This window comes from Lissotriton vulgaris, chromosome 9 (assembly GCF_964263255.1).
Source record: "Lissotriton vulgaris chromosome 9, aLisVul1.2, whole genome shotgun sequence".
NCBI lineage: Eukaryota > Metazoa > Chordata > Amphibia > Caudata > Salamandridae > Lissotriton > Lissotriton vulgaris.
Window position 1 is genome coordinate 808,300,661 of NC_141697.1, and position 144,179 is coordinate 808,444,839.

Sequence of the window (144,179 nt, forward strand, 5' to 3'; positions counted from 1 at the left end):
AGGAAATGGCCAGTATCTTTGATGAAGGATGGTAAATTTTCCACAAATTCGTGCAGGAATTGGTCCACATATCTTGAAATAGATTCTAGTAGACTTCCTTGGGCGGAGATGATAGGACGCCCAGGGACTGGAAATGATTGTTTGTGAATTTTAGGAATTAAATAAAAGAAAGGTGTGATTGGAAAATCATTCTTCAAAAAGGCATGTTCCTGTTTACTTAATAACCCAAGATGCTTCCATTGATTTAATTCCTTGTGGGTCTTTTCTTTCAGGCTCCTTATATCATTAAAGCTACCCTTTTTGTAGCAGGTGGTGTCGCTTAAATGTTTTTCTGCTTCAGCCATGTACAAGTCTCGAGGCCAGATGACTGTGTTGCCTCCCTTATCAGACTTGTTAATTATAAGGTTAGAATCACTCCTTAATTTTTTCATCAATTTATGGTATTGTCTTTCCATATATTTAACTCGTTTCTTTCTGCGCGTGGTACTCATTTGTAGTCCTTTCAAATCTTCCACAACTATATCACAAAAAGCATCAATGTTGTCTTTTGGCATAATTGGATAGAAAGTGGAAGGAGGCTTGAAGGTTGTCACACAAGGATGATTCATGGAAATCCCTACCCTGGATAGATTTTCCTGAGTAGTGCCAGGTTCAAATTCTTCATCCCGCGCCAGTTCATTCGCCACTTTAAGAGCCTTCATATCTGCAATTTGAAACACTTTCGATGGTTGGGTTTGATTAGAAATGTTCGTTGCCCGAACCTGAGCGTTGTTCAATTTAAAATGTTTCCTTAATTTGAGTTTGCGAATGAATTTGAACACATCAATGCGTGTCTGCACATAATTGAAAGAGTTCTTTGGGCAGTAAGACAACCCTAATGAGAGGAGTTGCATTTCCGCTTTGGATAAGGTGGTATCAGATAGATTGATGACAGTATTGTCCTGTGCAACTTGTGCTTCTGTTATGTTAGGGGTCGCCGTTGATCCCAAGTTCTGGGCGCCCACTAGATTTACTGGGGTTAGGTTAGCTGCTGCCATTACCATTTCTTCCCTTTCCCTCTGCCTCTCTTTGCATAGCCTCTGCCTTTTGAGTTTTCTCCTTGCGCTGCGCTTTTTATTTGCTTTTCTTCGTTTAGTTTCCGCTGTTGGCGTGTAAGCGGTCGCAGCGTTTTGTGTCTGTCCTCCACGAGAAAACCCAATTCCTCAGATGGCGTGTATTTAGTGGGTACTGTTCCTCGACTGGCACCTCCTGCTGCCCCTTCATCCGAATCATAACTACTCGTTGTTGAGCTCATTTCTGGTTCTGATGCTTCCGATCTATGTTCATTTCCACCTGTTACATCCACATTTTTGGCTGCCAGGGCTTGTCTTTTTGCGTTGTCGAATTTGCGCGCAAACGTATAAATCCTACCAGTTTCGTAGTCATTTTTATCTCGCGCAAACTTGTATTGTTTGCGCAAACTAATTGTTTCCTGGTGTTTTACCAGTCTGGCATCAATCTCCTCTCTTTGCTTTTTGATGAAATCTTTATCTTCTTCTGTTTCTAACTCTTTATTTAATTCCTCTTTTTCCTTGAGAATCTCTATGCGGTCAATTTCAGCATATTTTATAAGCAGACAAACCATGTTCATTGAGGCGTCTAAGTTCATGGTGGCCCATTCTTTCAACAGTAGGGGATTGGGGTTTTCAAAAGATGGCGCTATGAGTACCCGCAATCCCCTCGGCACTCGCCCCACATCCTTGTATTTCTGCAGTGATCGGTGCTCCCACCATTTGGTGGTCTCTGTTCTTAAAAGTTTCTCCAAGCGTTTCATTTTACTTTTTAGATCCGTTACTTTTTCATTTGCCTTAGTGGTGTCATTTTTAGTTCTCAGCGCCAGTAAATTTACAAACATCTCCTCTGCCAATGCCTCCCGGTTCCTTAAGGTCTCAGCTGGCGTGGACATTATGCCTGAACAATAAACCCAATGCTCTTTACCGGGAAACGGAAATACGATTCCCAGCAGTCTTTAAACAATGATAGCGCTTTAATCCTTTCTCCCGCAAAATGGTATGCCTGTAAATCGGCACTCACGGACTGGTCGGCTTACCCGTCAGGGATCAGCACGGTGCTTCGTCGATGTCCTCCGACTCCTCCAAAGCTCCAATGTAGAAACCTCCAGGCTATCCGACACTCCGCTCCGTATCACACCAACGCGGGGGGCTGTATGCTTTCTTACTCCTTCCGGGTTAATTGGTGCTTCGCTTCCACGTTCGGCCGCATAACACAGCAGCTCAGAAAATGAAAGGAGGGTCTGTAAAGGCGGCAACGGCCGTCAACCGCCAAATAGTTATCCGTTCCAACTCCTACTAATCGGCAATGGACACCGACTCCACAGACGTAGGTACAGACCACAAAACTGCGCTTATTTTTTCAAATTAAAGGTGGTTTATTGATCTTCTGTCCCCAGCATGACGCGTTTCGGCTGCAACACGGCAGCCTTGATCACATGACCCAAAGAACCAATAAGTGCAATTTATATACTGTGTGTGTGCCCAATGAAACTTAAGCAAAACATAGACATAGAGAAAATACTGCATGATCGGAGATATTGTCAAAACCCAATTAACAATTTTCATAGGTCTATATACAAAGGGAAAGGTAAATTGATATAAATATATATATATATATACAAAGGGAAAGGTAAATTGATATATTTACACAATATCTACAAAATATATCATACAATACAGTTACCCATTGACTGAAGTATATTTCCAATCAAAACCCCTATCTCCTTTTTTTTCTCCCTTGTTGAATAATACACAAGTTGACCCTCTCCATATTTTGAATATACAGTCTAAATTTGATACTAAAGTCTCACTTTACAGGGAACGTGCAAAATATGCTATTTAATAGAGTGCAAAATTGTGCTAATGTGCAAAATTGTGCATGTTAAAACCAAGTATCCAACTCATATATATACAGGGAGTGCATTGGTGATGGCACGTTAATTAATTCTCTCATTATGAAGAGTTACATGCCACCCACTAACAGAAGTGATTGTATTGACAATATTATCAATGCCGAAAACCAAATTAGACACAGCTTGTAATACGACAAAGAGTAAATATATATATATATATATATATATATATATATATATATATTCACTGAAAAAACCATAGGTTTCACACCAGTTATAGTTAGGAATTAGCATTTAAAAAACCTATTAAATTCACTGAAAAAAACCATAGGTTTCACACCAGTTATAGTTAGCTGGAAATTTTACTGATATAAAACCATTGAAATTCCCACGTTATAGTTAGTCGGACTCACTATAACTTGCGCGTGCAATGCACTGCTGATGACATCACATATTACATCACTCATGACATGGTCAGTGACATCACTCATGACACCATCCTTGTGACATATTGACAGACCTCCTTTCACTATAATGTAACCCTTGAGACACATATTCAAAAATAGAAACTGAAATTTAAATAAAAAAAGGAGATACCTATATCAGTTACAACAAGCAATTCAGTAATTCCACTATCTATATACACATCCACTCATTCACCAACAGTTCTATATAGTCACTCATACATATACTCACTCATCATATGAAGTGATACACCTATACATCCTGTTACACACCGACATTCATCCAAAAGTTACTCACACACATATTCACACGTGCAAATAAACTATTGAACAACGATTTATTTGAATATAGAGTTATACACACACTTCCACCTTACTTCTATTGAAAATTACACATATTTATTCTCTTAAACAATCACTTATAGAAACACATACTTATTTAAACAGGAAATCTTACAATCTCTTACTCTCACTTATACTCACTTATATACATCAATATTCATATATACTAGATTAAAACATATGTAGTTACTGATAAAGACACTAGTGAGACAGTCATTCACTCACTAACAAACACATATAGACACTCATCCACCCATACAGTCCTGTACATATGCTGTCTTCAAAACACATACAAACAAAGAGTCAGTCACTCATGCATCTATGTGCTAAGTAATACCTCCACCAAACTATATAGACACTCATACTGATACTAATAAAAATATCAAATAACCCATATACATACGCATGTAGCTACTTACCAACACATGTAGCCACTTATACACAAAGTGAAACACTAATAAATGTATTTAAATATTTAAACATAACTCACTAATATTTATTTTTCAGAAAGACACATATTCACTGGATGGTGTCATCAGTGATGTCATGAGTGATGTCACTGACCATGTCATGAGTGATGTAATATGTGATGTCATCAGCAGTGCATTGCACGCGCAAGTTATAGTGAGTCCGACTAACTATAACGTGGGAATTTCAATGGTTTTATATCAGTAAAATTTCCAGCTAACTATAACTGGTGTGAAACCTATGGTTTTTTTCAGTGAATTTAATAGGTTTTTTAAATGCTAATTCCTAACTATAACTGGTGTGAAACCTATGGTTTTTTCAGTGAATTTCATAGGTTTTTTAAATGCTAATTCCTAACTATAACTGGTGTGAAACCTATGGTTTTTTCAGTGAATTTCATAGGTTTTTTAAATGCTAATTCCTAACTTTTTATTCATACTCATACCTATGTGTTTTTTAGTGAATTGCTAAAGTATGTTTTTGTAAAAATGAACACTATAATGTATATTGAGATAATATTTTTAATTTACAATATTTTTTTTATATTTCGCTTTCGGTGCGCGCACGGGTGCGCGTACCGTCAGCGCACTAACAAAAAAAAAGAAAAAAAAAATGAAGGAGGGACTGTGTAATAGATAGTAAGACAGATAAAAAGTGTAAAAGGAAGTAACTGAGAAAAGAAAAATGAATAAGGGAGCAGAAGAAAGAAGAAATAGGAAGAAGACTAAAGCAGAGGTTAAGGGAGATTGTAAATGGATGTTGAAAGTAAAAAGAAGGACAGTTAAGTATGGGAATGACAGGTAGTGACGGAATCAGAGGAAAAGAATAGTAGTGATTGAGGGAAAGTAAATATCAGTGTATATAAGTAAAGAGGGGTGAAAGAGGGTACATGTAAGTGAATAAGGGTAAGACATGGGGAGTAATAGAGACAAATAAGAGAGAGAGTAAAAGTAGGACTGTCACAAAGGGACTAAGTGAACCAGTAAAAAAGGTAAGTGAAGGAGTGTGCATAGGCAGAAGTACTGAAAGAAATTGAATGTGGTCGGAAGTGAACATGGAACAAAAGAATAAGTGAGGGAAGCAAAGTAAGGAAATAGGGGTGCGGTAGGGTGACAGAAAAATAGTGAAAATAAAACAAAAGGTGATAACAAAAAAGATTTTGTAAACACACTTACCATATAATCAATGCAAACTTGTATCTATGAAAGATAAAAGAAAAAACACGTTATAATTTCTTAAAAATATATAATAAAATAGAAGCAACAGTTCATGAGGTTTAAAAATCTACAAAAGTTTACTAAGAAATGATGCAATAGTGAAGGATACAAAAACAGAAAGAAAGTAATGTAGAAAGAGAAAAAAAAAGGAAAAAGAAATAGAAAGAGAACAAATTCCTAAAGGTAAATAAGATACTAAAAGAATGTAAGATATCAAATCAAAATCAGTAAAGATAAGAAAATAAAAGAAAAATGAGTGAAAAGGAGAGAAGTCTGATTGAGAAACTATAAATAAAAAAGAGGAATAGAAGATGATTGAGAGTGAGTGAAGTAAAGTAACAGAGTGAAGGGATGAAAGGAATGAAGTTAGTATAGAACGATGGATAAAACAGGAGTGAGAGAGTAAGTACACAGAAAGACAAAAGGAAGAACTAAGTGAACTACAGTACAATGGATGCGAAAGAAAAAAAAAGGAGAAAAAGAAAGAGAGGGTTAGGAAACTAAAGCAGTGGTACTGTGAGAATATGAAAAAGATAAAAAGTGGTGGAAGGAACAGAGGAAATGCAGACAGTTCCTATTAGATTAAGAAGTTGTGAATGAAGTGCATTAAAGAAACAGCGATGAAAAAAGAGTGTAAATTAGTAAAGAGAGGTAAATAAGGTTGAAAAAGAAAATGAGTATAAGACAATGTGAACACAATATAAATTACACAATGCAAACTACACAATAACTTCTACAATATGTTACATTATTTATTTTTGCTGTTCTCAGAATATATTGAATTTCACTTAAATTAGTGAGATCAAAGTCTTCATCAGATAACAGCGGGGAAAAAAAAACACAATCTAAAAGATTGTGTTTAAAAAAACCCATTCAAACATACATCTCATATAAGTACACTAATCTTTGATTCACTTACTTTTCCGTGAGACCAAATTGCAGATAGTGAAGGTCCTTTTGGTGGAAAAAAGTCTGCTGTGCTCTATAACTTCCATTTCATCGACTTCCTATGAAAAAAGATCTAACAACATCATATGTTACACTTTCCTCACGGCCAATTTGTGTCAGATATATCAGTATTTTTTACTTTGAGATCCACTTAAAGTATCTACATGAGATTGCAGATAGTGAAGGTCCTTTTGGTGAAAAAAGTCTGCTGTGCTCTATAACTTCGATTTCATCAACTTCCTATGAAAAAAGATCTAACAACATCATATCTTACATTTTCCTCACGGCCAATTTCTGTCAGATATATCAGTATTTTTTACTTTGAGATCCACTTAAAGTATCTACATGAGATAAATAATTTCAAATATTAGATTAACTAACTAACTAACTAACTTTTATTAACTATTCCCGTCTTCAAAGGCCAATTCCCTTTACTAAAACTTTGGTTTTAAAAACACTAGATAAGAATTTGTAGAGTCATAAGGCAAACGTTGTTTATAAGTTAAATGAGAATCATTGCAGTAACTCCATCCATTTTCAGATTTTAAGTAGCATGTATAATGTCCTGAGGTGGTCGAAGGTCCATCATGATAAATAATAGCTTCAGTTGTAAAGGTCCTTCCAGAAATTGATAACTGAGAAGCCACAAAATTTTTGATAGAAGTTGTCAATTTAGTTCCATCAGGTCTACATCGTTGGAAAACTAAAATGATATACTGCCCATACCTTTGTATAAATAATGTGGACAGCATTGTACAGTTACATTGGGTACACACCATATTATGATCTGCTGCTTTAACTAGATTTTTAAAAGACACTGATTTACAGTCTGGTAAAGTCAAATATATAAATCTTTCAGTGTCTATTGTAGTAGTACTTGATAAACTACAATTGTGGCAGTCATGCTGCCATTGATAAGAAAGACTGAAAAGATTATCTACATCTACACCTTCATCTTCCAAAACACCAAACATATACATTAAAAATTCCTGACAATCCTGCTGAATGTTCTGTGAAAATTTATCTTGACCGGAACACAAATCTAAAATATTTCGAATTTCTGTTACACTTTCTATTTGTGCTGTAACACTGCTACATTTCTGAAACACAGAATTCAATAAACCACACAATCTTTGATCCCGATTTTCAACAATCTGTTCTTGTAAACTTTTAAGAAAAAAAACAACATTAACCACTACATTAGCATAGCAGTTGACACCAGAACTGTTTTCAAACTGAAATCCAACAACATTTTCTCCACAATTCTTTTTCTTCCTGTTTTCAATTACAGTTTTCTCTACTTTTTGTCTTTTTGCAACTACCTCACTACAATTATCCTCATTTCTTCTTTTTCGGCCTACCACACGTTTTTCAAACAGAGGATATTGAGGCAAATGTGGAGCATACTCTCTTCTTAACCTATTGTATTCTTTAACACAATCTAGATCTGCAGAAATCTTTGTCTCATCACACGCAATCAAATACAATCCTGATAAAGTTCTGACTCGAGATAATGCCACATATGCCATACCCTCTTTAAACACAGATCTTCCAATGTTCACCAATGCACTATCTACACTTAAACCTTGAGATTTATGAATTGTCACTGCATACGCCAAACAAACAGGAAACTGTTTTCGGCGAACATATAAGTCTTTTACAAGTAAAAATCTAGCAGAACAACGACTTATTTGTTGTACTTGTTCAATGCCATCAAATTTTATTTTTAAAAATTCAATTTCATCTCTATTTCTGTAATTCACAAAATCAACAACATAACCCATTGCTCCATTTACCAGACCGCTTTCAACATTTAAATTCCTTCTCAAAATGATACGACAATTTAAACACACATTCAGAGTCTTTTCAAAACCAGCTGTTTTTGAAATACTTTTCTCCAATGAATGCAATTTAATTTTCAAATTTTCTGACAAAACAATTGTTGCACCCATATGCTCTATTTTATCTATTGCTTCTAGTTTCACAATCTCTTCATTTTCTAAGTCTAACATTTTTTGGTTGAAGATGGAACATTCTTGCAGAGTTGGCATCAAACATATCCCAGATTTCTTCTCAGTCATTTTTTTAAAAATATTCTCTGGAAGAATGTTTTCATTTGGATACAAATTTGAAATTAATCGACTATGCAAAGCTTTTTTCCCTTTCTCAGTCATTTTTCCAATTCTTACATCTTGTAGAATATTTTTATAATCTTCATCCTTGGCCTGTCGCATATTTTGAAGCAGTTCAGCATATTTAAAATTTAGCCATATATTAACATTTCCAATGCTTCCAAGGGACTTCCTGGTATCTTCATGCGTGAGCATTTTAAACACTGGTTGTCCTTTTACTGGAGTCAACTGCAATAGATCTCCAAAAACAATAATGTGTTTTCCTCCAAATAACACATCATAGTCTGTTTTAAGAATTTCTTGCATTCTCAAATGCACAAAAGCAAGCATTAGATTTGAGACCATGCTTACTTCATCTATGATAAGAAGTTTCATTTTCTTCAAGACTCTTGAAACTTCAGAACACGCATCTCCAGATAGCTTGTTGTAATGCAATTTATTATCATGTTCAACTGGCAGCATCAATAAACGATGTAGAGTAATCCCTTTAATGTTATGTGCTGCCAGACCAGTTGGAGCAGTTACAACACAAGACAGTGGTGAATCAGTCCTTTTCTGCAGATAACTTGCAACGGCTTTAATTAGAAAACTTTTTCCTGTCCCCGCTTCTCCACTTACATACAGTCGGACAGGGTCAAATAATATACATGAGCACTCTTTTTTGTCATGTCTGAATCCATGTTCAATCTGCTCTGTGACTTCATCATATATCTTTTTCTGCTCAATGTTTAGTTGCCTTACCAAATCTTCTAAGTTAACTCCATCCTCTTGAGCTTGTTCCATAGCTCTTTCCACCTCATCCATGGCAGTGGCAGCTTCATTTTGGATAATTGGTCCTCCTAGTGGATCCTGGCTCAATGAAGTAGAACTCTGACTATCTTGAGAACTGTTTCTAGCTATCTCTTCAGCAATTGTGGTTTCTTGCTCCATTTCTTCATTCAACATTTGCAGATAATTTAGAAAAATAGGACATTCTATGGTATCCTTAGTTGCATTAAAAGAGTCTTCATAACAGAGAAAATCTCCAAGTAGTTCCTCTTCTGTACGCCATGGCTTAAAGAGTTGCAAAAGAGCTAAGTAGTAAAATTCTCTTTTGTCTGGAACTTCACAACTCAATTTTCGATGATTAATCAAATGGCCTTTTTTCTGCTTCACTAGACATCCTTCATAGCCAATGAGTGCATATTTTCCATTATTGATATCTTCTGTGATGTTCCTCTTATAACTGTAGTTTTGAAGAACTTCATACAAACATGTGTTCTCAAGGTGAGTACTTCTATTTGGATAGTATGTATCCAACATATTTGTCTTCAAAATATCTGTACTGTTTGGTTCTTTTTCCGCCAAATATTCAATTTCTTGTACAGATTTCAAAACTCGGTTTCGTGTAGCAGCAAGACCAAGACTCACCCAAATGATTGTTCTTGATTTGGCATAGAGACTTGCTGATGATAACCGATCAGAACATTCATATGCTCCAATTTCTCGATGCGACAACATCTTCAGACTGAAACTGTATAATTTCTTGCTTAGACTCTTTTCATGTGAAATGTCCTCCCACATTTCCTTCAGTTCTGTCTTTTCTTTTTTGGTGATGTAAGATGTCACATATCGAGCCACAGCAATAGAGTTGTCAGCAACGAACTGAATATCCATGTTAGCATTCCACATGGACAAAATCACTGGGTTGTAATCGTTGATGTACTTAGATTCTTCATTTCTTTTCAAATTATATGTGTTTTTGGGAGATTTTCTCGTCACAGTATGTCGTAGAGATGACATCAAATTATTTACTCTTCCCTTAGAAATCACTGGTCGAGGAAATGCAAAACGACATTTCGTGTAGTACTTTTCCTTGTTTTTAAATTTTCGACGACAGTACTTTCCACAACGATGAGATTGAAAACGTAAAACTTGTTGCCTTAAATTGTTTTCTTCAGTAGATTTTGGAACAGCACATGTTGAATACTCTTCAATGAAACTCATCACTGTTTCATCTGAATCTGTTCCAAATTTGGGTGCATCTTTAATCCACAACAACATATGTATATGAGGAGCACCTCTCGCTTGATATTCCTTCCTCCAAAAGAAATCCAAAACCTCTCCAAGGGGAGGATTTTTTTTGTTGGTAATAAAAGACATCATAGCTTCAAATCTATGATTAAAATATCTGCAAACATTCACTGGATCTAAAGAACACAGTTCTCCTGGTGTTTTCAATTCTATATTTGGTATGTTTTCATTTGCCTCTCGTAGAAATTGAAGTAAATCGTCCCATGCATACTCAGCACAGCTAAGAGTGAGGAACCATGTAGGAGTTCCTAAGTTTCTTAGCATACATTTCAATTCTCCATGACGACGAAACCAATACTCATTGGTTCCACGTTGACATGCCATGAGATTGATTAGCTGAGATTCCAAAATACTGTCTTGCAGATTAACTTTCTCCATAAAGTCCCTTGCACATACATTTTGCAAATGAGGTCCACTTTTTAATATATGATTAACTGCATAAGAAAGCCCAGACAAATCACTTTCAAACAGTAGATGAAATAAATATGGAATGCATTGACGAAACCTTGGATCTTCTGCATATAATCTTAGAGTCCGGTATTCAGCTGCAGGAATTTGAACTGGTCGATCATCATATCGTCCACCACAACCTGTTGGAAATAATTGTGGAAAACAACGAGCTTCCAAACTTTCTTCCCATACACTAATGGGACTTCCTTTTGCTGCCTTCATTTGAAACAAGTCAATTGCATTTCCCATTACTTCTTTGGAATGCAAAGGATGAACAGTATAATGTTCATATATTTCTTCAGTTCTAGACACATCAACTTTTTCAATTTGACCAACTGAAGAATCACTATCTTCTTCTGTAGCTGTTTCCTCAACTCCAACACTTACATGTTTGTAGTACTCATTGTTTTTAACTAAATACAACGTTGCCTTCTTGACTTTTTTAACATCCACTAAATCTTGCCAAATTTTCTTACTCTTTGTTGGAACCCCATTAACTAGAATAACTAAAGGATCTTCTTCTACTCTTTCTACACCAATTGTATTAATATTTTTCTTTACATCTAGAGGCAAATAAACAACTCTTCCCTTTAATCCTCTCACTAAATCTGATGGAGGCAATTTCCCTGTCTTAGGCTCCATGCGTACAATAGCCTGAAAAGGATGGACACATTGAATCAAAATAGATTCATAAGTATTTAGATCCATCAATTCAGAAGGAATATCTATCAACTGAAGATTATTATAAATTGCTCTTGCAGGCATTCTATTTTCATTTAATTTTTTCAAACAATAAGTGCAAATACGCTGATCCAAACTCAAATCAAAAGAATTCTCCACCAACAAATAACTTACAAAATCCTCCCATTCACTATTATTTTCCAATTCACTTTTTGCATATAAATCAACTAACCTAGTCTGAATTTTATAATGAGTCCGTCGACAACACACACAAGTTACATTAGGCCTCTCACTTGATTTCACCTTAAACTTGATAATTTCCTCATCAAACTTTTCAATACTTGAAATTTGTCCATTATCTTCTGCATTACCATCCATTACTATATCTATTTCTACACTGTCCTCTTTGTTCCCAAAATAACAAAACTCAATTTCTTCACAAATAGTCTTCACATCCACTTCAGATCCATGCAAAAGAGCACTATTTAACTGTTTAAGCTTAAGTGCAGGACTTTTTGCATAATACAACTTCCTCACTAATTTCCTTACGTTATTATGATGCACTGCTAACATCCTAAAATGATGAAAAACACTCCGACAAACTTTTCTAGAAAGACATGCTAGTGAATGCCCTTGCAAACCTGTGCTTTCTCTCACTCTGCAAGGATCTAACTCTTGCAGGATCTTCATTTTTTGTTTGAGACTTTTTTTACTATATGTACGTAAGAAATTTCGAAGCAAATCAATTGATTCCTGTCGCACACTACAAATACTACTGCATTTCCATGTGTACACTGGACCCTTAGTACGTCTCCCTAAAACTTCATCAGCTAACACCTCTTCTGCATCTCTAGGTACAAGTTTCTCTTTTTCCATCACACAACTATCTTTCACCTCATAGGCACGACCACTGGTGTCAACCGCATGCACCAAATCATTTTCCTGAAAGTAACTCTCCTCATTAAAAAAAGGCTCAGAACTTGAACTATGCATCCATTCACCAGAAAATACTTCACAAAAATTACTCCGATTAATAATTCTTTTCCATCTACTGTTCGATTTGAAAACATCCATTGCCTTATTAAGTATCCTAATTCTATTGATTATTAAAATAAATAATTTTTTCTTAACTTCAAAAGCCTGATCAACAATCTTTTCTACACTTTTCTTTTTCTTGTAAAAAGCAGCTTTTAGTTTACTTTTCTTTTCATTTTTTAGCAAATTTAAAACTACCCTATTGCGAAACATTCGCCTACGAATGTCCCTAAAAACATTTACCCTTCTATTGCTAACCATTCTCTTCTCTCCTGGTCCAATGGAAACATTTTTTGTGGGCTTCTCTTTCCTTTTTAGATTTGTTGACTTTTTCTGTATATTCACATTAGCAATTTCATTTTTTTTCCTACGACATATGTTACGAAGAAAAGACTTAATTGGCTTACCAGAAGCTTTTCTGGTGTTTTTTGAAGTAGTTGTTGAAGAGGATTCCATAAACTCTGTTGTTGATGTTCTCCTTTTCCGTATGGTATTTTTAATATTTCTTTGCCTTGAAGGCATTTTTGCTTGCTTTTCAGAAGTTGATTTGAATCTGTTGTTCTGTTAAAAAAACACATGAAAGACCACTATTAGCAAACAACAAAGTAATGTTAAAAAGCAAACAATATAAACAATAAATTGCAACATATTTAAGTTTATACAATAGCAAATCATGGCTTTATTTTTAAAGGCCTTGCGCCACCAGTGCGTCACTTATTACCCATGTTTAAAGTCAAGCATCAGCTGCACATGGCATTCATAAATAAGGGCCAAATACATATACCAATCAATTGCACCCAAAAATCGATTTTTCAATAACATGTAAGAAACACTGCGCAGAACCTATGTACAACCAATCAATATCATCAAACAAAGTCAGGGCCTTATTTATGAAAGCCTTGCGCCACCAGTGCGTCACTTATTACCCATGTTTAAAGTCATGCATCAGCTGCACATGGCAATCATAAATAAGGGCCAAATACATATACCAATCAATTGCACCCAAAAATCGATTTTTGAATAACATGTAAGAAACACTGTGCAGAACCTATGTACAACCAATCAATATCATCAAACAAAGTCAGAGCCTTATTTATGAAAGCCTTGCACCACCAGTGTGTCACTTATTACCCATGTTTAAAGTCATGCATCAGCTGCACATGGCAATCATAAATAAGTGCCAAATACATATACCAATCAATTACACCCAAAAATTGATTTTTGAATAACATGTAAGGAACACTGCACAGAACCTAAGTACAACCACTCAATATCATCAAACAAAGTCAGGCCTTATTTATGAAAGCCTTGCGCCACCAGTGCGTCACTTATTACCCATGTTTAAAGTCATGCATCAGTTGCACATGGCAATCATAAATTAGGGCAAAATACATATACTAATCAATTGCACCCAAAAATCAATTTCACAATAACATGTAAGAAACACGGCGCAGAACCTAAGTACAACCAATCAATATCATCAAACAAAGTCAGGGCCTTATTTATGAAAGCCTTGCGCCACCAGTGCGTCACGTATTACCCATGTTGAAAGTCATGCATCGGCTGCACATGGCAATCATAAATAAGGGCCAAATACACATACCAATCAATTGCACCCAAAAATCGATTTTTGAATAACATGTAAGGAACACTGCACAGAACCTAAGTACAACCAATCAATATCATCAAACAAAGTCAGGGCCTTATTTATGAAAGCCTTGCGCCACCAGTGCGTCACTTATTACCCATGTTTAAAGTCATGCATCAGCTGCACATGGCATTCATAAATAAGGGCCAAATACATATACCAATCAATTGCACCCAAAAATCGATTTTTATTTAACATGTAAGGAACACTGCACAGAACCTATGTACAACCAATAAATATCATCAAACAAAGTCAGAGCCTTATTTATGAAAGCCTTGCGCCACCAGTGCGTCACTTATTACCCATGTTTAAAGTCATGCATCAGTTGCACATGGCAATCATAAATTAGGGCAAAATACATATACTAATCAATTGCACCCAAAAATCGATTTTTCAATAACATGTAAGAAACACGGCGCAGAACCTAAGTACAACCAATCAATATCATCAAACAAAGTCAGGGCCTTATTTATGAAAGCCTTGCGCCACCAGTGCGTCACTTATTACCCATGTTTAAAGTCATGCATCAGCTGCACATGGCATTCATAAATAAGGGCCAAATACATATACCAATCAATTGCACCCAAAAATCGATTTTTGTTTAACATGTAAGAAGCACTGTGCAGAACCTATGTACAACCAATCAATATCATCAAACAAAGTCAGAGCCTTATTTATGAAAGCCTTGCACCACCAGTACGTCACTTATTACCCATGTTTAAAATCATGCATCAGCTGCACATGGCAATCATAAATAAGGGCCAAATACATATACCAATCAATTGCACCCAAAAATCGATTTTTGAATAACATGTAAGGAACACTGCACAGAACCTAAGTACAACCACTCAATATCATCAAACAAAGTCAGGCCTTATTTATGAAAGCCTTGCGCCACCAGTGCGTCACTTATTACCCATGTTTAAAGTCATGCATCAGTTGCACATGGCAATCATAAATTAGGGCAAAATACATATACTAATCAATTGCACCCAAAAATCAATTTCACAATAACATGTAAGAAACACGGCGCAGAACCTAAGTACAACCAATCAATATCATCAAACAAAGTCAGGGCCTTATTTATGAAAGCCTTGCGCCACCAGTGCGTCACGTATTACCCATGTTGAAAGTCATGCATCGGCTGCACATGGCAATCATAAATAAGGGCCAAATACATATACCAATCAATTGCACCCAAAAATCGATTTTTGAATAACATGTAAGGAACACTGCACAGAACCTAAGTACAACCACTCAATATCATCAAACAAAGTCAGGGCCTTATTTATGAAAGCCTTGCGCCACCAGTGCGTCACTTATTACCCATGTTTAAAGTCATGCATCAGCTGCACATGGCATTCATAAATAAGGGCCAAATACATATACCAATCAATTGCACCCAAAAATCGATTTTTATTTAACATGTAAGGAACACTGCACAGAACCTATGTACAACCAATCAATATCATCAAACAAAGTCAGAGCCTTATTTATGAAAGCCTTGCGCCACCAGTGCGTCACTTATTACCCATGTTTAAAGTCATGCATCGGCTGCACATGGCAATCATAAATTAGGGCCAAATACATATACTAATCAATTGCACCCAAAAATCGATTTTTGAATAACATGTAAGGAACACTGCACAGAACCTAAGTACAACCACTCAATATCATCAAACAAAGTCAGGGCCTTATTTATGAAAGCCTTGCGCCACCAGTGCGTCACTTATTACCCATGTTTAAAGTCATGCATCAGCTGCACATGGCATTCATAAATAAGGGCCAAATACATATACCAATCAATTGCACCCAAAAATCGATTTTTATTTAACATGTAAGGAACACTGCACAGAACCTATGTACAACCAATCAATATCATCAAACAAAGTCAGAGCCTTATTTATGAAAGCCTTGCGCCACCAGTGCGTCACTTATTACCCATGTTTAAAGTCATGCATCGGCTGCACATGGCAATCATAAATTAGGGCCAAATACATATACTAATCAATTGCACCCAAAAATCGATTTTTGAATAACATGTAAGGAACACTGCACAGAACCTAAGTACAACCACTCAATATCATCAAACAAAGTCAGGGCCTTATTTATGAAAGCCTTGCGCCACCAGTGCATCACTTATTACCCATGTTTAAAGTCATGCATCAGCTGCACATGGCATTCATAAATAAGGGCCAAATACATATACCAATCAATTGCACCCAAAAATCGATTTTTATTTAACATGTAAGGAACACTGCACAGAACCTATGTACAACCAATCAATATCATCAAACAAAGTCAGAGCCTTATTTATGAAAGCCTTGCGCCACCAGTGCGTCACTTATTACCCATGTTTAAAGTCATGCATCAGTTGCACATGGCAATCATAAATTAGGGCAAAATACATATACTAATCAATTGCACCCAAAAATCGATTTTTCAATAACATGTAAGAAACACGGCGCAGAACCTAAGTACAACCAATCAATATCATCAAACAAAGTCAGGGCCTTATTTATGAAAGCCTTGCGCCACCAGTGCGTCACTTATTACCCATGTTTAAAGTCATGCATCAGCTGCACATGGCATTCATAAATAAGGGCCAAATACATATACCAATCAATTGCACCCAAAAATCGATTTTTGTTTAACATGTAAGAAGCACTGTGCAGAACCTATGTACAACCAATCAATATCATCAAACAAAGTCAGAGCCTTATTTATGAAAGCCTTGCACCACCAGTGCGTCACTTATTACCCATGTTTAAAGTCATGCATCAGCTGCACATGGCATTCATAAATAAGGGCCAAATACATATACCAATCAATTGCACCCAAAAATCGATTTTTCAATAACATGTAAGAAACACTGCACAGAACCTAACTACAACCACTCAATATCATCAAACAAAGTCAGGGCCTCATTTATAAAAGCCTGGCGCCACCAGTGCATCACTTATTACCCATGTTTAAAGTCATGCATCAACTGCACATGGCAATCATAAAAAAGGCCAAATAAAAATACCATTCATTTGCACCCAAAATCGATTTTTAAATAACATGTAAAAAACACTGCGCAGGACTTATATACTAACATACAATTTCACTTCTAAAACATAACTATCTGCTTCCAAATATTCTCCATAGAGAAAATAAATCTCTATCTAAATTAAATGAATCATTACTTACCTTTAGAAATGCTTTTGGAGATTGAAAACAGTGTCAGACACACACACCAATTTTTCTTTAGCAGAGGAAAAGGTGTGCTCTCAATACACTGAAAATACATAGAAAATCTCTATCTTTGTACACATATGCCTTAATTCAACCAATGAAAACTCTTCCCTCACTATTTTCAAACCAACACCCATCCCCCTCTCAAACCTTTCTATCTGTTACCATAGCAACTCCCTCCTAACTGAACTCTAAGGTTCAAAAGTTTATCTTACAATGTTGCAAATTAACTCAGCAAGGATGTTTGACCTGTCAATACAGCAGCCTATACAGGGTATTTTTGCTTTTGGTGACTTTTTTTAAACCATTCAAATTGCTTCTTTCACACAACATAACCATACACCCTAACTTTCAGTTTTCAACTATCTGAATCCACCAATCATTGCTAGTGATTCAAGAGCACAGAAACTCCACAATTATTTTTTTGTGAACTCCTACTGTTCCAACTGCCATTTCATTCCCACACTTCATCTGACTGGACCAGAACCTTCTCACATCATGTACTCTGTTTGGGTTATTGGACATAGCTACATCCACTGGGCTCAAAGGTATGCAGCTAGCAGAAATTTTCATAACCTTGATTTATCAAATGTGGAAATCAAGTGGATTGGCCACAGAGGATTAAAATGTCACCAATTGATACCATTGGTGAAAACCTTTTTGCATCTGCCAGAACCTGACCTTATAATTGTGCACTGTGGTGGAAACGATCTAGGCACATTAACTGGGGTAGGTCTGGAAATGCTATTAAAGGACACCTTTCATCAATTGATGATACTTTTTCCCCACACTGCCTTGGTATATTCCAATATATGCCAAAGACAGAAATGGAACTGGTCCAACCAATTTGGTCCACAATTTGAGAAAGCACGGAAACATGTAAATAAATCTGTTTCTGCTTACATGAGAGACTATGGAATGGGTTCATTATACAATAATAACTTGCGTTACAACATGCAAGACATCTACAGAGGAGATGGAGTGCACTTCTCAGATGAGGGGAATAGAATATTCCTCCTGAATTTAAGAATGTGTATTGGAACCTACTTGTAGGTACCTAAATCAACCACAGAACCCAAAAGCTCTTTTCAGAGCTACCCTAACTCTGATCATTCAAAGCGTTTATTTTTTTCTAACTTTTTTCACTATTTTTCACCAAAGTACGCGTACGAGTACGCTTAAAAGTGCGCGCACCAGGCGCTACCCCCGCGAAAAATAAATTTTTTTTTTTTTTTTTTTTACGTTTATGAGCCTCCTAAGCCCCCCTCAGAAAACCTAGAGGGTCAAGAACTCTCTACAGTTCCCCCTTCTATCCATTCCGAACATTGTTTACCCTCCATCTTGTGTCTCGATTGTTCCGAAACACAAAATGGATGACTCCCGTTACGCTGCCCGTGCGCGTACTAGAGCGCGCACTAGTAAGCGCAAAATAAAAAAAGGTGGGAAAATAATTTACGGAAAACCCAATGGAGACACTTTCATCAAATATAGAATACGCCCTACTACATAGCAGTCCCTACCATTTGCCCAAATTTGGTGAAATTCCATTGAGACATTTAGGCTACAGGCCTGTCTAAATATCCTGAGGTAAATTACATGACAAAAACACACTTGTAATGTTAGAATTTACAACCAATTAAAAAGTATCTCTCATTTTCTACGATTTTTTCCTGTCGTTTGATTGGTTAAGTACAACAATATATATAAAAGAAGAGAGGGAAACACAGCCATTTTGACTACTGCTTCCTGAAGTACACTTGAAAACAAATTTCACTGTCAACTTCAACTAATTTCTCTAAGGTAACTTCTAATTATGGAAGTATATTGTACACGTTAAGTTTATTTCTTAAAAAATATTCTGTTAGTGATATGCTATCCCTCTTTAATAGTTAGAGATAGACATAGACTTCTCTGTAATAGTTATGGATTGAGTTAGGCTTCTCTGGTATACTAGCTCTACTAATATAGTTAATTTATATGCAATTTTCAGAAAGAAAATGGAAGGAGAAAATCAGGCAAATGATACTTCTATCAAAGTAAAGGTGGAAAAACCAGAAGATGAAAAAAAAGAAGTTGATTTCATGGATGACTCTTTGGATGAACAGTTTATAGAATGTTTGGAAGAAATTGAATCATGTACATATAATTATGAGGAAATTCCGGACAATATTATGTTAGAAATTTTATTAAATTATGAAAAAGAATCAGAGGAATAAATTTATCTTTAATAATTTCAATTGTTTCAGACAATATTCTTTTTTATATGTAATTCATGAAGTATTACCAAAAATGTTTAAAATATAAAGTGAGACTTATAGTATACTGTTCAACTATTTTTCTGTTACATAGTAAGTTTACTCATAGTTACTACCTTTCTCCCACTATATTATCTCATATGAATATTTTACACCTCATTTTCATAAGTGAACAGGACAGACTACTCATGATCCCCTAGAAATTCTCAGGGAGTGCTTAAAAGATCTGTTTCTCCTTTCCAGACAGACTATATTATGAATTCCTTATACCACAAAAAATACAATAACAACATGCAAGATGTCTACAAAGAAGATGGTGAACATTAAATTTAAGTCTCTTCATTAGTACCTACATGTAGGTACTTACATAAAATAAACAAATAAAAAAAAAAAACAATTCATAAACATACAATTTTTAAAGTGATTATTTTTCCATAGTACCCTCCCCGATACGCTCCCCCGTGCGCGCACCAGGCGCTTCCCCCGCGAAAATCGAAAAAAAAAAAAAAATTTTTGAGGCCCCGCGGGGCCCTTTAATGGCCCCCATATCAAACCTAGGGGGTCAGGGGGGGTCTACCCTGCCCCCTTATGGTCAATTCCACCCTTTGTTTTTGCCACCTCTTATGACTAGATTTTACCGATAGACAAGATGGCGGCCGCTCCGGACTGTTTAGAATGTTTACAGACAACTGAGAGCCAATCAGCTTTCTGCGCGCAAGTCGCGTGTCGCGCCGGGAGCGCTCACGGGTGCGCGCACGGGAGAGCGCCTATAGATATATATATTTTTTTGAACCTAAATTACTCAAAATCCACTGGAGCACATATCTTGAGACATAGCAAAGGCACATCGGGCTACCAGTCCCTACAATTTTGCCAAGTTTGGTGGAAATCCATTCAGCCGTTCGGGCTAAAAGTGAAATCGACCGCCCTATGGAAATTAACATGGGGAAAACGCGTTTTGGGACCCCCCTTTTATCTCGGCCCCCGCTTGACGAATCCCCCCCAAACTTTCTGGGAAGGACCGGACCGCCATGAGACCATTTTCCTGAAAATTTCAGGCAGATTCGACAACCGGCGCCAAAGTTATTCAAAATAGAATGTTGAGATTTAACATTGAAAATTATCCTAACTATAACTACCTACTGGCGACCGCCAGTAGGTAATATATATATATATATATATATATATATATATATTAACTCAAACACTTCTCCAATCTGGCAGAAGAAACGAAGGACACACACAGGGTTTTCACTGGGGTTCAGAACTGCTTTATTTCATGGTATTTGGCAGACCAGTTTCAGCTTCTTGCTTTCATCAGTGCCAGCAGTCAGCAGTCTTTACCAGCGCTTCCTCATTCCCGATCTTATGCAGTGCAGCCCTGCCTCCCTTTTGGAATGAGGCTCACCTGCTCCTGACATCACCCCAGGCCGCTTCAATACCGGGGACTACCAGTCACACTATGCTGCGTGAATATGTCCCGTACTTGTGGATAGCTCTGGCAAAATATTATTCATTCGCCATGTGTCCCCTTCTCTCGCCCACTGGATTCCTGCAAACATCAGTCGGAGACGCCACTTGTCAATAGCGTCTCATTGGTAAGTTCCAACCCGCCGTTTTCACAGCAGCCTCGGTGTATATATATATATATATATCCAAAAGGTTCCAATCTCCTGACGTCGTTGTCTCTCAGGCATAGTAACGGATACGGACCACCAAATCTGTGCAAAATTATTTATTTTGTACAAAGAGTTGCCATGACGCGTTTCACGCTACAAGGAGCGCTTGACCAGATGACATAGTGAAGTGCCTTTCATTGGTTTAAATACAGTTTGAATACCCTCAATAGCAACTGGCTCTGATGGCATACATATTCAACTGACATCAAAGAAATACTGCGTATGAAAACTATAATTTTGTCCTCTATACTGTTTTCTCTCATTATATACATTTAACTTAATTTCAATTAGAGTATCGAATTTTCATCCACATTGAAAACCAATGTTAATTGTTTGTGCAAAAAGTGCTAAAGTGCAAAAAGATTTTTGTGCAAATATAAAAACATTTAAGATATGTTTCACAGCACCCAAGTTCATTAACCATTCAATAACATTAATAACTGTTTAAATAAATTCAGGTTTTTGTAGACGGGCTCGAGGTAATACAAAGTAATTTATATATTTATATAAAACAACATTGGGGTCCCAATGTTGTTTTATCCCAGTGTGGCTGATACATTAAAACGTAATGAGAAATTGGTATTGCTCAAACTCATTTCAAGGAAAGTGGAATATTCAGGTGGCCGATTTTTGATGTTGTTAAGGCTTGCTGGTTGATATTGCGGTTTTAATTCCCAGAAATTAGTAGAAGGGGATCTATACTATTTAATATTTACCCGGATTGAAGCATAGTTGGCTAATTTGAGGGAATTTTTTCCAAATATTTGCCAATGGTGTATCGTAAAAGGCTACAATACCCTAACGACCACACAAAGTAACTGTTACACAATAGAAAAAGGCTAAAAAATATAAATTCTGTATTGAATATATTAGCTAAAAACTATTGCTATATATAAAATGTTATGAATATAAAATTCATATATAAAGACACGTTACTAGAATAAATAATCTATAAATACTATGTAAACAGAATAAAAAATCCCTAATAAAATTCATAGTGTTAAAACCTGCTGAACCTATAAAATAAGTCACTCCGTTGGGCTAAAATATAGTATAGTATAATCAGAGACATGTAAATAAATATTCCGTAACTTTGAGACCTGATGGTTGTTTAGTATTAAGTTCCAGAATATATCTGGTCTCCAAACGACTGAGTTATTCCTCTCTGTTGCCATCTTGTCTGCTAGCTGGGACACAATCAATGACTTAGGGACAGATGTATCAAACCTTTTGAGACTAGCAAAGGCTGAAATTTGCAGAATTTCGGCCTTTGCGAATCGCAATAGGTCTTTTTGCATGTTTTGGCATGCATTAAAAATTTGCAAAATAAGAAATAGCAAAAATTGTGATTCCTTATTTTGCCAAAGCATTTAAGGAATCGCAATTTTGCGATTCCTTAAATGCTCTGTATGTAGCATTTTTGAATTGCAATTTATGTTTAAGAATTCGCAAATTACCACCAAGTTGTAGTTGATGGTAATTTGCGAAATCTTTAAAAAATGAACAATTTAACAATTTTTTTTTTTTTATTATTTTATTTTTGTTGTTGCTGTCACATGGTACACAGTAACGGACAATAGGCCTTCAGTGCAGCGTCAACATTCAGCTGCCATAATCAGTAGAGCAACTTTTTTATATTTTACCCCCCCAACTTCAACTTGCTACTTTTAGGGTTAAGATCCACTATACATAACAATGGTTTACATCATCATCGGTGTATCCAAATGCAACTATCAGGTCTTGGTTCAGATATATATTTCAGTATGTTCCTCTACCTGCAGGTTCCCAGGGCCCTGTATCATTCACTGTCTCCACGTTCCACTCCCCCCTCCCTCCCATCAATCCAGATCTTCGTCATCCCCTGAGCTGTCCCCATCCTCCCCCTCGGGCAGAGGCTCACAGATGTCTCCCCTATAAGTGTTCCAGGGTGACCAAGTCCCGTTCCATTTTCGAGGATTATGTCTCAGCTGATATACTGCCCGCTCAGTCAACATGATCACATCCATATTTCTGCACCATTGCGCCAGTGTCGGTGGTTCCTGTGCCCCCCAGTTTTTCGCGATATCACGCTTTGCCAGCATTACACCTATGATCACCCACCTCTTCGCATGCAGTGATAGATCTGTTGGGCCCCACACATTCAGGAGACAAACCCTAGGGTCCGGTGCAAATGGGTTCTGGAGGGTCTGACCGATCGTGCGTGTGACACGCCGCCAGTAGTCCTGTATATGTGGACATGTCCATATAGTGTGGTACAGCGTACCCTCCTCCCCGCAATTCCTCAGGCAATGTGGGTGTTCTGCTCTATGTATTTTATACAGTGTCGTGCGGGTGTAGTAGACCCTGTGTAGCACTTTGAACTGGATCAGTCTGAATCGAGTGGAAATACCTGCCTCCCTGGGCGATGCTAGGGCTGCGTTCCAGTCTGTTTCATCTAGGTCCCCTATCTCGTCCTCCCAGTACTCCTTTAGCTTCCCCAGGGGGTCCGGCAGGTTATTCATGAGTTTACGGTAAGTGAGGGAGGTTGCCCCGGCCTCCATGTAGTCTGTAAGCAATCGGTCCTCTAACGGCGCCGATTCCGGAAGCGTCACACCAATCTCCAACACAGACAGGAGTGCGTGCCTGATTTGTATGTATCTGTATCTTTCGGTCTCTGCAAGGCTGTATTGTTCCCTTAGGGTCGTAAAGGAGAGCACACCCTCTCTGGTCCATAGGTCGCCCACCGTGGAGATCCCAATGTTGTCCCATTGGTCGAACCCCCTGGAGCTGCGCAGGTTACCGAGGGCCTTGGCGTCCCATAGTTGCGTGAGTCTGGTGATCACTCCCTCCCATCCCAGCCGTCTCTGCGCTTTGTGCCATAAGGCTACAGTGTGTTTGGTAGGCCCCTCTAACTTCCTCACCATCCCTTTGTTATAGAGTGGGGCTAGTAGGGTGGACATGCCCAGTTGTTGTCTATCTGCCCTGAACGCCGGGTCGTCTTGCGCTGCGTGGATCCATTGGTTAATCACCTTAAGGTGAGCTGCCCAGTAATATAGTTCAAGGTTGGGGAGGGCTATTCCCCCACTATACCAGTCTCTGGTTAGTTTCAACTGGGCGACCCGGGCCGGTTTGTCTCCCCACAGAAGACTGGACAATTGCGCCGAGACGTGTCGGAAGAACGACACGGGAACCATTGCCGGCGTGTTTTCCAGAACATAAAGGAAGCGAGGGAGCGCCAGCATCTTAAAGAGCGCCGCTCTACCTAGCAGTGTTAAGGGGAGATTTTTCCAAAGGCGCACGTCAGTCTTCAATTTGTCCAGCTGGGGCTTAAGATTCAGGTCAAGGAAGGTCGAGTGTTCCCTCGTAATCCGTATCCCTAGGTATTTAAAGGTGACGTGTTCTACGAGTAATTGGCAATCCTCAGGCAAGGCTGGAAGGTCGCCCTTTATCATATAGATAACGGATTTGGACCAATTGAGCTTATAGCCCGAGGCCGTACCGTGGCTTTCACATAGTGCCAGTAAGACCGGGATACTGTTCGTGAGGTCCATGAGGTAGACGAGCATGTCGTCGGCATATAGGGATACCCTATCTTCGCCTCCACCTTCCCATTGTATACCTTTCAGCAGCTGGGTGGTTCTGAGGATCGTGGCCAAGGGTTCTAGCACTAAGGCGAACAGTAGTGGCGAGAGTGGGCACCCCTGTCTCGTGCCCCTTGCCAACGGAAACTCCCTCGATATGTGTCCGTTTGCGGTTACTCTTGCCATGGGCTCGGTGTATAGCAGTCTGACCCATGATATGAACGTTGGGCAGATACCGATGTGTTTCAGGACCGCAAAGAGATAGCGCCACTCCACCATATCAAATGCCATTTTGGCATCTAGCGACAGTACCGCTGCCGGTTCCTCCAACTGCGGGGCTCGGGCTAATACCCCGTGTAGCCGTCGCAAGTTCAGCGCCGTACTCCGGTGTGGCATAAAGCCCGATTGGTCCGGGTGTATAAGGTGCGCCAGATGGGGCAGTAGCCTGGTGGCCAACAGTTTCGCCAGGATTTTACTCTCGGCGTTAAGGAGGGAGATCGGGCGGTAAGATTCGCACTCCTTTGGGGGGTTTGCCGGGCTTAGGTATTGCGACTATTGTGGCCGTGCGCTGATCAGGAGGCAGTCGCCCCTGTTCCCGACACTCCTGAAACATATCGAGCAATGGTGCGGACAGTGTCTCGGACATGAGTTTGTACCATTCTATTGGCACACCATTGGGGCCCAGTGCTTTCCCGGGGTGTAGTGCTGTTATGGCTGTCTGTAGTTCTTCCTCCGTCAGATCGGAGTCAAGCTCGTCCCGTTGGTCTGGGGAGAGAGTGCGGGTCGGCACTCCCACAAGGGAGCTTTCTGCCATTTCCCGTGTGACCTCATAGTCAGGGGAGTATACGGAGTGGAAATGGTCTGCTAGGAGTTCCACTATGTGAGCCGGACTGGTCTGCATCTCACCCTTAGAGTCCCTCAGTTGCAATATCGCCCGCTGGCCTCCCCGCGCCCTTTCCAACCACGCCAGGAGCTTCCCTGCCTTATCGCCAATGTCGTACACCCTGCTCGCCGTTGCGGACATATTGTCTCGCACTTTGCGGCGCAGAAAGTCGGTGTGACTCTGCTGGGCCAGTCTGAGTGTGTGCTGGGTGTCTCCAGTCGGGTTCCCCTCGTGTTCCTGTGTTGCCTTATCAAGTTGTTCCTCTAGGTCTGTTAGCTCCTGACGTTGTGTGCGCCTGTGCTGTGCGATCACCGAAATCGCCTGTCCGCGGAGGACTGTCTTGTAAGCCTCCCACAGAACAGTGGGCGACTCCACCGACCCCACGTTCTCTGCAAGGTAGGACCGTGTGCTTTTCTTCAAGGCCTTGGCTACGCCCGTTTCTCTAAGGTAACCCGGGTAAATAGGGTAAATTCGTCTGCGGGTTCTCCCCTGACTGGACAGAGTCAGTGTAAGCGGGGAGTGGTCAGAAATCCCTCTCGGCCTAATTTGGGAATCAGTGAAAGTGAGGAGACCCCCCCCCCCCCCCAACGTCAGGAAATAGTCTATCCGCGACAGGCTGTCGTGGACTGCCGAGTGGTATGTATACTGCCGGACATCTGGGTGTAGCCGCCTCCACACATCCACTAAGCCCTGCGCTTCCATGAAGTCATGCAATTTGGAGGGTCCTGGTGTTCGTGTGCGCGTCGGGTGGCGGTCTAGGGAGTCTTGTGCCACTACATTGAAATCTCCCCCCACGACAAGATCACCTTCAGGAAGATCTAACAAGAATTTCCCTAGTTCCGGGAAAGCTATGGTGTGTAGCGCTGGCGGGATGTAGACCGAGACCACATTCAGCGGTTTCCCTTCCCACTGGCCATGTACCGCTGCAAAGCGCCCCTGTGTGTCTGTTGCAGTTGATTGGGCTATGAACCTGGATGAGCGATGAATTAATATCCCGGAGCCCCGGGACCCCTTTGTAAATCCCGAGTGAACCACCATGCTATACCCTTTTCTGTCCAGGGCCTTCGTAGCTGTGCCGGTGAGGTGTGTCTCTTGTAGTAGGACCAGGGCGGGGTGTAGCCTCTTTATAGTTTGCAGAACCAGCCCACGTTTAATCTTGTCGCCTAGGCCCCTTACATTCCAGGACATGAGGTGTAGCGGGGACGTCTGCCCTCCATTAGTGTCCTCCCCCATCCTGTGTGGGTGTGCGGTCTGTGAATTTGCGCTCGTGGATGACCAGGAGGTCTGTGCAGTGACCCTGTGTGTTGCATTGTGGCATTACCATCCTATACTCGTGTGCCCCATTGTAGCTACCCTGTCCCTGTGTAGAAACTAAAAACCAAAACCCCCTTCTACCCCCAACTCCCCCCCTCCCTGCCCCCCTGCTCAGCGGACTCAGAACTGCCCGCCCCCCCAACTCAGCAGAGTGCCTGATCCCGCCCCATAACATAGTACTTGCTCGCTGGGGTGAAGGTTTCTCCGTGGTCAGCGGCCCCCATCTTCAGCTGCGGAGGCCTTTCCGCCCAGTGTCCAAGGCGGCGTTGCCTGCTTATATCATCTTCCGTTCAGCCGGACCATGGCTGTGACTTATTGCTCCCCGTCTGCATTGTCCTCCTGACGGTCGGATAAGGGGGAATGTAGCTCTGCATCTTCGTCGTTGGCTTGTGAGCCCTGTCGGGAGCCAGCTGTACGGTGTTTGTTCTGTCTATTGGAGCGACGAGGGCCCGCCGCTCTCCATCCTTCCAGCCAATCCTGCGCTACCTCTGGGGAGTCAAAAAACCAAGTCTTGTTGTCCGCTACGACCCGAAGCTTGGCCGGGAAAAGCATTGAGTATGGGATTTCTCTGGCTCTGAGTTCTTTTTTGACCTCAAAAAAGGTTCGTCTCCTCCGCGCCACCTCGGCCGTGTAATCAGGAAAGAATGCCAGCGTCGCATTCTGGATCTTAATAGGGGGCGAGTTCCTTGCCGCTTGTAGGATGGCGTCCCGGTCCCTGAAATTGAAGAGCCTCGCTATGATCGGTCTGGGGTTAGCTCCTGTCTTGTGGCGTCCCCCCGGTACCCGGTGCGCCCTTTCCACTGTGAAAAAGGCGGAGAGTCCTTTGGGCTTCAGGGTGTCTTTGATTAGGCTCTCCACATATAGGTCCATCCCCCTCGTGTCTTCCGATTCTGGCACACCAATAATGCGGATGTTGTTCCGCCTCGAGCGTCCTTCCTGGTCATCGAGCTTGTCGCGTAGTTCTCTGTTCTCCTTCGAGATGCGTTCCATACTAATCTGGAGTTCCGAGACGTCCTCGACCAGGGATTTGGTCACGACCTCCATATTGTTCACCTTCTCTGTCATTTTATGGAAGTCTGCCCTTATAAGTGTAATCTCGGCCGAGATCGACCCCACCGTGGCCTGTACTTGCGTGAGGGCCCGCATGACGTCATCAATGGTCGCTTTCTTGCCTCCGGTCATTTCGGTTGTCTTGCTCGCCTGTGCTTTGGCGTCCTGTGAGGGAGAGGGAGAGCCGGGTTTGTCATATGCAAAGCGGTCCAGGCGTGATTGTGTCGCCCCGTTTTTAGACCCCTTGCCAGCCATCTTGGTGTCGCCTGGCCAGGCTACCTCCTTCAGACGGTTACCGGGGGTCGTCCCCGGGCCCACGCTGTGCTTAGTGGGGTGAGAGTGGCCCCTGCGAGGTGCACCGGGACATTTGCAGATCTGAACGGGCCTCCGGTGTGTGGTGGCCGGCCGGGTCTCGGATTAGTTAGAGGGGCGCGCAACCGATTGTCGCCGCCCTGGAGGACTCCTTCTGTCCCCCTCCGGCACCTGAGTCGCTGGCGCTACGTGCTTGGGTCCCCTGATGGCGATGGGGGGCCCGGGTCGGTCCCAGACAGGTCCTTCCGCCGTGAGGACGGGTGCCCTGCGCAGATGCTCCGCTGTGTCCTGGGCGGGGGTGCCCTCGGGTCCGTTTCGCCTTGTCAGGCACTCCGATCGGCGAGGGGAAGCCGCCGTGCAGACAATGAGGCAGCGCGGTTCCTTCGCTGCCAGACTCTGCGCTCTGGCTGCCGCTGCTTAAGATGGCGGCGTCAGGTCCCCACGTCGTCGCTCTGGGCGCCGGACACCGTCCTCGCCGGGCGTCCCCCTCACCTCATATGGGCCTCTCGTCAGGCAGATCGGCTCCCCGCAGTCCGGTGACGGAGACTGGAAGGCTCGGTCTCTGTTCACCCCGTTGCTCTCCGTGGCCGGGTGTTTCCGGTGGATCGCTGCCCGAGACGGGCCACTTCCTGTCAGTGCGCCGCTCACTGTGCCTCCCGGTCCGGATGTCGCATACAGGCCCGCTCGGGGCGCTGACAATAACTGGGGTTCCCGACCTCGGATTGAGGTCTAGCTAATCCGAACTGCCGCCGCCTGGTCCTGGGCTTCGCTGCCTTCCCGCTTGGGAAGATTTGTCAACGGATAAATGTGCGGATTGAACTGGGAGCCGCTTCAGTCACGGAGCTCTCCTTCTAGGCTGCCGCCATCATCGGCTGCTAGCCACGCCCCCCAACAATTTAGCATTTTTGATGGTGGTATGTGACACACACACATGCCCATAGGGCATGTATGTGCACCATATGCACCCACATGTACATTTCAGGGGTGCAGCAGGGTGTCTTTGAGACATCCCTGCACCCTTGAAATAATTCTCAAATTGCGATTAGAAAATTGCGAATTCGCAATTTGAGAATTACTTCACAATCATTCCTATGGGCCTCCTGGCCCATAGGAATGCATGGGAAATTATTCCTTATTTGCGAATTCGCAAAATGCGAATTCGCAAATAAGGAAGATTAAGGAATCGCAAAAAAATAGCGATTTTTTCCATAAATTCCAGTTTGCGAATTCTAAATAGCGATTCCTTAAAAAATCGCTATTTAGGAATCGTAAAATGGAATCTTGATACATCTGCCCCATAATATCTTAATTCATGGCTTTTGGATTTGTGTTTCAATTTAAAGTGTCTCGCCACAGGGTAAGTGTTGTCTTGATTGTTAATTTCTCTAAGATGCTGTAGTATTCTTTTATGAACTTGGAGCTTAGTGCTCCCTACATAGAGTAAATTGCAGGGGCAATACAACACATAAACCGCATACTTGGTTTTGCAAGTCATTAATTTGCAAATTTGGTGTTCCCTTTGATCGAATGGGGAAAAATACGTAGTTTTGTTCACACCCTGTTGGCAAGCTTTACATGTTTTACAGTTTAAAAAGCCAGTGTGTGTTTGTAGCCAGTTGAAAGACCCAATAAGTTCTGGACTAGTTTCCACTAATTATTCTTTCATTGATTGTCCTCTGCTGTATGTTATAGACGGTCTTTTGGGCAGCCTAGAACCTATAACAGGATCACTTAAAACTAAAGACCAATTTTTCATAATGATGGATTCAATCTTTTTATGTTGTTTACTGAACTGGACAATTATCCTGAATTCCTGTTCTGTTTCATTATTATGAGTATCCATTGCCACTTTGTTATCACATGCTCCTATGCCCAATAAATCATCTCTCTTTTTCAGCATGGATTTGGAAATAGTAGCATTGATAATTTTGTCAGGGTAGCCTTTTTCCAAAAACCTCATCTTGCTTTCTTTCTAAGCTAAAAAAGAAAAAGCTATAAAAAGATCACAATCTTTACTGTGGATGCGTCTTAGCCTCAACATTTCCCCATAGGGGATGCTATTTACCAGATGTTTTACATGTGCACTTTAGGCATGGAGTGTTGAGTTAACTGCAGTTAACCTACGATGTGGTTTAGTTTCAATTTTGTTATTTTCAATGGTTACTTCTGTCAAGGAAGGTCACTGATGTATGGCTTATATCATCAGTGAAGTGTAGATTCAGTTTGTTATTATTGATAGCCTGAACAAATTGTTCTGCTGTATCCACACTTCCGTTCCATATTACAAATAAATCGTCTATGAATCGTAGCCATGTTCCAACTTGTGTAGTCATTTCCTCTCTGGGTTCAACCATGAGGACCAGTTCCTCCCACCAGCCCATCTGAAGACATGCATAGCTGGGGGAGAAGCTGCCCCCCATGGCAACACCTTGTAGTTGTCTATACAGTAAATTATTGAACATAAACATGTTATTATTTAAGCAAAATTTCACCATTTCCAACAACATATCCTTGTGTTTTGGCATTTTACCCAAAGATTTCTCCAAATAAAAATCCAGCGCTCTCAAACCATCCGAATGTACAATACAAGTATATAGTGAGCTAACATCTTGGGCTATCAACAGAAAATTAGATTCCCAATTGATGTCCTTTATCTTACACAAAAAGTCACTGGTGTCACTCACATATGATGGGAGGGCTTTCACATGATTTTGCAAAAAGAAATCCACATATTGATTGTTCCAAGCAACAATTTCTCGCCGAGATAATGGGCCGGCCCGGGGGATACCTCAAATCTTTGGTAAAAAATTAATGGTTGGTACCACAGGAAAAGTGTTTTTAAGGAATTTCAGTTCCTGTCCAGTGATAAGACCTTCAGATTTCCATTTGGATAGTTTCGTATTAAAATCTGAGTACATATTTTTGGGGGGGTTTCGTCAAGGGGGGGCCGAGAAAAAAGGGGGGTCCCAAAACGCGTTTTTCCCATGTTAATTTCCATAGGGCGTTTGGCCTCACTTTTAGCTCGAACGGCTGAATGGATTTCCACGAAACTTGGCAAAATTGTAGGGACTGTTAGCCCGATGTGCCTTTGCTGGGTCTCAATATATGTGCTCCAGTGGATTTTGAGAAATTAACGTTTTAAAAAACAGATATATCTGTGACAGCGTCCTGGATAGCGCTCCAGATCGCGTACTTTTCGCGTAACGGAGCTTTGCGAAGCGAAGCTGATTGGCTCTCCGGTGTCTGTCAACATTCTAAACAGTCCGGAGCGGCCGCCATCTTGTCTCTCGGTAGGATCGAGAGACAAGAGGAGGAGAAAAACGAAGGGGGAATTTAATGAAAGGGGGCAAGGTAGACCCCTCTAGACCCCCTAGGAATGATGTTGGGGTTATTAAAGGGTCCCTTGGGGAAAATAAAAAAAAAATTGATTTTTCACGGTAGAAGCGCTTCCCGGTTCGCGAACCGGGCCGCAAACTGGTAGCGAAACGGGAATTCGCCATTTTGTGTTTCGGTTTAATTAAATTACAGGGTTTAAGGGGGTACAGGAGACGTATCCTGACCCCTTATGTTTTCTGAGGGTGGCTGAGGAGGCTCATATATGTTGATACATGTCTTCCAGCGGCTGTGCGTGAGCGTTTTTTTTTTTTGCTGCGTGACGTCTGTTAACGTTCGATTCGATGGAAATCAGGAACTGTTGACCGCCATTTTGTCACTGCGAGTAAATATTTTGTTAAAAATAATTGTTATCAATTAATCCTTATTGATAAACATTGTCTGCGCCATCTTGCCTTTTTTGCAATGCCACACTTTTGTTGAGCACGGCAGCCATTTTAGATGCCTTGACCAGACCCACTCTCTGCACGCCGCCGATCCTCAGCACGGCTCCCCACCCTCGCAAGCATCTCCCCCACGCACTGGTCACCCCGCTCTCTCTCTCATGCATGGGCCAGAAACCTCCTCCCATCTGCGCTGTTCTTCTCTGAGAATCACACCCTGTGCCCGCCCGACACCTCCCTTTCACCCTATTCACTACTGCACCCTCTGAGACTTCTCTTCCTCTGTGTCCGATTGTCCAGGCCGGTCCCAGGCTATCACCTAGCCCTGCAGATGTAGTTTATGGCCCCAGCTGTAAATAATCACCCCTCTTCAAAGGAGTTACAGTAGATCAAGGCCCCCACCCGATGAGATCCGTCACACCATACGCGTTCCTACTATCTGATAACCATCCTGTATTGTGCTTGGGGAGGGGATTCTCACTGTGAGGGTGTGTTGTTCCGAGCCTGAAGCGGAGGATTCCAGGGATGCCTCTTTGTACATCAAAGTTTTTACAATTATGTGTCACATAAAAAATATATAGCACTCCAACAAAGTAGTAGGATTATAAAACTTTAATAACTTATAAATATATACAACGCAACAAAAACAGTAAATACATTTAAACATTTTTTTGAAAAAAGAAGCAACAATGGTCAGTAGCTGTGTTTTGTGCGAATAGTTCCAAGGCAGCACAACGTGCTGAGTTCTGGACGGCACCCAGGTGATGTTACCTGGGAGCCGCACTGGTTTTTGGTATCCTACAATGCAGCTCCCAAAAAGCGGCGTGGGGCGTCCCGGCGGGTGCGGGGGGAGGCCTCGTCAGTAGCGGTCTGTTGTGCGAATAGTCCCAAGGCAGCAGAACGCGCTGAGATGTGGATGGCACCCAGGTGATGTCCAGTAAGTTGCCGCACTGGTTTTGGTATCCTACAATGCTGCTCCGAAAAACGGCGTGGGGCGCCCCGGGGGGGGGGGGAGGCGGCGTGAACGGGCCGCCCCAGGTGGAGGCTCGTCTGCTGTAGTGGGGCGCCCCTTTACCGTTTCAGTTGCCATTCCGCCCGCTTTTGGTACACTGTGCCAAAATCCGCCATTCAGCTGAGTTGCGCCCACTCTTGCGGTTCAGCGATAGGCGGCTGCTACAGGACTCTCACAATGGCGGCAGGCTCTTTCCTTTTTGGGCCTGGTCCACTAAAATGGCCCTGGGACACCTTGGAACTCGGACGCTTGTCTGCTAGGTCTTGGACCCCATTCTCGAAAGCGTCCCCTGAGCCTTGAAGATTCTACAAAAGTCTTGGGGGCCCCCGACTCCTGCAGGCTTCCGGTGGGGAGCGGCTGCCATGATTGCTCGCGGAATGACCACGACGGAGCCACGAGATGGTGGTGCTTTAATGCTGACGCCAGCTTCAGTCTGAAACATCCAGAAACAAGGTGGGGCTTTCATCGTTTGGGAAAAAAAATGTTTTAATCCAATGAAAAGTGTTATTTTTAGGTCATATGATCAAGCCTTCCATCATTAGGAAACCAAAAGTAAAATGAACCAATGAAAAGTTTTATAAACAAGTCACATGACCTGTTATGCGGCATAGGGCAATAAAAAGCGTAGAAAATCCGTTGGCACGTGAGGCGGCGTCAGTAGCGGACCGATGTGCGAATAGGCCGAAGGCAGCACAACGCGCCAAGATCCGGATGGCACCGAGGTGGTGTCCAGCAAGTTGCCGCACTGGTGTGGCCATCCTACAATGCTGCGCCGAAAGTCGGCGTGGGGCGCCCCGTTGGCCTGTGAGGTCGCGTCAGTCAGTGGGGGCTGTTTGAGGATCTGACTGCATTGGAAAGCAATGTGATGCTGTGCGTCACCCCCAATATGGAGGCTCCTCGGCTGCAGTGGGGCACCCCTTGGTGTTTCACTCGCTATCCAGCTGAGTTGCGTCCGCACTTGCGGCTACAGTAGGCCGAAGGCAGCACAACGCGCCGAGATCTGGATGGCACCGAGGTGGTGTCCAGCAAGTTGCCGCACTGGTGTGGCCATCCTACAATGCTACGCCAAAAGTCGGCGTAGGGTGCCCCGTTGGCCTGTGAGGTGGTGTCAGTAGCGGACCGATGTGTGAATAGGCCGGAACCAGCACAAGGCGCCAAGATCCGGATGGCACCGAGGTGGTGTCATAGTTGAGAGTTCTGAGCAGCGCTTGTAACACTGTCTGAAGCTTATTTGCACCTGCTGCAGCTTCACTATTGCCCTGGTGTGGCCAAAGATCGCCCATGACATAGGCGGCCGGCTCCCGGGGTCTGGCGGAACTTTTTTCCTTTTCCTTTTCTGCATCTTGTCCCACAATCCGTTTGACCTGAAGACACGACCAGGTCCCTGAATGTGTGCAGGGGGACGCTATTGATTGAATCAAAATGGCGGCTTCACACAAAGCTGACTCAAGCGTTGCTGCTGATGCTATACAGACAAAAACTGGTTTTCAGTTTGTACATTCTTCAGGATTTTTCCATCCAAGGCTGGTTGAGAGTTTGTAGAACAATGGCTTCAGATTTTCAACATACTACTCTTCAACATTCTTCCTAAATGTAACAATGTGAGACTCACTAGGAGAACGGCTGTTTATCTTTCCTTTCAAAATGCTGCCAACAATATTTCCTGAATGGAAGACACCACAAGGCGCTGAGATCCGGTTGGCACCGAGGTGGTGTCCAGCAAGTTGCCGCACTGGTGTGGCCATCCTACAATGCTGCGCCGAAAGTCGGCGTGGGGTGCCCGAAGGGGGGGGAGGCGGCGCAAACAAGCCTAAATATAGTTATGGTAATTATACCATGCATCATCATATGGAGAGGTGGCACCGATTAATTATAGTGCTGCACAAATGAGAGATTTGGTGGACAACCCCCGACCTGCCAGTACATCCACCAATGAAGTGGCACTGACAGCATCAGAGGCAAGGGAAACGGTCCCAAATATTCAGAAGAACTTTGGAAAGATTAAAATTACATGTTTAGATTGAAGCAAATTAATTTCATGTGGACAGATGAGTGTCACTCTAATAAATAGAGCTTATGAACATCATCATAGTCGATGGTTGGTGGAGACATTTTGACTATATCCTGGACCTGCCCGGCCCCGCCCAAAATGGCGCCGGTATAAATGGGACTCGTAACTCCTTGTTCTGTACTGGTTGCACAACCTTGATATCACAAGATACGTATGCAGTTTTGAAGCACATGGCGGGCGGGGACGAGAATTGATTGAATATTTCGACATCCCTATTGATATTAAGTTCTGATGTGTTATTGATTACTGTACTATTGAAAGTTCGAATTAACGTCACCCATGGTACTTGCCCGCAAATGTATATCTAGATAATTTTATTGTAAGTGGCCCTGTCGTATTTTAATTACAAAATGTACGTCCACCGATTCCGCAACTGTTAGACACCTTAGTTCTTGCAACCTAATGGCCCGCTCGTTACGTTCCTCTACAGTGTAAATGTCTCCTCATCATATACGATTCCAGTTTGCTCCGTGGCCGGCCCACGTGGTTATAGGCCCGTATTTGTATACTGACATTTTCACAATAAAGGTTTTTAAAACAAAACATGGTAGTAGTATTTACATTGGTAAAGTTTTTAATTTTAGTCACTGTTTTTGAATCAGTAAAAGGCAAGTGAAATAAAGCAGTCCAATTACATGACGGATAAAAGGTATAATACGCAGGAACGCAGTAAAGATAAATGGTCAAGGGCTGTTGTGTTTTCTATTCCTGCAACATAAAGTGATCGATAAGAATCTGATATTCAGGCGTATCGGCGACTAAGACAGCAGGCCGAGCCTCTTTTGCTCAACGGCTCCGTCATGGGACGAAGAAACGCCCTTTTTCTCAAAAAAGGAATATATTTTACTTGCAGGACAGTTGTAAATTTTCTGGGAAAGTGCATTAGCCTGGAACATTATAACATATATGTTTAAGAAAAAATAATGTTCGAAAGCAATAAAAAGCGTAGTTTTTAGGTCATATGACCAAGCCTTTCATCATTAGAATAACAAAAGTAAAATGAACCAATGAAAAGTTTTATTAACAAGTCACATGACCTGTTATGCTTACGTTACGACCTGCGCGCCGCGCCCCGGATCGCTTCCGGGAAGCTGCGCTTCGCGCACCGGAGCACTTCCGGGTGCGCTAACGGGGCGTGTCATATAACGCATTACGCGACAACGTAGGTCCAGAATATAGTCAAAATGTCTCCACCAACCAGCGGTCGGAACACAACCCCTTTCAGCAGTCTAAAAAGTTCTGTTAAATGACAACAGAAGGGACAGGCAACAAGAACCATCAGTCAAAGAGGGAGGGCAAGTTCTTCTTTACCGGGTCACGTTGGGGCGCTACCGGAACTGATCGAATTGGTAGTCTACAGTGTTTCTGGATGTTTCAGACTGAAGCTGGCGTCAGCATGAGAGCACCACCATCTCGTAGCTCAGTCGTGGCCATTCCACGAGCAATCATGGCAGCCGCTCCCCACCAGAAGCCTGCGGGAGTCGGGGGCCCCCAAGACTTTTGTAGAATCTTCAAGGCTGAGGGGACGCTTTCGAGAATGGGGCCCAAGCCGTAGCAGACAAGCGTCCGAGTTCCAAGGTGTCCCAGGGCCATTTTAGTGGACCACGCCCAAATCTGAAGAGCCGGCCGCCATTTTGAGAGTCCTGTGGCAGCCGACTATCGCTGCATCGCAAGAGCGGGAGCAACTCAACTACATGGTGAGTGAGACGCTGTAGTCGCAAGAGCGGGCGGTAAACAGCTGAATGGCGGAAGAGGCACAGGGTAGCAAAAGCGGGCGGAATGGCAACTGAAACGGTAAAGGGGCGCCCCACTACAGCGTGTCTTCAGGTCAAACGGATTGTGGGACAAGGTCCAGAATGGAAGAGTCATCAAAAGGCAAAAAGTTCCGCCGGACCCCGGGAGCCGGCCGCCTATGTCGGGGGCGATCTTAGGCCACACCAGGGCAACACGTCTTGGGGAGGGGGCAAGAGCCAAGCGCCCCCTCCCAGTCCGCGCCACCACACCGTATGTTGAAGATCTGAAGCCATCGTTCTACAAACTCTCAACCAGCCTTGGATGGAACAATCTTGAAGAATGTACAAACTGAAAACCAGTTTTTGTCTGCATAGCATCAGCAGCAACGCTTGCTATCAGAGTGCATGAGTTTCATGCTCGATCGATTGAGCTAGCCGGATCAGGCAACAAAAAGCATAAAATAGTTATGTAAATAGTTATTTAATAAAATGTTTTACCCTGTTACTTTGCTGGTGTGTTGTATATATTTATAATATTTGCATAGAGTTTATTGTTATTTTGGGCAGGGTGGGTGGCGGAGCCGAGCTGTCTTGCAGCCATCATGGTGTGGAGCTCAGTTCATCTCACTAGTTTCGTATTTCTCATGAAGGCTTGTTCCTAATGTTTCTATTTTAGCGAGGTCAAAAAGAGATCCCATTAGTGGCCTACTGATGTTGCTCGATTACTTTTGTTTTTTTACACAATTTTTCACTATCTGCAAAGACTAAACAGAGTATTGCGACTCTGTGCTTGTTTGTAAATAGAGAATGAACCAAAGAGAATCAATTCTAAAACAGTAAATGCTTGGATAACAATCAATCAAATGGAGAGACAAGCAGGCACGACGGATTACAACGGGGGCAAAGGCCTGCGTTGACTACCCTTCACTATCTGCAAAGGGAGAGTACTACTAAGAGAAAAGAGGGGGGGGGCAGCATTCAAAGCACATCAGCGTGCATAAACACGAAAATGTTTTTACCTATCACGTACTTGACATTTGACAGCTTTTGATATTTGCTATTAAAAAACCATTTAAATTCACTGAAAAAACCATAGGTTATAGACCATATATAGTTAGGAATTAGCATTTACAAAACCTTGAAAATTCAATGAAAAAACCATAGGTTATAGACCATATATAGTTAGGAATTAGCATTTACAAAACCTTATTTTACTCGCACAAAACCATAGAAATTTGCATATATAGTTAGTTGCAATAACTATATATCGCGCACCCGCAATCCACTGCTGATGATGTCACATATTACATCATTCATGACATGGTCAGTGACATCACTGATGACATCACTGATGACATCACTGATGACATCTCAAATGACATCACTGATGACATCACTGATGATATCTCAAATGACATTACTGATGACATCACTGATGACATCTCAAATGACATCACTGATGACATCACTGATGATATCTCAAATGACATTACTGATGACATCACTGATGACATCTCAATTGACATCACTGATCACATCACTGATGACATCTCATTTGACATCAATAATCACGTCACTGATGATATAATTGATGTGATAATACAATGCACCTCCTCACACTCTAAAATAACCTCTGTTACACCCAGTGTTAAATACAGAGTTTCATTTTAAGAACCATTGACACACCAATACCAGTTACTACATACGCACTCACTGATTCCTACGTCTACACACACATTCACTCATTCACCCATACACTCACTCATACATACAGTCACTCATCATTACAACACTATCATATGCACTCATACACCTATGCAGACACTCAAACACTGCCACTCATCCATAGAGTTACTCACACACCTAGTCAGTCCTGTAAATAATCAATCACACTTCGATTTCCTCATCTAGACAGTTAAACACAGAACACCTTATTTATTCAAACATATACTAACACATACTTACTCTCTTATACAATTACTGATACAAGTACACATTGATGTGCACAGAGTCACACACCTCCCAGCCAGCCACACACACACTCAGTCTTCCATACAAATACTTGGGCAACCAATCAATAACCCATATAGCCACTCATATAGCTACTGATCAAACCATGCAGCAGTTTGCACAACAACAGACATATTGATGCACACTTTCAGACAGTTTAGTCACTAATCCATGCATTCAGTAAGACACATTTATTCACTCACTCAGTCAGTCACGCACCTACTAAATCCTTCATCCAGACACTTATACATCCACTCATTCTTCAATATGTAAGACATATTTTAATTTTACAGAAACATACAGTCACTGGATGTTGTCATCAGTGATGTCATCAGTGATTTCATTTGAGATGTCATCAGTGATGTCATCAGTGATGTCACTGACCATGTCATGAATGATGTAATATGTGACATCATCAGCAGTGGATTGCGGGTGCGCGATATATAGTTATTGCAACTAACTATATATGCGAATTTCTATGGTTTTGTGCGAGTAAAATAAGGTTTTGTAAATGCAAATTCCTAACTATATATGGTCTATAACCTATGGTTTTTTCATTGAATTTTCAAGGTTTTGTAAATGCAAATTCCTAACTATATATGGTCTATAACCTATGGTTTTTTCAGTGAATATATATATATATATATATATATACACACACACATATCCACAGGTCAGGCAAGAAAAAAGATTGAATGCGTCTGCCAGCAAGACTGCAACTGTCTATACCTTCTGCATCGCTTCATTTTGAAGTGCACTTACAAGTTTGTCACAACACACCTGGAAAACCCCTAAACCCCTCCCTACTTCATACATGACACAAAACGTATCGCACATATGGTACACTTTTACGGTAAGCTCTACCAACCATACCTTATCACCTACAGACTCCTTTGGGGAATTGACAGCGTGATGAAACTGAAAAAATACAACACAACAGAATACAACACATGTATTTCTGAGGTAAAGCAGTTCAAGAAATTCAAACAGCACTTATTTGCAATGGGGTACAGTAACATGATGGGTCCTCTCTTCAGAACGTGGAGTGGTGCTAGGCCCGTATCTCACAGACATTCATTAGCATTGAGATGAATAGGCACCCCCCCCCCCCCAAAGAGGTGGAGTGGGGTGCACAAAAGAGGCTGCAGGGGCTTGTGTTACCCCCTCCTTATTTGGTATGGTCCATACCAGCTCCTGCATCGGCTTGCTACTAGCCTCAAACATCTGCTTACATATTCTTACGCACACATTGTTATAGAGACCACATTACACACCCACACTCTACCAATCATGCACAACAAACAATCTAGCTTCTAATGTAATCACCCAGAAAGCACTTTAGAGCCAAGGCAGATATATGAAACTCATATATGATACAATAAAGATAAAGGTATGGTACTAATAAACAGCAGATATATAATAACCGCTCCTACGTTTGAGCGAGGCATACAAGTGTATTAAGTGCTGGAAAAATACATCATCTGTATCTAATCTGCACCATCAGCAGCATCAACAACTCTTGTCACAGATGCAGGCTTCGAAAAAAACAATTCTTTTTCTGCCAGTGGCAACACTGCTGCAATGCCTGCCTTGCTCAGAGATGAATATTTGAAGGGTAGAACAACGTTAATTTTCATGTCGTACAAAAGCTACCGCAATGGCATGCAATGTTCAAAGATGAACACGTGGGGACTATAAAGACAGGTAGGTTATACCCTGCAATTCCAGGAGATATTACTTCACAAAAGCAGCACACATTTCATATCAAAGATCAATGTAAAACTAAATGATACAGAATAACGAATTTGTGGCAGAACGTAGAAACTGTCATAGATGTGTTCACCAAACGTCCCCGCATACTACAGGTGGCCATATCATAATCCCTTCTTCGGGTTTTCGCACTGTAGTCTTGCATTGTGGAACCTCTAGGAACTCAGCCTCATTCCTGCCACCAGCATAATACACACAGGGTAACCAAGGTGTACCCACCTTTGGTTGAGGACTGCCCCCTCTTCACCAAGCTACAAGGATGCAGCCAATTGTAAGCATCGTTTTTTTCGTTTTTGGCAAAACCCTTCCCACCATTGCACTAAACGGAGAGGAGTCAACTCGCCATGTCTTCTGCAGGTCTGAGAACGAAACCCTGGCCAGGAGCATAGGAGACACACAAATTCTGGGGGGGGGGGACAGGGACAACCTTGTGGACTTTCCAGTGACCCTATACAAATCACTGCCCGTTAAACAAATACAATTGCATACTTTCGAAGTGAAATATTGAGAAAAGCAGGCATGTTGTCACAGTTTTCATGTATGCTTTAATGTTATTTACATTCATATAGTAATCAGACCACATGTTAAAGAACCATGTATATGAATCTTGCTGCACCAAGCAAACATAGGTCGCTGAGGTTTGCAAGTGCATTATGATTTGAAAAGTACCTGCTGTTGCATTCCTGGTCTCCAGCATTTTTCAGGCAACAATAAAACTGTGAAGATAACTTTGGCGATTAAGGTTCTTTATTGAGAGAGATCGGAGGTTTGTCTAGTGGAAGTTTTGACTCTTGGTAAGGTAGACACAGTGTGGTAATATGCCTGCTGCAAAGAATGTGTAGCACGCAGATCACAAAATGCATATCATGTAAATTGGTCAGTGAGTTACTGCTTTTGTCTGAGAGATTATTTTGGTATTTGCAGTTTATAAGGTAAAATCCTAACATTGAACAGTGAGCTATTAACCGTCATCAAAGAGCTGCATGAAAACTTCAAGGTATAGATTAGAACATTATGATTTTTCCCCAGTCTTTCCTTATCCTAAAGTTGGAAAATGGGTTCATTAGGATAGAAATCAATTCTGATTATTAAAGAGAACCCCCCAACCATGGTGTTATGTTTTAAATTCTGAGTTTGTGCTTCTTTAGTGTTGCAAAGCCATCCTGTGCCCTCCCCAACGTTTTGCTGGCTGGTACTGGTGGTACCTTACTCTGACTGACCCTGGCCTCTGCCTGAACAGGCACAGGGCCAGTGCTATTCTAAAAGAGACACTTAAAGATACTGTGAAACACCTACATACACTAGGGTGCTCTATGGATTAGGGTACCCCTATGATTGGCATGACCTCTCCTATAAGGCCCTAGTTCATAATAGGGCAGGGAGGTTAGAGGCCAGAAGCCCTTTCTGCATTTGCATGTGTGCACTGCTGAAGCCTGAGATCAGTTTAAAAGTAGCCCTGTGTTGTAGGACTGATTTTAAAATGCAAATTGTGCCCAAACTCGACTTTTGGGTTTGGGGAACTTATAAATTGATCAACTACAATGCTGGGGCAAAATTAAGTTAAGTGGAAAAATGTTTTCAACTTAACTATGGCTGTATCATATTTGCCACATAATACATCATCTGCTGCATAATCTAAAAATTTGACCAAAAACAATTTTGTAGCTCAAACGGATCAAAAATTACTAAAAGAAATGTGACTTATGTTCTGTGAAGTGCAGGGCCCTTTGCAAAGGTTGACTGGTCACCTTTCCCTCTGCTGCATTTGTATGTTACATAAGTACTTATGAGGCAAAAGCATTGCAAAGGCTGTTAGTATGTATAAATATGTTAAATTAAAAAAGTATCATAAAATGCACCGCATCACACTGCAGCCTTTTTATTGTTGCATCATTTAGTCAACACTGCAACATAATTTTGGCCTCCATTGCTGCATAACTCCAATGGCCCGAAAGAAGGCTGTACATGTTAAAAGTGTTTGTGCATGAAGCAGAGACCATGAAGTTTGCATACTTAGGGGCTGTTTAGGAAGGCAGGAGGACTTCAGTCTGTCCGCCATCGAATCAGGGAATGGGACCGCTGGCCTTCAAGGTGGCGGCCCCACAATAGGCATTACAATGCGACCGCCACTATGGCGTTCGCCGTGCCTATCTTTTAAGTTGCAGCAGGTGCTGCTGGCTGCATCATCTGCTGCAATGTAAAAACTGACATGTTACATATATCACTGCACTACGTGGCAGGCACAATGCGGTGCCTGCCACATGGTGCAGTGATATGTAGGGGGGCTTCTTAGATGCCCCCCAGGTCCCATGTATGGGGGCTGGGGGACAGGGGCCCACTATGGGCCTCCAATGTCCGTTTCCACCAAAATTTCATGCTGGGTGGACTGCCATGGATAGGCTGGTGGGTAAGGGGTATCGTAATCCTTACTGTGGTGCCTGGTAGGTACCAACAGCATTGTAGGAACCACGAGCCCCTCTGCCACACTGGCGGGCTCCAGGAGCCAGTCAGGTGCTTGGCGGTTGGTCTTTCCGACCACCAGGGAACCACCCGCCATTTTAATATGGTTGGCGTAGATGCAGTCACCGATGGCGGTGGGACCTCCACTGACAGGGTGATGTGGGGGTTCCACCTCCATTATAATCAACCCCTAAGTTTGGTGTGCATGCAAATCCTACATTGCCAACCTCTGGTAAGTTGCACCACTACTGCTGAAAAAGGCCAATGGAGGTACCAATGGATGCGGGGGACTGGCTTCAAGGATCTTGTGACCTCAGTGACAGTCACTGTCAATCTAGGGTGTGCTTCTTCGTATGCCTGCTCGCAAGACTGGAGGTGAACTGCAGTATGGATTGTGGTGGACAGGCCTTCAAGGTTAACTCACACTTGCCACTGTTGGGTTCCACCTGCGGGTGCTAAGACACCAGGGCTTCTAAGGTCTCTCGTTCCTTTTAAGGTGTAGCACTGGAATGAGATCGGTCAGGAGTGCGGTCTGGTGGACTGGTCATGAAGGCTGAAAATGGTGCGCCAGTTCCAAATTCAGCAGCTCTGGCCAGAGTGCCACATCCTCTCCCACACTGAACCCCATAGTGCCCCACTGAGAGAATCTTGCACTGCCTTCAGCTGCAACTCAATTGTGCTGCAACTAAAATTCAAAATATGCACTAGAAAACAGTAAAATGCTGACTGAAAAAAAATTAAGAACACCCTGAAAAAAGCAAACATTCATAAGGAATTCAAGAATAAGCAAATCATGTGAATGTATTCAGGAACAACATAGTTACCTTAACAAGTTTAAACTCATTATTCAGAAATGTAAGTGATTTTTCCTGAAAAATTCAAGACATGGCTACAGGACCAGGAAGGGACCTGTTTCAATGTCCATTGCTTATATCCTTTCAAAATATAAGCAGTTTGGTTTAAAAAAAAATCATACCCCCGAACACAGAGCAGCAGTACACATTTTATAAGCTAAAATATTTAAAACAGTTGAAAACGATTTTATTAAACATTTCCACTTCACCCATCAACCAGGTATTGCAGTCCCTTTAGGAATGGTTCACTTCCCCACCATGGGAAAACAATGTTGTTCAAAGAAGGAAGAAAAAAAGAAAGCACTTTCACTGGCAAACTCTGTAAAGTGGTTCTAATATTTGTGGAGGTAAATAACAATCTGGCCTGTCTGCTGACCACTCAGTTTTGCTTAATTTAGGTATTTCATTTTTTTTTCTCTCTGTCCCGAGGTTTTTCTTTGGAATTATAAAACGGTCAGGAAATGAGGAAATATCCAGCCAAAGTGTCCGTCTATTTTGGATCCATTTCACAGAGAAACAAATAAAGAAAAGGAGATGCAAGAGAGAGTACATAAGAGTTCTTGAAATCAGAATTTAAGCAGGAGCGAGACAGAGACAGAAATGGATATGAAGGAAAAGAGACATTTTTTTTCCCCTTCTCTGCCCTTCCCAGGACGCCTAGCCTTCCTGCAGCATAACAAAGGGCAGAGGGCGGGTGGCCTCTTTGACTCCAGGCAGGTCAAGTGCCGGGCCATTAGGTAGCGCATTCACGTGCTAATGGCCCTGCCACAGACAGGAGCGAGAGGGGAAATTCTTTTGTCCCTCGTCCCCCACCCTTGTCCCCTGTGTCCCCCCCACTCCAAAATCTGGGGGGAATATATCCCCCGCGCCCTTCACACTTTCTACACCCATGGCCCTGGCAATGAACTCTGGCGGGGTGCTGGTGGGCTGGGGGGGGGGAGGGGGGATTGGTGTTGGTGGACGGAATGCTGGTGGGAATCAATGCTGCTGCTTTTGTCACAGATGGCAAAATCACAGCCCCCGCCCCCTCCCCCCCCCCCAAACACACACACCCTTCGGGTCCACCGGGAAAATGCCCAGTGCCCGCTATGGCCAGTCCGGCCATGATTGTCTGATTAAATCTGTCCAGTAACCTATAAGTGGGGTTCTGCACTCCCGCTAGCAATTTAATGTGCTCGTGGCCTGCAGGGTCCAGGAGTCGAGCGCGCTGTGGGAATGGTATGTTTTTGGGGACACAGAGAATGTCCCATGTGAATGTGAGGGACATTTTAAGAATAACAGGGCAGGCAGGGGTTATTACTGGTGTTCATGTAAAGTGCTCCAATATCTTCGGGTTGAGTTTGCTCTATATAAAACAGCAAAAAAAATGCAAAGAGGGCACAATCAACTTCTCAATGGACTATTCACGGGCATATTCTTTGCAAGCTCCTTCCTTGTGCAGTCCGTCACAGAAGGAAAACTCACTCTCACAGATCGTGGAGACCCAGCGACATGCAGAAAGAGAGAATGGCAGTCAAATTCTTAGAATGAAAACACACTGAATTTGTGAGCATGTGCATGCTGCAATACCAGCCCTGAAACTGAACTATGAATAACATTGCAGTCTGCCAAACTTCTCTGTTTAATTTCTAGTATCCCAAATATCTTTTTCCATAATATTTTCCAGATCCCATCTGATGTGTTAACATCTCACATAGAACATGCAATGTACAGTACTCACACCGAAACTGAACCCTGCAAACAACTTGCCAAGCTAACAATTGAGCACCCTGCGATCTGCCCATAAATCAATTTGCTGTTACTCAGGCGAAGAATATTTGGTAAAGAGTTTAGTGTTTTAAATGTTAGTACATGTGTTGAAAGTATGTATTCTTTTTATAATGTATGTTTGTATTTTTTTTAAATAATGAGTTTTATGTTAAATTGTTTTTGAGTATTTTAGTTGTGTAGCGGGTTGTGGGTTTATAGGGGAATAGGGTTAGAAGTAATTTAATTACAATATATTAATTAATAATTTTTTTGAATTCATTTTGGGTGTCAAGATGGCCGCTGACGGTCCGTAGGGGAGCAGTCGCATGCCTCTCCTCTCCTTCCTGTGGAATGATTGCAGAAGCTGATGCCGAAGTATGCTGAGTATGCCGAGTATATTATCAATCTGGTTATTACGACTACTAAATAGACCGCTCCACCCACAGAACCAAACAGAAGAATCTCCACGTCGGGTTCACTTTTCCGTGGAGCAACTTTTGAGGGCTTACCTCCATCAGAACCTATGCTGTCTGACATCCAGGATGGCGCCGAGAGGGTCTAAACTCAAAGAGCAGAAGGAAACCACAGCGTCAACCCCTGTGACAGTGTTGGCTCCCAGCGTACGCGGTGCAGCCCTGGTGAAAAAACTGGCAGCAGCTAAGAACATGGGGGTGGTCGAAGATCAAGCCAGGAACAGCACCGGAGAGAAGGAGACACTCATCGACGCTCCTAAGAAAGGCACCAAGGGTCGCCAGGTTGAAGGCGTAAAGAGCAAAGACGCTACACTTCGGCAACCTACCCTGTACGAGGCATTCCCGGCGATGGCTGCTTCGGGCGGACTGGAGGCGAATGAACAGATGTGAGGCATACTCCTTGGGGCTCTGCTCCCTCGGAAAGGCAGCGAGAGCAGAGTGTGGTGAAGGTGGATGGCGGAGCAGACGCTGTCCCATTGCAGGCGCCAGAGGCAGAGATCGGGAGAGCTATCCAGGGGATCCCCAATACCGATGTTGATGCCGGAATGAGGGACGGCATGAAAGAAATCCCTGAGGAAGTAACTGAGGCAGCATCTGTGGGGGACCATGGGGGTAGCCGGCAGAAGGAGGCACATCACCCTTAACCGGACTTAGAGGACGATGCGGAAGCCGACATGGAGCAGAAGCTCCCTGCTCCACCATGCGCAGCACCGCTGGGAGTACAGGTACGGTTGCAAGTGGGGGAGCAAAATGTAGTTGTAGATGACTTTGCACTGAGCACTGATGGCGGTAGCTGCGTTTTACAGCATGCTCAATCGGGACTGGGAGTAACTACTCCAGGGCTGGACATTGGGAAAGGAGGGGGAAAAGGTATACATTGCATCAGAGGACAACGGAACAAGGCTTGATATGATGGTGTGGTTTGAATTAGCAGCTTAAGAGGCAACGACTTTCAGCAGTATTAAGAACCTCATGGGCGGACTTTATTGCTTACAGGAGACACACATTGAAGGAAACAAGGGGTCCTTGCTGGAGCAACTAGGATATTATATACTTGCTCATTCAAAGCAGGGGACTAAATCTAGAGGAGTGGCAATACTGTCCAAATATAAGGATGTCCCAGTTAGGAAGAAGCTTGAGGATCAATGAGGTAGGTGGGTTTTAATAGAATGTATGATTAATGGGGGTTGGGTTACTCTGGGATCAGTTAACGGCTCTACTGAGGTTGACCCGGATATATTTTCCTTTCTAGATTTAGAGCTAGCAGCATGGGCCCCTCATGTGATTCTCTGTGGTGACTTTAATATCAATGGTGTAGGAGGACTCAGTTTGGAGCAGAGAAATACCAGGAGTGGAAGAAGAAGGTATGTCGGGCAATTCTAAGTCTGGCAAGAAATAATGCACTAGTAATTTATGAACTAAACTAAAGCCCCGTGATGTTGGGACTACCTATTATTCGGCTGCCCACAAAGTTTGCATTAGGTTAGGTTATTTTATGGCTTCTAACAGTTTGACAGTAAACTCCCAGATTGAAAACTGCCCCGGATCGTTTCAGATCACAATCCTTTAGTTTTCTCCTTAGACAATGCAATAAGAACTAGATCTGTGCGCACGTGGACTTTTGAGCGTGGAATACTAAAGGACCGTAGCTATGTGCAGCACATGAAAAACTGGATTAAAGGTTACTGGGATAATAAAAGGGGTAGTACCACCTCAGGATTCACCTGGGATGCCTTCAAGGCAGATGTCCAAGGTGAAACTTTAAGTTTTAGTTTATTTAGACAAAGACAGGAGCAGGCAAAGGCAATAGAACTGACTAAGAGTTTGAATGGAGGCTGAGGAGGAGCCAGTGGCGCTCTCAACCATAGGTGCACCTTTAGAACAGGTACTTAATGTTATTACTCTCAAAAAGTGCTTTTTCCTTGTAATGTTCCTTTGCTGGGAAGAGGAGGTTTCGGAGGTGTGGGTATCAGGCAAATAACACTTCTCGGGCTCCCTCTGTGTGAGCCTTCAGGGAGAATCCCTCTTCATTACTACCTCCACCTGACCCCGGACTCTGCAACACACTGCCTTACATGCTTGAATATCCACTACTCCTCTCCAGTGCACCTTATGTCACAGCTGACCTTGGGCCCCAGCCCCATATCAGGCACCATTGGGCTCCACTTTCATTTTGCCCGGTAAAAACATTAGAAAAATCACCTTCAAACTTAAAACACTGAATATAGCAGTAAATGTAATTAGCATGCACTTTAAACTATGTTCCACAGTAGCCCTTATGACCCGACTGCTAATTAAATAAACAAAAACAAACAAACAAAAACAGAAAGGCCATGTCAGCTTTATCGCTAATGCAAAAGTCTTTTTTGGTGCCACACCAATAACCTCTTTCTCCGTAAATACCTTTACTACCACCTTCCAACAGTGCCCCTCATCCCTCCATGACCCCCCCTATTGACCTCCTAATCAGATTTCCTCACTGCCTCACGCCACAAGTGCCCCTCATATCCCCATAGCCCCTCCCCCTCATGACCTCCTCCTTGGAGACCAGTACCTCTTATCTCTTGGTAGACCCTGCCACTCAAGACCTCCTCGTCTAACTCCCTCACTACCACCCTCCACCAGTGCCCCTCATCCCTCAAAGGACCCCCCCTATTGACCTCTTCCTCAGACTCCCTCACTACCACCCTCCACCAGTGCCCCTCATCTCTCTCTAGCTCCCCCCTCCTCACCATGACCTCTTCCTCGGATTCCCTCACTGCCACCCTCCACCAGTGCCCCTCATCGCTCCTTAGCCCCTCCCACTACCTCCTCCTCAGATTCCCTCACTGCCACCCTCCACCAGCACCCCTCACCTTTACGTAGCCCCTCTCTCATATTCATATCATTTGTTGTATAGTGCTACTCATATCAGTGTATGTTGTGTCAGTACTTTACATCACACACACATTATACAGAGACAATGAATCATACAAGCATGTAAATCAGTCTGTAGGGATTGTCACATTAGCCAATGAGGATTACAAGGTGTAGAAATCACATGTCATCCATACTGGTGGGCAGTATATTTTAAGAGGGTTTGGTCTGGGGAAACACAACCTTATGATTTAAAGAGCATTCCATGGGGGGTCAGCTTTACTGATAAAAATATATATATATGTCCAAACATACTCATTTTAGCAACATTAGAATAATGAAAGACTGGGGAAGTTCTAACTATATCACAAAACAAAAAAAGGGAAGTTCTAACTATACCATTCATGTTTGTAGACAGCTCTTAGATGACAGTTCATAGGTCACTGTCCTATGATACGATTGTAACTTCTAAACTCCAAGTAACACAAGGATCTCTGTGACAAAGGCAGTAACCCACTGAGCTATCCAGATACAATACAGTTCATCTGCATTTAAAAACTACTAACAAATAAATGATTGCTCTCCAGAAGGATCATTAATCACCAGCGTTATCTGGGCATTTTGTATTGTCTTATTGCTGTCCTGCATCGGCCATGATAAAGATAAAAACTGTTTAAATGAAGCTCACTCGAATTATGTGTCCTGCTGGGCCTGTGCAGATTTTAAAAAGAAATAAATTTAGTAACACATTCTCTTACCTGCTCCATTAGTCAAACTTTGTGTCACAGTCTGATGTGATAAGCCTCTGCAGGGGTTAGGAAAGGTGACTAAGAATAAACAAACTTCTTTTCGCCTGAGCTGTATAGAAAAAGAAACATCAACGCAGCAGGACAATAGGCAAAGGTTACCAAAGGTTACCAGTGTCAAAGAAAGGATTTGTCACCTTTCGCCGAGATAAAGGGGTGAAAAAAGTAAACAAAGCCTCGTTAACATGTTAATGGTCTTTAGACACCTGTGAAGTACTCGGGTGATGGGCTGCGATAATCTCTAAATCTGTCTGTGTGTGTGCGCCCGGGAAAGCTTTCTCGGCCGGGCTTACACACACGACCTGCGCGTTGCGCGCCTGCCTTCCAGCCCTCACTGCTGAGGGCCAAGGCTCCTGTTTGGGTGGGCTAGGCTCATATTTGGGTGGGCCTGGCCCACCCAGCCCACCAGCTGGAACCGGGCCTGGGCCAAGGGCCCCCGCTTCAGGCTAGAGCGCGGCCTCGGTGGCTGCGGGGGCCTGTGTTACGCCCCAGGTCGTGTGCAGTGCCAGTGTGCAGTGTACCAATTAATTTTAAGAGGCAAGGCCGGGCGTGTTTTAAATCTTCTTCTTTATGAAGTGAGGGGGCCCGAGGGGCCCCCTGGAGCATGAGGCCCCCCCGCAACGCGGGGGCTGCGGGGGCCTGTGTTACGCCCCTGGCTGTCTCGCTTGTAGTGCTTCTGGAAGAGCAGTGAGCAGAGTCAGCACTCGCTACGCGGCAGCTGCTGTCGCGGTTCTCACGCTGGAGGACGAGGTCGTGGCAGTAGGGGACCAGGCTGCTGCAGGAGTAACCGGGCGAAGTGTAGTTGTTACCGAAGAGGAGCAGCAAGCCTCAGAAGTATTGGGGTCCCGGGAGTCCCTAAGCCGGGTAAGTCAGTTCCACCATATTGCTTAAGGAACACAAACCAGAGGGGGGACTCTGGAACAGTCAAGCACAGTGTGCTTTCGGCACCAACTCAGTCCTCTTTACCCACCCTGCCCAGCAGAGACTTACAGAAGTCCAAGGGCAGAGAAGAAGGGGACACCACTAGGACTCCTAAAGCGCAAAAAAAAATGGTCAAGAGGGCAGTAAGTGTGGGATGTTGCGAGATACCGGGTCTGAAGACCTTAAAACTCAGGAGAGTACTGAGGGGATTAAAGGTACAAAACAAGTATCTTTGGTTAAAAAGGACATCTCAGCTAAAGGCTTAGAGGGAGGCAGTGGCAAAAGCTCCCTGCCTTACAGGGAATACAAAGGAAAGGGCACCAAAAACCCCGGGAAGAAGGTCACACCAGCAGATTCTAAAATCAGAATAACTCCTTCATTGAGATCCTATTTTAGAGTCCTTCCCCAAGTGTTAGACGTAATAAAACAGGGAGAGGCCCTCAGGGGGGTCCCTGAGTTGGCTGGGTTAGTAAAAATGCCTTCTCCTTCTGGTATGGTCTCAGGCCTTTCTTTGCACCCATCTTCTGTTCCGGAGCTGGTCATCGGGTCTGGTCCCTCGCCCAACTCTTGTTCCTCTTCAGACCCTTCTTCCAACTCCTCTTTAAATCTCTTTGAGCTGGCAGTGCGGAAACACCGAGTTACAAGCCAAACGGGCATTCCACTACAGGAGTTTCAAAACCCGGTTTTAATAGAGGACGACATGTTAATATCATTATCCATGGGGGAGTCAGCAAAAGATAGTGGTGAGCCAGATACAGTGGTGGAGAGAACACTGGATGTTTGTAGTGGTATTCCAGGAACTTCGGGAACTTCAGACTCTTTGGAAACACTCTTTTTTACAATGGTTTCAGACATAAAAAAGGGGTTCACGGTATTGGAATCAAACCAGGGAGAGATTTGACTTTTTTGTGAATCGCTAGAGAAATAATTTAAACTCGAGGACAGTGGCCTTGGAGAATTTGGTGGAAGTTCTTAAAGATGACCTGGGAGTAGTTAAAGCGGATATGTCCACGCTTAAAAAAGAGGAAGGCGCCCTTCGAGATAGAGTTGAACTGCTGGAGAACAACTCTAGTCATAACAGCCTGCAGCTTTTAAATATTCTAGAAGGGAAAGAGGGTGAGGATCTTAAATCTTTTATAGTGACCCTCATTAAAGACACAATACAGATTGAAGACTCAGAAGATGATCTAAGGAGGGATGTCCAAAGAATTCATAGAGATCCTTTCAGAAGACACCCCAATTGGGCAAAACCCAGGAAAATCTTGATTAACATTTTGACCTTTTCCTTGAAAGAGAAAATATTAACAGCCGCTCTTAAACTAAAGTCTTTGAAATCAAGAGACTCTTCCTTTTTGTTTGAAATCAGGTCGGACCTTTCACAAACCACTTTAGACAGACAGTGGGAGCTGGGGAAAAGAATGGAATATTTTAGGAAACTGGGGGCAACTGTCTAATTAAAATTCCCAGCGCAACTAAAAACCATGTTCAATAACAAAATGTATTTTGTAAAATCAGTGCAGGAAGCGGACGAGCTCCTGGGAATCCTAAAATAACTATCCCAGCCCCTTTCATATATGTAGGCTTTCTTACTAAAGCTAACCAGGTCCTTCTTTGTACTCAATGAATGTTATAATGAATTTATAGATACAGCCCCGGAAATAGGTTAAAATAAATTGTAGCAGATCAGAGCATGCCGGCAGGCAGAATCTGGACTTCTCCAGATAAATGGGGGTAAGGTTCTCCAGGGGGATGTGGAGAGGGGGGAGGGCACGGGTGTGCGGCAGAGGGTAAAAAAAGAAAAAAATCATTAGCTGATGTTCATTTGTTATTGTTTTTGGTTTGGTGTCGGCCCGGTGTAAGTTGGGGTAAATTTAAAACCCAGTGTTTTAATCCGCCATGAGGACATTGCAATGTCTGTCTTGGAATGTTAATGGCCTGCCAGTCAAAAGTAGGAGGGAGACAATTCTCCAGTACTTGAGAGACTCACCTACACACATAATTATTTTACAAGAAACCCACCTGTTGAAAAAAGAAGTTAGTGAGATTTGCGGGAAGCTCAGGTGGGTGGAGCATTGTGCTTGCTCCTGTCAGACGGCCAATGTTAGGGGCGTAGCAATCTTAGTAAAAAAACAAGCAAACGCCAGCCTCCAGGAACTGAGAACAGACTCAAGTGGCAGGTGGGTCATAGTCAAGATTTCTGTGGAGAATACGCCTATTACTATTGTAGGCTATTATGGCCCTAATCAGGACGACCCGTCAACATTAAAAACTATCTTTTGGAGTTTCCTGATCCACTCATCTTTTCAGGAGACTTCAATATTGTATTCAATCCAAAATTAGATAAATCCCCAAAAAGTAGAGCCATCTTCTCTTCTAAATCCAGGGCATATTTAAAAATGATGATGAAGCGAAATGCTATATGTGATATTTGGAGAGAAAGATTTGGCACACAGTTGGGAGTATCATTTTACAATAAAAAATACAGACACAAATCAAGAATTGATTATATTTTAAACAGCAATAATCCAAGAGGTACTACAAAAAATATCGTCTATCTCACTCCCCATTTATCGGACCATGCAGCGGTCTGGATAGACGAAGATTTAGTATGGTTGGAACAACAGTAGGTATGGTCTTTCGATCGTACACAGCTCTTAGAAGATGCTGTAACTGGATATTTTATCCAGGAGACAAATTCCTTTTTGGACATCAATACAGGATCAGTAGATATTATGGTTGTATGGGATGCCCTGAAATCTTTTTTGAGAGACCTGATCATAAACAAAACAGTTTTTAAGAACAGACAGTATAGGGAGGAAATTGCTTCTATTGAGCGTCAAAGAAAGGGGCTGGAGGAAAGGATTACTAATTTAACTGATCAGGAGCAAGAACTCTGTCAGACATTAGGGGTAGAACTAGAAACTTCAAAAGCCCTACTAGATAACACACTTCAAACTAGAATCTCCAATAGGTGGGAGGTTAGCAAGCTCGCCCATTTTGAATATGGAAAGGGGGCAGGAAGATTATTGGCCTGGAAGGCAAAAACAGACAGAGTTTGAACTCATTGACAAGCAAGGAAGAGGAGATAGGAGAGGCCTTTCCTGCTTATTGTAAGGAACTGTATGATGAGAATAGGGTTTTAGATAGAACATCTAATCAGGATTGGTTAAATCCAATTCAGCTACCTACATTAGGAATAACTCCACCATAGAAATTAGAGGCAGAAATAACACACCAAGAAGTCAGGAAGGCACTTTTGGAATGTGAAAAATGTAAAGGTGCAGGGCCAGATGGCCTTCCTGCTGAATTATATAACAAATTGGGTGAAACAATAATTCCTTTAATGACTGAGGCAATTAATACAATTCTAGTCGACGGAGTTCAACCACCTACCACGTGGGGGGAAGCAAACATCATTTTAATTCTAAAGCTGGGTAAACCCCCTACAAAATGTGGGTCATATAGACCTATCTCCTTGTTGAATTCTGACTACAAGGTTTTCTCTAAGATCCTAGCAGATAGATTAGGGGCGATTGCAGGGGATTGACTACATACTGACCAAAGGGGCTTTGTAAAAGGCAGGAATCTTTTTGACCTTATAGATGATTTTATTGGTGCGATAGATTTTGCTTCTACCTTTTCTCTTCCCCTGGCAGCAATGACTCTGGATGCAACTAAAGCATTTAACAGAGTTGACTGGATGTACCTCATGGTAATGCTTGAGAAGTCGAACGTCGGACCAAAATTTTGTTGAACCATCCACCTCATATATAGTGAGCCTTCAGCCAGGCTGGTGGTAAATGGTAGAGTGACCAGAACATTCAAAATTTAAAGGGGAACTAGACAGGGCTTCCCCTCTCCCCCCTCCTTTTCGACCTATATATAGAGCCTTTTGCTCAGCGTCTCTGGGAAGAGACGGCTATTTTACCATTTAAGAGTGGCTCATGGGAGAGGAAGGTAGCCCTGTGCGCGGATGATATCCTTGTTCTCTCGTCAGATCTGGAATCCTCCTTTCCTCGTGTTATTGATTTACCAAGAGATTCTGTCCGAGTTTCTGGTTATGAAGTTAATGCAGACAAAACGGAACTTATGATATGGAACCTGCCGGGTTGTCGATACCAAACCAAAAATGAGATGCGCTACTTCGGTGTTAAAATTGTTCCAGAGATAGACAAGATAGCAAAAGTAAACCTCATGAACATCTTAAAGGAGAGTCAAAAACTTATGAAATCTTGGGTTCATCTTCCATTGTCTATCTTGGGAAGAGTAAATCTGATACAAATTACAATTTTACCCAAAGTAACGTTCTTATTTAACACCATTCCATTAAATTTTGAGAAATTATTAATAGATAAGTTTCAGCAATCCATGAATTTGTTTGTGTGGGCCTATAAAGCTGCCAGAATATTGTGGAAAAAGCTAGGATGGAAAAGGAGGTCTGGCACTCCCCGATACTCAATACTATGCTTGGGCCTTTCAGCTAACACACTTCAGAATGCTGTTAAAATCCCCAGATTCCTCAGGGAGAGGTAAAATGTTTTTAGCTATGTTACAACAATCGGGGCTTCCACTTGAAAGTTGTTTGTTTAAATATGGGTACAAAAACTTCTTTAAGAAAGTAAGACTGAAAGTTCTAGGTGGTGTAGCTCAAATTTGGGCCAGGATTAAAAAATTAATGGGTCTCGAGTATTACTCAAGACTAGCTCATCTGTGGGATAGCCCAGGGACCACTAGTTGTCTTAAAGATCGGTTGGCTATCCCTTTAAAAACAGCGGGGTTATCAGTATGGGGAGATCCAGCGGCGGATGGATCACTGTTATCTTGGGCTGCATTAAACGATAAGCTGGAGGAGGGCATGTCAAGATTTAAATACTTGCAGCTAAAAAGTTGCTCCCAGTACCTGAAAAGTTTGTTAGGGTGGGGGAATTCTCTGGAAAAAAGAAACTAAGGAAGCTATAACCATCGTATCCAAGTTCTCTACCATGAGTAAGACTTTCAAGAAAACCATTAAAAAACATTGGCAAATTCTCAGAGCAGAACCAGACTTTAATCATATTTTTGATCCAGAACCGATCTTTGCATACACCAGAGCGAAAAACATTGGAGAACTCATAAAACACTCTGAACATGATCAAACTAATATTAGATTTAAAGGAACCTCGCCCTGCTGGAATTGCAACCACTGCAACAGCGTAATAAAAGGTACAACCATCAATCACCGTATGAAGGGTCATAAGATCAGAATCCGAGCAACAGCAACCTGCGACACATCCAATCTGGTATATATGCTGAAATGCCCTTGTGGAAAAATTTACGTAGGACAGACTGAAAGAAAGATCAAAATTAGACTTAATGAACATAAATCTAATATTAGAACGAAACAAATCAAATCCACTGTGGCTCAACACTTCATTGAAGCCGGACATAACGTTAGCCAGATCAGATTCTGTGTTCTTGAAAATGTTGCGAAGATGGAAGGAAAAGACAATCATAACTCTCTATTACAGAGAGAGAACTATTGGATTTCATTATTGTCTAGCATGAAACCACACGGTCTCAATGACCGTATGGAATACAGTTGCTACTTATGAACATTTTTTCCTTTGCCCGAAATGTGGCACAATTTAGGTATCTCAACATTTTACTTTACGTGTTAATGATATGAACAATATTTCACTTTATGTTTTTTACCATATTCACGTGGTTATATGTACCGATTTATTGAATTCCTACTCTTATTCGTTGATAGACTATACCTAGAAAGTCATTTACTTTTCTCTGTGCTTCGCACCCATACTTTGATCAACAGGTCACCAACACATTTCTTATATACGCTGCACGTACATAGTCCGTTGTTTATTTCTATGCCCACACACTGAACCGCACGTTCGAGCTTCCGTAAATATGGCCGGTTAACACTTCCGGGGTAAATTCACTCAACTTCCGGGTTACTCGCGAGTAGATGCTACACCTAACTATGCGGTAAGCTAACCTCCGCTTTGTTAACTGGTATATCTTCTTTTTTAAGGTTTCATGCATGCATGTATCCTGATTTAATCTCACAACACGGGATTTCGTTGCACATTGTCTATGACTCAGAACTCGTTTACACGCACGGTCCCTTCGTGCAACCACCACTAGACACCTTACTTGTCGGCTATGTAGCACCACTTCTACTTGGTTTGTTTCACTTCTTTCGTTTAGATAATAGCACCTTCACGCTTCTTGCACAGGTCTCGCCTATCTTTATTTTCATTTCTCGGGGAACACTATCACCATCGCTTGTCTTTACATTCGTGCACCTTTGCAACTTTTAGTTTTCACGACTTCCTCATAAGAGAGTGCTAAATCGAATACTTCGTTTTTCTTTAGAAATATCCCCGGATGAAGGCATTCCATGCCGAAATGCATTGGGAATTACAAAGTGGATATGTGATTTAAGAATGAACCAACCATATGCATTATAAAGAAATCTTGTGAAATACAACGAGATCATTGAATAAACAAAATACAGCGAACAAAAACAAATGTTTCCAACCGTTATTTTAAAAGGATAAACCTTCATATTGAAGGCAACAACGGAGCCTGGGGGACATATTCCACGTGGATGGATATGCTACCTACCTCGGAATTCTCTGGGAGAACATCTGGTTAGTAAGCCTGCAGGGAAGAAAGAGATTTCTTTCTTTTATTGGGCAATTGAAGAAGCCATCAAGGGTGATTTTAGATTAGCCGAGGAGTTATGGGGGGAATCCATCCCAGAGACAGACTGGGGGGAATTGTGGCAGACCTCTTATAAAATTCTATTCTCAGTCGTTAAGCCAGCTTAGCTGAGGAGGAATTAATTTTAAAATAGTAATTTATTTAATTTAATAAATGTAATTCTATTTATTTAATTTAATTAATTTAAAAATTGTAATTAATTTAATTTTATTAATTTAATTAAATTAATTTGATTAATTTAATTAAATTAAATAGAAAAATGGAATTGATATAATTCAATTAATTTAATTTAATTTAATTAATTTAATTTGATTAATTTTAAAATTGTAATTAATTTAATTTAATTAATTTAATTTACTTAATGTAATTTAATTAATTTATAAATTGTAAATAATATAATTTAATAAAATAAAATTAAATTAAATGTATTTAATTAATTTAATTTAATTTATTTAAAGTCGTTTTTTTAAAAAACTGAACACTAAAAATACCCCTGTACCCCAAAACCCAAACCCAGCCCTAAAACCTAAAAATACCCCTGTACCCCAAAACCCAAACCCAGCCCTGAAACCTAAAAATACCCCTTTACCCCAAAACCCAAACCCAGCCCTAAAACCTAAAAATACCCCTGTACCCCAAAACCCAAACCCAGCCCTGAAACCTAAAAATACCCCTGTACCCCTTTTCCGAAACCCAGCCCTAAAACCTAAAAATACCCCCTTACCCCAAAACCCAAACCCAGCCCTGAAACCTAAAAATACCCCTGTACCCCTTTTCCCAAACCCGGCCCTAAAACCTAAAAATACCCCTGTACCCCAAAACACAAACCCAGCCCTAAAACCTAAAAATACCCCTTTACCCCAAAACACTAACCCAGCCCTGAAACCTAAAAATACCCCTGTACCCCAAAACCCAAACCCAACCCTGAAACCTAAAAATACCCTAGCACCCCAAAACATATACCTCAGTACCCCAAAACATATACTCCTATACTCATACTTATTTTTAAAATTACTTAAATTAATATATTTAATTTATAATATAAAAAACACAAATAAATATATTAATTTATAATTAATATTAATTAAATTAATTAAATAATATTCAATAAAAAAATTAAAAAATTATATACTTACCTATACTTACGTTGTAATGGCATGCGTAGTAATAGCATCTGCTATGTAATGTCATGCGTTGTAAAGGCATGCGATGTAATGGATCCAGCGTTGTAAAAGTTGCGTTGTAATAGAATTCCGTTGTAAAAGTTGCGATGTAACGGTGCAATACCGTTTTGGGCATGCCCATCTCTTTCGGAATTTTGGGTTGAAGTTGGAGACTCTTTAACATATATCTTGGGCCACCCAATACAAATCTCCCTTAAGCTCATCATTTTTGGCATATCAAGTGACATCACTGGCTTTAATAGAAGTTTTCTATTCTTTGGTATATTATTAGCCAGACGTGAAATATGCAAGAAATGGGTTGAGACTACACCCCCCACACATTCGGATTGGGTTTCCGCGTTATATAACACTTCAAATATAGATCTGGCTAGATTGAAGAACTCTAACAAGAGTGCCATCTGGAACTGTTTTTTAAATTGAACCTCAGTCTAATTTTTTTTCTGGCTTCTGATTTTTGAAAATATTATATGAACATCATGCTTTTGTCCTATGATTAAGCCTCAGTGGAGCTCCCAGACTGTGCTGGAGTGTGCTATTACCTTTTGGATTCCAGGCTGTTTAGATCATGGTAAGCCACCAGCACTAGTCTTCGGTTCTAAGAAACCTGAAGAGAGCAGTACCATCCTCTCATTAACAACGGGAGGTTAGCAACTAGAAGGAAGTTGGTATTCTACTGGTAAGCAGGGGACGAAGGGCGGAAAAGATTACCCTACTGATTACTTCTCTTAACTGAGCAACAGTGGCGACCTACTGAGTTCCAAGTTAGCTGGGGTTGGAGGAGAATGAGGAAAAAAAATTAAAAATTAAAAAAAAGAAAATACATGGTTTTACTGTATGTTGTGTGCATGCGGGAGAGTGAGTTTGGGTGAGAGAGCTGTATTTTTGTGAGCATTTATTTTTGTATATGGGATTACGGATGTGTGTCGGTCAAAATGAGTGAGTAAGTATAAGTGAGTCAGAGTAAGAGTGAGTGAGAGAGTGTGAATGATTGATTTAGGGTGAGAGTGAGCACACATGAGTAGGTGAAATTGAATGAGTGCAGGTCAGTGCTAATGATAGAATGTGTGTGAATAAGCGAATGAAAGTGAGCATGTGTTGTTATGCTTGCAGATCTGCTGTTGGACCTGGCATGCTTCTTGGCTTATAGAAGAACCTTTGACAAAATCTTGGCACTGCAATACTGGAGGCAATACATGCATATGATATCTCCTCAGTAAAATACTGCTGGCAGTCTGTAAGTAAATTTTGGCATGAAGCACCTGTGAAAAAAGTCAGTGCTGGCCTCCTGGAGGAAATTCTTGGAATAGTTGGGACCTGTGACAAATTGCTTGTGATGGCACATTGGAGAACATTCTTGGCATATGGGAAGACAACTGTGGCAAGATCATTGGGGTCATCCATGACACGATGTGGTCCCTGGCATATTTCACAATCTCTGACATGAGAGACCTCCATAGTGCAAGAGAACCGGTATTAGAAAAATTCTGGTACTGGCATATTGTATGTAATGTTTGGGCAAAAGAGGCCACCATGGCAAAATGCTTGTCATAGCAATGGAGGTAATTTTTGACATAAGGGAGCACACACAGGGCATTTTAAAAACATATGGAAAAATGTGGACTGTCAGATTTTAGTAGCTTGGCACACAATGAAAGGACTTGAATATTTAGGGGTCCAATTGTGATGTAGGTTGGAGGACATCATTGCGGAATTAGGGCCAACCAACCGCCTAATTACGATGCAACCGTATATAGTGCGGCCTCATACTCACATTCCCTATGGGTGCTTGTGCTATGGCCAGAAACTGGCCGTAGTACAAGCTCCTATAGAGAAATGGAAGGTTGTGTTCATCCCTGCACCGCGTGGCAGGCACCTTATAAAGAAACCTGGTTTGGATCCGTTGAAGCCGGAGAGCTATCGACCTATCTCCCTCCTTCCCTGGGTGGCAAAGATCACAGAGGCCCATGTGAATAACATTCTAACTAAACATCTGGCGTCTGCACACCTACTGGACCCTACACAGAATGGTTTTAGACCTGGACATAGTACAGAGACGGCACTCCTATATATGGTTGAACATCTCCGCTCTGTACTAGACGCAGGTCAAACGGCAGCACTGGTCCTTTTGGACCTCAGTGCCGCCTTTGACACTGTATCCCATACCATTCTTCTCCGAAGGCTTGGTGAGGCAGGTTTTTCAGGCAAGGCGTTGGACTGGTTCCAATCGTTCCTTTCGGAACGATCCTTTCAGGTCGTAGTGCCACCGTTTAGATCTAAGCCTCATGCCATGACCCAAGGAGTCCCGCAAGGTTCGGCGTTGAGCCCCACTCTCTTCAACCTCTACGTTCAACCTTTGGCGGAGGTTGCGAAGAGGTGGGGTCTCACTATGGTATCATACGCCGATGATACCCAGTTGGCGGTGGCTCTCAACTGGGACTCTGACCAACTGGCATCAAACTTTGCAGATGGTCTGAGGTCTGTTGCTAGCTGGCTTACGGCCAACTGTCTACAACTCAACGCCCTCAAAACTGAGGTGATGGTATTGGGGAATCATCCCGATTTGTGGGGTGCCAACTGGTGGCCTAGGGAGCTGGGTCCTCCCCCAAAACCTGTTCCTGAACTTAAAAATCTGGGCCTCTGGTTAGACTCCAAACTAACCTTCTCATTCCACACTAAGAAGGTGGCATCCATATGCTTCGGCATTTTGCGTAGTTTGAGGCCTGTCCTCAAATTTTTTGATGCCCCCACCCGCCACATGGTGATACAAGCCAGCATATTATCGAGGCTCGACTACGCGAGCTCATTGTTGTTGGGCGCCAACCGGGTGGAAATCCTGCGACTCCAACGGGTGCAGAATGCGGCAGCCAGGGCCCTGGTGGGCTTGCTGCGTTTCTGCTCAGCCCGCAGCACAATCTTCAAATTGCACTGGCTGCCTGTAATTAGACGCATAGAGTTTAAGACCCTCTGTTTTGCGTTTAAAATTTTTAAAACCGACACTCCCACCATCCTTCAGCACCTTCTGACTTTGTACATCCCTTCGTGCAGCCTTCGTTCTGCCGGCCAAAATCTGGCTGTTGTTCCTCGCTTCCATAAATGCAGACTGGGCGGCCGATCGTTTACGGTGCTGGCCTCCAAATTGTGGAATGCACTTCCTGTCCACGTTCGCTCTTTAGAGGATCTCTTTGCCTTCAGGAAAGCTGTTAAAACTCATTTTTTTCCTCTGCCTTATTAATCATCCCCTACTTTGTCTATGATGTTAGTTATGTTACTTTTTCCTGCTATAGCGCCGGGACGCCCCTTTGCTGGGGCAGCTGTGCGCTCAAAAATTCAATTAACATATCATAACATAACATAACAGGTGGGCACCATAGATGCACCCACAGACCTCAAACCGGAGGCTGCTAATAGCTAGGGGCCCCCAAACTCGCTTTCTAACAGACTTTCTATGTCATAAAGCCCAGCATGGAAAGCCTGTGGGAAACCGAGCATCGTAATCACAGTTGCGCAAAAACAGTCCATACCTACCTGCTCCTTGAGCCTGTCTGAATCCAGCTGGAAGACCAGCGGTTTCAATTCTGACCACCTAGATTGTAATTAGGCGATCATAATTTAAACCGATGATCTCGTTCAGAAAGAGAGCAGGGGCTTTCCGACAGAGATCGTAATAGGGCCCTTATTGAGTTTTTTGTTTGAGCCTATGACTTTTTAGCAAATGTATATGAAAATTGTGCATTTTTCAAAATGTTCAGAGGGAAGTAAAAACCCTACCCTTTGTTCTCCCCTAGAAGAATATATAATGTCAAGTATGCAATTATGTAACTTCAGCAATGTTAATTATTGTGATGCCATCAGGATTAAGGTTATGTGACATCACTTCTTGGGACAATGTAGGGTCAAAGGTCATATGATGTCACTTCCTGTGACATCATTAAAGTCAAAAGGTATATAATGTCACTTCCTCTACCCCTGGTATGTTTGGTAATCGACATCCATGGCAATAAAGAGAGTCAACTCCCGAAAAGGGGTGAGCATGGGGAAGCATGTTATATGTAAAAGAAATTTTAAAAAAACGGTTGTGCATGTGAGGAAAGAAAGTTTTAAGTGGCTGTTATATAGTATTTGACAAATGACTTCATCACAGTTTCAAATACATTTCTTTGAGCAAAGCACACACTCTTTCATAGTGAGAACATATTGAAGACTAACACCTATAACAGAAAAACAAAGGCAAACACAATGATACTATTAGCAAAGAGTTTCTCGTGGCCTGGTGTACCTGGGATGGCCCAACACTACTCGATCACTGCATTAGAAGAGATAAAGCACACACACATCCATCAGGGTAGAAGAGAGAAAACAGCATCCCATCCTTTGCTTTACATGGGCCCGCCCCAAGCTGTCATCTCACACTGGGACAGTTCAGGTTACACAAGGGGATTTCGAAAGTGACACCAGGTCTGCATAAAGATAGATACTTGACCTTGTATTCTCTCTATAATCCACCCATAAATGCTTTCTCTGTGCACTCTGTGCCCTTCCTGTGTGCTGCCCCTTAATCCTACCGAACAATACAATCTTCAGCTGTCACAGGGCAATGCACTTGTCTGAAATGATTCACAGTGCTTTCTACTGCAGGCTGGGACTTTGCAGCACTATAAATACATGTCACAATTCTCCACTGTGCCAACAAGGATTCATTACACAAGCAGACATCTGCAGTGTTTGCATTAACCAATTTAGCTTTCATGACATAAGAGTGCATTTCCCATCGATGAGTTTAACTTACAATTATTTTCATGTAGTGTTTTATTTTATATGCAGTTACAAGAAGGTGAAAAAGGCCAAAGAAATAGTTACAAAATATTTTTTATTTTTTATCTATATCTCTGGTCCTTTCCCCAGTGACCACGCCCATATTGCACTCATGACTCCAGGTGTTCCGAGCAGCGATGTTGAGGTAGTGAAGGGACTTTTTATTTTCTCTTTCAGAGGAGTGATTTAAAGGGCCACCATCCCTTTTTACATTCGAGTGTAGCTTCGATGCACTGGACGAAAACAAATCCACATAGCATATTAGCAGTTCACAATTACTTAGGAAAAACTTGGATTTGGAGGCATGTTTTTGACTTTGTTCAACCCTGAATGCAAGAGATGTTGGTGCACTGTCAGAATGTCAGTTGTGTCTGTTTGAAGGAGAAATTACACAAAGAACAATTTACATAGCACATACACATTTTTTTAATTATTTGACAGAGCTAATCATTCTAATGCAGGGTGTCACAGCACTTTACAACACATGCACACAAGTGTGCAACTCAATGTCTGTAACTCAATTTACAGAAAATGTTACATAAGACAATGTTAATGTTAATGTTAGTGGTGTTTTATATAGCGCTCGGCTACTCCGGAGAGTGTCCTGGCACTTTAAGACCTATAACAGAAATAAAGGGGCAGGCGAGAAAGAGGTATGGCCTACTGAACAACTAACCAAGATTTCAGGTCTTTTCTAAAGGCCAACAAATTGGTCTTCCCTCAAAGAGCAATTGGCAGAGTATTCCAGAGCTGAGGCGCCAGGTACTTAAAGGATCGGCCCCCAATCCGAGCTCTTCTTATGACTGGGACCGCAGCCAAAGCCTGCGACTCAGACCTCAAAGATCTGACAGGATGATTGAGAGCCAGCCATTTTTTAATGTATTTGGCCGCGGAGGCATGCAAGGCCTTGTGAGCCAGAGTAAGAAAACTATCCGTTTCCGGATAGGCAACCAATGAAGAGACTGAAAGAAGTCCGATGTCCTGGCTCGACTGTGTAGGCCAAAAATGGCCCGCGCGGCCGAGTTCTGAGCCACCTGCAGACGTTGGAGAAGATACTCCGGCAGGCCCAAATACAGGACATTGGCGTAATTTGGGCCTGCACCGTAATCTTCCTATGCGCCAACGGGAGCAGAGGAAGAAACTTACGGAGCATCTTGAGGAGGCCAAAACATATTCCAGTGATGCCGAGAATCTGGGGCTTCAGAGCCAAGCCAAGCCACAATCAGGGTTACAAGGTATAGCAGTTGCATATAATTCTTTCTGGTGGGCATTATATGTGAAGAGTGCATGGCTGCAAGAAACCTAAACATAGGATTTAAAATGTAACACAGTGCTTTGGATTGTCTGTACTTATAATAACATATCACCACTCAAACAAAACATTTTTAGAAACCTTAGCATAAGGACAGATAGAAAAAAAAACAATAAGGCTCTAAACCCATGCCTTGCAGTTTGGATGCACCTCCTTAATGCCAGTTCATAGCTCACTGTGCTATATTCCAATTTCAAATCATAAACTGCAAGTAGCACTAGCATCTCTCTGTGAAAAGTAGAAACTTACATGCCTCTAGGAGTATAATACAAATCTGTTGTCTGCGTGTCAAACAATGTGCTTTGCAGCAGGCACATTAACCCTTTATGCTACTTCATGAGTTAAAGCATGACTAGACAAAAGACGGATCTCTTCAGCAAGTGTATTAACCACCAAAGTTATCCCACCACTATTATTATCCCCTGAAAACTGCTGTCGCATAACGATCTCTGCAGCAGGTGCCTAAGCCCCAATAGGAAATGTTAAAATGCTACCTCTTCGTAATCATTTAAGTAGCCAGAACAGATTTACTGTCAGGTTTGTCCTTGTTGACAGTTTTTTAGGTTTTGACTGGCGATGCGTACTTCAGTACGCATGCGCCAAAAAACCTTTTGATGTGTGTGTGTGGGGTCGGGAATACGCCCTCTCCTCTCATTGGCTAGCTCCATAAATGGAGGCTAGCCATTGGGAGAGGGCTCCGTCCGTCAATCTCGGACCACATTCGGGGGCGTTCCCGAGATTTTTTGGCTTTTGGCTACGTCACGCTACGTCAGCCAAAAGCCCTCGGGAACGCCCCCGAATCTGGTCCGGCATTGAGCCGCCCTCACTAACCTTTCTCTTGTACCCGCTCGGTGCACTCTTGTGAGGACCCCTCACAACACCGATTCTGCCGAGACCGGCCCTAATCATGCGATCTGCCTCCGCCCGCCAATCACACTTCAGATGCCAACCCCATCTCAGCCCTACCCAGAGATCCCTCGAGACAACACCCTGCACGGGACCTTCGCCCACCTAACCCTCAACTTCTCCCTCCACCAGTTCTGCCACCTTCTCTCCCACTGTGCCCCTCCCAGCCCGCCGAAGGTTCATGGTGGTCGCCGCTGAGCCAAAGAAACCACGAAGGAAGAGGCCTGCAACGGGTAAGAAATGTCAGAGCACCGCACAGTGCTGGGAATGTAAGCGCACAAGGAATGGGCGCACTGCTGGAGACACAGACCACCCCCACCACCACCTCCCGACAGGCCCGGCTCCACCCACAGCAGGGCTCTCTCCAACGCAAGACTTTCGTGAAGCGTGAAACGGGCCTCCGGGCATCAAAGCGCTCAGCGTCCTCAGTATAAAACGCACGGATGCATGGCTGCGTCTGAGCGCGCTGTGCAAGTGTGTGTGTGTCATGAAGGGTAGTCCAAAGGGAGAGGCCGCCCCAGCGGAAGCATCGCGGAACATGCAGGAAGTCGAGTGCGCTCCTCTTTAACAAGAAAGTTGTGAAGCCCGAAGCGTTCCTGTGGGGTGTCTTCCGAATCGACGGGGTTCAAGATGCCGCCGCCGCCGCCTCCGCCGCCGCCTCCTCTCTTCCCGATGGGGGCGTTCTCACCCGACCGGTACCTAAAGGGGGAGATGTCACGGCTGCTCTCTAGAGGACGCCCCACGCCATCAGCTGACCTCTGCATGGATGTACATTGACCCGAGAAGAGGGCGCCGAGGATGACCTAGTCTCCTGTGGGTGCACAGTGTAGCCTGTCGGAAGACTTTATGCCCACCCTGCAGCATGGCACCTGTTCTGGGGCACCCGACAGTGCCCGAGCCCGAAGAGGCCACATGGTAATCATGCCAAAGCATGTGTTCAACCGAGGAAAGGCAGAGCAAGCGTGGGCAGAGGTCAAAACTGACAGATTTCTCAACGTGGACATGTGATTTACAGGTGATACAGAAGCCACAACACTCATTTACAACCATACACAGAGTGCCTCATGCCACATCACCCCCTCTGTGCCAGCCTGTCTCCGAAGACACCCCCTGCTTGTTAATGAATGCGGCCGTGTGTTTTACAGGTAGCACTGAAGCCAAGCCCCCCACACACACACGGCCACATAAACAACCCTCTGCTTGAAGGGCTGTCTGTCTGTGCCAGCCTCTCGCAGGACGGCTGCTCGTGAAAATGTCCCACTATGTTGCTGAACGTGTCCCTGCGATCTGAACACACATGGAAGCGTGCACTCCTGCCTGCATGTGTGTCTTCTCGGGTCAATGGCCCTGCGATTCAAAAACGCACCAGGTAGTTAAATGGGGAGGGTGTAAACAACAAAAGAATAAAACAAAGGTAGGACTAGTGAACAAGATAATGTATAAAACCGGTGTAGTGGTTTAGGTTAAAATAGCGTTGGCAAAGGCAATAGCTCTCAGCTTCCTGAACTATCGGCTATGCCAATGGTTTTTAGCCAAGTAAAACAAATACAATTAAAATAAACCTTTGGCGGAGAAGATTGCAGCATATATAGGTGTGCACCACGCATACAACATGACATGGGCACTTTTCTCACCCTAGCAAAAGCCTCCCAGTTTCATCCCAACACAACCTGCCCAGATAAGGGCCCTTTAACTGCAATCGGACACAATTGTGTACTGCATCCAATCGCCCTGTCACATTTAATTACTTCGCCCCACTCGCTGCCCCCATCAGACCCAAAAGCACTTCTGTTCCCAGTGGAGCCCTGTTCCTTGTGAGCCCGGTGACGCCCACCACTTGGGAGTTGGAGGCAGTGGATTCCGTCACGGCCCGAATGGTTCACCCTCACAGATAGAACGATAGTTCCAGTGTGGACCCAAATTGACTCCTTTTAGTCACTAATTTGCGTCTTTTTACGTATTGATATGAGGCTTGTTTACCACCGCCCATTGTTAAGTGCAAATTCATGATCGACGTAGGATGACCAGGCAGTTTGCAAAGTTCCTTGTTTGTTACGGAAGGGCCTATTTGGAGATGTGGGCGTCTGCCCTGTTGTTGTTTTGCTGAAGTAGGAGTCGTTATTTATTGGAGTTTGATGTTTTGGAGGTAATCTTACAGTTCAATAAAAATTTGTGGGGAAAGCTTGCACTGTCACCAGTTTCATGAGCGGGGGCGGGTGTGTTCTGGTTTCGCCTCCTTTGTTGTAAGGCTCGCAGATGCAGCTTTTCTTTCCGTTTGGTGGTGCGGCCGTTCATTGTCTGTCCCGGGGGTGTAAGGGGGCGAGGGGAGTTGGCCTGTCCATTATTTCAAAACTGTGTTCTCTCTCTAATAGTCTTCTTTTTTAAATTATTATTATATGTATCAACCTGCTGTGATTAGAGGGAATCCCACGCACTATCGATTATTTTATGCTATACGCAACGTTTTTTAAAATTATATCAGAACTGCCCTGGTCATACGCAAACAGATGTGAAGCATTTAAAAGAGCGATTTTCATTCAATGCTGACGTATGGTAACCTCCATTTTAACGCCCTTGGTGAAATCTAATTATAGCATCCCATGTGCGCTTACAGGCATTTGCATGAAAAATCCCTCGGTATGAATAAATACAAGCTAGGAAAAGGACCGTGCATTGACTTTCACCCGCCTTTGTCCCATTTCAATTTACAAATGTGGGAGAAACGTCATTGTTTGAAGGGTGCTGAGAAAGGAGCGACGTAATTTACATTGCAAATGTAAATGACACCCATAGCGGATTCCGAAACCCTGTGCGACCTGTGATGACCGTGACGATGACGCCGACGGTCCGGTAAGCTGATTGCATGGAGTACGGGAGGTGGTTGTGTTCACTAGTTTGTAGGTAGCAACTTATTATTCCCCTTTGAATAGACACGTAAGAAGGAGCTTAAGCGTCAAGAGATTGAGAATGATATTAGACCAAGAGTCCACTGTCCCAAGAACGCAATATTGCCCCAATCTGAGTTTAGATGAAGAGCGAGTTTTCATTTGTAATAGCACACGTGCAGTTACAGACCAGTATGGGAATGTTTTTAACGTTTATACAGAGCAGGATGTTGCTGGAAGCAATACACGTCCAGATAGAAATCGGGACGTACTTAATAGAGAATTAATAGTTATCAAGATCGATGACTCATCAAAATAAAGAGCTTATAGTAAATTTGGTCATTTGGTACCAAGACCAGTTACAACTTAACCCAGAGTGCATTATACCATACATAAATGCACACAAATCAAAAATTAAAGAGACATAGTGTAAAATTCTGTTGTAAATAATGTGCTCAGGTATGTGTGTATTTGGTAAATTGTTATAATAAGCTAGAAGACATTAGGAGAGGCAGGGCTTCAAAAAACATGATGTGTTGCTCTGCTTTTTAGGTTTTGACTGTTCTGTTTAAGGAAAGCAAAACAAGTGATGGGTCGACTTCATGAAATAATGTCAGCTACCAGTAATCGTGTGCCCCTGTTGCCTGCGTGTGCCTCCGTGAGCCCCTGTTGCCTGCTTGTACCTCTGTGTGCCCCTGTTGCCAGCTTGTGCCTCCGTGTGCCCCTGTTGCCTGCTTGTGCCTCCGTGTGCCCCCGTTGCCTGCTTGTGCCTCTGTGTGCCCCTGTTGCCTGCTTGTGCCTCCGTGTGCCCCTGTTGCCTGCTTGTGCCTCCGTGTGCCCCTGTTGCCTGCTTGTGCCTCCGTGTGCCCCTGTTGCCTGCTTGTACCTCTGTGTGCCCCTGTTGCCTGCTTGTGCCTCTGTGTGCCCCTGTTGCCTGCTTGTGCCTCTGTGTGCCCCTGTTGCCTGCTTGTGCCCCTGTGTGCCCCTGTTGCCTGCTTGTGCCTCCGTGTGCCCCTGTTGCCTGCTTGTGCCACCGTTTTCGTGCCCCTGTTGCCTGCTTGTGCCTCCGTGTGCCCCTGTCGCCTGCTTGTGCCTCCGTGTGCCCCTGTCGCCTGCTTGTGCCTCGTGTGCCCCTGTTGCCTGCTTGTGCCTCCGTGTGCCCCGTTGCCTGCTTGTGCCTCTGTGTGCCCCTGTTGCCTGCTTGTGCCTCTGTGTGCCCCTGTTGCCTGCTTGTGCCTCTGTGTGCCCCTGTTGCCTGCTTGTGCCTCTGTGTGCCCCTGTTGCCTGCTTGTGCCTCTGTGTGCCCCTGTTGCCTGCTTGTGCCTCCGTGTGCCCCTGTTGCCTGCTTGTGCCTCCATTTTCGTGCCCCTGTTGCCTGCTTGTGCCTCTGTTTTCGTGCCCCTGTTGCCTGCTTGTGCCTCCGTGTGCCCCTGTTGCCTGCTTGTGCCTCCGTGTGCCCCTGTTGCCTGCTTGTGCCTCCGTGTGCCCCTGTTGCCTGCTTGTGTCTCCGTGTGCCCCGTTGCCTGCTTGTGCCTCCATGTGCCCCCGTTGCCTGCTTGTGCCTCCGTGTGCCCCTGTTGCCTGCTTGTGCCGCTGTGTGCCCCTGTTGCCTGCTTGTGCCTCCGTGTGCCCCTGTTGCCTGCTTGTGCTGTGTGGGTGTGTGTGGAGGGCTCTGTGTGGCTGTGTGTGTGGGAAGCTTTGTGTGGCTGTGTGTGTGGGAAGCTTTGTGTGGCTGTGTGTGTAGGAAGCTTTGTGTGGCTGTGTGTGGGGAGGTGGCTTTGTGTGGTTGTGTGTGTGGGGGGCTCTGTGTGGCTGTGTGTGTGGGGGGCTCTGTGTGTGTGGGGGGGGGCTCTGTGTGTTTGTGTGTGTCATTTGCGAGAGATAAAGCTAGTGGCATTATAAATGACAATGCCATTTATTTATGTTAAAAAAAACATAAATAAAAATAATGTCAAGAGCAATGCCAATAGCTCTAACTTTAACAAAGGCAAAACCATTGCATTGTAAATGCTTGTTGTTGTAGCGTTTAAAAAATACTAAGGGCCTCATTTATGAGAAGTGACGCATCGCTGCGTGAAAGCAGCGATGCGTCACTTCTCAGTGCGCCCTCCTTGCGACATGAGTGATGCATCATATTTATAATATGATGCATCATGTCGCAAGGGGTTACAGATACGTCAGTATTTCTGACGTATCTGTATGGCGCAAAAGTGACGCATTGCTGGAGTGTGTCACAAAAGTGACGCAACTCCAGCAATGTGTCCTTTCACATGGGGCAGACCCCATGTGAAAGGGCCTGCGTCAGTCTTACGCCTGCTGTGAGGCAGGCGTAGGATATTGACGCATTTGCGTCCTAGAAGTGATGCAGTGAAATCTCATAGATTTCACTGCGTCACTTCTACGACCCTTTCTAGCGTCAATACGCCACCCTTGCATACATTATACCTGGCGCAGGTATAATGTAACGCAAGGGTTTACAAAGTGACGCATCTTCCTAGATGCGTCACTTTGTAAATATGGCGCAACAAGGCGCATTTTTTACGCCACTGGTGCGTCACAAAAAAGTGACGCTCTGGTGGCGCAAAAGTGACGCACAGCCTCATAAAAGAGGCCCTAAAGATTTAAGTTGATTGTCAGACTTCGCCTTGCATGCCTCTGCCACTCCTGAATCCAAACCCTAGCCGCTGCCAAACCTTGTATTATTTAGTGCTAGATTTTAGCGCAAAGTGCGACATTGCGTTAGTTGTTGATGCACAGACTCATTTCGTTATTAAAAAAACCCCACAAAAAACAGAATTGGTGCTAAATACACCTGCTTCTGCTCTGTTTGTTCAAGCGGGTCTCTCAGCCCTGCATTATAATTTGGCCAAGAGAGGAAGCGTAATTATGCGACCTTGAATAATGACATACTTCTGAGAATTTTGCATTATAAACATAACGAGAATTTCCCGTAATTAACCATAGTATGCCTGCGTAATTTAAATTTCACCTAGACAAAGACGCTGCCAGGATTGTGTGCCAGCACAGGAATATCGAGGTGCTCTCTTGGTTAGTAGTAGGGTGCACTGCCAGAGCTGTGTATGGCTGCCAGTACTGGAATAACTGGCTATGCAGCAGGACTGCATAGACGACAGCGACGTCTGTAGTACTCAGTACTGGAATAGCAATCAGATAAGGGGAGAGATGTGGCCTTACGGCTCCAGAACATGGGGAACGGGATTCAAACCACAGTTCCGACTCAACTTCTTGTGAATGTGGGCAATCGACGCAATTCATTAGTCCTTAATTTCCCTGGGCCTTATTTATGAAGGCCTTGCGCCGCCGGTGCGTCACTTTTAACATGGGAAAAAGTGACGCACCGGTGGCGCAAGGCTTTCATAAATGAGGCCCCCTGAGCCTTAAAAATTAATAAAAAAACATATATAGTGCAATCTGGTTGTCTTGTAAAGCGCCCCAAATGCTAGATTCACGCTATTAAAAAAAGGTGCAACATTTTAATGCTGCAGAACAGGATAAGAGAGGACGTGCTGGGCAAGACAATGTACCCCCTTTCATTTACTATCCCTCGTCAGCGAGTTCAGAGCTAAAATGATGAAGAAAGAAAAGTGCCTTCACGGAATAAGATTACCAGCAATTTTTCAAGAAAGATGAAGCCATCTCCGCAAAGAGCCAGACTTAACAGCTGCTGAGAAACCTGATAAGCTGCCCAGACCGAGAGAATTTACGCTGTCCTCTCCCTGCGGGACCTTTGCTTTCGCAAATGCATTACCATTTCTATCAGATAACCCCTAGGAAATGAAGACATCGGATGCTTATACTCGTCCTGCCCTGAGAGAGGCTTCGCGCGCCTCGCTCCTTCGAGGCTGCGTTTCACGAGCTGAGATCTGAGGATCCAATGCTACTCAAAGGGGCTGAAATCTTACCCACCCCCCAACCCGCCTCCCATCCCTAGACAGAAGAGAAGGCTGGACGGAGAAGGAGATGCCTGGCTTTAGCTGCTTGAAGCCATTCTTTACTGCTTAATTTGTAATAAGTGTGAGGTCAGGGGGTTTCTTAGGAGCCCTCCCAGATTCTTGATTCAACCGAATGTCTCTGCCATCAACCACTTCCTATCTCTTTATCTCACTCTTGCAGGTCCAAGTTTGTCCCTTTCTTTCCCCCTTTGTACCTTTTCTCCTTCTTTCTCTTCTGCCTTTTTTATTAACTTTCTGCAATTACCTTTTTAGGGTCAAGCATGCGCTAGCGCATGCATCTCGCTTGCGTGAGACTGTTGTTAACAAATAAAGGGTTGGAGCCCGCCTGTTGCTTACAATTTGATGACTTGCATGGCATTTGTCTTCACAGCCTCAACATTTGTCAAGGCAGGTCAATCAAGAGCCTCACACACAACTTCAAAGTCCTCCATGACCTGGGGCCTTCCTACAAGGACCATCAACTTAGCTTCCACCAACCCTCTAGTCACCTGCATGCCACCACCCTCTCGCAAACCCCCTGCATTCATCGCAGTTGCAGTGGAATCCGCTACTTCCTAGACATTGCTGCCAGGGCCATGAACGGCCTGCCCCTCCATCTCAGTACAGCCCCTTGCTGGCAGACTTCAGAAAGAGAATCAAGACCTGGCTCTTTGACGGAGACACAGAGCCCAGTTACCCATAGAGGTGAAGTGCTGTGCTTTGCAGAGGCTGATTGATTGATTGATAATATCATTTCCGATCCTGCCTATGAAGCAGGAACCAAACACTGATTGATTCTTCTTAATCAGTGCCTGTCCGCTTCTCCCGGCATGATTGAGGTACTATTTTGTTCTTTTTACCTTTTAGCTCCCTGCAAACAGAACCGTGTGACCAGTAAAAATGTGGCCATCATCAAAATCGCAATGATTTATTTTCCATACTTAACTTTCTTTTCTTTTGCAAACTCTTTTTTTTCTCACTTTGCACTCATGTTTTCTTTTGTTTTGCTTGTGGGCACTGCTTCAAAAGATGAGGATTATTTTATTGCAAAGTGACATTGCTTCTTTCTTACGTGTAATTTCTGAAATTATGCTTTAACACATAATTGTGCAGTACACCCCAATCCACCCCGCTCAAATCCAAGCAAATCCATCCCACCTCCCCCAAACCAATCTGCCCCATTCAATCAAATCCACCCAGACCAATCCCACCTAACCCAGCCCATTCCAATCTGCCCCACTTCAATTCACCCCACTCCTATCAGAAACAATCTGCAGCACTCCAATACAAAACAATCTAAAACACTCCATACAAGAACAATCTGCCCAAGTTCAAAGCAGTCGGCCCCCTCCAATCTGCCGCAATCCAATATGAAACAATCTGCCCTACTTCAGTCCAAAACAATCTGCCCAACTCCAATCTGATCCACTTCAATCTAAAACAATTGTTCTCACTCCAATCCAAAACAATCTGCCCCACTAAATCCAAAACAATCTGCCCCACTCCAAACCAAAACAATCTGCCCCACTCAAATGTGTCCTGCTGCAACCCAAGACAATCAGCCCCCCTCCAATCTGCTCCACTCCAATCCACCCAACTCCATTCCTAAACAATCTGCCCCACTCCAATCCAAAACTATCTGCCCCACTCCAATCCTAAAACAATCTGCCCCACTCAAATCCAAAACAATCTGTCCCACTCCAATTCAAAACCAACTGCCCCCCTCCAATCCAAAACCATCTGCCTCACTCCAATCCAAAACAATCTGCTCCACTCCAATCCAATACAATCTTCCCCACTACAATCCAAAACAATCTGCCCCACTTAATCCAAAACAATTTGCCTGACTCCCAACCAAAACAATTTGCCCCACTCCAATCTGCCCCACTTCAATCCAAAAGAATCTGCCCCACTCCAATCCCCCCAATTCTAATCCAAAACAAATTGCTTCTCTTCAATCCAAAACAATCTCCCTCACTCTAATCAGCATACTTCAATTCAAAACAATCAACCCCACTCCAATCCAAAACAATCTGCCCCACTCCAATCCAAAACAATCTGTCCCACTCCAATCCAAAACAATCTGCCCCACTCAAGCCAAAACAATCTGCCCTAATCCAACCCAAAACAATTGGCCCCACTCCAATCCAAGCCCCACTCCAATCTGCGCCACACCAATCCACTCAACTCCAAACCAAAACAATCTTCCCCGTCCTATATGCCCTACTCCAATTTGCCCTACTCCAGTCCAAAACAATCTGCCCACTCCATTCAATCCCTCTCCAATCTTCCCCACTCCAATCCATAACAATCTGCCCCACTCCAATCTGCCTCACTCCAGTCCGGAACAAACTGCCCCACTCTAGTCTGGCCCACTCCAGTGCAAAACTGTCTGCCCCACTCTACACCCCTATTTCAATCTGACCCACTCCAAATTCACCATTCCAATCCAAAACAATCTGCCCACTGCAATCCATCCGCACAAATCTACCAAACTCCAATCCAAAACAATTGGCCCCACCACAAACCATCCCACTGCAATACAATCCACCCCACACCAATCCAATCCACCCCAATCCAATCTACCCACCACAACCCAATCCACCTTACCCCAATCCACTCCACTCCCCCTTCTCAATCCACCCTACTTCAATCCAATCTACCCTACTCCAATCCAAAACAATCTGCCCGCTGCAATCGGCTCCACTCCAATCCACCCAACTACACTCCAAAACAATCTGCCTGTGGGGAGGAGGAGGAACAGGAGAGCCCATCCGCCGCAGAACAAACCAGGACTTCCTGGTTGCCACCGAAAACGAAACCGGAAGCATGCAACAGCGCTTTAGCCTTCGGCTGGCTGAAAGGGGGGGAGTCGCGTTATCAGGCGGAAGTGAATGGAGCTGAGGCGGGGATAAGAGCCATAGGCGGAGAACGGACGGTGTGGGGTGATAGCGAGGAGAAAGCAGAGCACCCGTAGGAGGAGGACCGAAGAGTGGAGAGCGAGAGGAGAGCGGAGGAGGACCAAAGAGTGGAGAGCGAGAGGAGAGCGGAGGAGGAGGACCGAAGAGTGGAGAGCGAGAGGAGAGCGGAGGAGGACCGAACAGTGGAGAGCGAGAGGAGAGCGGAGGAGGACCGCAGAGCAGAGAGTGGAGAGAACAACGTGGAGAGACAACGAGGCGTTCTGTATACTGCTTCCATACCAGGTGGGCTGAAGGAGGGAGAAGATGTCACGGGTTCCTACGTTGCGGTCCGAGAGGGGGGCCGCAGCCCAAGGCAAGTACCATTACAAGGGGCATTCTGGTGGGGCGTGTGGGGAGGGGGGAGGTAGAGCAGCTGAGGGCAGTTGGAGGTCGGGCACGTTCGGAGGTGAAACCCAATAAAAAGCCCTGCACCCTGAAATCCCTTTTTCATTTTGTTTTCCCACACACCTTGGTGACGGTAGCACAGTGAGACCAGTACAATTTGTAAACCCGGTTTTCTTTTCCCTTCCAAGGCTCAGAGACCCCGGGGACGCCAAAAGGAGCCAGACGGAGGACCAAGAAATTTGCACTCCTGAAAACCTGATTCAAACATTGACTTTAACAAAATAAACATCCCTGAGAGTATATTAGCGTGATCTTGTGTTCCATACCCATCTAACCCCTGACAGATTTGGTGTCAGAAGTGGGATATTGCAGTGACGACATGCCACAGTCCGTGCCTATCCCAGTTGAGAATGTCATCTCCCAACTAGCAGAAGGTCAGAGACACCTACAGCTCATTTTTGAACAGCAGATACAAACCGCCAAAACAGAAAGGGAGGCCCTACAGGATGCCCTAAAGGAACAGGCCACCCTTCTAACCACAAACCAACAGATACAGGATACGGCTATCCTGCGCCTTACCGATGCAATAACCACCACCTGATTCCATCCCAACATACCTAATTCTGTGTTACAAAAGTTTCAGGAAGGTGACGACCCAGATTATTTCTTAAGAACTTTGAACAGGTCGCAACAACTGCTTCTTGGCCCCGGGAGAGATGGAGCCAGTACATAGCCCCCCTTCTTTCAGGCGAGCTACAGACTGCTTACCAGGCTGCGAATCCAGCAGGTAGAACAGATTATGAAGATGTAAAAAAGGCCATTCTCGAGAGACTTGGTTGCGATCAAGAGTACTATCGAGCTAAGTTCAGGAAAGAAAGATGGAACCCCGGGTACAACCCCTGGGCCTTGCATTATCGGATTCGGGATCTAGGCACACGGTGGCTGGCTCCCCAAGAGACCCCCTAGAGGATCTGATGGCTAAGGTCTTTTTCGAGCAGTTTCTGGAAGCCTTACCTCCTACTACTCGCTCCTGGATCAAGCAACACCCCAACCTCAAACCTACTGTAGCGGTGGACTTGGCCTGTGCCTATCACAGGGCACCCGAATTCTGCACTGGCCTCAATAAAACCCCTGTTTCCAACCCCAGACTAATAAACCCCAGACCACAGAGCAGACCCGAACCCCGAGTTCCCTTTCTTCATCGTGTTCCCTTTAGGCCGGTACCACCGGGACCTAGTATGAGCCCTCAAGGACCCCATGCTATCATTGTTCTGAGTGGGGCCACATAGCCCGACAATGTCCGCATAGAACCCCTCCAGCAGAACCTATGGAGGTAGGGTATTCCAAGGGGCGGGTATACGTAACAGGCAAGGGACATCGCCAGTACAAGAGAGAAGTACTGCTCAATGGAAAGAAACAACAGGCCTTATTGGACATGGGTTGTCATGTGTCCTTAGTGGACAAAACCTTAGTAAACCCACAACAAATACAAAAGAACGAGACAGTGTATGTGACCTGTGTACATGGTAACACCATTGGGTATCCGGTAGCAGAAGTGTTATTGGATGTTTCTAACGACCCCCAGTTGCGCAGGGTAGGCGTGATCTCCTCTCTACCTGAGGCTGTCATTATTGGGACGGACCACCCCCGGTTCGATCACTATATCGATGAAGCCAAGAAAGACACAACAGACTGGTGGAGGGAAGCCCCGTTTAGAGACAGTGAGATAGAAGGGATGAAGGGGAAAGACCGTAAAAGTAAACATGAAAAACGAAGAGCCAAAACCATTTTTTCTCTGGCAACAAGTCAGTCACATGTGTTTCCTGTGACCCTTACAGACGCAGTGGGGCCTACCCCTAGCTTCCGGTCAGCCAAGATGGACGACAATACGTTACTCCATGCTTGGGAACAAGTACAAGAACGGGACAACGAAAAGGTAGGTCCCTATTTCTTTGTGCAACGAGGATTTGAAAACCTGATTCAAACATTGACTTTAACAAAATAAACATCCCTGAGAGTATATTAGCATGGTCTTCTGTTCCATACCCATCTAACCCCTGACACTGCCCAACTACATTCCAAAACAATCTGCCCCACTCCCATTCAAAACAATCTGCTTCACTCCAATCTGCCCCACTCCAATCCAAAACAACCGGCGCCACTCCAGTCCAAAACAATCTGACCAACTCAACCCAAATAAATCTGCCTCACTCCAATCCAAAATAATCCCACTCCAATCCAAAACAATCTGCCCCACTCCAATCCAAAACAATCTGCCCCGCTTAATCCAAAACAATCTGTCCCACTCCAAACTAAAACAATCTGCCCAACTACAATCTGCCCAACTTCAATCAAAAAAATCTTTCCTAATCCAATCCACCCAACTCCAATCCAAAATGTTTTGCCCCACTCCACTCCAAAACAATCTGCTTCGCTCCAGATGGCAACCTCCAATCCAAAACAATCTGCTCCACTCCAATCTGCCCCACTCCAATCCAAAACAATCTGCCCCACTTCAATCCAAAACAAACTGCACCACTCAATCCAAAACAATCTGCCCGATCCAATCCAAAACAATCTGCCCGATCCAATTCAAAACAATCTGCCCCAATCCCCAAAACAATCTACCCACTCCAATTTGCCCGAACCCAATCTTCCCCACTCCAATCCAAAACAATCTGCCCTATTCCAATCTGCCTCACTGCAGTCCCGAACAATGCCCGACTCAAGTCTGCCCCACTCCAAATTGCCCACTCCAATCCAAAACAATTGGCCCCACCACAATCCATGTCACTGCAAAACAATCCACCACAATCCAGTCTATCCCACTTCAATTCAACCCACCTCTCCCCAGTTCCACTCCTCTCCCTTCCCAATCCACCCTACTTCAATCTAATCCACCCCACTCCAATCCAAAACAATCTGCCCCACTCTATTCCAAAATAATCTACCCCACTAATTCCAAAACAATCTGCACCCTCCAATACGCCCACTCCATTCTGCTCCACTCCAATCCTCACTCCAATCTGCTCCACTCCAATCCAAAACAATCTTCCCCACTCCAATCCGCCCCACTCCAATTCAAAACAATCTGCCCACTCCAATCTGCACCACTCCAATACACCCAACTCCAATCCAAAACAATCTGCTCCACTTTAATCCAAAAAAACCTGCCCACACCAATCCAAAACACTCTGCCCAACTCAATCCAAAACAATCTGCCCCACTCCAATCTGCACCACTCCATTATGCCCAACTCCAATCCAAAACAATCTGCACCACTCCAATACGCCCAACTCCAATCCAAAACAATCGGCCCCACTCCAATCTGCACCACTCCAATATGCCCAACTCCACAATCTGCCCCACTCTAATCCACCCTACTTCAATCTGCCCTACTCCAGTCCAAAACAATCTGCCCGTGCCAATCTGCCCCACTTCAATCTTCCCCACACCAATACAATAGAAACTGCCCCCTCCAAACTGCCCCACTCCAGTCCAGAACAATCTGCCCCACTCCAATCTAATCCACCTCACCCATTCCACCTCACTCTCTCCAATCCATCCCGCTACAATCCAACCCACCCGATTCCAATCCAAAACAATCTACCCCACTCCCATCCAAAACAAATTTGCCCACTCATTCCAAAACCATCTGCCCATTCCAATCTGCCCTTTCCAATCTGGTCATGTCGAATCCAAACCAATCTACCCAACTCCAATCCAAAACAATCTTCCCCACTCCAATCTAAAATAATCTGCCTCACTCCAGTCGGCCCACTCCAATACAAAAAAACAGCCTCAGTCAATCCAAAACAATCTGCCCCAATACAATCCAAAACAATCTGCCCCACTCAATCCAAAGCAAACTACCCCACTCCAATCCAAAACAATCTGTCCCACTACAATCTAAAACAATCTGCCCCACTCAATCCAAAACAATCTGCCCCACTACAATCTGCCTCATTCTAATCCACTCCACTCTAATTCCCCCCTCTCCAATCCAATCCACCTCAGCCCAGCTCACCCACTCCTTCTCTATTCACCACACTCCAGTCCACCACAATCCACCTCACCACAATCCAATCGACCCACTCCAATCCAAAACAATCTGCCCACACAATCTGCCCCACTTCAATACAAAACAATCTGCCCCACTCAATAAAAAACAATCTGCCCCACTCCAATCCAATACAATCTGCCCCACTCCAATCCAAAACAATTTGCCAAACTCAAGTCTTCTCCACTCCAATTCAAAACAATATGCTCCACTCCAACCCCCCACCTAATCCACCGCACTCCAATCCAATCCATCTCAACCCAATTCAATCCACCTCACCCCAATCTAATCCACCCACTCCAGTCCAATCCACCCACTCCAATCCAATCCACCCCACCCCACTCCAATCCAATCAACTCCACCCACACCAATTCACTCCACCTCAATCCAGCCTAATCCAATCTACCAAACTCCAGTCAACCCCACCACACCCCACCCCAATCCAATGTAATCCCCCTCAATTCAATCCACCCCAATCTAGCCCATCCCATCGCAGTCTAATCCACTCCAATCCACTCCACTCAATGCAATACACCTCACGCCAATCCATTCCACCCCACTCCAATTCACCCCACTCCATTCCATCCCACTCCATTCTCCCATACCATTCCACCAACTCCATTCCACCCCACTCTAATCCACCTCATTTCAGCTCCCCCTGCTCCAGTCCAACCCACTCCCATCCAATCCACTCCACACAAACTTAGTCCAATCCCCCCCAGCAGATTCTAGTCCACCCCAATCCAATCCACCCCACCAATCTTATTTACCCCAACCAGTCCACCCGACTCCAATCCACTTCACTCCACTGCAGTCCATTGCACCCAGTCTACTCCAGTACACCCTACTCTACCCCAATCCAATACTAGGTATGGGCGGAAAATCCGTTCCGCTCGCGGATTTTGCGGATTTTCGGGAAATCCGCAATCCGCGAGATTCGCGAATCTCCCGCAAAATCCGCAAATCCGCGAGCAGCGGATTTTGCTCGCACTGCTCGCACTGTTCGCGTGAGTTCGCGGCTTCCCAGTACAACTTCGCGCCCCGCGAATAAGTGCTAAATTGCAGAAATACGATCTTAGCAAAACTGAAACTACTTGCCAGGTTCAAAAGTTCAGGCTCATCATTAGTAGCCATTTCCTGTAGTGCTTCCTGAGGGGCCCCTCCAGAGTTCAGTTGCCAGTTGCAACTATTATGTGACCCTGCTCTGAACCTCAGAATAGTTACACATATGCCACAAAGGTCCTGAATTACAGCTAAGGGAGACAAGCAGGAGCCAGGCTGGAAGTTAAAATCCATTAATCAGCCCCTAATTCATTATTGTCAGTTGGGGCAGGGCAGGTGTTGTAACTAATTTTGCAACAATGAAAGCACTTAGCAAGTGCAAAAGATCACTAATCAGGGCGCACTAAGGAAGCAGGTGCCAGCTAAAAAAAATTTCTGTGACACATTAATCAGCCCCAAATTAATTCAGGTCACTTGAGGCAGGGAAGGTGTGCTTTGCTTTGCCGAAAATAATGTACACTGGACAACCAGAGGGTGTGGTGATGAAACAGAGGGTGGCATGGGTGGGCCAGAGGGTGGCATGAGTAGTCAGAGAGTGGCAGTGGTGACAGAGAGTGGCAGTGATGAAGAAGAGTGTCCCAAACAGGCTGGACACGTAGAAACAACAAGTTCGCAAAACTTGCGACCCGACAGGTAAGTTCGCAAATTGCGAAATTGTAAAAACCCTCGCGAACTGGCAGAAACACGGGCGAACACAAAAAAAAAAAATCCGCAAATTCGCGGGAATTCGCGGATTTTGCGGATTGCGAGTTCGCAAATCCGCAAAATTCGCGAACGCGAGATCCGCAAAATTCGCCCATGCTTATCCAATACACTCTACCCCAGTCAGTGTCACCCACTCATTCAAATCCATCCAGCCCAAAACATTCCAAACCACCCCACTCCAATATACCCCATTACAGTCCACTCCACCCCACTCCAACCCATCCCACTCCCAACCAATACATCTCACTCCAATCTAATTCACCCTACGTCAATCCAATCCACCTCATTCCAATTCAATCCACCCCTCCAGTCCAGTCCAATCCACCCCCTCTATTCCAATTCACGCCACTTCAAACCACCCTACTCTAATCTAAGCCACCCCAATTCAATCCAATTAACCCCACTCAAAACCAATCTAATACACCCTAATCCTATTATTTAATTTGAGGGGTAATTGCATCAGTCTCTTTAAGGAAAGAAGGCATGTTAACTCTGTGGCTATAAAGAGGAAACCCTTAGTCACCTATTATGCCTGAAACGTCTGCCCTTGCGGAAATGCTATCTGCAGACACTTTTCAAGGATGCTATTATAAAATCAATCTCAGAATCAGGTAAATACCTTTTACATTTTAAATATCTTGATTGTATTACCAAATGAATGCCATTTTTACATTTATCCTATAAAATGTTAAGTAATCACATTTCAGTATGTTTGAACAAACACAGTTTTTAATCCTGTTTTAAAAGTTCACTTTGATGAGTGTGGAACAACTCCCTTTATTTATTGTAGTCATTGTGATTAATACAATAAACATGTTTGCACTACTACTACTAATCCACTCCAGTCCAATCCACCCCATCCGGTCCACCCACTCCAATCTACCCACTTAGTCCAACTCAGTCTAGCCCAATCCAATCTACCCCAACCTACTCCAATCCAATTCACCTCACTAACTAAATCCACTCCAACCCACTCCATCCTATTACACCCCACTCCATGCCTCTCCACTCTACAGCACTCTACTCCATCACACTGCACTCTACGATAATGTCTGCCACTGAACTACTGAACTCTACTGAACTCTACTTCCCTTACTCGACTCTATGACACTCTACTCCCACAAATTCAGTCTACGAAACGCTACTCCCCCACTCCACTCTAGTACCCTCCACACAACTAACTTTTAGGCATGTTAAACAGCAGCCACACTGGTGCACACCACAGCAAAACACATTTCCAAAGGTAATAGCTCTTGTATATGTGAGACATTTTGGCTTTGCAAATGCTTGTTTGCTCTGGGTCAAAGTTTGATGATAAGTCCCTTAGCCAAAAGTACATTTTTCTGGGCACATAACCCTATCATCAACAAAAACGGGACTTGAATGGATGGAAAGGTGCTTTGAAGAAAATGGTTTAGTGGGTGAGGTTTTAATGACTCCATTACTCTTTACCATTGCCGCTGTACCTTGGCAGCGCACAGCTGCGAGAGTTCTTCCTGCAGCATATTTTTATATTTTTTGTATAACACAGTCAACTTCACTGTCAAAGAAATGGGAGGAAATCAAGGCTTGTCCTATTTTACCAAAGAAGTAGATAGTATCATGAGCAATCTATCTGTGTTTGCTGACTCAAGCATTGCCAAAACAATCTCACAAACAACAGATTGGGAAAAACTATCCAAAATGAAAAGGAACAGAATAAGAACAATTCTTCATGGAACCATAATGAAAGAGTACCTGACTAACAATATGGCACCCAAAGGCCTTCTTGTCACCAACGCTCCGCACATTTTTCTAGATGACGCTGTCTTTCGCAAAAAATTGGGCCCTGATTGCTTGGCACTGTACTCATGACTGGATCGTCCTGATCTTGAGAACGACACTACGCCTCTCTGAGGCATTAGTAATAGAGATCCAAACCACAGAGAATCAGATAAAAGCCAGCATCACAGGCTATAAAAAGAAATTAGATGAATTGAACAAAGAAATCAACGAATATAGAGACAATCTGACTCAACAAAAAGTCCAGAAGTTTCACAAGGACCTAAAAAGGTTCTCCTTTGTAAAAGCCAACCCGTACTCTGATCCTGATTATACCTCTTCAGCCAAATCAGACAATGACTCTGAAGCTTCTAGTAATACATCAATTAACAGCAATGGGGCGAATTCTAGCAAAGGGAGACAACAACAAAGAGGTCACAGAACCATTGGCCACAATACAATCAACAAGCCCCACCAATCTTTCAAGGCCCATACAACCAACACCAACCACTCCAAATGTATGGTTGGCAACCACCTTTCCAAGTACCACCATTCCAACCCAATTAATTTTGCCCCCCTTTTTTAGCCCGGGTCAGACGTGGCAGGGGAAGAAAAAAACCAACAAACCAGGTACATTGGGAAGAGGAAGACCTAGTCGGGAGCTACACCTGAAGCAAAGCGGGAACAAACAGCACGAGAACCTAGTGACCAACCTGTCCTCAAGACCTCTTTCAGCTGTTGAAGAAAGTGTCCTCAACAAAGGATTAGGCTTTGTGCCCACTGCTCGCCTGGATAAATTCCAATGACACTGTGAGTTGGCGAATTTCTTCAGAAAACTGAGACTAAAAGCTTTTTTTGAGAAACAAGGTGAACCCTCTCCTGAGGACCATCCTAATGAAATGGGACTCAGAAAAAAATCCACCTTCACACCACCTCCCCATAACATTCCAGTGGAAGTGATAGCTTTTGAACAAGGTGTGTTCAATGACGTCGAAAAATTGACAGTTACTTCCAATTTCCACAACATGAGTAAGGCGGAAAACACTGCTATATCAGAACTAAAATCCTGCGAAACAATTATCATCAAATCAGCTGACAAGGGAGGAGGTGTGGTGGTAATGGATAAAAAGATGTATCGAGACGAATGCCTCAGACTTCTGAATGATACCAAGAACTATAAACCCTTACATTCAGACCCCACAGACGACCTCAGAATAGAAATTCTTCAGCTGGTGGAAACAGCTGAGTCATCTGGAAAAATCTCTAAACAAGAAGCAGACTACCTGTGTAAATCGGAAGGTAAAATCACATATTTTTAAATTCTACCGAAAATGCACAAAGGAAAGATCCCTCCTCCTGGTAGACCAATAGTGTCAGGGATAGACTCCCTCCTGGAACCACTCTCCAGGTTTTTTGACTTTTGCCTAAAGACAATTGTACAATCAACATCAACCTACTTACAGGACACCAAGAGCCTATTGAGACTTTTGCAAGATATCACAGTTGATGATAACACCATACTGCTGAGCTTTGATATTGAAAACCTATATACAAGTATACCCCAGGATGATACCATCACGGTTCTAGAAAAAACTCTGAACAACAGCACCTGGTCTAAGCATGGGCGAATTTTGCGAATTCGCAATCCGTGAATTTGCGTATTTGCGAATTTGCGATCCTCAAAATTCGCGAATTTGTGCGAATTTGCGGATTTTTGTTTTTTTGCGTGTCCGTGGGTTTTTTTGCGTGTTCGCAGGGTTTTTTGCGTGTTCGCGGGGATTTTTGCGTCTTCACGAGCCGCTTGCATAGCGAAATTACCCATGCAGTCGTTTATGGGAGAGGGAGAGAGAGATAGATAGATAGATAGATAGATAGATAGATAGATAGATAGATAGATAGATAGATAGATAGATAGAAAGAGAGAGAAAGAGAGGGAAAGAGAGAGGGAGAGAGAGAACGAGAGAAAGAAAGAGAGGCTGGATCTCTGAAGGGCCAGATTCCTGAGCTGCCCCTACAGAACATACAGCTTTTTATTTTTAGCAGAATGCATATGAAAATTGTGCTGTAAAGGTCTCTTTTAGTTTAACCCCTCCTGACAACTCAAAATGGGTGTATTTGCCATCCTCTCCCTTCTTCCTGTTTTTTATATCTGTAAGTGCTTCCTGATGAGGTTTAATTCCTTGGACAGGTGCCTCGTTGCCTACTTGTAACTATTCTCTGACCCTGCTTCAAGGGTCAGAGCAGGGTCAGAGAATAGTTGCAAGTAGGCAACGAGGCGCCAGGAAGCAATTAGCAGCAGGTGTCCAAGTTGAAGTTAATTTGTTTGTAACCCTTTTGTAAAAGGTTACAAAGAAATTAGGTTCAACTTTTGCACCTTCTGCTGTAACCCTTGCTTGGCTGAAAATTCACCCCCGCTGATTCGCGGATTTTACCGCGATTTCGCGAGATTCGCGGATCACGAAATCACGGAAAATCCGCAAATTCGCCCGCGAAACGGATTTTACGCCCACCCTTAACCTGGTCTTTATACACACACACAAGACATTCATTTTAGAATGCGCCAAACTCGCTCTAAAAAGAAAGTATTTTGAGTTTGAGGGCTCCACTTTATCTACAAATAGGGGGCACCTCGATGGGCAGTGTTTTTGCTCCCAGCGTGGCAGTAATCTACGTTTTTGATTTTGAAGAAAGATTCATTCTTCACGAACAGAACCCTTTCTCCAACTACTTGACCTTTTGGAAACGTTGCATTGATGATGTCCTGGCAATTTGGCAAGGACCGCTGGAAACTCTACAGGAATTCATTGCATGGATCAACACACGTGACCAGAACCTCAGGTTCACCAACAGCTATGACAAAGAAACTATGGTGTTTCTTGACATCACAATAACTAAAAACAACAATTGTCTTGAAACCTAAACATATCAAAACCAAACGGCCCAAAAAAAACTTTTGCACTTTGAAAGTTTTCACCCTCGACCCCTTAAGGAAAATCTCCCTTTCGGGCAATATTTGAAACTTCGACGCAACTGCAGCAATACCCTGACTATCGCAACCAAGCGGCTGAATTAACTGAGAAACTCACAGCGAGAGGGTATCCAATAAAGATCACCACGAAATGCCAAAAACGAGCTAGAAACCAACCAAGAGAAGCTCTATTAGAAGAAAAAGTGGGTAGCAATGACAAGACTATACCCTAACTTGTGTCACAACTTTCAATGACATATCCAACCAAATGAGCAGATGTGTGAATAAACATTGGTCTATATTGAACACTGGCAACTTGCATTGGGAGAAACCCTCATTCTCTTTTAAAAAATCACGCAGCCTGAAAGATATGTTGGTAAACACCAGACCCAAATTGGCCATTAACAACGATGAACAATCAATCACGAGAGCCTGGGGCCTCCCCACGGTCACTGGACATTTTCGCTGCGGAAATTGTAGTGTGTGTCATCTTACCGCTAAGAAAAATAAGAGAAATCCCTTTTCATGTATTTATGGAGACAGACTGCTGTCTTTTTGGGATTTATATCTCATTAGAATGGTGATGCATTAAATTGTATCTAAGGTTGTAACCGGATCAACAAATTTACAATTTCTACCAGATACATCAATTTCTAACACACTAAAACATAATTTCAACCGAAGAGAATGTTGGGACAAACAACGATATTTACAGATTTTTCAAAAGTTTATTATGTATTTTGATTACAAAACATTTAAAAATTCACATTTGTTAAAAAAACATTTTCATAAGCTTTTAAAAAAACAATACAATAATATTACAAAAAGACAGCAGTCTGTCTCCATAAATACATGAAAAGGGATTTCTCTTATTTTTCTTACTGCAACTAACCCCTTTTTTTCATATAAGGGTTTCTCCTTTAAGTTTTCTCATTGTCAACTTACCGATAACACTAAAACTTTAAACCTAGAAGAAGGTAAAATCTAGAAGCAACAATCGCATACCAACTGCAACAGTACCAATGTGGTTTATCTTATCACTTGCACTTGTGAGAAAACATACATAGGAATGACTACCAGAAAGGTCAAACAAAGGATCTGTGAACACCGCAGCACTATCCGCTGCAAGAAGAATGCAACCAGGCTAACAGACCATTTCTTGGAAGCGAACCATACCCCCAATGACATGAGATGGTCAGTAATTGAACATGTGAAATCTGGGCCAAATTTACAAAAAAGACTATTTGAACAGGAGCAACGATTGATCTATAGACTATCCACACATATCATCGGATTGAATGATAATATTCCCTGGGGCTCTGTCCTTCAAAGATGATCCATCTGTGCAGAACTCTATACTTTGCCACCTACAGTCCTCATTAGAGCACCTATAGTTTTCCTTTGAGCACTAGTAGTCTGATTCCTATTTTTTGTCCCCATTTGAATTAATTCTGTGGCATTTGTTCCACACCCCGCCATATTTACCTTCTTGTGCCTTTAATTTCATTCTCAATAGACAGGTCTACTGACCTGTTTATTCATTCTTTAATTTTTCTCCAGTCATTTAGCGACGCAGTTGCACTTGGGAATTTTGCTCTCTAGATACCTTATCCTAGCATTACCAGGGGTTACCTTTTTTCCCAAATACGGCGCTCGCGCGCCCACCCTCTCTATCTGTCCTCGTAATTCCAGGTCGGATAACCCATTGCACCGCTCTATTTTGGCACCGCTCGACCACCGTACTGTGTTTCCGAGCAGTTGCCTAGCTACGGCGCCATTCACGCACCCCACGTGACCCCGCCCAACCCGGAAGACGCCTCCTGATAATCCCCTCGCCGGCAATGCTGCCTTGCAACGGGGACAACGAAGAGGCGTGTAGGTATTCCGGATCATGGATTTCTATGAAACTGTAAGTTTTCAGACAAGCCAGACACTGCCACATTACCGCCATGCGGCAGCGGTGTCCACAGGCCTTTTTGAGCCTTTCTCTACCCCTCCATGGTATTTACGGCACTTTTCCATTGTTTTACCCTCAGACTAGGTTTCCTCTTGAACAAGCCTCCCTCTGCCCCCGGAGAAATTGAGACCCTTGAATATAGTAAGATTTCCCCCTTGACAGCTGTCCCGAAACTTGAATACAACGATTTATATATGCATGCATGTTTATTTCTACTCACCAATGTTTGAGTGAGTTGAAGTAGTCACGCTACGAATCATTTTCTGTGTGCTAGTGACACATTTAATACTATTTCCCAGCCATCAATCACAAGTTTATTGATCTGTGTGAATGAGTGAGCAAGGATTGATGGTTACAATCTAGTACCACCCACTACCATGATATGGCCAGTATACGCACTTGATACCAGCTATTACCCACGCTAGTATCCACGTCCCTGGCACCCTATTGATTACCACTCAATTTACAAATGGGATTCGCATGAAGCATGCAGAAATATGAGAACCTACACTACGTTACAGGCATGTATACTATTTGTTTGTGATTGTTTCCTTTTCCTTCATCAGGTTTCTCTACTTTTTCTCACCCATTTGGGTTTGAGAAAGCCTGCTGCACAATTTTGCAGCAAGTTTCTAGGAATTTAGGTCTGGGTACACGTTAGTGTGTGTACACCAACCATTTTCCTTTTTTGGTCCTGACGAAAACCTGGGATTACCAATTACAGGTTGAAACATATAGACCCATTTTTTATAAACACACATAGATACTACTGGTCATTATCACCTATCAGTATCTACACTTTGTTTTTACCATTTTCCAGTAGCTTGTGAATAAAGTTTTTTCTATAAGTCATACCAGGACAATTTTTAACAATATTTTTTGCTTGCACTCCACACCCAAAAACCAGCTCCACTGTAGTCAGGTGTCGCAGCACACCCGGATGACACTAGGCCATCTGGGTGGACCCCGATGATGAAGCATGTCACCAACCAGGTTGGTGAGTGAGGGGTTTCTAAACAAAAGGAAAATCCCCCTTTGCTTCCTTCTTTGACATCCCATTAAGAACCCATCCAGGTCCTATTTTGGTGATACTCCTCTTTTGTATATACCATTGTTAAAACATTGTCATTATTTAACAACAATATTTGAGATTCTTAAAAAATGAGGCACTATTAAGCAGAGTGGTCCAAGAACAAGGATAAAACTTGATATCATATTTCAATGGGGTATACCACTGGAATATCACACTTGATATCAAGGAGCCAAAAATATGGTTGCCTTCATACAGTTGTGAAGGAACGGGCCCTGATGCAAGCAAGACAAATTGGCCCCATGCTGGGTTGGACTGTAAAAGGCAGCCATTATTGGGGCCACTGCTGGGCCACAGTGCAGCTGCCTTTGTGTATGGGTTCAAACATACCTGCCCACTCATAAATGAGATGTGTACATTCGGGAGGGCAACATCAAAAAAAGATAAAAGCACTCGTGAAAAAAACTACTTTTCCAAAAGCTATATTTTGTAAATAAAATATTTCTATCAACTGTACTGTTCTTACACGTTCACAAAAAACATAAGGGTTATAAAATCTGTCACGTCTTTCTTTTCAATCTACCTTTATATATTAATTAGTGAATCTGAGTGAAATTGAACTACCAGTAACGTTACATAGAATAATGATAATCGCTTACATGGCACACAGCACTAATTGAATTCTCCTAATTTTGTGTTCATATTACTCAGCTCAATGTCACTCATGGAATCTAGTTCAGGAGTATGAAAGATTGAAACCATGTTTTTGGGATTCAAACCTGACTCGAATTTTTTGTTGGGCTTTCAGAGCAAGAACAGCATAACACAATAAGGACCCTCCCACACACACACACACTTTAATGCTATGTTCATTACATCTAATGCACTATTTTAGCCTCCAAGTAAGCACTGCTGTGTGCAAATAGCACTAGTAGCTTCATGCTGAAGACTGCTGTAATGTGTTCACTTCACAGCCACAATCTGCAGTGACCTCATGCTATTATTTTTCCATTCTGTAGATTTAGATTGATACAATACTACTGCATCTGTGACGTAGTAAATACACATGATATCATGGAAAGGGGGCGTGGCTTGGACGCCGATAGGGATGGCGGCGTGAGCCTGCAGCTTGGTGCCCGATCCCGCAATTTCTCCTGATAAACCTCGCCTAAGCGCCGCTTGCGGTGCAGGCACTCTGCTCGGAACACTGGAGGTAGCTGAGGAGTATACTTTTGGAGAAGCAGGAGGCCGAATGGTGTAAGGAGAGCCGATTTCGGAGTTGGAGGTGTTGCGATCTGACTACAAGATGGCGGCAGCCCCGAGCCGAAGAGAATGAAAGGAGAGGTGCGAAGAGCCACGGCGGAAGAATAGCGGAGGAAAGTGACCGACAAGGTGAGCGGAGTGGGGTTCACGCCATGAAGAGACCAACAGATGAGGCTGCGACAAAGTGAACTCCCCGCCACCTCAAAGAACTACGATCGCTGATACGACATCTGCTACCTAAGATGGCGTCCGTATGAGGAAGACCTCATTTCCTGAACGCGGCCCGAGATGACTGCTGCCGCGGAGAGCCTGACAACGGAAGGCTGAAGAGGAGTTGTGAAGAAGCGCACTGCACAAGGGAGTCCGCGGATGAGGGAACGATCAGAACCCCAATCCGGACTCATAGATGGTCGGTAGCACCGGGCCGAGGCCCCGATAAAGCTTCACTCCCTGAGTAGGGCAACGGATCACGGGAGCGACCGCTAAGCTGTGTGAGGGGAAGTCATTGACGGGCTCAACCCGATGACCGCGGTGGCACGGGCCAACGCCTGACAACAAGATCAACGATCTGAAGCGGCACTTTGGCACGGCACGGTCGGACAGAAGGCGGTTGCATAGAGATCGGGCGGAGTAGAGGGGCTGCACACCGGGTCCATACAGAGCAACACTCCGGGCTACAACGAGCATTTACTTGCTGGCACTGGAACACATAACCGGCATTTCCACAATTACATAGCGACTACGACGCTACTACACTGGGACCTACTCGAATTTTATATCTGGGGGGCACAGAGAGCCCGCAGAAGGGGCGAAACCAGATTGGAAAAGAGAAGGCTCTTGGGCCACTGAGTCCCTGCTGGAGTACTATCTGGGGGTGATCGTTGCCACCCCGGAGGGAGACGCAACTGATTGTGAACGGCCATTTTGGACACAGATGTGAGGCCCTCAGATTGACTGCGCCTGCACCCGCTACTGATTCTCAACGGTGGATACTGCAGAGAGACTGCAGCTGAAGCGAAGAGCTGAAAGTTAGGAAGGAGATAAGGACTGACACAAGGGTGATTGCCCACTCGATGGTGGAAAGGAGGAGGAGGACGCAAACTGCGGACGATTTCACCCCTGGAAGTGGTAGCTGCGAAATTGAGAAGCAAATAAGATCAACGCGGGGGGAGAGAATATTGGGGGAACAATATAACTCTGCTGACTGACAAAAGGACCGAGAAACTCCTTGGAAGTGGAACCGAAACGGTGATCTTGGTGCTCAAGATGGCCGCCAGTGGTCGAGAACTGAAAGTAAAACAAGGGCAAGACCAGGCGAAAGGACCGGAGACAGACTGCAGGACCCAAACCGACCTGGAAGGTTCGGCGCAGGAGCAGAGACTGAACAAAAGGTTGGACGGGATACTGGAAGCAATAGCAGCGACCAAGGAGTCACTACATCAAGATATAGCGCAGATCGCCACAGGTCTAGGTCTCTTGAGGGCAGATCATGCTAAACTAGCTGATAGAGTAAAAGAAAATGAGCTGCTGCTTCAGGAACTCAAGCCGGCGGTGGTGACAGCGGAACATAACCTAACGGATATCCTTGATCGCTTGGCGACATTGGAAAATAGGGCAGAGGACTCCGAAAGTCGCAATAGGAGGAACAACGTACGGGTAGTAGGCCTGCCGGAAAAAGTTGAAGGGGATGACGCAGTAGCTTATATGGAGAACTGGTTTAAAACGGTTGTGGCCCCAGAGGGCCTATCCCCTTTCTTTTCCTTGAAACGAGTGCAGAGGGTCCCTGCCCGCCCGCCCTTGCTGGGCCGCCCCCCTGACCAGTGGTGGTCAAGGTACTGCATTTGGACAGAGACTTGCTGATACAGAGGGCGCGCTCGACGGGTCCTTTCCAGGTGGACAACAGTTCGGTCACAATCTTTCCCGACTACACGCAGGAGGTCCAAAAGCGTAGGGCCTCCTATCTGGCAGTGAAAAAAGAACTGAGAGATGAGGGCATACAGTATTCCTTGCTCTTCCCTGCTAAGTTGCGAGTGATCCTGGACGGATTGACCCATTTCTTTCAAACCCCCGACGAAGCATGGTCATGGCTCGAGTCGTATCGGGCTGGTACGGACCGAAGGGGTAGAGGAGAAAGAGAGAGACAGAAACCTATCCAGGTGCGAAAATCACAACGCATCCGCAAGCAGAACAAACTCAAGAGAGCGATGCGGGATGACCAAATGGCAGCGGACAAAAAAGGGGCTCTGGCGGCAACGGTGGTCATGACGGGCTCAAAACAGGAGAGGCAATCGGTGGGCTCAGAAGCTGAAGATGAAGGAGGAAAATCTGGGGGAGACCTTTCGGACGTTGACAGCTCTGGGGGGCCATCGGTCACCCCTCAAATGGCGGATGGGATCTTTAATGAGTGACAATTTCGAGCAAGGACCACGATAACTAGCTCTGCTGGGACTGTTGTACCTGGTGATCTGCAGAGTAGCAGGTACTGTGTCAGAACATCACATGGGATCTTGGGCTCGGGGTGAGGGCCCTGCCTGACCCCGGTTGGCCCTGAGTCACCCTCCTGTTGCCCTTAAGGCCTTCTGTAGTGACGACTACAGAGTAGAAGAATGCGTGTTATGTTACAAGTTTGGATGGGGGCTGATGTTGCGTTATTAGGTCCTGCTCTGGGGAGAGGGGTTGTGGGAGTTTTCAGGGGTGTTTTGAGTGGGGGGTTTTGCTGCAATGATGTGGGCGATCGAATGATACTGTTGAGGTGGTTGGGGAACGGCTGCAATGGGGACGTTACCTTACTTGAAATGTCTTACATGAAATGTCCGTGGACTTCAAACTATGTCAAGGCGCTATAAGGTGCACGCATATCTGGTGAGGCGTGGTATTCAAATAGCGCTGCTGCAAGAGACTCATTTAACCAAGCAGGAATGTACTGCACTGCAGAGGAGGTGGCATGGCCAGGTGTTTGGCACGTCCTACTCGGCGTTTGCCAGGGGAGTGTTGATCTGGGTGAGACCAGGGGTTCCTTTCCAGGCCATGAACCATCTGGTGGACCCTGAAGGTCAATTTGTAGCAGTGGAGGGAAGGCTGTATGACTGTGACGTGGTTTTATGCAGCATATACGCCCCCAATACAGATCAGGCCCGTTTTTTGGATAAATTAACTGGTTCGCTGGCACACTTTTTACCGGGTCCTATAATATTGGGAGGCGACTTCAATTCTATTACAGATGTACTGCTGGATAGATCACACCCACCACTGGCCAACTCCCCAGTACGCAGATTAGCTACACACAGGAAGGATTGGCAAGAGAGGTGGGGCCTTATTGATGTATGGCGGGAGCAACATCCTGATTTTAGGGACTATTCCTTCTTCTCCGCACTACATGCTTTACATGTAAGGATAGACTCCGTTTTGTGTAGTGAACCTCTGGCCGCCATGATAGCGCACACAGAATACTTGGCTAGAACCATTTCAGATCATAATCCCTTCTTGATAACTGTCCAGTGGCAGCAAGCGAGGTCAGCGGTTCCCACATGGAGGTTGCGGCCTGATACTTTGGAGGACCTGGTGTTCAGTGATACGGTCCACCAGGGTATTGTTCCCTATTTTGGTGAGAATGAGGGCACAGCCACCACTAGGTCGTTGGAATGGGATGCTATGAAGTGGTGGTGAGGGGCCTCTGCATTGGTAGATTTTCGAATGAGAGAACGACAGTCCTGGACGATTTGGGGAAAGCAGAATGTGTGCTGAGGGATCTAGAACAGCGCAGACCCGAGCGACCGGAACTACAGGCCTGGCTACAGGAAGCAAAGGAACTGGTTGCGACAGAAACAGAACGACTGCGGTGTTATGATTATAAGTTGTATATAACCAAGGTGCATGTAGAGACGGATAAGGTGGGTACATTGCTGGCTAAACTTTGTAATCCAGAACCTAGAGCTTGCCCGGTCATGAGCATAAAGACGGAGACGGGAGAGGTGGTCTACTCGCAGGCCGCAGCTTTGTCACGCTTCTTGACATATTATTCGACTTTATATGAAAGTCGGCTGGAGGTTGACACCCCTGACATTGAGAATTACCTGGCTAATGTTCAACTCCCGGTGCTAGATGAGGCTACTGCGAAGGACTTGGGTGGTGCCATCACAGTGTCGGAGAATAGAGTGGCCATCAAGCAGATGGCTAGGAACAAGACACCGGGGGTGGATGGCCTACCGATCGAATTTTATGCAAAATATATAGATGTTTTGGCACCCAGGCTGCTGGAGGTATACTCTGAGGCCATGGACCTGGGGCGCCTACCCCGATCGATGAGGGAAGCGCTGGTGGTCCCGCTGCTGAAACCCGGTAGGGAGGCCACCGACGTCACATCGTATAGGCCGCTGTCCATGCTGACGGTGGACTACAAGATTCTGAGTCGCATTTTGGCCACTAGACTGTTGCCGCACACGACCATGCTAATCCACACGGACCAAGCCGGGTTTATTCCTACTAGGAACACCTCAATAAACATCCGCCGTTTAATCCGACTAATGGACAGTAACTTGGAGACGGATCAAAAGCCAGCAGTGTTGTCGGTTGATCTCGAGAAAGCTTTCGATAGCCTAGAATGGGGGTACCTTGATAAAGTACTAGAGAAGTTTGGCCTAGGTGACGGATCTGGGCGCTGGACAAGAGTTCTCTACTCTTCTGCGACGGCTAGGGTACGACTGGGGCCTGTTATATCCTCCGACTACCCGGTGTGTAGGAGGACGAGGCAGGGATGCTCGCTATCTCCTCTGTTATTTGCATTAGCGATGGAGCCGCTGGTGGCACAGGCACGGACAGGGGCATTTTACAGTGGGATTGGAAATGGTGGGGAGTTTCATTACATATCACTGTACGCAGACGATCTGTTGCTGTACCTGGAAGACACTGGAGGGGCACTGGAAGGGGCAGTAGCGATGCTGTCGAGTTTTGGGAGACTGTCGGGCCTTAAGGTAAATTGGAACAAGACATGTGTTTTTCCGTTGCAGACGGATAAGCCTTATCCTCCTCTTACGGTAGATGTGGTCTGGGAAGGAACTTGCTTTACCTATTTAGGGGTCCGCATATATCACAATTCTATGAATCTGCTGGAAGGGAACATAGGACGCTGTATTAGGGCTCTGAGGGGGTGCATGACATTTTGGGCCTCCCTACCTTTATCGGTGCAGGGCCGAATGGCACTGCTGAAGATGGTGGCTTTGCCCAGGTTGCTCTATTACTTCTGCACCTTGCCGGTGTGGGTTCCTCAGCGGATCTTTAAAGAATTGAGAACGATGATTATTGACTTTCTTTGGGGGCATGGGAGACGTAGGGTAGCACTGAATACACTGATGAGACCCAAACTCGAAGGAGGGATGACGGTTCCCGATTTTGAATTATACTACCTAGCAGCACAATTACAGATATTAACCCAAAGCATTGCTAGAGAATTTAGAGGCCTGGACCAGGAAAGGGGGACAGGCATCCAAAGACACATCCTATCATATATAATTATGCAACAGAAATTAGAGTTGAGTGGCCTGACCATGGAAGAGAAAACCCTGCGGATGTGCTGGCATAGGAGCTTGAAAAGAGCGAAGGCGGCGCGCCCATATGTGCCGGAGATTCCTCTGGGTATGCTGACAGCACTGCCACATGGAGGTGATTGGTCTCCTCTATTGGAATAGGAAGATCTGGGCCTACAGATGGTGGGAGACGTGTATGTTGATGGGATGTTGGTCCCCTTCAGAGTACTACAAGACCAATTTGGCCTCCCAGATGGGAGCTATCTATTACATGCGGCGGTGGTCGCGGCAATGCAGAAACACTGGAGAGAGGGGTTGGCAGAACCCAGCACGACCATGGCCTGTCAATATGTAGTGATGGCTGCGGGAACGATTAAGGCGGTTACATGCCTCCACTCTAGAATGCTGCATGAGGGGCTAGAACCGCTTACGGCTCTGAAAGAGACGTGGGAGGAGAGTATAGGCAAACCCATACCGGACACGGTCTGGGGACATATTTTGAAGAGGACATAGAAGGGATGCAGAAATGCCCGCTTTCAACAAGTGCATTTCTTTGTACTACATAGGGCCTATCTGACCCCGGGAAAGATAAGAAGGTACTTCCAGGAACAAGACGCAGCGTGCCCGAGATGTTTGGTGCCTGAGGTGGAGCTTGACCTTTTGCTATGGGGTTGCCCGAAATTGGGGGCGTATTGGCCGGAGGTGGGGGAGCTTCTTAATGCAGTCACTGATCGTGAAGTGGAGTATGACATGGCAACATGTCTACTGCTTTGGTTCCCTCACACGGCCAAGACGAAAATCACGAGTAAGTTCATTGACCTAGGACTCATATTAGCCCAGAGAGAGATCACCTGGCACTGGAAATCCAAGGAGGGCCCGTCAGTTAAGAGATGGATGGATGAATGAGCTGCTGAAATGGTCCAGATGTGAGGGTGTGGTTAGGCTTCGGCAGGCCGCTAGGACTGCAAATGTGAAGGGCTTGGAGATGGCGAGGGCTTGGGAGGCAATAGTACAGGCCTTGAAGGACTACCTGACAGAGAATGAAGATTAAGGGATTTCCGGAGAAGGGGGTTCCATGGGACATGTAAGAGCGAATGCATAGACTCCTCAGGTGGCGAAGTCTTGAGTCAGACCCTATAGTTACAGCCCACATCAGCAGCAGTTGGGGGAGGGAGGGATAGAGGGTGGATTATTAGGATCCGATATAGCAATAGGAGAGATGCTCGCAAAGGGGACTCGTGGTTATAGGCGAAGGAAAGGACATTCGGGCCATGACGATTAGGTACACACATAGATTGGTTCGCGATAGAACCCGGAGAGTACTACCACATGGGGATTCTGAAGTGTGACTGGAAGGTGCGGGATCTGATAAGACTGACATCATTCGCCGTGGGTGGATGGCTATATCGGCTGAGAGTATGAGGAAGGGGTTTGGGTGATACTAAATTGTGTTGTTGACCGGATATCTCTATGAGGTGGCCTCCTTGACATCTTCAATGGATCGATCAGGTACGCCGCACAGCCTCCAGGATGTGGGCTGAATGGCTGTGTGCAATTTCATGACAAGAATGTGCTTTAAGATGATCAGGAGTGAGAAGGTTGACATATTTCAATGCTTTGTTTATGAATCTGCAATAAAAACATATTTTAAAAAAAAAGAAAAAAAAAATTATATCATGGAAAAAACTGATTTTTTTTGCCAGACTAGGGCTAGTAGAATTATGTTCCATATTACGCGGAAAAATATCCAGTAACAATGGTATCAGAGGGCACTGCCAATACATTTACCTACAGTGGAAATCTCGGTGCAATGCAGAGCTTTGATGTTAATACACGTGTATGTTACTACTTTACGATTTTGCTCCATTGTCAAAATATGCAAAAATTGGTGTGGTTGTCTGGGCCGACTGCAATGAGTTATCCCACCATAGCAGAAGTGACATTTACTGACCCTTTTTACTTTCTGCCTATGCTGCAGAAACTACTATAAGCTTTACATCCTCCCTCTCCAACCACTGCAAGGGTAACATGCCAGACCACAGTCCCACACCAATCTTCAGAGCCCCTCAACCTGCTCCCTGAGCCTATCAGATGTCTTCTACTAAGTTCTTAGAGTCCATCACACATCTCCAGTCAATTGCATCCACATCCAGACACCATGGGAGTTCACCTGCTAGTCCACAAACTAAATTGGATACATTTGAGGCCGTCAGTCCCTAAATGGTGGCCCACAATGCCTCTCTGACACTCTCCACTGCACATAACCACAATATAGGCTGTCAATAGTTTCTCACTTGTGTTCAGAAGCCTTAAGGCTGTTTTTTTCGGCTGTGAGTGCTCTCCTTTTGACCTCAAATCATCACTGTCAGATGTTATCCCACTCGGTTTGACCAAAAACCTGCTCTCAGAGACCACGAATACCATCATGCCCTTTTCACTAACCACCAGTCTCTCACAGATTCAGTGCATGCTTAGATATTGACTGCACAAGTGCAATACCTTTGACCTTACCCTCACAGCAATTTTGCTGGTCCCAAAATCTACTACATTGACATTGAGCCAGAAATCCGATCCCACTGAAAGCCATCAGCAAGCCTCGTCTGAGTTTTAGGAGACTCCCAACTTAATTCTGCTATTTCCGAGTCACCCTCTGTTAGCAATATGGAGGCACTCTGTCATTAATTTAAAGGCATGCTCCAGCTCTCTAGCCCATCATTCATCCTTAAGGTAAATTGTCCCTCCCCCAGGCAAAAGACACCCACAAAACCCATCTGCTAGCATTCACCCACCATCTGAGTCTGAATCTCAAGATACCTTAACCCCCATTCTGTTGTCAACTGTGTTTCTCCTGCAGCTGTACTGCCAGCAAAGAGAATGTCAACTACCTCTAACGGCCTAATTATGACTAAAGTGGTCCAATGAGCCGCCATAGCCATGGTGGTGGTGTGGGCACCACCGCAGTGACTCTCTGACCGCCCTATTGCAAGTTGGGCGGTTGGACTGGCATGGGACAGCTGCAACCATCAAGAATTAGAGATCCCTGGTGGTGTTGCAGTGGTCCTGAGGGCGCAATCTGCATAGTGGTGTAGCTGCAGCACCTCCAAGCATATTATGAGTTTCCTCCTCACCACAGCTGTCATGGCTGTGAGCCTGCGATGAAAACTGTGGCAGAGAGGAAACAAAGGGGTCCCTACAGGTTCCCATGTTGCCTCAGGGCCATGGTGTGCATGCATGTTGTGCCCCCATGTGCGCATGCTCCACAATTCCTGTATGACATGGACAAGCAGTGGCGGAAAGGGCTTTGTAAATTGTAAATTGATAAATGTAAATTGATACTTGTATAGCGCACTACTCACCCACAAGGGTCTCAAGGCGCTTGTACGAATACCGCTATGGAACCAATCCTGGCTTTCCCTGTGAGGCGTCCACTCCTGGGCACCCCCAAGGTGGAGGCCAGGCATCCTTAGCGTTGTGGGGGCCGTTGTGGAGATTAAGCAAGCTATTGCCCAGAGTTGCAGAGTGGGATTCCATGATTGGAATAGGCACCGAGGGGAGAATTATCAGGTCCGTGGAATTTTTGAGCCCAAGACCCGCCGAGGCGGGGAATTGAACCCTGGTCCCGGGCTAGACCTCTGCATCAGGGTCTGCCGCTTTAACCATTGAGCCACACTTCTCCTCTTTGGCATTCCCATAGCGGTGCCTTTTTAATAGTTATTGTTATGGGAATGCCAAAGGACTCCCGCCAAACCACGGAGATTTCTTGTAATCTGGCGGGCGGTCGGCGGTCGAGTTTGGTGTTCCTGGAGCACGTGCTGGCATAGCAGTCCACTCCAGGACCGCCAAACTCCTAATCAGGCCCTTAGTCTCTGCAGAGGGAGCTTCCTCTGAGGTCTAAATTGGGACTAAAATGTGCACTGTGGTTTATAATATCTCCAAATATGCACTGCTCTATGCCATAAGTAATAAGGACTTAATTCACATCTTTGGCCCATAAGATGACCTTCTGTGCACAAAAACATATTTTTTTAAATGTAAGCTCCTTGTCCCCATATATAGAAACTGGATTGATGCAGTTGTGCATAGGAAAATGCATTTGTGAAAACATAAATTCCACCAATATGGCAGAATTGCTGCATTTGGAGGTTAATAATTAGTGGTGGATTTGGAACTGTTTCTGGGTGAGACTTCCTGCAAAAGAATGATAAAAGCTAAAAACTAGTAAGCTTTTAGATATTCACATTAGCTCTTGCAGGCAGGTTTTACCATGGAAATGCATGCAAATGTATTCCTCTAAAAGGAAGAATAAAAAAGGCCCAATTGATAGAGCCATTTTCAGCCTAATTACGCCTTTCAGGAATCCATAAAAGGAATCTTGGCAGGTGGGATGGTGAAAAGGATTTTACTGTTGTGGATTTCTCTGCCATGAATTCTGAGAACTCTTCAATCGTAAATCACACGCAAAGGGTGGGAAGTGGGCGGAAACTGGTGTAGATAGCCTTTTAGGTTTTGAGCACCCACATATAGGTATGTCTGTGTCAATTCACAAACCGAAATCTGACACTTTCCCACCATGGAAATGGTCAGAAATGTTCTCCTCACACTCCAAGATTTGGTGGGGATGTATGAGAAGGGCTTTCTCCAGAGGGGAAATATTTTCTCTGTGAAGAAGAAAACAAGTGTTTGCAATGCAATCGGTCTAGCAATTGTGAAAGTTACAGCTTTTGGCATTGAAAATGACAATGTTTTTTACTTTTGTTTTTTTTTGTTTGCAATGGAGTTATGATTTTTGCATAGCGCTATTGCCATTCATATGACCTCGTAGAGATGAAGAACCAGAAAATGGGAAATAGGTTTTAAGGGAGGGTGGATAAGAGTGACATGCTGGCTGAAAAGAAAAAGTAACAACATCCTGGAAAAGGCAAATACACTCATAGGGAATGCAAGATTAAGTAAAGCATGTGAAATGTAAGCAGGAACAACATGGTCACATTAAAACTTTTACACGTAATACTCAGAAATCAATTAATGTTTTTGCCCGACAAGTTAATGACATGCCTACGGGGCCCTGAAGGGGCCCTTTTCAATGCTCATTGCTTATATCCTTACAAAGCGTAAGCAGTTTGGTTTAAAAAGACCACGGGCATATTATCAACAACTAGCGATAATTTTTGTCTCTAACTTGTTTAAAGACAAAAATTATCGCCGCACATCGGCGATTTTTATCGCAGATAAACCTTGCTATTAGCAAGGTTTATCGCAAATGCGATAAAAAACGGCCGCAATGCATGAATATCGCTGAAAAGTCAGCGATATTCATGCATTATCGAGCAAATGCTCTTAGCCATGTTATCCACCTCCCATTGGATAACATGGCTAAGAACTGCTCAGGGCAGGTGTTAGCTTTTGGAGATATTCGCGCTTAGCGCGAATATCTCCAAAAGTTGGTAATAGGAGATAGCGATGTTAGGGACTGTTTTCAGTCGCTAACATCTTGGCACGCCCACTTTGCATGTCATTAGTGATAAATATCACTGACATGCAAAGTGGGGGCCAAGATGGTCGCTATCTCCTTTTAGCTGTCACTAACTGGTGTTAGCGACAGCTTGGTAATAGGGAGATAATTTTATCTCCACTTTCTTGGCTTTTAAAGCCAAAAAAGTGGAGATAAACCCCCTTGATAATATGCCCCCACATTCCTGAACACAGAGCTGAGGTGCACATTTAAAAAAACTAAAAGAAGAAAAACAGCTGGTGAGGATGACATTAAACATTTTCCACTCTACCCATTAACCAGTTCAGGAATGGTGCATTTCCCCACGCAAGGAAATCAATGTTGTTCAGAGAAAAACGAGAAAACTAAAGAGGCGCTTAACTGGCAAACTCTCTAAAGTGGTGCTAATGTGTGTGGTTGTGAATATGACCAATCTGGCCACTTTGTGATTACTCTGTCTTGCTTTATTTAGTTGTTTTTTTGTATTTTGAAACTTTTTTTTCTCTCCGTCCCGAAGCATCACTTTAGAATAGAAATATTTCAGAAAAAGACGTTTTTTGCCACCAAAGTGTTTCTTTCTTTTTTGGATCCATTTCACAGGGGAACAAATAAAGGAAAGAAGAGGAAAGAGAGGGTAAGAGCTGTTTTTTGGAAGTCATGGTTTTCAGCAAGTGAAGAGTGAGACAGGGACAGAAAGAGAGGGAAGAAGAGGAAGAAGAAGAAAGAGAGAGGGGAGCAGGTGCCAGCGGCAGAGCAGGAGAAGTTAACGCTGTAGGGAGGTGGGCAGTGTGAGATGATTGTGGTGAGGGGTGGGGTTCATCATATTCAGAAGGGGGACCCTACACCGTGGTGAGGCAGATAAATCCATGTGATCGGGTTGTTTTATTGCAAGTAGATCAAAGACTAGCTGGGGAGCAAACCTAATGCCATCAGCTAAGCATAGAATTGCATTACTGTCCAAAACATGAAGTGCGGTGTCGGTGAAGTGGGCACCAGGCTGATACATTAGCTGAGGGAAAGCAAAAAATAAGAGTGTGCAGGAAGGAACATTCATAAAACAAAAAAGAGTAAGACCACACGTAACAAGGGCAGTAGGCAGGGAGGGCCCGAAACACCAAAAGGTGGGATCAGTACAGCATATCCAACAAACAAAAGCAGGCATTTAGGAAGGGCACTAACAGGAGCCAATAGAAAAGACAAAAGGTGCTTTAAGCACATATTCTGGATACAGCATGCCTCACAGGCAGGGCCGGACTGGGAACCAAAACCAGCCCCGGCAAAGTGCTCGGCCACCCCCAAACACCCCCCCCCCCTGTTTTCGGCCGATTTTGTTACAGGGCCGATTATGCTGCAAAAACGTCCCTGTAACATAAACGGCCCCCCTGGGGCCCAGACCCAGCCCCGAACCATGCGGCGCACCGGGGGATTATCCGGTGCCCGCATTGGCCAATTCAGCCCTGCTCGCAGGGCATGCGTTGCATAGGCTCAACCAAAAATAGAAAAAATGTGCTGTAGCACGTTCACTGCCTTTCACTCTGTGCAGAAATGTACACTATATAAAATTCCACATGTCGGTTAGATAGTCTAAAAAAGTCACATGACAGATACAATTCTATGCCTGGAGACCTTTTGACTGGCGAGGCTTTCCAGGCATAATATTACACCTGCTTTGCGAATAGCAAAGTACGTTCAAGTGGAGTCCTAGAACTCCACCTATTCTTTACACCTGTCTTTGTGAATCCGACTCAATTTGTTTTCAGGTTATGTGCATGGAGTAAACTATTAAATATGGGTTACGGGCGCTGAAGTTTGCACTGATGGAAAATTGTTTTCCCAGTGGAGTAAAAAAGAGTCACATTCACCAATATACATGTGTCGTACTAATGCATGCAGATTTTTCCACCCTGCGTATTTCCACTGCTCTGGGAAATCCACAAATATAACTAGATTTCCTGGAGTACTCATAGAATGTTCTCTGAATACTATGAAGTTGCATATCACCTCCAAAGATAGCAGTAACCCTACAGGAGCATATCGTCGACTTTCAAACTGGTGTATGGGTACTCCATACTTTTGTGTACAGTATATTAAAGTAGAAAGACATAGCTAACAAAATGTGTGTAAGAGCTATGCTCCACTTCACATCTAGGTCAAAAATAACAATAATAATTTTTTTTTCATTTGGTCATAAATACACAGTTTTATTCTTCCAAGCTTTGTAACTAACAGGTGTTGCTATAACCAAATGTAGTTCCTTATTCAGCAAAAGAGTACCCTTCCCTTCCCATCGGCTTAATGGTCCATCTTCAAGATTCAGGTAGACCTTTGATGTAGCAAAGGTGGAGTCTACTCTGTCTATGCTGTGGTTAGACCCCTTCGACTGCTCGATGGAGTAAGGACCGCCGGAGGCTGACCTGTATGTCTCCCCAAATAATTTAGATTGGCGGGCATAAATGTTTATTTTTAAGGCTTATCACTGCCAGGAAACCCCGCTGATATGGTGCATTAAAAGTGGCAAATGCCTCCCTAGCCATGGGAGATAATTCCCACAGCAAGGGGGCATTGCTTTATTTTAATTTTCAGAAACAAAATTCAGCTATGGGGTTTTTTTTTAGAGAATGAAAAACAAACTAACTTGTGTATGTCTCCGTTGTGTTTGACAGAGCAGGACGGCAAAGTCACAATGCATTGATAGTAACCACCTTGACAATGATTTCTGGCAATGCATTAAATGTCTGCCTGTCCAACAGACATTTAGAAATTAGGCAGTTGGAGCCTTTACCACCAGGATGTGTGCTGACTGGCAACAAATGAATTGGACCAGTGATTTTAAAGTGTATGAGTAATCATTAACATATAAACATACTTGCAGAGCAGAGCTATCGCCAGTAGGTAGTTATTTTTAGGACGTAGTTTCCATAGGAAAAGCGTTTTTTGTTTTGCCAATAACTTTGACGCCGATTTACAAACCTTCACGAAATTTTCAAACATTTTGCTGCAGTTGGTTCAGCTGGTGTGTTGAAAGTTTCGGGTTAATCCGTCGTGCAGGTGTTGAGAAAAAGGGGGTCCAAAAACACATTTCCTTTGTGCATTTTCGCCATAGGGATTTTGAACATGACTACAGCCTGAACCATTGAACGGAATGACACCAAATTTGGCAGAAAACTAGCTGTTGGTCGAGAAAGCGTGCTTTTTGTGATTCAGTGTAAATTCGTTCCATAGTTATAGAGATATTTAAGATTAAAAATATAGATATCTGTAGATGTGGATCCCTGCAGTGGATTTGCGGATCCACAATCCCCATGCTGAAATTTGATTGGCTGCCAATACTTCAACCAAGAAGTGTTGGCAGCCATTTGGGGATGAGCTTGAAGCTGAGTCCTACAGAAAATTAAAAAAATAAAGAAAAGGGGGCAGAGTAGGAATACCCTGACTCCGCCAGATATGGTGAAAGGGGTTCCACAGGGACCCTGCCGGGGGTTAAAAGAATTTTTAATACAATTTTGCACGAAACTCATGGGTAGACCTGCGGATCTGCAGCAACATTGAAAAAAAGACACAGTCTCCCATGTGTCATTTTCAGAAAGCCCCTGTTTGGCTTTTGAAAAGCCCCGGGGACCGTCACCTCCCAGGGTTACTCATTTTTAAATATGCTGGGGGTGCCCAAGTGCCACACCACACCCTGGGTTCAATACCTTCCTGGGGCGTATTTATTTATTAATGGTGGGCCTCTTAGACTCCTCCCCTCTGGGGACTGCCAACTCCTCAGGGCTTTTAAAATAAAGACTGTGGGGGCACATGTGGACCCCCCCCACAGTCCTGGGGGCCACCACCTCGCTGGGGCATAATTTTCAAATAGCGTGGTGGATGCGCAGATCCCCCAGCAGCTCAGAGGGACTGCAACCTCCCTGGGTCTTAAGACAAATTTAATGCGGGGGTTTGCGGGGCAGCCCTGCAACCCCAGAGACCACCATCTCCCCAGGGCAACTGCTAAAAAAGGAGGGAGCGCGCTTAAGCCATAGGCCCGGTACTTTGCTGTTTGCTATGGCCTGTTAGGAGCTTAGCCGCTGCTACCAAGCCTTAGCAAGCTGTGCTCTGCTTCTAGCAAGCGAGAACATATATAATGCTCTAGCTTGCATGAAGCGGAGCACAATTGCTTTTACACACAGGGGTGTGCATGGTAGCAGCTCCTATGTGCAAAAGCAATGCAGGCTCCCGCAGGAGGCAGGGTGCCAGCAGGGACTGCGTGGTCTTCAGGCTTCCCCTGCGGTCCCCATCTGCGGTGAGTGGGTGCCATGGGTGGGACCAGGGTACCCACATTTGAGGCTGGGCTCCCTGCAGTCAAAATCGGCCCATGAGAGGGGCGGCGCAGCCCCCTCCCCTTTAAAAAAAAAAAAGAGGGCAGGCATGGGGTATGGGGTCCTTGGGGATGTCATTTGAGATGTCATCAGGGATGTTGCTGGCCATGTCATGAGTGATTCCATATCCAATATCAGAAGCAGCGCATTGCGGGGGGTAAGGTATTATGAGCTCTGGTAACTATGACTGCTGAATTTCACTCGTTTTGTAAGAGTAAAATCTGAGCCTAAATATAACATCCCTTGTTTTTTTCAGTGGATTTCTAAGGAAGTGCTGGCAGCCATCTTAGGACTCAGTCCTGAGTCATTCGGAAAAAAGCAGAAACAAGGCATAGGGACAGGGCATGGATAACATGGCCTCCTAGGCCTTCTAATGGGATCCAAGATGGATCCCACCTGGGATAAACAACTTTTATTTCAATTTACTTGCAAATTAGGGGAGTATCTGTGAATCCATGGCATACGTTTGAAAAAAAAATTGTTTGTTTCTTTAAAATCCTCTGTGTTGGGGAAGTGCCCGGGGGGGGGGGGGGGTGACACATTTTTATGGGGGGAGGGGGCTCATGGCCCTCTTCCTTGATCATCTGAGAGGCCCTGGGGACACCAAGCCCCAGGGACAAGCTAAAAAACAAGAGAGAGGAGTGTGCAGTCCCCTCTCAGAGCCTGAAAAAGGCCATAGGGGGCCTCGTCCCCTGGGGGCTGAGAAATTAATGAAGGGAGCATGCAACCTCCCTCCCTGAGCCTAATTATGCCCTGGCAACCCATCCCCCAGTGCTGAATTGTAAATTAAAGGGGTGGGGGTCCATGCACCCCCCCCCCCATCTGAGCCTTAAAAAGGCCCCAGGGGCCCCATCACTCAAAGCCATGACACTCTTTAAAAAGGAGGGGCAGGTAACCCACTTCCCCAAGCCTTAAAAGGCCCCGGGACACCATCTCCTGGGGCTGAATTGTAAATTAGAGAGGAGGAGGGCTGCAAAGCCCCTCTATCTGAGTCTTTAAAGGCCCGGGCACCCCTCCCCTGGGGCTGGCTAAGTAACGGAGTTCCAGGGAGCCCACCGTAGAACACAGTAGTTTTCCTTCCCGCACTAGCGCAGGGAGGGAAACATGTTTGCACTTGCACTTGTCTGGCAGGAGCATTTTTTAATCTCTTGCCAAATGGGAGCAAACATGGGAGTCTACTCCCAACCAATGGCAGATTTAAAAATGCTCCTGCTGGCTTAGAGCTGACTTGTGTTGTGTTTCCCTGCCTGCACTACTGCTGGCAGGGAAACAAAACAGATATTGGTCCCGCCCAAATAAGATACGGCCACAGGGGATCCCCTCATGGCCCCCAATGAGGTGGTTTCTGGGTACCCTGCGTGGGCTCCATGGCACCTACATATATAAAGAGAGGCCCCGGGTGATGGGACCCATCCCCGCACCAGAATAGGCTTGGGCAGTGGGGCCACACAGCCTCATCTCATTGAATAAAATACGGCCACAGAGATGGGGTCCCCAGAGCCTATGAGAGCTCAGTGATCGAGGCTGCATGGCCCACCTCCCTTTTTAAATAAGATACGTCCCCAGGTGGTGGGGCCCGAGGGGCCTTTGAAGGGTTGGTGTTAAATTAAGGCCTGAGGTGTTGAGCCTCCGAGGGCCTAATGAGGCTTGATAAGGTGACCTACAGCCCCCCTTTTTTAGTTGAATTTGGGCCTGGGGAATGGGGTCCCTGTACCTAATGAGGCTCTGGGAGGGGGACCTGTGGCACGTCCCTTTTGTAATTTAATTTATTTCTTGGGGAAGGGGTCCCTTGGCAATGAGGCTTGGGAAGGGGACCACATAGCGCCCCATCCCTTTTAATGAAACTCAGCCCCGGAATGGAGTCCCCAGGGCCTATAAAGGCTTGGGGAGGGAGGCTGCAGGACCCCCTCCCCTTAATATATATGTTTTGTCCCTGTGAGGTGGGGTTCCTTGGAACCGAAGACCAACCGTACGCTGTTCCTACAAAAGGCTGTGCAGGTACTAGAGTTTGCAGCCTGCCCAGGGGGGCGGGGTGGAGGGGGGGGGGGGGTTGGCTGCCCTCAGGTGGGTTGGCTGAAGGCCGTGCGCTGCCTGCCTACGGTTGGCTGCCACCGCGTGGATTGGCCACAGGGCATGCCTGCAGGCCCAGCCCTGCAGCCAACCTCTCACCACATGCAGCCAAAGGCAGTGTGAGTTGGCGGTTTCTGAGTGGGTTTCCCACATGGCCTGTTCACAGGCCAGTCCCTGTAGCCCACCACTTGCTGATAAGGCTGAAGGCCATGAGCAGTGTGGGGTTGGATCTCTGTGGGGAGTTGGCTACATGCCAGGACCTTCGGCCAACCTCGCTGTGTGGAGTTGGCTTTACATATGGTAATACAATAATATTACTTAATGTAAAAAAAAAACTAGACATTTCTTGAAAAAAAACAAAGGTTAAGCAAATCAAAAAAACAAAGGTTAAAGTAATGTTCTAGTAAGGTGAAATGTTCAGTAACAATGTATTGTTTTAAACTCTAAAAACCACAAAAATTCACCAGTTACAGTTATTGTTATCTGAAGTAACTATTACTTGTGCCCTAAGATACCTATAACTATAGGTTGCGCCCATTCATGCATTTCTGATTTCCCCACATATTACATCACTCATTACATCTTCTCTGACATCATCGATAATATCACTGCAAAATTTGCAACAAAATTATTGATGAGAATTTTACTGAACATTTCACCTAACTATAACGTTACTTTAACCTTTGTTTTTTTCAGTTAATTTATACATATCCCAGGACATCCCAAGAAGCTCTACCACTTCAAGCAGCGAAAAACTAGCACATACGCTAGAGCTGTTGTGTAGTGATAATTAACTAGCCATGAAACCCACCATATTTTGGCCTCATCTCTGCCTTGTTGACCAGAAATATACTGGGCTGCAGAGACAGAGAATCCCCAGAATCTCCATGCACAGAGTACCTCCTTAGTAGAGTCCTGTCCTCCACAGTAGATTTCTGTCTCCTGACAAGATCACTCCTTAGATAGCCACTTCTCTGATGAGGTCCACGTTGGAGCGCCATTTGTAGAAAATAGAAACCTTCTCAGGGGTCCCACTGATACTTGGTCCTTTTAAACAAACAAAGAAGAAATTGGCACAGAAGCTGAAATATAAAAGTAACATCTGTATTAACCTCAAACGAGGGAAACTACGTCCCACAGAAGTCTTAGCAACTGAATGAAGCAGTCTAAAGAGTACAGAAAACTGGGGCCTTATATATGCTTAGGGTTACATAGTCAGCATAAGACCAAGGGGCAGTCCTGGCACATGTAAGCATGCAAAATGACTAATATGGGCATGCAAGATCTGCTTGCTCAACAAAGTGGGAGGAGAGTTACTTCTCCATACAGCAGCAAAAATAGCCTGACAGTTATACAAGAGAAGCAGGTGCATTCTACTAGCTAGGCCCTTCTGAGCACGTGCGAAGGTAGAATATGCTAAATATAGTTTGTTTCTAGGCAGATTACAAGAGCATTCAACACTGAGGGAGGACAGAGCACATGACGAGCATGTGGCAGCACATGGCAAACAAGGTGGATGCCAGAAATACAAAATGGCTTTCAGCTCATGCTAACAAATCCCTGCAATATTTAACACACTGGTTAATCGCCATTACAAGACGAAGCGCATATAAATACTGTTACTATAAACAAATGACGCCAGTGCATTACACAGTCAGAGCACATTAGAAGTCATTGCCATCTTGGATTGGTGCCAGTTTACAAAAGTCAATACAGTAAATTCAGTAAACGTTCACCTTGAGTCCAAACAGTTACTAGCATTCGATAACATTCCATTATTGTTCCATTAGACTTAGTATTCATGTTGCAATAGATTAATCACTGTTAAAGTTCAGGGCCACCATATCTTCAGTCCTGCTGCTCTCCCCAAACAAATTAATAAAACAGTTGACGATGTTGGATGTTAATAAAAGAAGTGGATATGGACCCTATTATGAAAACATGGTTGGATGACACAGTTAGTTATTACGTCCTAAGATCCAAAATAAATCATAATTATATATCTCATTTTGTTTGATAATACTGCAGTGATCCTCATCACTGTAATATACCAAACATCAAGGAGCCCTCGTGGGAACTGTGTGTTGATGTAATTATTAAATAAAGTCATATGAAACGTAATAGCGGAAAGGATGAGGACGTTGTTTGCACCAGTCGAACCCTTTGTTCGCCGCTTTCTTATGTTATGTTAATTAAATTTATACTGCGTGCAGATACTCAAAAGTGTCCCGGCGCATAACCGAGGGGGGACATAGCCTGGTATTAAGTGAAGAGATGTGTTTTCAGGTTCTTCTTGAAAGTCAGAGGGTCCTGAGTATTCCGCAGGCTGAGAGGAAGAGTATTCCAAGCCACTACCGCCTTCCAGGCAAAAGAGCTGCCTCCAAGCCTCTTACATTTGAAGCATGGAACCTGAGCGAAACGCTGAGACGTGGAGTTCAGATGTCGCATGGGGGCATAAAAAGAAAGCTGTTTGTAGGTAAGTTGGGCCATGACCATGAAGAGCACGGTGGGTCATAACTAGAACTTTGAATTTGACCTGAACGGCCACTGGAAGCCAGTGCAAAGAGCGTAAGTGAAGACTCACGCTCTTCCTGGAAGAAATCTCAAGAAGATGTCTGGCTGCTGCATTTTCGACCACCTAGAGCTTTTTTAACAGATGGCCTGGAATGCCCACCAAAAGAGCGCTGGTGTAGTCCAATCGAGCCAGAATGAGGGCGCAGATGACAGTTTCTTTTGCCACCCTGGGCAAGAGAGGAAGCAGTTTTCTTAAGGTTTTCAAAAGGCCAAAGCAGGTCCCCGCAAGTTTCCTGATATGAGTGAAGAAAGACCGGTTCTCCTCAAACCACACCCCCTGGGTCTTGGTGGGCTTGCCTGTAGAAGTGGGTAGGGGGAACTCAGGCGGCTAGAGAGTTTCCTTAAAATTGGGAGGAAATTTCCCAAATAGGAGGATATCTGACTTCTCTTTGTTACACTTCAGTTGTGCACCGACTAGCCATTTAAAAATGGAAGACAAACAGTGGTGAACAAAGTAGGGAGACAGAATCCCCATTCTTATCCCAATTGAAAAGAATCTGAGTGTCATCAGCGTAGGCCATAGCCCTAGCCCTAAGGCCCTCTGCTAGGTACATGAGTGGTGTAACATAAATGCTAAAGACAAGGGGCTAAGGGAGGACCCCTAATGAACACCAGTGGTCACAGGCTGGGGAGCGGAAGAATGAGGGCAAAAGCCAGATCTGCTGGACCCGTCCTTCAAGGAAGGACATGAGCCAACCCCGGGTAGTGCCCGACACCCCAATCTCTGGCAGATGTGAGAGGAGAACGTGCGGAAAAGTATCAAACGCCGCCAAGTCGAGCAAAATCAATGTAGCCCTCCCGCCGACGTCCAGACACTCCTGTATTGCCTCCGAGACCTCCACCAGGGCCGACTCGGTGCTGTGAGAGGCCCTAAACTCTGACTGGGCTGGGTGCAGCAAGCCCTCCCTCTCCACACACTCAGTGGGCTGTTTATTCACCACCTTCTCACACACTTTGGCCAGGCCAGGCAGGAAAGAGATGGGACGGTAATTCACTGGGATCAGTGGATCGAGGGACGGCTTACATTGTTTAAGGCAAGTACACATATGTAACGGAACATTGGGGGCCGTATTACACAAAGTGCTCTGCCGGCGCAATGGGCATTTAACCTGCTTTGCCCAAATCTGGGGCACATTGGTATTACAGACGGGGTCGCAGACACTTCTGCTGCCCCTTCTGTAATACTGATAGCACTGGCGCACATAAAGGGCCAAGTCTATCTTCAGGAGACATTCTCTTATTTGCATGGGGGTGTGGCCCAAGCAAATTAGGGAATCCCATTGCCTCTGCACCTTTATTCCAGGCGCGGATGCAGAGGCAAAGAAGCTCTCAGGAGGAGCACTGACAGTGAGCCACCAAAACGTTTCCACATTGTCAGTGCGCCCTCTGAGAGCAGCCTTGTCCTATGGACTCCCTAGACATCCCCTTGCAGTTAGGTGCAGTCACTGACTGCACCTGCCTGCAAGGGGATATTAATTCCCCTTTAAGGTGCATGCGTGTTGCCGCCTGCACTGTGAAAACACAGAGTGGCTTTAAAGTAGCAGCTCTGTTTTTAACATGAATGTGCTGCTCCAAGGGCAGTGCAAGATCACAACTGCCCTGAGGGCATTGCATTCATCATAATATGGAGCATTTGCTTTCATTGCGCTGGGCGCACCTTTTTAAAAGTTCGCCCAGCGCAATGAAGGAACATGCACCGCATGTATAATGCGGCCCTGGGTGAAATGTCAGGAGCAGGCCTACCCTCGGGAGGTGTGTGGACAAAATATCAGAAAAAATATCTTGTCAAGAATATAGACGGTCAAAATATAATTTTTAGTGTTATTATTAATATCTTTGTAAAGAATATTGATGCACAAATTATCATTGTATGTAATATTATTTGCAAGTGTTAATTAGTATGTAATTTACAGTAGTGTGTTTGATTGTATATGTGTATTATATCGTATATAGTTGTTTTTAGTTAGATCATTTCTTTAGTTATGATATTGTTGAAATTCGATTTTTTAGTTGCAGTAATGTATATAATTAATTGTTGAACACTGTTTTTTTTAGTAGTGGGATATTGTTTATTTAGGGGATAATCGTGGGGAGATTTTAAAAACATTTGTGTATTAAATAAAAATTTTAGGTAACAAATTTTCATGATAAAGCAAATTAATAATTTCAAATATTTTACTTTATGTTGTTATAATTATATTTTTAATATATTTTAATTTGATGTTAATTAACATATATATTAATAGTATTAAAAATTTGAAAAAAGTATAATATATAAAACATATTATTTAAATAAAGTAGAATATTTAGTAAATATTTATGTTAACATTTGCTTTATTAAATATTCAAAATTGCATGAAATGTTTTTTGTTTATAGATTGAAAATTACATTTGAATTAAAAATGGTTTTAATTATAAAATGTATTTTAAATATATATTTTTAATGTATGATTGTTAATTTTATATTATGATTTTATTTTCAGCTTATTCTATCAATATTATGTATATATTTTTAAAAATATATTAATTTTAAATGTCATTAAAGTATTCATTTTAAAATTTTAAATATGTATATAAAGGTTTGCAATTCAGATTAGTGTATTTTCAAACAACATTTAAGTTTATTTTATATTTTTTTAAATGGCATATTCTGTACACAAAACAGTGATGGTTATGCCACAGTATTCATGCACCCCAAGCCGTTCAACAATTAGGGAAACGTTGCATAGATCCACCACATATGTTTGAGTTTGGGGCTCTCATGGTACATACACCCTGCCACCTAGGGCGAAAAAGTATCGAAGTACAGGAAGAAGTCCAATGGTAATTATGTATGGTCAGCCATTCAACAATTAGGGAAACATTACATACATCTGCACCAAATGTTTGAGGTTGGGACTCTCATGGTACCCTCTGCTACCTAGGGTGAAATAGCTAATGCTGAAAATTTCCCAAGTCCCCAAACTAACAAAGAAAAAGTATTTCAGTACAGGAAGAAGTCCAATGGTTATGATGTATGGTCAGTAATAAAGTACTACAAAGATCAAAGTTGTCTTGGTCCTATTTATTCTTCCCATCGTTATTCACAATTCTTGCGAAAAAGATGTGACATTGAATAAAGAAAAGGCAGCCGACACGTGTTTTGTCACAAAGGCTTTTTCAAGGCTGAATCGAACAAATAATGGCCATTCTCAAAGTGGCATGCCAACAAGGTTCTCTTTTGCGGAATTTGTTCTGTACCCTTTACTCAAGGTGGTCAATTTACACCAAGAAGTAGGAGGAAAGTCTTCAAAAAGCCATCCAGTAACGGTTTAGAAAGTATCTTGCAAAAGCAGCAGGTAAACAAGGGGCAGTCAAAAAAAGCAGGTGGGGTTTCTACATTATCTTGCAAAGCTGCAAGTGAGGCACATGAGTTGGAGAGAGTTAAACATAATGAGAATGGCCTTGATACGCTTGCAAGTGTGTAGTCACCCAGTGTGTGTAGTTCTAAATTTAAAATGTATAACTTGTATTACCTTGTGTGCAAAGGTTTATTTTGAAGTGGATATTGTAAATGTCATCGCTTTAGGATCCAACACCTTCTTTAAATAGCCTTAAATTGGAGTGGGAATAATAAATGTCAATCCTTTAGTGTTCAACACCTTCCCCAAATAGATGTAAATGGAGGGAGGCTAGAAAACATCAGCCCTTTAGTGTCCCACACCTTCCCCACCTTTTTCTTGGCTCCCACTTAACAGATCACCCCCAAACTTTCCATGCACCACCTAGGCAAAAAGAGCACTTTTAAAAAATTCATGTAGATTCGTCCAACTGCACCAAAGTTAGTAGGAAAATAAAAAGGCATTTCCTATGGAAACACTGACCTCACTATAACTACCCAGTGACGACAGCATCCCCAATGCTTTTTTGACCTATGGACCCCATCCCCCGGGGCCCCCATCATTGAAATCTGATGCCCTTGTTTGGGCACCTATCATACATTTGTTGGGGCCACAGGAGAATCTAAAGCCCCATACAGCCAAAGCCGACCTTGCTCCAGCCCCCAGGGAGCAGCTACTGATGCTGATTCCTGTGGGCGGGAGAAAAGGAAATAGATCAGAAGTCTGCTTCCAGCTAGCTACAGCCCACCTGTATCGCTCCTATGTAGCAACATACATATAGAAGTCCCATTCTTACCTCACCCACACTCTTTTCTCCTACCACCCTCCCATCCACTTCCCCTTCACCCACTCACTACCCTCCTAACTAGTCCCTGGGTTGTAGGTGAACAACAATGTTACATACTAAAATTCTATTAAGAAAGATTTGAACCATAAAATTATACCCTTGTAAGACTAAGTTCCATTTGGTAATGCGAGGAGTAGCTTTTTCAATACTGATAGTTGACAGATTAAGGATTATGGTCAGTCCTTAATAAGAAAGGTATACCCCAAAGGTAAAACTTAAAGTGGCTAATAACGTAGAAGCAGGCTAACACTTCTCTTTTCTACTGTAGAGTATTTTTCCTCGGCTCTCTTCAGTACCCTGAAAGCAGATGCTACACTTTTTCAGAACCCTCCACCATCTGAGATAATAAGTCTCCTATGACTTTGTTGCTGGCATAGATGCCTAAATAGTTTTAGTTTCAAATCAAATTTTCCAATGTTGGGAGCATTGGTGTTAGTTTATGTTTCTGAAGTAAAGGAATCAATCTGTTCCTTGTACCACACAAAAGAGGTCCCTTTGCTGAATAAGGACCTTAATGGGTGGACCACGTCAGGAAAGACTTTGACGTATTTCAAAATGGACTCTGCCAGTCTTAAAAACAATTTAACTTCATCTTTATTAGTTGGAGATGGGGCATTCATAATGGAATCTACGAGATTGATTCTGTATTTAATTCCCTCACTTTAGAGAGAATGTTCAAAGTAGTCCACCAAAGTTACACTTACCTTGCATTTTTCCCTTTTCATGGTGAAATCCGTACTCTTAAGTTTTTTAAGTACCTCTTTCAGAGTATCATTGTGTTCGATGGTGTGTCATGAACAAAGGTGTCATCTTGGAAGCACCATACATTGTTCGGTGTCCTTCGGGGTGGGTTGCATCACTCTTTGAAAACCACAGGGGCAGAAGCTGTATTGAACGGCATTCTGAAGTACCTGTACATTTCAAAATGTGTTGTAAAGAATGTAAGTGACCCAGACTCTAGATGGGGTGCCACGTGGTGATAAACTGAAGTGAGCTCCAGGACGCTAAGTATTTGGCATCGCTGATAAGACTTAGCATCTTAGTGAAAGGTGTATTTCCACTCAAATATTTTAGTTAAGGCTCTAAAAATAACACACAGACGTATCTCATTGATATTGCTTTTGGTAGCAATCACTATGGGAGAGAACACTCAGAGCTCTTTATTTGTATGTAGCTCTCTGAGTTTTCAATTTACCTAATACCTTCTTCAAAGGATCCCTCAAGACAATCAGAACAGGGTGCGTTTTAAGTACAGAGGGGTATGTTTTAATTGGATTTTATGTCTGAATTCCTTGAGTAAACCCAATTTTTCAGAAAACACTTGTAGGAGCTCATCATGCACTCTCATCCCTCTATCAGATCTGTCCACAGTTAATGCATGTTCATAATTATTGTGATAAAGTCGGATTACAAAATCTTTTTGATGCTTCCAACCTAATAGGTTGATGCCTTGTTTGTTTAAGTAGACTTTGCCCACAGTATAACTCCCCTTAAAAAAGATCTGCATCTTTAACAATCCCAACAAAGGAATAGGGTCCATTTTATAACCCCTGTGTTTTAAAACAAGGGGGTAAATTAAATAGTTTTTTTCTGGACATTTGTTTTTTAAGATGTTATCATCAATCAAAGTGTAGGGAGGACATGAGCCAACATATAAAAGACAACTCCATCTAAGATGACATCACAGTTGGGATAATTCACCTTCTCTAATTGTTCAGTATTTTTCACTTGGAAAACAGCATGCAGTAAAGCATCTTGATTGGATGGAGTGGGCTGGCTCTCTACTCCAAAATACACTGTAGGTCTGTGCCAGCACTCCAGCCAAGCTGTCCAAGACAGCCAGGTTGGAAAGGTTTGAATTGCGCATGTCAATTGGCTGCAGCAAGGTAGCAGGCCAAATCAGCAGGCAAACGTCAAACTTAATTGGCCACTCAATGGCAGCAGGGGCGCACTGGTCCACCCTAGCACGCCGTTTGCTGGCAGCGAAAGTAAAAAATAAAATGGTAATAAAATAATTCCATTGCCAAGTATGTCCCCTAAAGTGTATCCCAACGTTCCATGTATGTGCATGATATCCATGCATTTTCCCTCCATGGCCGAGATACAGCATGGTCCCCTCATTCAAGCTCTGTTAGAAGCAATACACTTGCCTACAGCCATAGCCATCATGAAGTGCAAAGCACATACTAAAGTCACAGACACCATTTCCCAGGGTAACGACCTGGCAGATCGAACAGCCAAGCTTACAGCTCAGACTCATACAGACATTCCCGTTGACACGACAAAGACAGAAGTACCATCACTGACGCATTGCATGACAGTCAGGGATCCCACACAAGATGTACTCGACATACAGACACATGCTACTCCTGACGAAATCAAGAAATGGACTGAACAAGGAGGGGTCCAGACAGATCAGGGATGGATGACTAAGGGGAAAGCCACATGGTTTCTCCCCGACTCCATGGTTCAAGTTATCATTAATACAGCACATAGTCCAGCACATTTAGGAGAGAAAGCCATGTTAGACAGCATTCAGAACCTTTGGTTCAACAAGCATTTACGAGCAGCAGCAAAACAGAAAGTGCGTACCTGCATGATCTGTTGTCAGTTCAATCCAGGCAAAGGTATTCCTGTGGAACAAGGTGGATTTCATCCTCCTGACCACCCTTTTGAAGTCCTCCAGATGGATTATATCCAGATAGATCGCTGTCGAGGATTCAAGTATGTCCTCGTAGTTGTATGTGCCCTTTCCAGATGGACAGAAGCATATCCAGTCCCAGATTATACTGCCGTAACCACTGCCAAGCAGTTGGTTCGTGAATTCTTCCCGCGATACGGTTTGCCCCGTGTCGTGTACTCAGATAATAGACAGCCATTCTCGTCCGAGCTCATGAAACAGGTATCACTCCTGTTAGGATACCAGTGGAAATTCCACTGCGTACGACACCCCGAGGCAGCTGGCCTCATCGAGCGACACAATCAGACTCTGAAAACACGATTAGCGAAGGTCTGTGCAGAAAAAGGTGTAGATTGGATGGTAGCCCTGCCGGTTGCCCTCTTTTACATGCATATGGTAGCCCATTCTAGAACTGGTTTGTCTCCCTTCGAAATTGTTTTCGGTCGTCCCCCAAACATGTGGGGTACGCCTATGCCTCGTAAGATAACGGATGTTGATAGTAACATGCTGACAGATTACCTGGCTTCCTTGATGTCTGCATTACTCTCTTGTCGTTCACAGGTCGCGGCTGCCTTCCCGGACAACACCCAGGTGAAACCACATGAAATCGTTCCGGGTGACCTGGTGCTGGTCCGAAATTTCGATCACTCAAGCCCTCTGGAGCCCAGGTGGAAGGAACCAAAACTGGTGTTGATGACCACGCGGACCGCGGTGAAGGTGGAGGGGCGGAAAGGGTGGCTCCACTCCAGCCACATCAAACGATTTCATAGACTGTGTCCAAAGACTTTCCCCAAGGACTGCCCCGTTTCAGACACTGATACTAAACTCCCCCTGTTAGAGAAAACTCCGCAGCAGGAGTATAAAATTAAGCTAAGGTCTAGTAAGTCAGACAGCGTTTAATTGTTTAAGTCCCCCCATGGGTGAAGCGGTTAGACAGGTTTCTGACATGTATAAGATAGACCCAAATAGTGAGAGAGATAGACAGAAAGTCAAGAAAATGAAATACTGTAAAAATCTGCGTAGCAGATGCATTATTACGTTGCTTTTTATGTTTTTTCTGAGTCTTACAATCATATGTATAAGCTGGACGTTACACGTTTTCTTTCCTCCTCTTGGTTCACATGTACATCCTTCTTCCAATGACACCGTAGAGCACACATTCAGTGACCTGCCCCCACACGAACTTTCCTATCGACTTGCACTGCGCAACAACACTTTTATCCGTATGTTACACCATTCTCACCAGACCAGCAATGCCACAAATTGCTGGGTATGCGGCCGCCTCCCCCCTTATCAGAAAATGAAGGGAGCTCTGCCCCTTTTTCCTTATCCGTTTTCACACAATGGTTCGTGCGGAGCATGGTTTGCATTAATGTCCTCATTAGGTAGTAAGTCCACAGTTTCCCAGAGCAATTGAATATGGGGAGATCTGAATACAGTTATGAATAAAGCATGTTTCCCAGACAAGGACGGTCTTCCCCAAAGGACAGGGACCGATCTAGAAAATGAAGTGTATGATTTAGGTAATTTTTCCCTTAACCTCATGATTCTGAACGTCCAGTCAGAGACTAGTGTGAATTTGCCGTCTATAACAGTCTTACCAGTGAAAGGTGAATTATGCGTTAGAAAGAATGGTTCAGTACACCTAGGACACAGTGATTGTAATACAGTAGTCGAATTCAGTGATAACGGAAAGTCTACTTTCAAAGCTTCCCGCCATTCCTATTTCATTTGTGGGTCAACAGCTTATGTACGTCTGCCCTTAGATTGGGATGGAACATGTTATATTGCATTTCTACTGCCACCAGTTATTCTAGCCCCATCCAATTATCACCAAAATACCCATCTAGTACATATCAGACATAGGAGAGGGATTGAGTCCCCAATTGTCGATCAGACCGAGACAGCGTGGGAGCAATACACAGATTTCAATAAAGGATTCTTTTTCTTTGTAGGTCCTGTCCAAAACAGTAAACTGATACGCAAATTGACCAGAACCCTTGAAGCAGTAGTGAACGAAACTACTTTTGCCCTAGGTAACTTAACCGAAGAGCAGTCTTCTATGAGACTTGTTGTTCTTCAAAATCGCCTTGTCCTTGACGTCATCCTGGCCGATAGGGGTGGGGCTTGTAGAGTGATCGGATCCAGTTGTTGTATTTTCATTCCTAATAACGCACCGTCAGTATACAAAGCCATAACAAGGCTCCATAATATAGCTCATCAGATACACCAGAATCCAGACACCTGGACTTGGTCCGGCTGGCTCTGGAGTGTAATATCAGCATGGGGATGGAAAGTACTGTCATTCCTAGGAATAATACTGCTCATAGTATTCAGTTGTTATCTCTGTCTACAATGTGGGCCAGCGATTTGCGGCTTGTGCGCCACAGCTTGTATTCCCCGTCCACGTTCACGATCCCGTGCTCGGATGAAAAAAGACGAGCAAATGATGTTATACGAACAAATAGATGGTCTCATGAAAATAGATATATCCTGAAGGGAACGTAGGGGACAAGGAGGGAATGAGGAAAATTTAATTTTATATGGCCAAGTATGTCCCCTAACATGTACCCCAACGTTCCATGTATGAGCATGATATCCATGCATTTTCCCTCCATGGCCGAAAATGAAGACGCATTTGCATTTGCATCCAACGTTAACATGTCATCTTCCAAGTCCCCCATGAAAGCAACATTAATTTGGTTTCTAGACCCATGTTGCCAACGTCTTTACATGATACACGTTTAAAGATGCACACGTTTTTCTGGCTCAGCCGAGCCAGGCCCTGAATTGAGGCTTCAGTCTCTTCTGTCTCTGAAAGCTGCAGTTTAGGTATGCATCCCTGACCTCTACCTTACTTCCTGCCCAGCGAAGCGGTGCCCGGCTCGGCCTGGCCTGCCTGCCAAGACGGTATTATGCCTACAGTTATCTGTTCAGCCTCCGCAAAAACACATTCCAGTCTAGTGAAATAGGTAAACATATTCCCGGCTGCAGAGCAAAGGGCCCGGCCTTCCTGTCTCCTTACAAGTAATTTAATGCACCCGTTGCCATAGTAGGCCTATGGCCCCGTGCATTGCACAAAGACACGTATGCACCCACTAGCATTCAGTGATGTATGGCCCCTGCCCGAGAGACCTTTTGCTTCAGACAACACATCCTCCAAACACTAGATATCAGATATGTTATAGGTGCAGGTCGTTCTGACATCCCAGACATCAGTCTCCTCTACTGGTGCTAAAGTCAAGCCCCCAGCTCTCCCCAGTTACACGTCAATATCACGTCATGTTAAGCTGCGCGCGCATACAGGGTAAAGGTTTCTGCCGACCCAGCAGATTCCCTCTATGTATCCACCCACCTGTGACACTTTTGTGACGTTTCTAGCACACACCTCCGTGTACGCCTATTACACGCCTTCTTTTACGCCCATATGTTCTTATCTTCTTCTTTTCACTTGTTACGCCTACTGTATTCAATGCAATTATACTGTTTTACTATATATAATGTGTGATGTTAATAAAATGTTGAATATCCCTTCCTGAACCTTAGTGGTGATGGAACCCGATGTCCAGTGTCTCGAGGCACTTAATTAAAGCCCGTGTGACTCAGATACCACGGACTCTGCCTCTCATTTTATTGAGCTATCTTTTATTGTCATTTATGTATAAAAAAATAGTCCCGGTAATTTTATTTACCACATAATCTGGCGCCCGAATAGGGACCCCTCCCCTTCCCCACGCGCCGGCGATGTAACGCAGGCCCCTGACCCCTTCTACAGCCGTGACGGACCCCTTCCTGTGCACACCTGTGGGTTTTCCTGCTAACTCCCTCAGGCCCACGGAGGAGACGGAGACTGCGGTCCAGCATCCAGACGAGGCGGTGAGGAATGCGGAGAGTCCCGACCAGAGCCCAAGCCGAGAGAGCAAGGTCTGAGGTATCCAGAGGCCCACCTGTTCCGAAGCGCATGCGTAGTGCGTAGTAGCAGCCAGACGTCGTAGCAGTCCAGTCCAGTCCAGTATCAAGTTTCCGAGGCCTTCAGTTTTGCTTCCTGGTGAGTACTGTTGTTGGGAACGCATCAAGACGGGTTCATTAATTTGTGTCCGGTCAAGACGGGTCTGGGTACACAGACCCGGTCAAGACGTGTTCACTTAGGTGGATACGGTATGACGTGTCTCTTTATGGGACCGGTATGTCTGTACTGTTTCAGCAGTGCATCCAGTAATTCAGAATTCTAGTATTGTTTTTCGAGATTTTCAGTATTGTATTTTTCTATGTACTAGATAGTATCTGTTCGAAATGTTTTTAATGTGTTTTAATGTCGTGGTATGAATGATTGTTTGCGATTCCATACTGTGTTTATTGTGTTCGCGTTCAAGTAAGGTCAAATATGCAGCTGTTTTCGAAACTACGTCAGATAGGAACCAGGAAAGGGATACTCGAAGAAGCCGTTCCCGTCCCGCCTAGGGACTCTCCAGGATATTTTATGTACCACAAGCACGGCTTAGATGCCATACTGTACTTAGATTTATGGGTGGAATATACTAAGGATCTGGAAGAGAAATATAGATGGCCTGTTTCAGGGACATGGGATGCCGATTGTATCATGAGAGTAGAGGAAGCACTATGGAAAAAGAAAGCCAGACAATCCCAGAAAGATGCTATAGAATTGTGGCATAAAGAAGCGCATAGAAGAACAGAGAAAGAAATTAGGAAAGCAGAGAAAAGTAGAGAAGAATCAGAAAAAGCCCAAGAAAGAGAACTACTAGAAGAAGGTGAACGAGTTAGAGCAGAACAATTAGACCGACAAAGAAATGCCCTTATTAAAGGCATGTATCCTCTTCTCGCCGAGGGCCTACCCAAGGCGACCCCGGAAGTACCCAGTAATTTACCGCCACCACTGGTTCCAACTAAACTCCGTCATAAACAGACCGCAGCTGATATTTTCCTTTCATCTTACTTAGATGACACTGTCCCAGATTATACAAACAGAACCCCAAATATTAATCCTCACATCCCTGTTCAAGACACGATTCCCCCCACTGTTTCTCCTGTCACTGGTCCTGCCACTGGTCCTGGTAATCCTTTTACTCCACCTGCAACCCAGGGCCAACCGATATTACCTACACCTACTTTGCCAGTTACACTACCACCAGCGACACCACAGCCAGTATTAGTTGACGATCACACTTCAGGAGGAGCAGTAGGAGGTACCCCTATCACCCCGCCTCAAGTAAAACGACTAACACTAAGAGAAGCAGCATTACAACGCACGCCAAAAGTAACTACATACGCAGCCCTTAAACAGTACCTCACTGATTGCAGATATGATCCAGTACCAGGCGAAGACCAGATGATATTATATTCCATACGTCTACGACGTGTTACAAACTATTTGACTATTTTTCCAGACATGAGGGAACATTCAGACAACATATATCACTTTATCAGAACAGGAGAGAGACCAGAAAGTATTCACGAGGCCATGGCACACAGGAAAGTAGAGACTCAAAATATGATTTTACAGTTTCTGATAAATTGTTTGATAAGGGAACAAGACCAGCCAAGTAAAAGTAAAGACGAGATGAAAGTCCTGACAAAATGGAGTGACAACATAGCAGACGGAAAACATAGTAAACAAGGTTGTATAGAATCCATGTATAGAAAGATTCGTAAAGAAATTCTAAGCATACACGAAAGGGAAAGAGAAACGAGAGAAGCCGAGAAAGCGGATGATGAAGTTTCAGAAGACGATGATATAGAAACTGAGAACCCAGACAGAATAGCGTACGTAGGTAGGGCGAGACCCTTCGACAAACCCTTACGCCTAGAATGTAGGAAAAGTTTTCTTCCTCCCATACCAGAACAATGTTCCCTCAAGCATTTATTCCAAGCCACGGATAAAGTATTGAAACAACGAATAGGTTACAGTGAACTTAGTACCATGCATGAACAGGAACTAGCCCGGTCAGCAGTCCAATGGGCTGGTAATTCTAGCATATATAAAGATGACGTAGTGGCCCAAACCTTTCTGAATCTTTCCCCTGATGAACAGCGACTGGTTGGTATGTACATGATCCAACATCTCATTACACTGTACGAAAGTCAGCATTCTGATCCAGGTCCCCTATATAATGTATTGGAAGAGTTACTCCTAAACAGATGGAGAGGCCTAGGTACCGATTTAATTAATGTCATTTTAGAACAACGACACAAATACAGGACTTTCCTGGCTCCACATTTCGTTTCTGTTCCACCCCCAGTAAGGAAAACATTTTACATAGACAGACAGAATCCCTTACGAGAAGTTCATCCCGTTCGGACAACAGGGGGTGAGCTTCAACGAGTATTCGTATACACACCCTTAACGAAAATAGAACTATTAGAAATCAAAAAATTTGTGCCCTGTCACGATAAAGATCCAGCAGGGTTTCACCGTGAATTGAAAGACATGCTCCGCATGGGAGAGTACACGTATCCCGATATCATTAAAATGTTAAAGGTTCTGTTGCCTGCCGGCATTTACGAAAAACTTAAAGAAAAAGATTGGGAGGTGGGAGAGAAAAAGATTGACTGGGCAGTATTAGAAAACGAAGAAAATACACGAGTCCCTGGTACTGGTCTCGGGGAAAAAGCCAGAGCATTGCCCGAGTTATTAGTACAGGTTTTGCCAAGATTACAAGCCACTAAAAAGGAAGACTGGGATGCCATCTCAGCCTGCAAACAGAAACAAGACGAAGACACTAGTGATTTTTATTCCAGATTCGAGAAATGTTTCATTATTAATAGCGGCCTGAAAACAAGTAGTGAATCATATCCACATCTTTTTGTGACTAAATTAGTAGAGAATTCCTTATCACAAGTTAAAAATCGAGTACTGAAAGTTGAGAGTACATGGCAAGCTAACACCCCTTCCCAAATGTTACAAATGTTACAGTACCACCAGAACCGAATTAGAGAGGAGCAAGAACACGAAAAGAGACGCATGAAAGACACGAAAATGAAAGTACTCGTTGCACAGTCTGTCCCAGCTGATAGCCAAAAGAGGGGTACTACACAGACCAGTCATTCTGCAGCTCCTGTTAAAGGGACATGCAATTACTGTAAACAGCCAGGTCATTATGTAAACAAATGTGCCGTTCTGAAACACAATATATCTACAGGCAATACGAAAGAAAGACCACGTCCTCCTAGACAGGAACATGTTCCGCAGAACACGCAATCTCCTCGGAATACCCAACAGACAGTAGCCGTACCCCAGCCCATAGCTGCCACGCAACAGGTTACACAGCAAATGTACCAGTATGCTCAGTCAGATTATCCCGATTATCAGCAGTACTCATGAAACAGCCTAGAGAGGGAGGTTGGCTTGCCCCTTATTGAGGTTCCTGTAGATCAAGAGGGTCCCTATGTACATTGTCAGGTATTAGGGAAAGACAGAAAATTTTTGATTGACACGGGGGCAAGCAGAACTACCATCAGTCATGACGAGGTTCCAGGGGCTCCCCTCTCAGGCTCAAGAAATGTTTCCCTGGGATTTTCAGGAAAGCCTATTGTTAACGAAGTGTCAAAGCCAGTTTCCCTAGAAGTTGGTCCATTGTCCCGCAGTACGGACTTGTTACTTACGAAATCATGTCCAGAAAACTTGCTTGGTATTAAGACATTGAAAGAACTAGGAGCAGTTATTTGTTGTTCTCCGGAAGGAGTGAGATTGTTTTTACGTGATTTTAAAGGACATTATGTGTTAAGAGATTTTGATCCAAGATTGCAGAATGTACCACAGTACTTATGGGCGCAAGGTCCAACTGATGTAGGTTGTATGCACATTACACCATACCGTGTCACTCTGAAACAAGGAGTTGTACTACCCCGAATCCGACAATACAAGTTACCACCTGAGGCTGCAGCAGCCTTATTGAAAATTATTGACGAACTCATTGCTCAAGGAGTGGTTGTAGAAACTGACTCCAATGTATGTAATTCTCCTATAATTCCGATTCTTAAACGAACTGACCCAAATGCGCCTCCGGTCTATAGACTGGTGATCGACCTTCGAGAACTAAACAAATGCATCATACCCCAGTACCCAGTGGTCCCAGATATTTCTTCCCTATTGACTGCCATTGATTCCGAAGCAGCGTTCTTCACTGTCATCGACCTCAAGAACGCCTTCTTTAGTGTCCCCATTCATCCGGAAAGCCAGTACCTTTTCGGATTCTGTTTAAATGGCCGAAGTTTCAAATTTGCACGTGCACCTCAAGGGTTCACAGAAAGCCCTAGTATTTACAGCCAAGCACTGAAACGACAACTAGACAGTATTCACATGCCAACTGACACTGCCCTGCTCCAGTATGTTGATGATCTATTGATCACAGCCCGAACAGAACGTGACTGCGAACGTGCGTCACTGACAGTCTTGTATTTTCTGGCCGAAAAGGGGCATTAGGTATCCCCTTCGAAGCTACAATTCTGTGCCCAGCAAGTGGTTTACCTTGGACACTTGCTGTCCAAGAGGGGTAGACAGCTGACACCTGACCGCATCCAGTTAATTGCACATCTGCCACAACCCAAGACACAAAAGGAAGTACGGGCCTTCATTGGCCTCACTTCTTACTGTAGACAATGGATTCCCCAGTATGCATATCTAGCCAAACCACTCATACAGTTGACAACACAGGAGGCAGCGACATCGACTGTCCTCCCTTGGACTCAGGAACATACACTTGCTTTTGACGAATTAAAGAAAGCCCTATGTCAAGCACCTGTTTTAGCGACACCATGTTACAGCAAACCTTTTACACTTTTTGTCACTGAACGTGATGGTACAGCATTGTCTGTCCTGACACAAGATCAAGCAGGTTCACACAAGCCCTGTGCTTATTTTTCTAGTACATTGGATCCAGTAGCCCAGGCTCTGCCTGCGTGCCTCAAATCAGTTGCAGCAACAGCTCTAGCTATCAGACAAAGCGATTCCATAGTGTTAGGACATCCCCTGACAGTACAGGTTCCACACTCCGTGGAAGTTCTTTTAAACAGAACACAGATTCAGCACTTGACCATAACACGACTGACAGGATATGAATTGACACTGTTTCAGCCACACATAGAGATCAGACGTTGCAACATATTAAACCCCGCTACACTGTTACCCTCGATTACAGCTGACCCTATGCCACACGACTGTGTGGAAGTCATTAACACCATGACGAAGCCAAGACAAGACTTGACTGACATTGCATTAACCGACCCAGACCTGACACTTTATGTGGATGGTTCATGTATGAGAACAAGTACAGGAGAGTTAGTGGCCGCATATGCAGTGACCACTGAAACGGAAGTCATTGAAACACATCGTATTGACACCCTGTCTGCCCAAGCAGCAGAGCTCATCGCTCTGACCCAAGCCTGCATACGAGCCAAGAACACGAAAGTAAACATATACACAGATTCACGTTATGCATTCGGAGTCGTTCACGACTTCGGAGTCCTCTGGCAAGAGAGAGGTTTTCTGACCTCCCACGGTGCCAAGATACAGCATGGTCCCCTCATTCAAGCTCTGTTAGAAGCAATACACTTGCCTACAGCCATAGCCATCATGAAGTGCAAAGCACATACTAAAGTCACAGACACCATTTCCCAGGGTAACGACCTGGCAGATCGAACAGCCAAGCTTACAGCTCAGACTCATACAGACATTCCAGTTGACACGACAAATACAGAAGTACCATCACTGACGCATTGCATGACAGTCAGGGATCCCACACAAGATGTACTCGACATACAGACACATGCTACTCCTGACGAAATCAAGAAATGGACTGAACAAGGAGGGGTCCAGACAGATCAGGGATGGATGACTAAGGGGAAAGCCACATGGTTTCTCCCCGACTCCATGGTTCAAGTTATCATTAATACAGCACATAGTCCAGCACATTTAGGAGAGAAAGCCATGTTAGACAGCATTCAGAACCTTTGGTTCAACAAGCATTTACGAGCAGCAGCAAAACAGAAAGTGCGTACCTGCATGATCTGTTGTCAGTTCAATCCAGGCAAAGGTATTCCTGTGGAACAAGGTGGATTTCATCCTCCTGACCACCCTTTTGAAGTCCTCCAGATGGATTATATCCAGATGGATCGCTGTCGAGGATTCAAGTATGTCCTCGTAGTTGTATGTGCCCTTTCCAGATGGACAGAAGCATATCCAGTCCCAGATTATACTGCCGTAACCACTGCCAAGCAGTTGGTTTGTGAATTCTTCCCGCGATACGGTTTGCCCCATGTTGTGTACTCAGATAATGGACAGCCATTCTCGTCCGAGCTCATGAAACAGGTATCACTCCTGTTAGGATACCAGTGGAAATTCCACTGCGTACGACACCCCGAGGCAGCTGGCCTCGTCGAGCGACACAATCAGACTCTGAAAACACGATTAGCGAAGGTCTGTGCAGAAAAAGGTGTAGATTGGATGGTAGCCCTGCCGGTTGCCCTCTTTTACATGCGTATGGTAGCCCATTCTAGAACTGGTTTAACTCCCTTCGAAATTGTTTTCGGTCGTCCCCCAAACATGTGGGGTACGCCTATGCCTCGTAAGATAACGGATGTTGATAGTAACATGCTAACAGATTACCTGGCTTCCTTGATGTCTGCACTACTCTCTTGTCGTTCACAGGTCGCGGCTGCCTTCCCGGACAACACCCAGGTGAAACCACATGAAATTGTTCCGGGTGACCTGGTGCTGGTCCGAAATTTCGATCGCTCCACCCCTCTGGAGCCCAGGTGGAAGGAACCAAAACTGGTGTTGATGACCACGCGGACCGCGGTGAAGGTGGAGGGGCGGAAAGGGTGGCTCCACTCCAGCCACATCAAACGATTTCATGGACTGTGTCCAAAGACTTTTCCCAAGGACTGCCCCGTTTCAGACACTGATACTAAACTCCCCCTGTTAGAGAAAACTCCGCAGCAGGAGTATAAAATTAAGCTAAGGTCTAGTAAGTCAGACAGCGTTTAATTGTTTAAGTCCCCCCTGGGTGAAGCGGTTAGACAGGTTTCTGACATGTATAAGATAGACCCAAATAGTGAGAGAGATAGACAAAAAGTCAAGAAAATGAAATACTGTAAAAATCTGCGTAGCAGATGCATTATTACGTTGCTTTTTATGTTTTTTCTGAGTCTTACAATCATATGTATAAGCTGGACGTTACACGTTTTCTTTCCTCCTCTTGGTTCACATGTACATCCTTCTTCCAATGACACCGTAGAGCACACATTCAGTGACCTGCCCCCACACGAACTTTCCTATCGACTTGCACTGCGCAACAACACTTTTATCCGTATGTTACACCATTCTCACCAGACCAGCAATGCCACAAATTGCTGGGTATGCGGCCGCCTCCCCCTTACCAGAAAATGAAGGGAGCTCTGACCCTTTTTCCTTATCCGTTTTCACACAATGGTTCGTGCGGAGCATGGTTTGCATTAATGTCCTCATTAGGTAGTAAGTCCACAGTTTCCCAGAGCAATTGGATATGGGGAGATCTGAATACAGTTATGAATAAAGCATGTTTCCCAGACAAGGACGGTCTTCCCCAAAGGACAGGGACCGATCTAGAAAATGAAGTGTATGATTTAGGTAATTTTTCCCTTAACCTCATGATTCTGAACGTCCAGTCAGAGACTAGTGTGAATTTACCGTCTATAACAGTCTTACCAGTGAAAGGTGAATTATGCGTTAGAAAGAATGGTTCAGTACACCTAGGACACAGTGATTGTAATACGGTAGTCGAATTCAGTGATAACGGAAAGTCTACTTTCAAAGCTTCCCGCCATTCCTATTTCATTTGTGGGTCAACAGCTTATGTACCTCTGCCCTTAGATTGGGATGGAACATGTTATATTGCATTTCTACTGCCACCAGTTATTCTAGCCCCATCCAATTATCACCAAAATACCCATCTAGTACATATCAGACATAGGAGAGGGATTGAGTCCCCAATTGTCGATCAGACCGAGACAGCGTGGGAGCAATACACAGATTTCAATAAAGGATTCTTTTTCTTTGTAGGTCCTGTCCAAAACAGTAAACTGATACGCAAATTGACCAGAACCCTTGAAGCAGTAGTGAACGAAACTACTTTTGCCCTAGGTAACTTAACCGAAGAGCAGTCTGCTATGAGACTTGTTGTTCTTTAAAATCGCCTTGTCCTTGACGTCATCCTGGCCGATAGGGGTGGGGCTTGTAGAGTGATCGGATCCAGTTGTTGTATTTTCATTCCTAATAACGCACCGTCAGTATACAAAGCCATAACAAGGCTCCATAATATAGCTCATCAGATACACCAGAATCGAGACACCTGGACTTGGTCCGGCTGGCTCTGGAGTGTAATATCAGCATGGGGATGGAAAGTACTGTCATTCCTAGGAATAATACTGCTCATAGTATTCAGTTGTTATCTCTGTCTACAATGTGGGCCAGCGATTTGCGGCTTGTGCGCCACAGCTTGTATTCCCCGTCCACGTTCACGATCCCGTGCTCGGATGAAAAAAGACGAGCAAATGATGTTATACGAACAAATAGATGGTCTCATGAAAATAGATATATCCTGAAGGGAACGTAGGGGACAAGGAGGGAATGAGGAAAATTTAATTTTATATGGCCAAGTATGTCCCCTAACATGTACCCCAACGTTCCATGTATGAGCATGATATCCATGCATTTTCCCTCCATGGCCGAAAATGAAGACGCATTTGCATTTGCATCCAACGTTAACATGTCATCTTCCAAGTCCCCCATGAAAGCAACATTAATTTGGTTTCTAGACCCATGTTGCCAACGTCTTTACATGATACACGTTTAAAGATGCACACGTTTTTCTGGCTCAGCCGAGCCAGGCCCTGAATTGAGGCTTCAGTCTCTTCTGTCTCTGAAAGCTGCAGTTTAGGTATGCATCCCTGACCTCTACCTTACTTCCTGCCCAGCGAAGCGGTGCCCGGCTCGGCCTGGCCTGCCTGCCAAGACGGTATTATGCCTACAGTTATCTGTTCAGCCTCCGCAAAAACACATTCCAGTCTAGTGAAATAGGTAAACATATTCCCGGCTGCAGAGCAAAGGGCCCAGCCTTCCTGTCTCCTTACAAGTAATTTAATGCACCCATTGCCATAGTAGGCCTATGGCCCCGCGCATTGCACAAAGACACGTATGCACCCACTAGCATTCAGTGATGTATGGCCCCTGCCCGAGAGACCTTTTGCTTCAGACAACACATCCTCCAAACACTAGATATCAGATATGTTATAGGTGCAGGTCGTTCTGACATCCCAGACATCAGTCTCCTCTACTGGTGCTAAAGTCAAGCCCCCAGCTCTCCCCAGTTACACGTCAATATCACGTCATGTTTAGTTGCGCGCGCATACAGGGTAAAGGTTTCTGCCGACCCAGCAGATTCCCTCTATGTATCCACCCACCTGTGACACTTTTGTGACGTTTCTAGCACACACCTCCGTGTACGCCTATTACACGCCTTCTTTTATGCCCATATGTTCTTATCTTCTTCTTTTCACTTGTTACGCCTACTGTATTCAATGCAATTATACTGTTTTACTATATATAATGTGTGATGTTAATAAAATGTTGAATATCCCTTCCTGAACCTTAGTGGTGATGGAACCCGATGTCCAGTGTCTCGAGGCACTTAATTAAAGCCCGTATGACTCAGATACCACGGACTCTGCCTCTCATTTTATTGAGCTATCTTTTATTGTCATTTATGTATAAAAAAATTGTCCCGGTAATTTTATTACCACATAATGTAGTGTAGGTCCTATTTTCCCAATAGGCCCTGCGCATTGGAATAACATAAACAGTAGTATGGACGTAGAAGTGCGGATCTTCCAGGTCTCCACTGACTATGCTAAACTTAATTGGGTTTGTTACCAACTAGCTCAGAGGTCACTGGAAACTTTCTTGACTGAATAGGAAGTGATCAGCTTCCCTGGTACAGACAAGAAGGGATTCAGTTTTCCAACAACCTCATAAACATGACAACTTTGCTCCTTAGAATAAGAGTCAATCTCTAGAGTCGTGTGAAACAATAGACAGTTATTTTACTCAGTCAGTTTTGTGCAGATTACTTTCACCGAAGTGCAGAGAATAGAGAGACGGGCGTTTTCAATAAAAGGTATTATTTATTGAACAGTCTTTCTTCTTGTTCAAGAGAAATGAATTGCCACAATTGCAAGACTAGTTATTATAAAAAGTGCGTACAGTAAAATGAGGATTGCGAAATAATACTGTAAAAGCATTGATATGGTTTCTTAGCCATACAATGGTTAAAATGAATAAAATATATACATTCATATATACATCCAGCTAACGTACTCAACTGGTGCTTCTAACTACGCCTACCCCAGTGTACCTGACCTAAGCCTAATACTCGGGAGGGAGTAAGTAAGTAGCAGTTTTAGTTAAGTTGGTTTTGCCAAGGTTTGCTTCAAGAATTCTCTCTAAGGGTTTAGTCAACACCATACCTCTGGAATAGAATGTTGGAGGTCTTGTATCTCCTTCCAGGACTCGATATCCCAGTCACTCGCAAGAGTAGGCTGGAAACGTCGGAGCTGGATTTTCTCGGCAAGAGAAAAGACAGCGTCTCTCTCAGTGCGTCGGGGAGGAGGGGCAGCGTCCGTGGGCAGCTTGTATCTGCTGGGCTCTGCAGGGGACAGCTGTTCTGCTCCTATGTTCACCACACCATCGCCATCATCGATGCCGTTGAGGCAGCGTTTGCTTAAGGCAATGTTGGTAATATTTATACCTGAAAGGTGCCTGGTTTGACGTAAGTTTTTGGACATAAGACGTCAATAAAGATGTCGCTAGGAAGTGATCGTCTCTCAGTGCTCATTAGAGTTCTATTACTAATCAAAACATAGCAAGCGGGGCATTCCCAGGTTGCTGAGTTTTTATCTTGTTGAAGAACTCGGAGTGTAATCTAGGAATCTTAGATAGTGGCTTCTGCTGTGTCATTTGCTCTAATGAGCTGCAGAGGAAGCTGCAGAGGAAGAGATTCTGAAATGTGGCTCTGATCGTGTTAGGCCAGAGACGAGTTTCTGAAATATCACTCTTGACCGTTTATGCCATTATAGGGGAACAAATGGATTATAGCCTTATAGGGGCATAAGGTCACAGTATTGATCGGGGTCCTAGATCAGAACGCGACAAGGTAATATCCGGTCTGCCGAAGGCAGAACCAGAAGTACAGAGATTTAATGATTCTTAGAGTAGACGATTTGTCACGCCTCTGTTTTTGCCTCTCTCCCATTGGCTGGCTTCCTAAACGGAGGCCAGCCATTGGAAGAGAGAGCTGTCCCTTCGAATAGGCTCCGTCCTTTTCGGATTAGGAGGTGTTTTCGGTGTTCTTCTTTCCACGTTTAGGCCACGCCCATTCTGAGAACGCCCAACATGCCCTCGAATCCGAAAAATTTCTGAAGCTTGAGGCCGCCATTTTCCTGCTGGTAAAGTTGAGGTAGGCTGCTCTTTCCTCGTTCTCGTCGTCTTTTTTCCCGCCCCCTCCCGCTGTCCGTGTCTTTGTTCATATAGTATCCTGCCCCCCTCCCGCTGTCCGTGTTTTGGTTCCCGTTGTATCCCGCCCCCTTCCCGCTGTCTGTGTTTTTTTATCCCCCCCCCCCTGCTGCTGTACCCGGATCGCCACCTGCACCGCCATGACCCGCTGCCGCTCCACTGGGTGGCTTCTCCCAGAGCTCGCTTTTGTGCTAAAAACCTCCCACCTTTCTCTTCTGAAAGGCATCTATGCCCTGACCCGTGTGCCGCCGCTGATCGCAGCCGCCGCCACACCGTGTCCCCAAGGGCCGCCCCGCACCCTGCCTCCACCCATCTCCGAGGACGAAGTGCACCACCCGCCTATCAGCCCCCACAAGCTCCTGGGACCCTAGTGAGTCAATTGTACGGTGCGTGCCCTTGAGCGTTTGCTCCGCACCGTACCTTGCTGCGGAGGCCGCGCCGCACTAGCTGACCGGCTGGTACGAGTTGTGCCCACTGCTGGGTGCCGCCGCGCTGCCTCCCCTCCTTGCCTGCTCCCTCCGGTATCCGGCCCGTGTACCAACACTGGTAAAGTGCGTTGACCCGCCCCGCACCAGAGGGAATCCCCGAGGCTGCACCACAGGAGGAGGAGCTGCCCTGTACACGGAGTACGGGCTGCTCTAAAGTGCCCTTCCCTGCCGAAGGATTTCCCAGAAGCTGCGCATCGAAGACGCCAGGACACAGACATCGCCCCTGACCGCTCGCAGAGCCCCTCGGAGGCCCCGCTCTAGCGCCGCACCTCGTAACGCTGCCACGAGCCGAGCCCCCATCAAGGCGCCCTGCTGAGCCTGTCCCGGTCCACAGCTGTTCCCTGCATTTGTCTGCGGCAACCCCCCCCCCTTTGTGCAAGGTACTGTAACGTGTGTGTTCGAGGGCGCAAGTCGGGGACTCGAAGGTCCGCCCCTCGGGGACTCCCTTGCTGGCTGTTAACCCCTTGCAGGGCCGGATAAGCTGCTGGTGCCCCAGTTCACGAAGCGCACAGAGCAGTGCCTTGAAGCCAAGCCTCTTTGAGTTAAGAATCTGACCCAAAGCAACTTTTAATGAGGGCATTTAAACCTGTCCCCCCTTTTTTATGAAAGACGCTTTGCTGACAGAGCATTGTTTTAAGGAGATCTGAAACCCCATTGTCTCCTTGACTGATTTCAAGACGCTTTGCTGAGGGAACTGTATTTAAAAGTAATGCTGGATTTGAAGCATTGAAACAGCCAGGAAAAGTATCCATTCCAAATCCCAACAAAAGTATTGTGTGCATCCTGATTTAATGTTATTTAAGGTCTTGTGATAAGTCTACAAAACTGCTATCTTTTACATAAAGTCTACGTATTTTTATATACCTACGGCCTGGTGTCCATTTGTGGGGGGATCAGTGTGATTTACTGTGTGTGATTATAAATGCTTAACTAAATGCGCCCTAGAGATTAGCCTTGACTGCTCGCGCCACGCAACCTAGAGGTTGAGCGGGGTTATTCTAAAGGGTAGTTCCCTTGCCCTGACTAGAGGAGAGGGTCCCTATTTGTCACAAGTGCATACTTGCGCCATCCAGAGACCCCCAATTCCACACCACTCTCTTCCCCCACACCACTCTCTTCCCCCACACCACTCTCTTCCCCCACACCTCTCACATCGTCACTCTCTCTCCCCCTAACTCTCACACTAACACTCTCACTACCTCACTATCTCTCACTACCTCACTATCTCTCACTACCTCACTATCACTCACTATACTACACTCTCTCGCTAACTCTCTAACTCACAACTCAACTCTCTCTTTCTCACAGCAACACAATATCACTACAACTGTAACTATCTCACTCTAACACACTACTCAAAATTCACTCTCTCTCTATCTCACTACCTCTCCAGCACTACATCACTCTATTTCTATCTCACTCTCACTACCTCACTATATCACCACACACTCTCAAAAAATAACTACATCACTCTCTCACTACCTCACAACTTCACTCTCTCTTTCTAAATTACTAATTCACTCTATCTCACTACCTCACTCTCAAATACACTAAGTCACTTACACTCTCTCTTTCACTACCTCACTATCTCACTACATCACTCTGTTTCTATCTTAATACCTCACAACATCACTAACACTCACTACTTCACTCTCTCTTTCAATACATCAATCTTTCTCTATCTCACTACCTCACAACATCACTCTCCATCACTACCTCACTCTCTATCTACCTCACTCTCTCACTACATCACTCACTCTCTATTTCAATACCTCTCTATCTTGCTACCTCACTCTCTCTCTGCTAATGCAATATGTCTAATGCAATATGTAACACATATGCAAACATTTAAACTATTGACAATAGAAATGACAATAACATTTACTTAGGGATAAAAAAATAAAAAAATAATAATAAGCAATGCCAATAGCTCTACCTATAATATTGCCGAGACCATTGCATTGTAAATGCGTATTCACACTTTCTGTGCAGCAGTGTGGGTGGGGGGTGGATGCTCATAATCATATTAGGATTTTTTGTTTTTGTGAGACTCGGCAGTTGTAAAGTGCTACTGAACTGCTTACTGTCATAATGGCGCTCCACACAGTTACCTTTAAGAATGTCCTTGAGCCAGTAAATTAAAAATGCCAACATGGCCACTTGTGCAGCACGACACATCTGCACACATGTATCATGATTTATGCCTACACTTCAGTGGATTTGTTGGACTAGTTTAATAAGTGGACATGAGTCATGACGCATGCACCCATGTGCATCATGTCTCATGGGTAAGTATCACAACCACCTCGTAATGGCTTTTATTTAGTAGAAAGCCCATTCCCAGATGGCCACACTTATGTTTGCAAGTGTGCACATGCTTCCTGACGTACTGGTGGTCATTTTGCCATTAGCTAATGGCAAGGCAAGTTAGCCTTAGCACAGCCAATTGCCCCTGCTTGTACGGCTGAGACATATCGGGTTTGGCAATGCGTTTTTTAATTATGATGTGTGTATATTGATTTTGTGACCAGTGACTGACTTTCTGTGCTTTTGCTCTGTGCCATCTGGTCGTTTTATCCGCAGCTTTATAATAATATATAACATTATTAACAGTGTCCCTTGTGTTATGAATTTGAAATAAACGTAATATGGACGGATGTAAAATATTAGGGGTGATTGATGCTCATTTTCCTTGATTAATGTCAGTTAATTAATGAATAGTATAAGCATAAAACTTTGAAACCGGTAGCGGGCACTGATTAGTATTCAAAGAGGTCATTACAGAAAGACGGTGGAGCACATAGATAGGGGTTTCAGTCACTTTTATTGCTGTTTAGCATTTGTCAAGCCCACGTTCAGCCATTGGTATGGCACTGAAGCACTTCTCAGCAGCGAGCAGTAACTTCCCAGGTGAGTCCGAGGTGTTCACCACAGACCGGGAGAATAGTCAGTCTGTTGAGATGTTTGGTCTGTAGAGTGAACGACGAGGTATCTCTGGCAGGTAGATGTGTCAGAATTAAATAATAGAAAGTTTCATGAGAAGCAGTAGTGTCTGGAACTGATCGGGAATGGCGGGCGGGGGGGGGGGGCTCGAGGGAGGATTGGGAAAGGTAAAAAAAATATAAACAAATGAAAAACTTACAAGCTCGCTTCTCTTCCGCTCTCTCCCGCGTCTCATTCTCTCCTCTATAGAGCCGGGACAGGAAGCAGCCCGGCCCTTTCCCCTAAGCCAATCACAACGCTGCAATTCAGCTTTGTGATTGGTCTGAGCGCTGTGGGTCGGCGCTCAGCCAGGAAATGGGGGCATGGGCATGTTCTCCATGCTGGCTGTAATGCAGCCTGCATGGAGAACATGAGAAGGGTGCATGACTGTTTTGGATGGCCCCAGAGGGCCAGCCAAACAGTCATTGAGAACTTGGAGTGGGCAAACTACTCCTCCCTGTTCTCAGAGCAGAGCAGCCCCGCCCGCCAAACACAGCTAAGCAGCAGGAACAAATACAATGATAATAACCTCGTTATTATCATTGTATTTGTTCTTCCTTTCACTTATTTGTAGCAGTGGGGCGATGCTCCTCCACCTTAGTGGAGGAGCCGCCACTGGTAAGAAGATGGTTTTGAGGCAGATGGATTGCAGTTGGCATAGAGTTCGAGACTGGGGGCCAAGCAGTGTCTGCTCCAGAGTAAGAGCAGGACCTGTATGAGGGAGGTAAGTACACCTGCATCATTCCTTAGGATCCAAAACAGGGGCGTAATGCAGCCCCCGCAGCTCCAGCAGTGCGGGGTGCCCCCAACCCCTCAGAGGGCCCCCAAACATTACAAGGTGGTCCCATTTGGCCCAAGGCCAATGCATATTTGTCAGATTTGGGTGACACAGGGATCCCTTATCCCTTTCTGCAGGGGCGCCCCATCATTCTTTATTTCACTACTAATTGATAAGTGGTGGAACGAACAGCCCCACTGCAGAGAGCGGAGGGACATCTGTACGTGACAACATGCTATTTTGAGACCTACCCACAGAGCTGTCTTGACATGTGCGAGATGTGCGCACATTTGGGCCAGATTTGACATTAAGAAGTTGATGGTAGATGTGTTGATGATCACCTTCCCACCTGTCAGTGCCAGGTGGGAAGGTGCAAACAAGAATGGGCACACAGCTAATATTTGTTTGCAGTTGCACCACCCAACTGCAGGAATTTCACTTTTATATGTCTGATCCGCCTTATAGACTATCAATGTGCATATAGGTGTGCTTGGCGCAGATCACTGCACTGCTAAACGTTTGACTGCAGTGCCATCTGTAATACACCATCCCTCCCTCAATGAGATAACCGACAAAAGTCTTTCCCGCCACAAGTCTAGCAGTGCTTTTATACTTAAGTGCCCAATGATGGATCGAACTATGCCTGAGTCCTTCAAGGACAAGAACCCTAATTACAACCTGTGGAGATATACCCAGAAAACAAATAGAGGCATAATACAGGAAAATCCATACAAGAAAAATCCACTAGAGACAAGCTTCAATGTGCAACCATAAAGGTTTATTTAACAATTCAAGGGGTTTCGCCAAGGAATTGCAAGGTAAAGGAAGCTATTTAAAGTTTTCACTGTAGTTAAGTGTAAAGGGCGAGCACAAATCTGCAACCATTGTTATGGGTAATCCAGCCAATAATATATTGCATTCAGGATAGATGGTGTTGATGCAACTGTCCCCATATTTCAGTTGGAAAACTATTTTGTTCACTTGAGGTTCATCTTCTACTATTTTAACTAGGTTGTCTCACATGTCTCGGTACTCACTGGCTACGTGACCTCATGTAAAACATTTACGAGAGGTGGCATTTCTGGCTGGACATATCACGTTGTAAACTAAGTGATTGCTACTGCCACATTGATAGCACTTTAGTTTGTGGGGATCAACTTTTTGTCTAAATGTATTAGAGTTGCCATTCGTTCCTTTAATGTGGACTTTGCAATCTATATCACTTTTTATCTCAGCAATTGAGTCAATGGGCTTGTTTAGCTCCTTCATATATGGAACTGTGTGGCAGATTTACAAGAAAGTGACGCATCTGTAGGGATGAGTCACTTTCCCTGCGCCAACATGCAAAACCCTTGCGTCACCATGGATACGCCGTACTTACAATACGGTGCACCATGGTACAAGGGTTGACAGATGTGTCAGAAATTCTGACGCATCTGTTGACGGAAAAGTCACGGATTGCTGGAGGTGTGTCGCAAGCACGACGCAACTCCAGCAATGTGTGTTGCAGCCTATTCCCAATACACTGCGTCACTCCTAACGCCTGCTTCAAGCAGGCGTAAGGTTTTGACGCAGTGGCGTCCTAAAAGTCATGCAGTGAAATCTTGTAGATTTCACTGGGTCACTTTTACGAGGCTTTCCTGCGTGGGAACGCCTACCCTGCATGCATTATACCTGACGCAGGTATAATGTCACGCAGGGCTTTACAACGTGACGCATCTCCCTAGATGCGTCACATTGTAAATGGGCCGCAACTTTTACGTCGCCGCTGCGTCACAAAAGTGACGCAAAGACGGCGCAAAAGTGAGGGAAGGGGCTTGCAAATTCACTCCTGTGTGTTCAAGTGATGTAGCAACGTCTATTGTATGAAAAACAGAGTTTTTGGTTAATAGTTTAACATGAATGTGCTAGTTTTTGTGCATCTCACCAATTGATCTCAAATTAACAAATCTGATAAGGCACCAGAATCACATAAATTACACAAACCCCTTAATACAGCAGTGTAATTAGTAACATTTTCTTCTTTTCCTTGTGTCTAGTAAATAACATGTGGTGCTCTAGACCCACATTACTTTTATCACCAAAATGGGCTTCTAATCTAATGAATGTCACTTTTATTCATCTATATCTTCTTCCTCTACATTGTGAGTATAACAGGTTCAGGAAGAGTTTCATAAATTTACATCCATGTATTTTCATAATATGTAACAAACCATGGGGCATATTAGCAAGGAATTGCGATATTTATCGCAAAATGCGCTTAGCGTGGTTTTTTTATCGCTGCTTATCGCTGAATATGTTAGCGGAGAAAACATGCTATTAGCAACGTTTTTTTCCATTGTGCTAAAATATTCAGCGATAGCGGCGAATTACATGAATATCGCTGGAAATCCGGCATTATTTACGCATTAACGCCAATGGGGGCTTAACCTGACAATCCACCTCCCATTGAATACACAGGTAAGTCAGCCTATTAGTAGGCGTTAGATTCTAGCGATAATCGCGTTTAGCGCAACTTTTTTTATTGTTAAGTCTGCGTTGCTAATAGGCGATAGCTGTGTTAGCGACTGCTTTCAGTCTAGGCAGCATTGTGATTGGTCTGAGCGCCGTGGTTCAGCGTTCAGACAGAGGCTGGCTTTGGGAACATGTAGAGTGCGGTTGACGCTTTGGCCGGCCCGAGGCGGCATGTGCACTTTAGGTGCTGTCACCACTTCTACCCCTGTGATGCATGGGGAGCCCATCCCCGCAGGCCTGGTTTCAGCTGCAAGCTGAATGCAAAAAACAAAATTACAATCAAGACCGTTATTATCATTTTTTTTTTTGCATTCAGCTTGCAGTTGAAGCAGTGGGGAGGAGCTGCCACTGCTTCAAGGGTGGTAGGCAGGCATACTCACTAGAAAGTTTCTTAAGCTCACTATGCATTTTTAGAAAACCAAGAATGTCATAGAAGGTGGTAGCTGAAGAGTTTGGGGGGCTGGACTACACATGGGGTTTGTATACTGAAAATGGTGTGCTGTACAGCAGAAGCATTTCCAGGTAGTCATATACACCGGGAAGTTCTGAGTTCGATGAGTGGCGATGATGTAAGGCAGGGAATCCGCCTCAAATGGCGGGTTTGAAGTTGAGAAAGGTGGTGCTCTTTGATGGAGTATCATTGCTACGAAAGACAAACCTATCCTTCCAGGAATCGTCTTCCCCCGTCCAGAGGCATTTCCGTGTGCTCCATGCTGCACACTCACCTGTGTGCTCTACATTAACCCCATGTTATCTCCTTCATGTGCATCTCCCCAAGACCTTCCTGTTGCTCCTTCCCATGTGTGCTTCTTTTCCCTTCCCCCCACCACCTGCTACCTTAAACCACTCTTCCACTGCCCCGTCAGTACACATCTGTGGTCTTATTTAGATTATTTATTATGTTAAATTTTATGGAATGCCAGGCAGCAATCGCTTTTGGCCCTTCCACTTGATGAATAAAACCGCTATCATGCTACGATCAATCTCGGATCAGTATATAAAACAATTTGGTGCTTGTGTCATATGCATGCATCATGACATATGCCCGCCTATGTCCTTGCCACCAAACAAGCTGAAGTGTATGAGGCAACATTGGAAGATGGCTTAAAAAATCACCTCAATCATCTCCTCCACAAACAGAGATGTTCTCCTAGCTGCCCATTGTCTTACAGGTCAATAGACAGGGCCGGACTGGCCGTAGTGGGCATTTCCCCGATGGCCCGAGAGGTGAGGGATGGTTTTGTGGCCGTGGGTGCCGCTTTTGTCACTGGGGCCGGTTTTGCTGCAGGGCTGCAATATCGGCCCCCTGTACGAAAAGCAGGAGCAGTGCTTCTTACTAGTACCTCCTTCCTCCTCCTATCCAGGGCCGATCGAGCAGCAACTGTTCCCAGTCAGGCCCTGCCAATCGCTCTACTTAAGTAAGACTACTAGACTTTTGGAAAAGTTCTGACCTCATGTATTCTGCCAATTCTACCACAATTGCTCCAGCCAGGTAAAAATGGATTCATCCCACACAGGGATATCTCACTGAATCTCAAATGTCTTTATAGGCTCTTGGAGGTGTTCTTAAGCTTGGACCTCAAGAAGACTTTTGACATCTTTCATTAGTAATACATTTTCAAGGTCCTCCAGCACTTTGGTTTTAAAGCTCAAACTAGCCATCTAATTGGAGTGTTATACAAGCACCCTTGCAGTGTAAATGCACACTGGAAAACTCATACCCCCTCCTTCACTTTCAATAAGTTACAAGGCAGGGAAGTCCTTTGTTCCACCTGCTATTTGCCTTGCCCATGGAGCCCCCCACAGTGTGGCTGAGGCCTGAGGAAATATAATTTTTGATCGAGTAGTGTTCCCCAGCGCGTACCCCACCGTCTCCATGTACTAGCTTGCAGTGCATGTGATTTCCCTCCTGTGTCAGCTATGAAGACGCAAATACATTTGCGTCCATCTTTAACATGTCCTCTTTCAGATCCGCCATGAACGGATTGAATATTCAGTTCCTATATATGCCGTGCCACCGTTTGTGGTACACTTTACACGTTTTTCAGCTCTGGTGAAGTAGGCCCTGATTCTGTCATTAAACCTTTTTCCTGCTTCCCGACTCTGAGGGCCTCAACCCAGGCTGCCCCCGTACCAGTCACCCCTGCCTTACTCCTTGCGCGGCTCCAGCCCAGCCTTCTGCCTGCCAAGACTGTATTCAACCTTCGAATTATCTGCTCCACTCCTCGAAAATACATTCCTGTCTCGTAGCTCAAGTAAACATCCTCCCAGCTGCAGGAGCATTGGGCCCGGTCTTTCTGTCTCCGTGCAAGTAACTCATAGGCTCTGTTGCCATGGTAGGCCCATGCCCCCTCACCCCGCATGCCGACACGTAGACACATATACACGCACTCACAACCAGTATAGAGTAGTCTCTGCCCGAGAGACCTTTTCCCTTCCAGATACTACAGTTCCTTAAACATATGATATCAGATACGATTTGGGATTAGGTTGATCTGACATCCCAGACTTATGTCTACACTTGTAGTGTTAAAAGTCAAGTCCCCTTCACCCTCCAGTTACACGTCAGACACACGTCAAGCTGCTGCGCGCGCATCTCTGCCATGAATTTCTGCTGACATTGCAAGATTATCCTATGAATCCACCCATTTGTGACCTCATGATAAATGACGTCTCTAGTACACGCCTTCATGCACGCCTATTGTAACGCCTTTTCTATGACGTATTCATATGTTATCTCTCCCTTTTTTCAGCTGTTACGCCTACTGCCTATTCGTTAATGTAATGCATTGACTATATATATGAACTTCTGTAAATAAAATGTTGTCTGTCTGCCCCTTCCCGAACCTGTGTGGTGACGGAATGGTATGCCACCTTGGCTCGAGCCAATAACCCAATTCCTTTTACAGGAATAAAACCCTTTTGAGTTAACCTCAATATCCCGGATTTTGCCTCTTATTTATCTGAGTTATTCTTATTGATTATTGATTCTAAATTATGCATAGGTAATTGATTTTACCACAGTTTCTGGCGCCCGAATAGGAATCCCTCCCCCACCCCACGCGCCGGAGGTGCGTTGCAGGCCTAGCCCCCTGCCACAGCCGGACGGACAACTACGCGTACCCGCAGGATTTCCTGTATCTCCCTCAGGCCAACGGAGGTGACTGAGGCTGCGATCGACACCCAGACGAGGCGGTGAGGAGTGCGGAGGATCCCGACCTGAGCCTAGCTGAGAGAGCAAGATCCGAGGTATACGGAGGCCCACCAGGTTCCGAAGTTCCGAAGTATCTGCGTCACGAGTCGAGTCCGAATCCAGTCCGAGCCCAGTCCAGTCCAGGGTTTCCGAGGCCTTCTGTTTCCGTGCTTCCTGGTGAGTACCGTTGCTAGGAACGCATCCTGACGTGCGCATTAGTTTGTGCCGGTCAAGACAGGTTCGGGTACACGAGCCTGGTCTGCACTGTTTAGCAGTGTATCTATACTGTTTAGCAGTATATCTAGTTTGCATCTGTAAAAGGTGTTTCTGTGCCGTTTAGCGGTACATCCTGTTTCACGTGGTTGGTAGGTTTTCATTGTTATTAATGTGGTTCGTTCTTGAAATGTTTTAATGTGTCATTCAAATGTCGTGGTGTGAGTGAATGTTCGATCTTCATTATTGTGCTTACACGTGTTTTATGTGTTTTATGTGTAGTGTGTTCATGTTCATATCTAAGTAAGAACCAAGTAGCCAGATTTCAGAATGCCGTTGTTTTCCAAACTAAGACAAATAAAAACCCGTAAAGGGGTTCTAGAAGAAGCTGTTCCCATTCCACCTAGGGATACTCCAGGGTACTTTATGTACCATAAGCACGGCCTAGATGCCGTTTTATTTCTCGACTTATGGGTGGATTACACTAAAGAACTGTC